The 134,548-nt window shown below is 42.4% G+C and overlaps 3 protein-coding genes, 1 long non-coding RNA gene and 1 other non-coding gene across 15 annotated transcripts; 3 read left to right on the top strand and 2 right to left on the bottom strand.

The window, feature by feature from the left end:
- Window positions 1–637: 637 nt before the first annotated feature.
- Window positions 638–3,860, bottom strand: FAM43A (family with sequence similarity 43 member A). The gene has a single exon (XM_039850578.1). It carries the CDS (start codon window positions 2,842–2,844, stop codon window positions 1,567–1,569), a length of 1,278 nt encoding a protein of 425 aa, XP_039706512.1. The 5' UTR covers window positions 2,845–3,860; the 3' UTR covers window positions 638–1,566.
- A 12,646-nt stretch (window positions 3,861–16,506) lies between these two features.
- Window positions 16,507–44,089, top strand: LSG1 (large 60S subunit nuclear export GTPase 1). The gene is made up of 14 exons (XM_039850746.1): window positions 16,507–16,849; window positions 18,384–18,510; window positions 22,990–23,110; window positions 23,286–23,372; window positions 23,856–23,942; window positions 27,008–27,068; window positions 28,206–28,382; window positions 31,760–32,173; window positions 34,942–35,043; window positions 35,193–35,336; window positions 36,883–37,006; window positions 39,456–39,535; window positions 41,008–41,181; window positions 43,875–44,089. The coding sequence occupies exons 1-14, from the start codon at window positions 16,751–16,753 to the stop codon at window positions 44,052–44,054; spliced, it is 1,977 nt and encodes a 658-aa protein (XP_039706680.1). The 5' UTR covers window positions 16,507–16,750; the 3' UTR covers window positions 44,055–44,089.
- On the bottom strand, window positions 30,834–52,446 carry LOC120592983 (uncharacterized). 2 transcript variants are annotated; one of them, XR_005650274.1, is made up of 3 exons: window positions 52,115–52,446; window positions 40,975–41,122; window positions 30,834–34,483 (listed from the first exon to the last, which is right to left on the bottom strand). It is a non-coding gene; the product is annotated as an uncharacterized LOC120592983 (long non-coding RNA). The 2 variants fall into 2 exon arrangements; XR_005650275.1 differs by lacking the exon at window positions 52,115–52,446 and having other exon boundaries at window positions 33,292–33,985; window positions 34,377–34,483; window positions 40,975–41,100.
- TMEM44 (transmembrane protein 44) lies at window positions 51,754–81,407 on the top strand. Of its 10 annotated transcripts, XR_005650271.1 has the most exons (12): window positions 52,061–52,203; window positions 54,716–54,842; window positions 56,331–56,424; window positions 57,512–57,678; window positions 57,887–57,973; window positions 61,425–61,595; window positions 62,919–63,047; window positions 64,168–64,272; window positions 69,012–69,170; window positions 72,575–72,690; window positions 78,313–78,345; window positions 81,005–81,113. XR_005650271.1 is itself a non-coding variant. In XM_039850747.1 (11 exons), the coding sequence occupies exons 1-11, from the start codon at window positions 52,061–52,063 to the stop codon at window positions 81,113–81,115; spliced, it is 1,326 nt and encodes a 441-aa protein (XP_039706681.1). In that variant the 3' UTR covers window positions 81,116–81,407. The 10 variants fall into 10 exon arrangements, 7 of the variants coding, with proteins under 7 accessions (XP_039706686.1, XP_039706687.1, XP_039706681.1 ...); XR_005650273.1 differs by lacking the exon at window positions 69,012–69,170 and having other exon boundaries at window positions 51,755–52,203; XR_005650270.1 differs by lacking the exons at window positions 78,313–78,345; window positions 81,005–81,113 and adding an exon at window positions 75,050–75,649 and having other exon boundaries at window positions 72,575–74,777.
- On the top strand, window positions 74,812–74,919 carry LOC120593122 (U6 spliceosomal RNA). Its single transcript, XR_005650301.1, has one exon. It is a non-coding gene; the product is annotated as a U6 spliceosomal RNA (small nuclear RNA).
- Window positions 81,408–134,548: the final 53,141 nt, after the last annotated feature.

The following is a 134,548-nucleotide window of genomic DNA, read 5'->3' as shown; positions in this document are numbered from 1 at the left end:
ACACACACACACACAAGGGAAGAAAAATAGGTTCTTCAACCCACCCAACCTGTACCACAATTCACTCATGCCATGATCAGAACTACCAACTTTCCTTTCTCCTTGATTTTCCTCCCAGGGAAAACCAAAGATGGTCCCACTCCTCAGAGATCCCCATGGGGAATTTCTTTAGGTCTCTAGTTCATCTTTAAAGCTCCTTGAGCTGTTTATAAAGGAAACGATTATATTGTGTCCTCACATTTGATCATTACCATGAACCACAGAAGGAGGCAGTAAAATCTCAGATATCAAAAGTCACTCCTCCCTAAATAACCTTACAGGTATGGGAATGAGAAACAGAACTCACTCCGCATCTCAAGAATTAATTTAAAGAGACCAGAAAAAGCCTACGCTCCCACAACTTAGTGAAAAATATGGGATACGCTCGAGGAAAAGGCCAGCCCCAGCTGTAGCATCCAGAATGGCAGAGGACCAGAAAGGCGCCAGACTACCATAAGTGGATTCCCCTTTCCTAATCACCTCTGAGCACGGCCAAGGCCAAACACTGTCCTACCACACCACCCTGGTGATGCCACACCATCTCCCACCACCACTGCCAAGCGTTCTCAGCAGCAGTTCCAGACGTTCACCAGTTCTGTTCCATTTTCCTCTTTATTCTCTCCCCACTGGCACGCAAACAGAACCAGAGCAGCGCCACGCTTCAAAAATAACAAAATGTTTTATACACATTTCTGTATATACAACTGAACATATTACATGTCCCTTTTGCACAGCAAAAGATATAAACATCCAGCTCTGAGAACACAGTTATGTACAAAAAAAAAGATGTCAAAAATACTTCACAACAGTGCAAAAATATTTTACACAGTATCATGGAGTGAGTTTTTTTTTTTGAGCAGGAGGAAGGTGTGTTTCTAAAGGAAAACTCCTTTTTTTAGATATTAGATGTCTTTAACTGTAAACAAAATGCAACTTTCTTTCAGTTCCCACCCCCAATTATTTGAGGAATTTGGCAGAATTTCAAGGGTCTGAGTCTGAGGTAAACAACCCAAGCTAGGGCATCAAAAGGCTAGGGGCAAAGATGCGGCATTAGTTTCAAATATTGTGAGAGAAAATTCTTTTTTCTTTTAAATGACATGTCAATGACAATGCTAGGCTGCTCCCAGTTAAGGGGGTGGTGGGGAGGAAGTCAACCCCTCCTCCTGAGGCCCCAGCTGCCCCACAAACAGGAAACTGGCCGGCAAGCACCTGACGCCTGTGGGACTTTGCTAACTTCAGCGGACATTTCCCTCACCTCCGACCCCATAGGTCTGCCTCTCTCCTTCTTTATACGGTTCCCCGGTTCGCACATCCCGCCACATCTCCACACGCAACCTGAGCTCCACGTAAAACCGAGCCAAATGTGTTCAGGGTGAGGGGCAGGTGGAACGCTGGGCCTCAAGTGTCCCATTTCCCCTTCCCTAGGGAGGAGCAGGGGGGCGAGAAGAGGCGGTAAGGAGATGGTCGAGAAGACTGGTGGGGAGTCACGGTGGGACGCTGGGGCGCACGCAGTAGGTTTCTGGGAGCTCAGCCCAAGTGCGGCTCTTCTGGACTGGCGTGGTCCGCAGGGTTGGTCTGGTTTCCGGCAGTGGCAGAGTTGGCAGAGGTGGCATCCGAGCCTCCACCTTCTATGGAGCTCTCGCTGCCGGTGCTCTCGCCAGACAGAAGGCGCGTCACCCGCAAGTCGGCCTGCAGGCTTCGCACGTCGTTGCCAAAGCTGAGCTCGCCTAGGTCGTTAATGAGCTGCGACAGCTCGGCCTTCACATCGGAGGAGCGGCCCAGCATCAAAGGAGGCGACCCAGCCCCGGAGCCCAGCGAGACCCCGCCGCCCCCTAGCGCCTCCTCGCGGCCACTGTCCAGCGTGTCCAGCAAGTCCCCGCATTCGAAATGCATGGCCACCACCAGCGCCCGCTGAGTCTCGGCCTCTTCCTCTGCGGTGTCTTCCTCCCCCGCACGGTCCTCTTCCTCCTCCAGGCAGCCTTCGGTGTGCTCCTCTTCCTCTTCCTGCAGCTCCTGCTCCTGCTGTTCGCCAACCAGGTCCTCGGTGATGGAACCGAGCTTGGGCGCGCTGCGGCTGCGTTCCACCGGCGGCTTGTAGCAGCAGGATCCGTGCAGGAGCAGCTTGCGCAGCGGCACTAGCGGGATGGTGTGCGCGCCCACCAGCTCCTGCTGCTGGTGACGCGCGTCGTCCCGCCGCTTGAGCCGTTTAAATTCCGCCAGTGCGTTGGCCGAGGTCTGATAGAGCAGCAGGGCCATGGCCTGAGCCTTCTCGGGCTTGGACACCAGCACCGCGTGGCAGCGCAGCATTACCGCCTTGTGCTTGAGCTCGTGCCGGTACACCCAGGCGAAGACCTTGGGTAGCCGCGAGTCCGCCACGCAGTAGGTAACGCGGTGCAGTAGGTAGAGGTGGCCCGGGCGACGCAGCGCGCGCTCCTCTGCGTGCACCATGCGGATACCCTGCGCACTCACAGTCAGCTTCATTTTGGTGCCCTGACGGCCCGCCTCGCTCTTGCTCCAGATCTTTCCTACTGCTAGGTCGGTGCAGCCGTCGCCGCGCGCCTGAATGGTGGTGGCATTGCCCAGGTAGAGCACCGTGTATGTGGGGTCCTCGCTTGTGATGTGCAGCTTCTTGCGCTTTGAGCGGAACATGCTGCCCACCCGGCTGAGCGCGCCTTCGGGGCACGCCCGCGCCAGCGAGCTGAGCGCGGAGTAGTGCAGGCTCACCGCGTAGCCCTTGGGCTTGGACGCCTGCCTTGGCGGAGCCTCGGCCAGCAGCTCGAACTTGTGCTTCTTCCACGGCAGCATCTCCGGAGGGCGCCCCTGCGCAACTGGGCGGCGGCAGCAGAGGCGGCGGTGGCGGCGGCGGCAGCGGAGCGCAGGGTGCGAGCCCCGCTGAGCCCCACGCCCCGGCCCTACCGGGCTCGGCCCAAGCAAGACGGAAAAATAAAACTATGCTGGGAGTGAGGGTGGGAGAGGGGTGTAGAACTAGGCAGACCTATAGGCGGTAGGGGTAGAATTTGTTAAGAGAAGAAAATAGTCAACTGCGCGGGGTGCGGGGGAGCGAGGGGGAGCGTACACGCGATTTACCCCTGCCTGGGCAAGATGAAGGAGAGTCTTAGGCAAGCAAAATGAGAAAAAGGCGGAACGAAAGAGAAGCAGAAAACATCTTTAGTAAAAACAAATAATGATAATAAAACAAAACGAAACAAAACAAACAACGACAAAAAAGATGCGCGCCTGCAAATAGAGGGGACCCCAAGCAAAAGCAGCCGAGATGGTGGGAGAATATGCAGGAACTCCTCGTTGAATGTGAAAAGGGTCCCCCTTCTCACATATACACAATCCCCAGGGCTGGGCCAGAAACCGCGGAAACTCAACAGCGAGTGAGTCCAGGGTCCAGTACTCCCCACCCCCACGGGGTGGCTAGAGGCAGAGAGCCCCTCGGCCGGGCTGGTCCCAGAATCTGCTGCTTGCCCCCAAGTGCGGTCTGATGGTGGGTCCGGCTGGCCGCGGCCGGCCCCGCGCAGCAGTCCCGCTGTGGCTCACTGCATCTTCGCTCCCGCCGGACGCGGGGGACTCGGCTCGGCCGGCTCACTGTCCCGGCTGGCTCGGCCGGGGCAGAGCGGGGCTCCAAGGGCGGGGCGCGCTCATGGTGGGCTCCAGGGACTGTCGCTACCTCATTTCTTTTCTCCGGGCTTGTCCAACTCCGCTCCCGGGCTTCCCTCGGTCCGCTACCCGCCTTTGCAGCGCTCCCCCTCCGGTGCTGCGAGCGCTGGCCAGCTCGTCAGCCTCACATCCTTGCCGTCTGGAAGGAAGATCTCGGGTAAATATAGGCCGGCGCGAACCATTCGCTGCGCGGGGACAGGGGAGGAGCAGAAAAGAGGATCCGTTTCGGTCTCCGATGCCCGGCGGGTTTCTGGTCTCTTAAAGGGACCCGGTTGCAGCCACTGATCGAGGGAATGGGGAGACCGGTCTAATCCAGCAATTACATCCCAAATTTAGCAGCATCTCTCTTATCTACAGATATCCCCAATACTGGGGTTACCCCTCAGGAAAAGCAACTTGAATTCTGACACTCCACCTCCAGGCTGAATTGCAATTCATAGAATAAATATATGTCTCCATCGAAACTTCTGGAGGAGGTGGCGGAAAGTGGGATTTATACTATAATTTACTATGCAAAAAAGTTGGGGGGGGGGAATAGTGGTTCTTTCATTGTACGACAGCTTTCTGAGAATGACCGGGTGCTCTTTAATATTTTTTTTTCCAGACTTTTATTCTATTAAAGAAAATAAGAGGGGCAAAGAAAACACCAAGACTTACCTTTCACTACCGTGGAGCCTTTCTCTATAGGTAAAAGGGAGGTGGGTGGTATAGTAAGATGACTAGAGTGAACAATATAGCCAAGCATATAGAGGGTAAATAAGGTGCTACCTGCTCTTAACCCCCAGTAGTGCCCCTGATGGTCTCAGGCCTCAGAGTATCTCAGTTTTCTGAGAGATATATAGATTCCAAGGAATGCTTATGTGTGATCAGAACTCAGTTTACTTTGACAGGCCAGTCATTCATTTTGGATGAGAATTCCTGGTAAAAATTCAAACTACATTTTTTATTTTTTGCGTCAGACAGTGCCCAGCCAATCACATTAATCTTGCTTTACTTGTGTGTCAACTGGACACTGTAGCTTTAATTATCTGACCAACTTGACCTTTGGCTAGTAACTCATTTCTGGACCCTTGAAACAACTTGTTTGCCTCTATGGTCTGCTCAGTCAAAGCAAAAAAATTCTATCTGGAATGCGTGATAAATGCCCAGGTGATCCTGCATCAAACTTTCAAGCCTGTCCTGGAGGACAAGGCTCCCTCCACTCCACAGGCCCAGTCCACTGAGAGGTGGTAGATGTCTCTGGCTTTCATGCCAGATTTCAGAACCACAGTCGCCCCTCCTAGAAATTCCCTGGCCCTCTACCTTTGCTAACTTTTAACCTTTTTTAAAACTCTAACCCCATTCATTTTCTCAGTCTTTGGTACTGAGTTTCAATTTAAATAACTTCTGAGTACCTTTTGGTGGCAGTCCCTGAGTAAGAAGCAGACCCAATTACTGTCTCCAAGAAGCTCCCAGTCCGATGAAGGGTGGATACTCCACTCAACTTTGGGTTTGCACTGGAATGCAGGTTCTACGAGAAAACCCTGTATACCTAGTGCCTGCTACAAAAAGGCACTACTTAATTGTTGAATTAATGAATGAGATATTCATATAAACAAAAAGACAGAGTGAGATAAATTCCCTGAGAAAGACCCAAAGTGTTATGAGAAGCTGGAAGAAGAAAAGGTTAATCGTGACTAGGAAAATCAGAGGTGGCTCCACAGAGGTGGTGAGGTTCAGAGGATGAATGGGATTTCTCCAAGCAGGGAAGAATTAAATGGCTTTCTGGGTATAGAGGACAGCAAAAATATAGAACATGAAAACACATGCACACGTGTAGGTTAAGATGGAGTTTAATGATTGTAATAATAAAAGAAGAAAATTTCCTGATCAAAGAAGAAAGTCTCCTGATCATGCTTTTTGGGCCCTCCTACTCTCTGAGAGAAGGAATGGCTTTTCCATGGCAGACTGGCCCCAGTGTGTCATTAGATCAGGGCTGTGAGGCCTTAACTCCTCAGCTGCACTGATGGATTAATGGAGGGATACCAGGCACAGTACTGGAATGAGCTAGTTAGGAATATAAATAAGCTATTTAAGCCAGAGTTAATTCCTCTTTTGCTAAAATTTCCATAATATCTTGCAGTTGCAATGAAGTAGGCAGTACATGCTCCAAACAAAAATTCCAGTAAAATCACACCAAATTAACCTGTGCTAAGCAACCTTTAACTGGTCCACGATCTCAAAGTCTAAACTCTACAAAAGCAGACATCATGTTCAAGCTGTTAACATTTGCAAATTACTTGGAGATCCAAGGGAGGAGTAGTTGGGATGAGTGGTGAGAGCTAAGGATGGTCTCAGCGCCTGCAAGGAGTACACTTTGGGATTCATGAGGTGGCAGGGAAACCAGTGGTGCAAACTGGCAGGGAGGATTCCACTGGCAAGCAAGGCTTTTCCGAGTATCAGTCCCAGAATACAGGCCCACGGAGCTGCTTCTGTGGACTGGTCTCTGCCACACCTGGACTACCTTTTTAGTAATCTGTTTTCAACCTCAAGAGGACAGAAAGGTTCTAGGCAAATAGAAACACTCCTGTATGTGAGTCATGTTCTGTGCCTGGGCTCAAAGTCCCAGGAAAAGAAATAGGCTGTCTCCTGGCAGCCTGGGCCTGGACCAGCCATTGGAGCCTGCCTCACCTTTTGGAGAAGCTGGCCACCCCCTTAGAAAGTAGAAGTCACTACTGAGGCTTCATTTCTTTAGTCAAGAAAGCACTGTCTATGAGCCCACACCACAGATCTAAGACAGAGCAGTTCCAGAACAGAACCTTGGCAAAGTCAGTTGGGAAACAGGTTAGACACCCCATTGGAGGGCATACTGTGCTTTTTTGTTATGACATTGCCCCATCTACTGGTGCCAGGCAGAAGTGCCACTTGGTGAGATGGTTTCTCTTAGAACCAGATAAGCCTGTGGTTGAATCAACATGTAGCCAAGTCACAGCTGAAAAGCAACTAAGACTCTAACTTGACATCTGAGAGTCAGCCTTTTAGTTCACAAAAAGCTTTCAGGTTGGCTTTCTCCCACCTTATTTCTTGCATAATGCTCCTCTCTCTTGGGCCCTCTACCCCAACATCCTACTGAATGAATGTTGGCTTCAGAGATGAATCTGGAATCTTCAAAGTCATTCAATAAACATTTGTTGAGAGTCTATTGAGGATGTGACATAGTTGCTGGGGATACTGCACTAAAGAAGATAGGCCTTTGCTCTCATGGGATTTATATCTTATGTGGAGGCAGATAAAAAAATAAAATAAAATAAATAACCAAGACATTCTTTAGCAATAAGTCTCCGAAGAGAAGAAAGCAGTATTAGGAATGGAGAGCAGCTGGTTTAAGCAGTGTGATCAGGAAAGGCATCCCTGCACAGAGATCTAAATGAGATGAGGCCAGCCATGTAAAGATTCAGGGGAGAACATTCCAGCCCGTGTGACCAATATGGTAGCCATGTGAGGCTACTGAGCTCTTAAAAGGTGGTCGGTCCAAATTGAGATGTGATGCAAGAATAAAATACACACTGGATTTTGAAGACATAGTGAGACAAAAATGATGTAAAATATCTCAATAATTTTTCAGTAATTATATATTGAATGATAATATTTTGGCTGTGTTGTATTGAATAGAATATATTATTTAAATTAATTTTCTGTTTCCTTGTACTTTAATGTGGGTACTATAACATTTACAACTATATATATGGACAGCATTGTGTTAGGCAAAGGGAGTAGCTAACGTGAAAGACTTAAGGTGTGAAGGAGCTCAGCAGGTTAAAAAAGGAGCTCCAACTTCAAAAATCTCACCGTGTGATAACCTCTTTCTCTGCCAGCCCTTTTGATTCCTGACTTCTAAAACATGAGTTCTTTAACCTCCTCAAGATCTCTAGGATCTACATCAACATTCCTCACAGAGTTGACTCACCCACTGGCTGTATCAAAAATCCCTGGACCAATTTCTGGATCCTACCCTTAAATCAGAATCTCTGCTTAAACTCCTCCAAGACTGAACATATATTAAAAAGTTTGGAAAGCCCTGCCTTAGCCCACTTCATTTCTCTTGTTATCAACTCCTTCCTAGCCTCTTATCCTCCCCCTTTTCCCCATCCAGGACCTTCAGAGTAAGTATCAGGTCCACAATTTCTGTACACCACATCCACCCAGCAGAGCCCCATCCCTGGACCACTGCCGCAGTCCATATGTCCTCTTCTGGATCTGAACTGCTAAGTAGAATCCCTCAGATATGGTAAGCAAAATAATGAAACCCCCTCCCCACAAAGATGTCTCTGTCCTAATCCCAGGAGCCTGTGAATATGTGACATTACATGGCAAAGGGGAAAGAAGATTGTAGATGGAATTAACCAGTGGACTTTAAAATAGGAAATGTACTCTCAATAATCCAGATGGGTCCAATCACCAGGTTCCTTCAAAGTGGAAGTGGGAACCTCGGAAACATTATATGAAATGAAAAAAGCCAGACACAAAAGATCAAGTATTGTAGAAATTTGTTTATATGAACTATCCATATAGATGAATCCATAATGACAGAACTCAGATTGGTGGTTGCCAGGGCCTGGAGGGAAGAAGGAATGGGGAGCAACCACTTAATGCATATGGAGTGAAGAAAATATTTTGGAGCTAGAGGTGGTGATTGCACAACATTGTGAATGTACAAAATATCACTTAATTGTTCACTTTAATATGGTTAATTTATGCTATATGTATCTTATTGTGATTTTTTCCCAGTGGGAAGAAGACAGAAAGAGGGTCAGAGTGACGGGATATGAGAAGGATTTAACCCTCCCTTTTGAGTTTGAAGATGGAGGAAGGGGCCACAAGCCAAAGAATGCAGGCAGCCTCTAGAAGCTGGAAAAGGCAAGTACTAATTCTTTCCTAGAGCTTCCAGAAAGGTGACCATATGACACCTTGATTCTAGCCCAATGAGACCAGTGTTGGATTGCTAATCTGTGGTGATTTAAGTCGATTTTATGGTAATTTGTTACAGCAGCAGTACACCTCCTATCCAGCCAGCCATTTTTTCTCTTATCCTGACTCCATTTCCTCTCCCACTCCCCTCAATGAGTACCATGAATCTTTACCACTTTTCCAAAGCTGTCTGCTCCCAATCAGAGCCAAGAGCTGGACCTGGTGCTTCCTCAAAGAAACTGAGGCAGTTAGAGCAACGTAGACACATCCACATCCATTCTCACTTCTCTCCTTCAGGCTCAGAAGTCTCTCTTCCTTTGAACCTGACCCCCAAATCCATCCTCCACACTCTTACCACACCACAAATCTGATTTCGTACCTCTTTCCATTATAACAATTCAGTGACTTCCCGCCAACCACAGATTGCAGGCTCAGTTTCTCAGTATAACACATGAGAATGTTCAAGCCTGTCACTTGCCTACCTTTCCAGCCTCATTTCTCACTTCTCCTGGCCTTGTAATTTCTGCTCCAGAAATGAAGAATGGCCTGTTCTTCTCACCAGGCTCATGCGGCTGTTTCTTGTCTTCCCACCATTGCTATATGGTTCTGTCTAACTGGAGTAACTTACTCTTGCCATTTCCCCCTGACTAACCCCTACTCATTTTTAAAGAGCCAGCTCAGGTACCATCTTCTCCAGAAAACTGCCTTGGCTTCCCTGACTCTTTCTCCTTCCTCCCCTGTTTGTATCTCTACCTCCATACTTGCCTTATTGCAATATTATTGTCTTTTAACTCTCTGCCTCCTGCACTAGCCTGTGAGTTCCTTGAGGACAGTGACTGTATTTAATTCACCTTTCTGTCTCCAGTTGCTAGCACAGTGCCTGCCATGTCAGCAAACCATAAAAGTTTGTGGACGATAACTATGTGTTTGTTTTCCCAGCAATTCGACTATAATAAACACAGACTGTCAGAATTGAAAGAGCCCTTTAAGACAATCTAGTCAACTCTACTTCCCAGGTTTTACAGATGAAGAAACTGAGGCACTGAGAGTGCATGCACATGACCATACAATTATTCAGCAGCCAAACCAAGATTAAGACCCATGTGGCCTGAATCTAAATTCAGGGCCGTTTCCTTTAGCTAAACATAAAGCCAGAGGCTTTCAAACATGTAAATGTGTAGAATACATGTTCTACATTCTCTCTCCTATAAAGGACTATATTTTGAAGGCTCTTGGGCTCATAGGGGGACTGGGCATGGGCAGCCCTTAGCAACCAAACATATTTCTCCCTGTGACCTGACTGAGCTGCCACTCATTGGGCCCTTAATCAAAAGTCCCCATGGTACTGGCTCTCACTGACACCAAAGAGGTTAGAGTTGAGTATGACTATCATTGGCTATACCCAGTGAGACTTTGGTCTCCCTAGTGGTCAAGATCATGCTAAGGCCCATGAGAGTCTGGTGGCCCACTGGGTTCCTTTGCTATGCTCAGTGACCCTTGACCTCTCTGTGGTTTTCACTTCAAAAACAATGAGAGTTGTATCAGTTCTTATTTCTTAGGAAATAATATAAAGAAGTACCAATGCAATTAAATGTGTATGGTAAATACTTGGGAAATTTTCAAATTGAGAGTAGAAAAGATATTACACAACCTGTATTTTAGTTTGTCTTTTGTTTTTCAGTTTCTCTCTGGGCCTGTGGGGCTGGCACATCTTTAGCTAAGCTATGCAAATGAACTGGCAAAGTAACAGCTCTTCAATCACAGATATTAATTACACTGGCCTCTCTCCAATAGGTGCAGAGTAGATGCATATGGTCTCACCCATAAGGAGGCTATAATCCAGTATCCACTGATTCAGAGAGGACTCAGGGAGGTACTTCTGATATGCTGTAGGGAACAAAACATAGGTGCAGATAAGTCTGCTCTGAGATAATGAAATCTGAGCTTAACACAAAGCACTCTGGGGGCTCAGAGGAAAAAATAACTTGTAACCAAACAATGAAGAAATGAGGATTCACATCAAGGATGGAGTGAGCTTCATGCTTCATTGAAAGATAAGCAAGTTGCTATGGACGGAGACAGAAGCAAGAAGTCCAGAGGGAGGAAATGGCTCACAAAGATGATGGCCAGTGCTGAACATTTAAGACTGAGGCGAAAGCAGGGAACTCAAGTGTACTGAGCACCTACTATGTGGCAGACACTGTGCTAAGTGCTTTGGATCCATCTGGATGTTTCATCTTCATAAGAATGTTGTGAAGTCTATAATATTCTCCTCATTTTACAGAGGGAATGGACTGAGACTTGGAGGAGTTAAAAAACTTGCCCAAGATCTCCAAAGCCTATGCTCTTTGTGTTTGAGTCAAGTTGGGGCCTGACTCTGGAGGGCCATGAATTGCAGCTAGAGGTGTCTCCCAAGCTGTGGTGAGTCACTAGAGGCGTTTGAGCAGGGACGTGCCATGATCAGAGCCAGAGCTCAGATATCCCAGCCCTGACTCACTGAAAGTCCCAGAGCAAGATGCTGCCCCTCTCTGGGCCCTTGCCTCCCTGGTTGTGAGCTGAACAAATACTCTTCCAGTTCTAAGATTATAGGAGGCTGTTTTGGTTTTCTAGGGTTGCCATAACAAATTATCATCAACAGGATGACTTAAAACAACAGAGAATTTTTCTCTCATAGTTCTGGAGGCTGGAAGAAAGAAGCATGCTTCTTTGCCTCTTCCTCTTCTGGTGGTTGCCTGCAATCCTTGGCATTTCTTGGCTTGTGGACATATCAGTCCAATCTCTTCCTCCATCTTCACACGGTGTTCCCTCATGTCTTCTCTGTGTGTGTCCAAATTTGTATCTTCTTATGAGGACACCTATTATCGCATTAGGGCCCACTCTAATCCAATGTGACCACATCTTTAGTTGATTACATCTGCAAAGACCTTATTTCCAAATAAAGTCACATCCATAGGTTCCTGGGGTTAGAACTGGAACCTCTCTTTTTGAGAGACACCATTCATCTCAAAACAGAGGCCATGACAAGAAATTGCAGATGTGAGAGAGGAACAATAGACAAATCAGACATCTACAAACTTTAAGTTCACCATGTGGCCCAAGCCCCAGAAATGTCCTCAACATGACCACTGCTTGCCATGAAGCCCCTCCTTTCATGGGCTGCTCACTTAGAATGTTAGCCACCTGAACAAGGCCCGGCAGAAATACAAAGTCATGAGGGAGTCAAGAGAAGTGAAACAATGAGCTTCGCAAGTGAGCCTTTCTCATTAGTGCCACCAGAAGCAATGACCACTGAAGAGGACCGGAGTGGTTTGCCCCCTCTGAAGGTAGAAGGAAGAGAAATCACTATCCCTGCATGGTTAGCTTTAATACAGAAACCTTGGATCTTAACATTTCCATCTGTAATAATAGTATTTGTAACTAATGATGATCGAATTGGCTAGATGATGGTTTGCAGTGCCCTCAACTCTCACATGACAAAGAGGGCAGGCTATATAGTCTTCTCCCCAAATTACATGGTAAAGGCACCACCCTGCTATTGCCAGCCTAGGCACTCTTTCTGAGACCATCATTGTTTCTGTGTTATTTCAGATTTAGGGTAAGGAGTCTATTAGGCACTTGAGTGGTCATCTATTCCAACACTCACTTTGAAGCATAAATCTGCTTTAGAATACCCTAACACTTGGTTACTAGCCTTTTCTAGACTGGTGGCAGAGAACTCACTACGTTGCATTCTGCCTTTGAATCACTCTGACTATAAGAAGGTTCAAACAAATTGAACCTAAAATTGTGACTCTGTAATTTCTACCCATTTGTTCCAGTTCTGCTTGCCTCATCTTTACTGAGAGCAATATTCTCCCTTCCCTATGACAGTCTTTCATATAAATAGAAATCGGCCCCCACATACCCTGGGAGTCCCTTCTCCCGAGGCTAATTACACTTTCTTCACCTTTTCCTTATTCTCTCACCATCCAAATTGACATGCTAACACTTATTAATATATTTATTAGAGTGATTCAAGTGGAGGGGTCACATTTAGAGACAAAATGTAAAATCCCAGTGGTCAGAAGGCCCTCCTGGTGGAGTAGGGCCTAACTGGTGGTGTTGTTCATGGCTCTGGCACTGGCCTGAGCTATTTAACCTTGGAAAAGTCCCTCTGTCAGGCAGATCACCACTAAAATGTAAGCTCATGGGGAGGAGAGGAGGCAGGAAATGTGTCCAATGCTGACTCTCAGAGCCTAGTGATGAATGAGTGAAGGAATAAATAAACGAGAGAAAACTTGTTACTTCCTATCTGCAGATTTCAGAGCTGGTGATTATTAATTTTACTTCCATCCTCCTTTACTTTGTTTCATTTGCTTAACTTTATTGGGCCTTAGTTTTAATAGCTTAAAGTTCAGAAAAAATAACAGTGCCCTTTCTCACTTGACTGTGGTGAGGGAAAATAATAATTGCAAAATCATCTATGGTTAAAAGACTCTAGATATTCCACATATAACTACAAGATGAGAAAAATTCAGGTTCAAATACAGTGTACGTAGGATCTTGTAGCCTGTATCACCAAAGCAAGGGGTCCTTTATACTTTTCATTGTATATACAATGACTTGCACAAGCAGGTAATCAATGTTTGATTGAAGTGACTTAAATTAATAATCTATAATAACCATAGACAAAGGGCTACTGAATTACTGAAACTCACTCATGTGTGTGAATCCACCTATTTTTAATGGAGAATGACAGATAATAGAAGGGAGTTTCCCTACTGATTCAGTGACTCGGCAGAGACTGCCAGACTTTTATTTTCACACCTCTCAGCCTTAGGCAAACTGCTTTAATGTCCTTGTGGAAGAAGTGGTGTAGAGCAGTGGTCCCCAACCATTTTGGCACCAGAGACTGGTGCTCCTATGAGAACTAATGCCTGATGATCTAAGGTGGAGTTGAAGTGGTGATGTTAGCATTAGGGAGCAGCTGCAAATACAGATGCTTTGTGTGCGCCTGCTGTGTGGCCCAGTTCCTGACAGGCCACAGACCAGTACCCGTCTGCAGCCTGGGGGTGGGGGATCCCTGGTGTAGAGAGTGGGAGAGGACAGCAGGGCTCCAAACTTGCCTTGGAACAATTTTTCTGCCACTGACACATTTTTGGCCAAAGAGTGAAAAGAAAAAAACAGAAACCCACCCACTGTTCCCTCTCCCTCCCCAGACAGATGTGGAGCCCAGATACACACAGTGTGGAGTTGGAAAGCAGAAAGCTGAAAAGTTACTCCAAGGTTTGTTCCTGGGTGTGGGTTTCAGGGTTTGTAACTACATTTGTTTAGCTGCAGTAAATCAAGTGTTATGCAACATCATGAATGAGGAGCACTCCTGTGTTGCTTTTTGGAAGCTATATATGAGGCTTCCAATCCTGAAATCAGTGCAGCCTCCTCCAGGGATCAACTATTTACAGAAGCCTGACTTCAGTGGAGGGATCAGCTATGGGGAGAATCGGGAGGATTTTACCAATCTTCCAGACACAAGCCGGGTGGACGAGTGTTTCCACTGTTGTGACAAAGTGATGAGGGGAGTTTGGCTGGGTTGTTTTGTATCCTGAAGTGTGTGGGTGGAACGACTTCTCCAGTTGGAGGGCAGGGACCTGGGCTGATTCATCTTTGCAATCCCCTCACTTGGGCAGCAGCCAGCACCTTGCTCCACTCTTTACTACCACTTCATACATAGCTGCCTCCTCTTTCTCACTTTGTTCCTCTGAATCTGAATCCTATGATCTTGTCTCATCAGTACTCTCAATTCCCTTTCTCCTTGCTCTTCTCACTGAACTGGCATCATAATCTCTCAACATGGATTAATTATATATCTGGATTCTCACCTGCATCATCCTTGGGGAAAAAAAAATTTGTTCAGCTGTGAAAATTGATATTCTATGACTACTGGGCAATGCTCTTGCAGCGTTATCTCATTTGCTACTCCTGCAGAATAGGAATTATTTTTCTCCTTAACTAGATAAGAAAACTGTGGCTTAGCCAGTTATTTTTCAATGGTAGATTCAAGGAACTTCTTGCGGAAAATATTAAATTATTTCTGCTTTACTTATTTGTCAGTTGAGAATAGCTGCTGCTATTTCAATCTTTTAATGTCAGTATCTTTTTGTCTCGCCGCCAGTTTTGATTAAATTGCCACTTTATTTGGTCAAGATTTTTTTTTGAGTCCATGAGAAGAATGACTGTAGAAACCCAAAGTGTTTGCTTTTTAAAATTCTCTTAAGGCGACAAAATCTAGAAATGGAAACAAGAGTGAAGTCCCAAGTTCCTCACTGAACTCTAGGAATGAGACGGCAGGTTTCTTTATATTACCTTATTATTATTGTCATTAGAAGGTAAAATTCATTTACTTTATGAATTAGTTTTATCTTTAACCACTAAACTCCAAGAGAATGCCAGGAACTATCTGCTTATTCTCTTCCATGGGTATTTTCCATATCTTACTTCTGGAGATTATTTTCAAGTTTTTTAAACATACACTGTTTCTAAGTGGAGAAATGGAAGAAGTCATGTTCTGATACATTCTTTTGCTGATCTGTGAACCCTGCCTTTGCAAAGCCTCGCCAACTACTACATGGTTTGTGAGTAAACCCTTGGGTGTTTTCCCAAAGTTCACTCTAATTCAGTAAGAGCAGTGAGGTGTAATACACAGAGTCTCAGCAGGAAATCAGAGATAGGTGGGTGATATGGTCCTAGATTGCTATGACTGATGTTTAGCCAGTGCACTCCAGTGTCTTCATCTGCATCAGGAGGGAGTGAACTTCTCTTGCCAAAGTGTGGCCCATGGACCAGACCAGCAGCATCAGCATCGGCATCACCCGGGAGCTTGTTAGAAGTACCAAGTTTCTGGCCTCAGCATCACCCGGGAGCTTGTTAGAAGTACCAAGTCCCTGGCCTCACTCCAGACCTTATTAATCAGAATCTGCGTGTTATCAAAATTTCCAAGATTCACATGCACATTAAAGTTTGAAAAACATTACGTTCTGAAACACATGCTAATAACCCACATTCTTCCCTTTCTCCAGTAAAAGATAGTTGATGAGAGTTGGGTTTGGCTCCTTACACCACACATATTCCACCTGCTTCTCTGAGTATCCTAACATTGAGGTGGTCCTCCCCGTTAATGAAATGTATGTAAAACGCCCAGTACCCACACAACTCTAACCCAACTTTTTATATTCCCATTACAGGGAAAATAACGGTAAAGCGAGGAACAGAAGCCAAAGCAGAGCAGCCTCACCGTTCCACTTTACTTACAGAAAAATTTTAATAGAATTCTAAGTGGAACTTTTAACTTTAAAAAAAAAAGATTATAATTGACTTTTGAACAAGGCACGCGCGGGGAGGGGGGTAGGAGAGTGGGGTTGTTAGAAGCACCGACCTCCAGCGGAGTCGAAAATCCTCGTATAACTACTATTTAAAATAAAGCTTTTAAGTAAGATCCCGTTGGCTTTCCCTGCAAATTTGCCAAGCTCTGGAAACATTACTCATCCTTCCATTCCGAACTCCCAACCAGGCAAGGTTTTCTCCCCAATTGGTAGCTCGGGAAGACTAAACAAAAAGCTATTTAGGTTCTAGGAATGACAGCGGCGAGGCCATATCTTGGGACATCAGCCGAAAACAAGAGCCAAGCGGCAATGCCACTTTGCAGAAAGCCCTGAAACATCCTCCCTTCGAGTCTCCGCCTTCTTCTGATGAAAACAGCCGGGAGGCGGGATTAGTACCGCGAATACGAAAGGCCATGTTTTCCAGCTCTCCTAGTTCCCCGCCGGACTCTAAAGATCAACGCACAAATCTGGAAGGTACCATTCTGTAATTCACTCACTTGAGATATTCTTAGAAATATCTACGGAAAATCAAGTTACTAGGAAATTTTTAGATTTGTGTTTTATAATGATGGTAAACTCGAGATATAAAAAGGCAGTTTGGAGCAACTTATTCCTTTTTCCGTTCAACGCGGTCCTCCACCACTTGGGCTCGTTCATACCCCACTTCCGAGGACCGAGCTCTTGAATAGCAGAAAACGCGTGCGTTCGGTTAAGAAGGTTTGTGTGGTGGCTGTGTTGCCATGGGCCGGAGGAAAGGTCCAGGCACTGGGTCTCTCGGCCGGGCCCTTATCCGCCATCAGACTCAGCGGAGCCGTAGCCACCGTCACACCGACTCCTGGGTAAGACAGATCTTGTCATCTTTCTCAGACTGTCTGTCTAGTTATGAGAAGGTGAATGTGCTAAGCCTGGAGTCAAAGGGCACCGGGAAATTTTCCAGAGGAAGTGACATCTAAGTAGAGTTTTGAAGGATGGGTATAAATTTCTGCCAGGTCGATAAGCAGGTCTTTCTTCTAGGCGGGACACGAGGGTACAGAGTTAGAGGCTTGAAAGGAGGGCTAGTGTGACGATATGGCTGGAGTGATATCCTCAAAGGTCTTAAATGTCAGGATGATAGTTTGGTCTTTGCTTTATAAGCCATTGGAGCGTTCGGAAGTTTCTGAGCAGGAAAGACACATAAACTACTTTTTGTATTAATTTGTTCAAATAATTGTCCCTCTAACAGTTGCTAGTTGTTACGAGAAGTGCATGATAACTCTAATTCCTGCCTCACCCTTATTATTCTCTAGTGGTTTGGCTCAAAGACGAACAGCTTCTCTCCAAATTGTGGTGGGCCGGCCTAATGTTTTCTTGGGCCTAGGGCCGGTCATAGTTTTAAGATCCTTGAAGAATGGACAGAGTATTTTGACTTGTGCTTGTTATTTGACCATTCACAATCCCAGATAGTTGAGACTAAGTTCTCAGTAAGAATCTGTGCTAAAGTCAAAAATGACCCTGGTGCTATCTATGTGCTACTGTCACCCCATCTAATTTATATACATATAATATGCACAGTAAGCAGCATTGAGGGCTCATCAATATTTATCAGGTCAAAATTTCCCTGGACATTAGTAGTAATTTTAATATGATTTTGAAGCAACTTGTTTTTAATGTAGTGTTTAGGAAACGGTGGGAAGATTGAATACAAATTCGAAAAAACTGAATTCTAACCCTTACTCTGATTTTTACTGATTCTGTAGCCTTGGGAAAACCATCTAACCTTTTAACCTTCAGTTTTTTAATTTATTTGTACTTGTACTGAGCATGCAGCTGGGATGGTGTTAATCAAACTTTGGATTGTGTCTGGTAATCAGTTAAATGGGTTGCAACTAGCCCTTTTTTTAACCCTCCAGAATAGGATTCAAAATATCATAGTGTATTTCATGTAATAAATTAACTTTTTCAGGGTTCTTTTGTTTCCATTTTACTCTACCAAATGGTACATAATTGTATCACTCTGTGTATCACAGCATTTGAGTCACTGGGTCAAAGGGATTTCTTACTGTGGTTCTCCAAAAAAATTTTGACTACCTGTGGCTACCGGGACCAGAGAGTCTGGGTTCAAATTCTACCTCTGACATTTATTAGCTGCAACTATAGGCAATTTATTTAAGCCTGTTTCTTTGACAGGTAAAATAGAAATATATTAAAATTTGCTTAAAAAGATTTTGAAAATTAAGTGAAATAATGAATGGGAAGTGCTTATCATGAGATAAGAAAATGCTCATTTAAATGTTAACTATTATTAGTATTGACTCTAAAATGGCTGAAGACTACAGAATAGTTCTTGGGATTTTAGAGTTTGTTTGACTGTTTGTTTAACTGTTTTGTACATAGTTACACACAAGTGAACTCAATGATGGCTATGATTGGGGTCGTCTTAATCTTCAGTCGGTGACTGAACAAAGCTCCCTTGATGACTTCCTTGCAACTGCTGAACTTGCAGGAACAGAGTTCATAGCAGGTAAGTTGTTTATTGCTGAGTGCATCTGACACTGGTCACATTTCTGTCTTTACTGACCAGACACAAATAAATCTATGTGGAAGTATTTTGTGGAACTTACTAAACTTATAAATGAATTGTCTTTAACCTAAAGGCAGATATCACAGAAGCATTGTGGGAAAGTTTAGTTGAACTTAGGCTGTGAGCTACAGAATGTGCCACAGTTTTAAAATTGAGCTCTCAAAAAGCACTTCAAATAATACATCATCATAACAAGTTTAAGAAACTCAGTCTTTCATAGGGAAAAGACCAGAGTCAACATTATGGTGGACAATACCAGCGTTTCTCAGAATGTTTTCTGATACCATTGTTAGAAACAAAATTCTGGGCTTGCAGCTATTACTTAGGCAATTTGGATTGTATTTTAAAGCACTTGTCAACATATTATAGTGAATTTTCCATGCGTATAATTTGTTTTAGTCACTGCTCTCCCTTGTTTTTTGTTTATTTCTTTGTGGGAATGTTGTTTTGTTTTGGGGCTATGTGTGTTTAGACACTTAGAAAAGTACCTAGCACAGAGATGGCATTATAAACTATTATTTCTGTTTCTCTTTTATTATTGTAAATGTTATTCTTTTGTTTAGCAAATTCATCTATTTGTTTAAAATGCTCTTATTGAGCCCCAGCTACTCTCAGTCTTTGTACTGAGAGTCTTTGTACAGCATTGAATAAGACAAATTTCGTTAGGTGCTATAAAATAAGTCTGTAGCAGACAATGGAGTTATAAAAGATGGAGTTAGTATTCATTTCTATCTGAAGGAAGACTAGGGCTGATCAGGGAAAGCTTTACCCTGGAGCTGAGTCTCAAAAAATGAGTAGATGTTAGAAGGATGGATGAGATGACACAGGATGGTATACACAGACAGGCAGAGGATCCAAGCTAAGATATGAGTAGCAGCCTACATTGTTTAGAAAATGGTTAGAAGTTTGGCCTTTACTGGTCCTTAAAGTATACAGGGACAGGATAAGATGAGCAAACACTGGGGAGGTGGGCAAGGGCCAGATCCTGGATAAGCTCTTTCAAGGAGTCTTTGAGGGACTTAAGCAAGTATAAAACATAATTTCATATTTTATTAAAGATGACTGGTGAATTTTGAAGAAGACCAGTTAAGAGACTTGCTTTAATCCAACAAGAGAAGCAGGTCAGAACTGAAATAGCAATAGTTAGAAGAATGAAGAAAATAACAGGAATAATATTGTTAGGGAGCTGGAATAAACCAGACTTTGTGGAGGGGGTAGAATAAGTAAAGAAAAGCAAAGAATGGTAGAGCCATAATTGGAGGTGAGAGAAAAGGAGAGTGGAAAGTAATTGAATAAAGTTAATGAGAGCGTTGTGTTCTTTTGAGATGTTTGACTACAGCAAGGAAAGAGAGAGGTTTGTGTATGTGTGTGTGTAAAATCAAGGTTAATATTAGCATGTACATAGGTTATGGAGTGAGAACCAATAGAGAGGGAGAGGTTGAAAGTACAGCATTTGATTTGGCAGGATCTATTACAAATTTCCAAATTTTAGTATCTGTACTAAAACAGTGGTTCTCAAATTTTAGTGAACATCAGGATTACCTGGAAAACTTGTTACATGGATTCCTTGGCTCCTTTCCTGGAGATTCATTAGGTGTGGGTTGAGCCTGATAATTTGCATTTCTAGCAAGTTCCCAGATGGTGCTGTATTTTAACAGTGAATACTTGGAAACAACCTTAAATGTTCAATAGATGGGAAAATGGCTAAATAAACTGGTATAGACATGCTATGAAATACTATTTGTCAAAAAAGAATGCAGTAAGTTTCTGGATACTAACATGAAGAATCTCCAAGACCTATTATCAAATGAAAAGACCAAGTTGGAGAATAGTATGTATAGTATGGTACCATTTGCATTTAAAAAAAAAATCTGACCTGAGTACTAGATATATCAGTGTGAATATCATAAGTTATATAAATGTCTAATCACTGTACTGTACACTTGAAACTAATATAATGTATGTCAATGGTAATTGAAAAATTTAAAAAATTACTCAAAAAAATCTGACCAATCCATATATGTCTGTATATATTAGGAAAAAAACTTGGGAAGCTACACATTTAATCAGTAACCTCAAAGGGGGAACTGGGATTGCAGGGGTGGGGAAAAGGATAGAGGTTGGTCATAGAAATATGTGCCTTACAGTATGGTTGAATTTTTTTACAAGGAGAGTTTATGTATTGTGTAATTAAAAGTTAATTTTTAAAAATATGAAATAAAATAGAGATTAATGAGGAAACGGAGCAAAGTTTGAGTTTGTAGGAGATGAAAATAGAATGGGACCAAAAAGTTGGAGAGATTAGCTTTATGCAAAAGAAGGAGTGCAGCTTCCTCTGAAGGTGAAAGAAGGGAGCTGAAGGTTGATGTGCACACTGAGGAATGTGTAGATGAGAAGTTGAGATGGGGCATATCTAATAGCTTCAATGTTTCTCGTTAAGGTAGATCATCTTCCGAAAGACTGCGGGCAGAGGAAGAGTAGGGAGCTTAAGGAGAGTATTTATAGTTTAGGAAATGGGAAAAATGAACCAAAAACATGGAAAGATTTTCCTCCATCTGTGGAAAGTCCTAAGGACTTAGCTAATATTAGGCCCATATACTTGTAGTGAGTGTGATATTGTGAAACATACATATTTTATTCTATAAGAAACATATATATTTGGTCTTCTTCCCAGGTTCCTGACATGAAAATTTCTAAGACCTTTGGAATCTCTGGAGTGATGAGAATGTGTTTTTGTATGCGAATGTGATCATTGGTGGTTGGGGTCCCCTAGATAACTTCAGGCTGAGAGTTGGTATCCAGACAGACCTGGTCATAATTAGAGAGTTGGAACTTTCAGCCCCACCTTTGGAGAGGAAAGAGGGGCTGGAAAATTATATAATCACTAATGGCCAGTGATTTGATCAGTTGTGCCTACAATCAATGAAAAGGCGAATGCAATAGAAAAATGGACAAGACACTTGAAAAAACGCTTCACAAACAAGGAAAGCCAAATTGTCAAAAAAAAATTTGTGAAATGCGAGTTAAAACTTAATGAAATATGCTATCTACCCACCAGAAATTACAACATAAAAAAAACGGATATCTCAAAGTGACATTATTTATAGTTAGTGTCAGAATTGAATGGAATTGTAGGACACCCAGTTGGTGTTTGGAGAGTTGGAGAATTGGTGCAGGAAAACCAACACATTTGGTGTCAAAGTGTTGATGGTGAACACAGTTCAGAGACAGATGGCTCCATTATTGCGTAATTGCAGCAGCACTCATAGCATTGGTGTTGAAATGAGAACAAGAAAGGATAGTTGGCTTTCTCTGAGGTTGGAGATTTGGGAGTATGTGCGGTGGAGTAATGAATTCTGATGTTCAGTCAGAGAGTGGCTGAATGTGTGTACCATATAGTTGTAGCCAAATAGGGAAAGAAGTGAAGCTATGAGTTGGATGATGGACTAGGGGAAGAGGAAACAATCACAGGGCTAGAGATATTTCCAGTGGTTGGACAGTGGGAGAGAGAGATCACTATTGGAAGAAGGAATTAATGTGAAAGAATTGTCAAATACGGGGCTTGAGGGGTGTTTAACTGTTGGTTGAAGGTGGTTGAGGGTGACATGTAAGAGAATGGTGATTAGGTTGAGTATACTCTAGGTTACTAGACTCTGCAGACCATGGTCCTAGATGGTATTGGTCTGAGGACAGTTACAGACTGCAGTCTTTGCTTAAAGGTCAAGAGGAACATTGCTGAAGATGTCCCATTATCTTTGAATAGGACCTTCCCTAGGCATTTTTGTAAGAATCTTAGCTGGCTTTAAGGTTCTTATCTCAGTGGAGTCTCCTGCTCTAGCTGTGTGTCCTGAAATAGGGCTGGAGCAACTGGCAGGAGGGTGGGGAATAGAGCCCTAAACAGAGGACTCTATAGTTTATACATGAACTTCAAATTTATTTTATTCTTTTGAATACTAGAAGGCATCAATTGTGGGTATTCATCATAAATATTATATAAGTTATAGCAGTATAATAGTTTGCCAGTTGTAACTGCAGTGAATCTCTTTGCTGAATGTTTGCTTTTCCACCGATACCCATTGTCTTATAATTATTCTCCATATGTAAAATGAAGAGATTGGTTGTATTAAAATCTTTACAATTTCTTCCCACTCCTCTCGCATTTAGCATATTAAATTTTATAAAATTAGTACTTGAAAAAAATGATTGACATTTTGAAAGCTTTAGTAAAGATCTTTTCTTTCATTCCTTTTTTTTGTAGAAAACTTGACTTGAAAATTATAATTTGTCCAAGGCTAGAAGAATCTCAAGAAAGCTTTAATTCAGTTTTTGGTGCTGATATTTTTAGATTTCTAAGTAATGACCAACATTCACAATCTATTTTACCTCTTAAGTGACAGTACCCTTCTTTTCCATAAACAGAGAAACTTAACATTAAGTTCGTGCTTCCTGAGGCTAGAACTGGATTGCTGTCCTTTGAGGAGAGCCAAAGAATTAAGAAGCTCCATGAAGAAAACAAACAGTTCTTGTGTATTCCAAGAAGGTGAGTTGAACGATAATGTAGGACATTACAAGACGTAACAAGGCCACTGAGTATAAAATTTTTAATTTGATGTTTACTCTTTTCCTACTACCTTCTCTCAGCTACCCCTATTAAGTCCAAATCCTGTTTTATTTTGGTAACTCATGCGGAACTTTTTTTCCTCTGATTGTTTCAGACCAAAGTGGGACCAAAAAACTAGCCCCGAAGAACTCAAACAGGCAGAGAAAGAGAATTTTCTAGAATGGAGACGTCAACTTGTCCGGTGAGATTCGCCTTGAAATTCTGAGTCAGACATTTTGGTGTGCTTGCATTATTATTTGCATTTTGAAGGCTCGATTCTTTTAAAAGAGAAATAGTAGATTGGTGTGTGTGTATGCAAACAACATTGCTGGTACCTGTGAATCCTTGCACAAAGATAGTGAGTTGGTTATTCTGTTCTGTGCCTGGCCTTTTATCCTTTTTATACCCTTCTCCAGCCGTTAGTCACCCTGGAGTTGATCACTGCTCTCGAGCATTCTTCCAGGAAGAAATGTCTGAAAGAAATGTCACTTTGATAAACTTCCAGAGATTAAATAGATTAGATTAAGTATAAAACTTGAATTTGATTTTTATATTAACTAAGCAGAAAGTCTATAAAAATAATATGTGTATACTTATTTTTAATGCAGTTAATTTGAGTGCATATATTACTCGAAATCTTTTATTGTAATCTGGCAAAGATATAAACTTCTCATTTTAAAGCCAGGCTAGAAGAGGAACAAAAGCTGATACTGACTCCATTTGAAAGAAATTTGGACTTTTGGCGCCAGCTCTGGAGGGTTATTGAGAGAAGGTAAATTACCATTTTCTTTTTTGGTAATAATGTCATTGTAGTGATGCTATATTGGATTCAGATGTTAATATATGTTTATAGGCCCAGAGATGGGGAAGAGGGGACAGGATTAAGCTAAGCAGAGGGCTGTTGAGAATTATTATAAAAACTGAAAGTATGATGTTATATTTCTTTTAAAATATAGGTGTTTGTTATTAGATAAACACATTGATAAGCTTGTGAGAATGGCGAACAATCTGTAAGATAAGTTCTGAAGCACTTATGGTTATTTCAGCAAATGTATGTTGAATTCCTACTGTTAATATGGAAAATATGGGTGTGAAAAGGGGTAGGTAGCTGCCTGCAAAGAGCAAAGATGTTATGGGGGGAGTGGGGCAAGCAAAGTGCCAAGTACCAGGGCAGATAGAGGAATGAAATACAGTCTTTGCACTCAGATGACATAGTATCTAGTGAAATAGGAAGCAGAGTGTGACTCCTACTATGTTATTGATAGAAAGGCATTAGGCCAAGTCATAGCAGAGGAAGGAGCAGTTGATAAGGATTGGTGGAAGTCAAGGGGTGATTTGTTTTAATTGGGATTTGAAAAGAAGAGAATGATTTTAATAAATTGAGAATGGATATTTTTGGTCTTTTTTAATGTCCTGATTGTTAGAAACTGATGAATCAACTTTCTCCAATGACCTCTTTGGTATAGTTAACTTAAAAGTTTTTTGTTTTCCTCAAAGTGTTTGAATTATTTACAAGACTCCATAAATGAACCTCATTTTTGAAGTGATGCTTTTTAATAATGAACTTTCAAGATGTGTATGGGTTTTTTTTGTTTTTTGTTTTTTTGGAATCTGTAAAATATACCCAGTAAGAACATTAGGAAACAGGATGCTTTAAGTGGTTCTCAGAAAAGAACATTAGCACATTTAGTATTGTTATGAAGAGAACAGGACTTGGATTAAACTTGTAAACGGGGTGGAGTGTAATAGCCTGACTGAATGGAACAAGGGAGCGGACATGAGAGCTCTCTGTTCAGATTGATTTCTGTCCCATACTGCACCCTTGCTTTGAGAGCTAGATCTGATGCTTCTAATCTTGAGCTTTATCAGGGCTCTGGCATACACAGGCTTGCTTTTTACTGCCTGGACATTTCTTAGCTGCTGTTCTTTTTCTTTGTCCTAATGAGTTCCAGCCTTCACTTTCATTTTTGTAGGTTTTGAGAGGGAACAGAAGTAACCATATGTGTTCTTCCATATTGACTTAACAGGGAGGCCCTTTACATGTTTTTTAATGCCCTTAAATAACTGCTTTCCCCAGGGTGAGCTGATTCTTGTTGAAACTTCTGCCTTCAATTAGGTTATGGTATTGCTCTGTTATTTTTATTATGTGGTATTTCTCTTTTTATAAGAGGACATGTTTCTAACTCAAGGAATATAGTTTGTATTACATGAAAGTGGATCTCAGTTACATAGAAATATTATCAATAAAGTGACTACTGCCACATCTTTTAACGGGAAATATTATTAGTCTGTTCTGTGGAGCAGATGTCTCCTGTTTGGAAACAGGCAGCTAAGCCATCTGCCTCTTTTAATTTCAAGAGTAGTCATAAGGAAAGATTTGATGTATAATGTGTCATTGAGATGCAGGAAACTGCTGTGGCTGTGAGGGCAGAACACTGTATTCCAGTAAGATAAGGTACTTCCATTGTATTGCATAAACCCTTCCTGGTTCATAGTTGGCACTTTGCTCTGTATCCTAATTCGGCACACAAAGCAAGCTGTCTTAAATTTGTCTTCTTTTCTTCCTGGTATTTCTAAGCTAATTATTCTTTCTGCATGTTTGATAGATAGACAAAATGTGGACTTTGAAATAGACATAATGGACTTTGAAATTTTAGTCCATTAGGCTTTGTCCATTTTTTGCAACCATTCTTGAATTTACTGTTAAATCCTTACAGATTGAAAGTGGTGACCATTAACCTAAAGAATAAAATACCAGAGCCTGCCTAATTTGGGAATTTAAAAACAATTCATCATAAATTAGCAAGTGTGTGAGTTCATATGAATCATACAATTATGCTGGAAATTTAGCTCTTTTGAAGGAAATGTACTTCTTTAAAAGCCCTGTCCTAAATGGTAACTGTGATTTAATACATTTCCTTGATGTTCAGCCTAGTTGCATAAGAGTTACCTCAGGAAAGGCTAACCAGAGAGGGATTTTGGGAGACTGCTGTAAGGTGGTAGTACATTGCAACTTATTTCCTTCCAGTGGCAGTCAGAGCTGGCCCTTAAAGAAAGCATCTTTCCTATCCATACAGGCTGAAAGAAGGAAGTGAAATTTATTCTTGCAATGCTGGACTGCTGTAGTCCCTTCCACATTTTTGAGGGATTTGAGGGATTTGCTATTAGCTGCAGAAATTTTCTTATTGCTACATCTTCTTATATGTGATGGAAAAAGTTGGACTCATCATTTCTGCTTCAGGATGGCAGCTTAAGTTGACATATAGCTGTTTTGTGTTTTTGCCATTTAAACACATTCTTGGAACTGGTGGATGATTATTTGCTAGATGTATGCTTTCTTTCGTCAGCCCTAGGTTTAAATAAGATATAGGCTTTGATAGGGACAGCTGTCAGCAGGCGATATATTAGTTTTCTTTGAAGCCTTAACACAGTGAACACAGTGTAGATTTGGTACCGAATATACAGTAAACCTCACCTTGGATTAAAATACTTAGAATACTCTTATCTCTCCAGGAGAGTTTGCTAGAAGATACAGTTTAAGTTTTAGCAATGAAACATCATTAGAGCCCCTCTAAGCAATATTAAGAGCAGGAAAATGTTATGTTCCGGACTGCCTGAATTCCCATTCTGACTCCATCACTTAGTAGCTGGTGTCCTTGGACAAGTTACTTGACTGTTCTAAGCTTCAGTTTCCTCATATATAGACTGGGGATAATTGTACTTAAAAAGTTAAATATATCAAATGCTTAATATATGGAATGCATTTGCTACTATTATGTAGTCAGTGTTTCCTTTCTCTTCACAATGATCAAAGTATCTCAATTTGTTTGCTTGCAGCGATATTGTGGTCCAGATAGTAGATGCTCGAAATCCACTTCTGTTTAGATGTGAAGATTTGGTAAGTAAAGTGTGATAAGATTTAAACTTAAAGTCCTTGGAGCAGCTGTGGGAAAACAGCATCACTGATAGCAGTAACTGTCGGCAAGCATTCTGTATTCTCCTCTAGCTTTGTTTAATTAGGCCTCCCTCTCATCCCAAGGTCAGGAGCTTGCATAATGCAACTGTTTAGACAGATGTTTTCCCTTCTCAAACAATTGTTTTCATCTGCAGGAAGGCACAAATACTGACACAAACTTTCTAGCTTTTAGTTTAGAAGCCAGTTTGTTAATTTACATTTGCCAGGGTTTTTCTTTTTTTAATAGACACCAGTCACAGTAGCATTTTACTTACTTTAGCATATTCTTGGTTACTTCACTCCTTATCCATCTCATTAAGTTTCTCTTACACCTTAGTTATTACCCCTGTAGTGATTTACGAATAAACTAAGTTTGTAAAGCATCATGGAGGGTAATAGTTAAAATGTAAGGATCATATGAAATAAAGTAGTAGGGGCTTTGAATTAATAAAACACTGTACACACATGAAGTAATCCTACTAAGGACCATAGCAGTAATGAAACAGATGATTTTTAAATCTACTGGTGAATAATATAAATCTTAATGGTGAAAATCCTAGAAGTTTTTCTTCTAGTGTATATCCTAATAAAGAGCCAGACTTGGGAATTAATTTTTATTATTGAGTCTTGATTTTCTTTTAGTCTTCAAAAATAATTTTTACATTAAAAGTTGAGGTTATTGTTGGCTATTATCACTTGACTGAAAAATAGTCCATGCTGATAGACAAATCTACTAGTTACGCAGTTCTTTAATTTTGTTATAAAGAAACAATTCATTATTAAAGAGGGAACTACATTATTTAAAGAAAAAAGACCCTGTTACACTTCAAAAGGGCAAGAAAGCATTTCTTTTTACCCCTTCCAATTTCTTATGCTACGTATTTCTATATGTGACCTAACTCCTTTTCAAAGCTTATTGAGGATCAGTAGAATGTATCATGATTAAAAAATCTTTAAATTAGGAATGATTTAAAACGAAGTGCAGTAAAAACTTTTAGTCACAGCTGGGGGTCTTCAGTAAAATAAGCCTAATTTTTACTTGTTTGAAGAGATCTTCCTAAATATCTTTGTCTTGCCTAGGAATGTTATGTGAAAGAAATAGATGACAATAAGGAAAATGTTATTCTGATAAATAAGGCAGACTTGTTGACTGCTGAGCAGCGGAGTGCCTGGGCCACATACTTTGAAAAAGAAAATGCGAAGGTTATTTTCTGGTCAGCTTTGGCTGAAGCCATTCCACTGATTGGTGACTCCAAGGTAACCTGGGGGACTTTTTCAGGTTGGGTTTCAGGGAAGAGGATCTTGGTTTCTGATTAGTGTGTGTTGCTTTCTCTTATTGGAAATGTATGGGAATTTGGAGGGTTCTGTTCGTTTCATTTTCCCCTAAGTGCTGTGATAGCAGGATGACCTACAGAAAAATGAGTTACTTTCGTTGGTTGTCAAATAGTCTGCCATCCACATAGCTCTATGTTACACACTGATATTAGTTATAATTTTTAATTTTTTTAAATGATAGGTTTCAAGTTGTATAGGAAGTTTTATAATGACCTTGTAATTGCTTTTAAGAGAAGTCAGAACAAAAGGAAGTCAGATACATAAAACTGAAGGATGTAGTAACTTCTCAGTACTGATTAGAATCTTTTTTGACTTTGTTTTGAAATCAAAGAAATGAAGTAATCCTAAATTAAGGTATACCATGTCATTTTCTACATCTTTTAATCCAAATTTTACAGAAACAATTTGGAGTTTATTTTGTAATAAAAATTATTAATAACTACCTATGGAAAGAAAATAATAGCATCTTAGAGCTGGAAGAGACTGAAAGTAATTTCTTTTTTCCTATCTTCCTCCTTTCCTGTTCCCTTGTCTCTATTTACCAACCATCTGTTGACTATTTAATGTGTTAAACTAGATGCTGTGAATACAACACCTACCCTTTGCTGAGCTCGCAAGTTAGTGAGCTCTAACCCTGTGAAGGAATTCTTTCCTCCACCTGCCTGGCAAACAGTCATATAATCTCTCTGTGACTACCTTAAATGACAGACCAGGCAGCTCATTCTTTTTATCTCTAAATTTAGAAAGTTCTTCAGTGAAGCTAAGTCATTCCCTAACTTTTTATCTAAGGACTCTCCCTTTGTTTTCTTAGTTCTCTCTTCTGCAGACTAGATTTTCTGCTTTCCTGTTCCTCATAGACATCATCTCTGGGCCACCCATGGTCCTGAGTGCCTGTCTGCCTGTGTCAGGACAACACTGAAAGCTGGCGACACCTAGTTGAATACATTATTCCAGGTGGTTTGCCCAGGGCATATACAGAGGAACTGTTATTTCTTGTGATTACAATACTCTCAGTAATTCAGAGTTTTTGTTGTTCACCCCCTTTCGAAGGAGCTATATTACGCTCTGGGCTCACTGAACCTGTGAACAACCAATCTCTCAAATATTTAAAAGACATAGTAAGCAAATCTCATCCCATCTTTACATGTGGCAAGGTTTTTCATTTTGTTTTTCCCTCAACTTAGGACATTACTATTTCTTTTAAATATTACATTAGTGAGTTGAGGCCAAGGTAGAATTTATTTTGCATGTGCAATTGCTTTCCTCTACTCCTAGCTTTGAATTATCTGCAGATTTTGTGTATTTGTCCTTCTATATATTCTTTCCAGTCATTGAAAACATTACTGAATAGATTAGGACCAAGAATAGCGCTCTGTAATTTTTTATGGACTTACTAAGTACTCAGTACCAAGCATTTTAGTGTGATGAATGCAGATGTGTTTGCAAAGATGTAATAATCACAGTTATTCTGTTAATAAAATTAACCCATAGAAAATTTATTCTCTGCTGGGCACCACTATTCTAAGCACTTTATTTTATTCATTTAATCTTCTCAATAGTAAGTATTAGTGCTTATTGTCCTCAGGCAGCCTGGCTTCATTTATTACTATATTGCGTAGCCCTTATGTACCAATCCAATGTACCAATTCAGTAACCCTATCAGATTGGAAAAAAAGATTAGTTTCTATATCTGTAGTGTTCCCTGACTATTAAACAAGTAGTAGATTCCAAAGGGAAATGGAATTTGTTGGCATAATCTGTTCTTAGGGAACCGTTGTTGCCTCCTGTTGCTGACTGGCTTCTTTTTAGGGCTCACCAGCTAACTTGTAGAATTGATTACATATCAGATTTTAGGCTTATAGCGTGTGATTTATGAAAGATATTCTTTCTTCCTTTTTAAAAGTTAGGCCCCATTTATTTCTCCCAAGTCCTCAGAAATCTGTTTTTCATGATTTCCCAAGACAAAATACCAACTACCATTGTGATATCATCTTTGTAATCAGATGTGCAATGTCATGTGAATATCAAATATGACTTTATTAAAAATAATTTGGTACTCAGTTTTCTCACCTATGTGAAGTTTTTTCTTCCACTCCAGTTGGTTTCGTTCCCTTCTTATTTTGAAAAATATAACATTTTTTTAGTTGAGTTCCTCGGTTTGCCCTTGGTCATCTGTTAAATTGCACTGTGTTCCCCAAAAGACTGACTTTTCTTTTTTATTTTTAATGTAACTACCACAAAGTTTGTTTGTTGTCTTTACCATTTTTCCTGAACTTATACTGCTTCTAGCCTAGTTTTTCTGATATACATTCATGTTCGGTTCACATTATTTTCTACCTCTTTCATATTTTAAAATGATTCAGAAGAGCACAGTGACTTCTTCACATTTATTGCTTATTTATCATAGAAATTCTTTCCAATTCCATGTTTCTTTTTGAGTTGCCAAACATTATTTAGAATCATACCTATTTTCCCTGATATTTTGTTTATATCTGTTTCCTAAAATTTGGGATACCTGTTTAACTGAGTTCATCATGTCCCCTTCTGTGATGGCTGCTCATTTTAACGCTAGGTTATTTGGAAATGATATAAGATTTACATCATTTCTAGATACAAACCAGTTCGTCTTTGTTGGTACCATTTAGTAATACTGTAAGTTGCCTTCTTTCTGCTTTGTTATCAATAGGAATTCAGAAGAATTAACACATGAATAGTACATGATTTTTATCTTCCTCCAAAGGAAATTTTTAATTGGTGAATAATTTCCGTATACTGGAGTCGATTTTTGTGGCTCCTGCATTTTACAATACAGGGAGCTGTCTCTACAGTGCTTTGATTTATTAAAGGCAATTATTAAAGAATAGCAGTTTTCTCAAACATGCAAACCACTGTCTTTAAAAATGTAAATGTAAAGTGAAGCTCAAATTAAAATTATGCCCTTCTTGCTTTGTGCAGAGAGGAGAATGTTAACTGTTTTATTGTAAATGAGAAATGGCTTTTGATGCAGGCTTTCCTAAACCCTTGCTTTCTTTAAAGATTTTTTAATTACAAAAGTAATACATATTATTTGTAGAAGTTCAAATAATACAGAAATATATAAAGTGAAGGTCAACTGCTCCTCCCCTCTCCCGAAGGTACCACTGTTGATAGTTCGGTTGTGTCCTTGCACTGTAAGGCTTACATTATCTGCTCCATAACTTTTCTTGTCCTCTGCTTCATCTTAGATAACCAATTAGGAGTATTTTCACTAGAGTGAAAAAGGCACTTCTGAACTTTTGTGGTTTCTGTTATTTCATCAGAAACAACCTAACAGAGATACTGAAGAAGCCAACACAACTGACTTTGAAAACTCCAGTTGTGATGAGGGTGAAATTCCACACAGCAAGACTGAACATGCAGACAGGGATTCTCTCTCATTCTGTGAAGTTGTCAGTAGTGACGAAGATGACAGTGAGTATGAGGACTGTCAGGAAGAGGAGGAAGAAGATTGGCAGACATGTTCAGAAGAGGACAGCAACTCTGACGAAGAGGCCCATGGCCACGATGGGAAAGAAAGCTGTACAGTGGATTCTGAGGCTCAGGGCAGGCAAACACCTCAGAAGAGGCAGACACACAATTTTAGTCACCTGGTATCAAAGCAGGAATTACTAGAAATCTTTAAGCAGCTGCACACTGGGAAGAAGGTGAAAGATCAGCACCTTACTGTTGGACTGGTAAGATGAAATGTGTCATAAAATTATTACCATATGTGACGGTCATTATTCCCCACCCTTTGGTAGCTGCACTAGAACCTCAGAGACCAGTCAGGTTTCTGGCATCATGGGGAACATTAATCTCCTCTTAATTGCCCATCGGCATCATGGGAGTAGGCAGTGTGACAGGCAAATCCCAACTCAAAAGAGTGAACTTTCTCAAGGTTTATATTGGTTATACCCTGTTCATATCTTCTCCAGTTCTCCCTCTAGTTCAGCCCTACCTGTCATGTGGCTTACCAAGAGATACTAGAATGAGAGCACTTTTAAGATTGGCTTTAGACTTCTAGTCCAATGTTCTTAGTTTTAGATAAGAGAGGTTTTGATATCCTGTGATCCTTGCCAACTTATACCATAAATGTTCCACAAACATATTAGGGAGAATCCCAACATCTTGGGGCCAGGGAAAATATGACAAATGCTTTAGTTGTGTTAAACACCAATAAGGGAAAGAGATCACATACCTAACTGCATGTACCCTAATTCTAGGGTGGCTATGAAAAGTGTCCAAACCCTAAGGGATACATCATTGTTCCAGATAGCTACATCTTTAGCTCAGGAAATGTAAAATGTTAGAGAAGGTAATTATTTTAAAGATATTCCATCTAGCAGAACAAAAACAGTGAAGGAGAGCAAATAGTGGAATGTTTCAAGTTTTCCAGCTCCTAAATTACATGCCAGGTATAGCTAATCTTAATTATTTTTGGTCACCCTTCTCCCTCTCTAAAAAGAAAAACTTACTTATGACATTTCTTAATGCACTGAGAGTTTTCTCTGGAGCGAGGCAGATGTAGGTATAATTCCCAGTGCTGCAGTGGGCTGCAATGGGCTGCAATGGGCTGCAGTGGGTATAATTTATTTGCTGCAGTGAGACTAACCTACGTGCTGTGAACCTTGAGAAAGTTACTTAATTTCTCTCATCTTTAAGCCTTCATTTCTGTTTTTGCTAAAAATTCATTATCTACCTGCACTAGAAAGCCTAACTTCCCTACATGTGAATTTTTTTTCTCACATTTATGGAAATGCTAAGCAGCCTCTCTCACTTCTGAGTTTCTTATTCTAGAAATCCTAAGAATAGGTTCATTTACTCATTTTACAGACATTTATTGATCTCCTGTAATATGCCAGGCATCCTGCAGTGTATCAGTAGACAACACAGACACAGTCCCACCCTCAAAGATCTTGTAATTACAAGTGTGATGAGAGTTAGAGATAGGGAAGTTCAGTAGCCTATAGGAGTATGTAATCAGGGAACCTGATGGGGGCTGCGGGGAGGGATGACAGCTACAAAAGTCTCCTTGGCCTCCAACAAATAACATTTAAACATGTAATAATATATCATGTAATCAATATATAAACACAAAACATTAGAATAATGAAATTAATAAGCAGTTACCCGAAATCTGTAAGAGAGATTTTGACAAGTGATAGCGGAGGGGAGCGCCAGAGGAAAAAGGTAAATGTCTAAGCAAAGCCCTGGAAATGGAAAGGTGTGTTCATGGAAGGTGTGTTCATGGAATGGCAAGTGATGCAGTGCAGCTGAAGTTTAAAGAGTGGTGAGAGTTAAGACTGGAATAGTGAAGCTTTTCCTTGTTACCCAGAGAAGGGTCATATGGCATTTTTCTAGGTTCCCACATAACTTCAAGGAAAAACTGTCACAATGTCCGGAGCCCTTGATGTCCTGCAAATGAAGGAGGAGGATGTCTTCAAATTCCTTGCTACAGGAGCCCACTTAGGTGGCACCAGCCTTGACTTCCAAATGGAACAGTACATCTACAAAAGGAAAAGCAACAGCATCTACATCATAAATTTGAAGAGAACCCGGGAGAAACTTCTGCTGGTTGCTCGTGCCATTTTTGCCATTGAAAACCCAGCTGATATCATTGTCACATCTAGGAATACTGGTCAGCGAGCTATGCTGAAGTTTGCCGCTGCCACTGGAGCCACATCTGTTGCTGGCCGCTTCACTCCTGGAACCTTCACTAACCGGACTCAGGCAGCCTTCTGAGAGCCGAGACTTCTGGTGGTCACCCATCTTAGGGCAGACCACCGGCCTCTCACAGAATTATCTTATGTTAACCTGCCCACCATCGCCCTGGGTAACATGGACTCTCCTGTGCGCTATGTGGACATTGCCATCCCTTGCAACAACGAGGGAGCTCACTCAGTGGGTCTGAGGTGGTGAATGCTGGCCCAGGAAGTCTTGCGCATGTGTGGCACCATCTCCTGTGCACAACCATCGGAGGTCATGCTTGATCTTCCACAGAGATCCTGAAGACATTGAAAAGGAAGGAAGAAAAGTCAATTCCATTTTAAAGTTTGAGTCAGCAAGACAGAAACTTATTAGTGTTATTAAAAATTCAATATATGTAGTGATGATGAAAATAAGTGATGCTCAGCTTATAAGATGCAATGGAAACAGTGAAATGCCTATAGATGGGGAGGTGTGGGGAGAGCTGGAAACAAGGCAGTAAGTTTTAATGTAGCATCTGCTGTTACAGCAATACTTGTAAAACTAGAATGTACTTAGCTTGACCATTCAACACTGGAGACAAGTCTCAATAAATACACCAACACCAGAGAGGGGGAAAAGTGACAACAAACAGCATCTATTTCAAATCTTCTGCAGCAACCAGATGCTTATTGCTAGTGTTGCTACTATTTATATATCTTTGGGTCTTTGATAGATGTATTGTTTGACTGTTTAGTAATTTTTGAGTCTCTTGTAGGTGGGCTACCCAAATGTTGGCAAGAGTTCGACAATCAACACTATCATGGGCAACAAGAAAGTATCTGTGTCTGCTACACCTGGTCACACCAAGCATTTTCAGGTATTTATTTCTACAGCATCAGCCTCTATATTTCCTTCTCAGCCAGTTCCTCATTCTGGGCATTTTCTGAAGTTCTTTGTTATTCACGTTCTGCTTTTTTCTCCCTTCTTCTGCTGTGTGCCCAGTATAGACCTCTCATTGTCTTTCAGACGCTCTTTGTGGAGCCCGGCCTCTGCTTATGTGACTGCCCTGGCCTGGTGATGCCATCCTTTGTCTCCACCAAGGCCGAGATGACTTGCAATGGAATCCTCCCAATTGACCAGATGAGAGATCACATCCCACCTATATCACTAATATCCTTTCTGCTCTGCAAAGATTAGGGCTTCAAGTTTGTTTTGGACATTGTCTTGCATTCGATGTATTCAAGGCTTATATTTGAGAATGGAAAATCTAAAATCCTGACTAGTGTTGTGCCCAGTTTTATGCAGTGAGAGAGCATCAGGACTTCAGAATTTGAACCTTGGGTTCTGATTGTAGTGGAGTAGCCTGGTATAAGTGGAAGAGCCCAAGTTAGGGTCTCAGCCCCCAGTTGCAACCTGTTTGAATACTGCCACTGCCATCTGACTACTTGAGTGACCTTGGACAATGTGCTTAACCTTCCAGAAACTTTCCTTTTCTATAAAATGAGGCCGATAATAGTTACCTCAAAGTCAACTATGAGAATTTAATCATATGGCTAACAGTTATTGAATGCTTGCTGTGCACATTGCTAAACACTTACCAAGTAATATCTTATTTAATTCTCAAAACAATGAGTTGGATACTGCAGTTTTTCCTATTTCCTCAAACTTGAGGAAACTGAGGCACATGGAAGTTAAGTAATTTGCCTGAGATCTCATAGCTAATTAAGTACAAATTAGAAACTTTGCTGCCTCTCAGCAACATAATGAATCAACTTATTTGAAGCAACTGGTGTGGTATCTGGCATGAAAAATGTACTCAAAGATAGGTCTGTTAAGAACTCTAGGGTCTGAGATTTAACCCTACTTACAAGCTAACAAGTTAGTCTGTTAACCATTTCATGGATGCTGGCAAAAGATAAGAGACTTCATGAAATTGGCACACGAATTTGTTAGTTTATTAGTGTAAAATCTCAGGCCCTGCACGGTTCTTAACAAGATCCTTAATGGTTACACTTAAGACCACAGCTTTTTATTTACCCCAATTTGTTGTCTCTGTCTATAAGGGATAATGCATACGAATTCATTTATTAGTATAAATAAAATATGGTAAAATAGAATATGGTTGTTACAAAGAATGCACTATATCTACCTATAGCAACCTGGATGAATCTCAGAACATTATTGTGAGCCAGATTCGGTCGTGTTCTGTGGAAGATACAAGCATGAATCAGACATGGATCCCTGCCCTTTCAGGATTCAGTCTGTCGTTGATATGGGACGTATACATGAATAACTGGTACCAGGTAGAATGTTGTAATGGCTTAGAAGAAATCTATGGGTAGTCTGACAAGGGAGGGAAAAATAACCTCTTCTTGCATGGTTGTCAGAATTAGAAACAGACTGCTTTGTGTCTGAATTCGGATCATCTCACAAACTGATAGTTTATTTAGGTAAAAATGTGTTTTCTTTAGGTATATTTCAGAGATAGTATTTTAACGGTTATTTTGAAAGGATTTATTTGGAAGTGATCATTGGTGCATAAGCCTTTATTTAAAAGAGAAAAGTCTTTTTAAATCAATGAATAACTGTTTTTCTCTTTTGGAGCAATAAATAGGTTTTGCCATAGAAATGTTGAAGTACCATGTTCTTAGCGTGTTTCAGATGCCACAGGGAGGAGGGGATCAGTTCAAGTGAATGGATTCCTTGACAAGCTTACATTTGCCAGAATATTCCAAGACATGTTTTAGAAGCCACCTATGGCATTGATATCATAAAGCCTAGAGAGGATGAAGATCCCTGTCGACCTCCAACATCAGAAGAACTGCTGACAGCTTATGGCCGTGAGTTGCGATTTATTATAAAACATGAACAAAAAACAACAGTATAATTAATGAGAGAAATATTCCTCTACGAAGATACAAATTCGGAATTTTTCCTTAGCATTTGTCATGTCATCGTCTTAGGGTGGTTTTTGTTTCCTCTGTTGGCCTTGCCAGGAAAGTGGCCTCCAGGTAGCTGATTTGGTGGTAGTGTCAAGGTCCAACAGTAAAGGAGGGAGAGTTGAGTGCTTCTTGAGTGCTTACTTCAGAGTGTAAGTGCTTTCTAGAGTTAGAGAAGATGTTTTGTGTCCCTTGCCCTTCCTAACCTTCATACTAGCTGTGCGTTGGCTCTTTCAGTTTAGAATAAAATAGTTAGAACCTAGTTCACACCATATGCAAAAATAAATTTAGGAGGCCTAGATATGGGCAGTGTTTAAAGCTCCCACAGGGAGCCCAGGGCCTGGCATCAGCTATCACAGACTTCTAAAGAAAAAACCCTTAAGACACCATTTTGATGGTACCCAAGTGTAGACACAGGCGTTCTGATCTGAGGCTGTGTTGGCTTTTTCTGGAGTCTTCTCCCAAACAGGGAAGAAAAGGAATGGTGGGAAGAAAATGAGCATGCTTCACAGAGCAGGATAGGAGATTTACAAGGGGAGCATGGGAAGGGAAAGCACTCAGAGACTGTGACACAGCAGAGCATGGTCGGGATCAGAGCTTGATTAGGGTAGGGACACAGCTGTCCTCCTTCCCCTTCCATCAGTCCCTTGTAAGCCTTGTTTGGCACTAAAATGAGTCCACAGCTCTCCCACCTCCATGTTTTACCCCAATTCCACATGGGAGTTAGTTTAGCCTTCTATTTCAACAGTTGATTGTGATTTATTTACGTAAATACAAAGTTTAAGGGCGGTCTGGGGGAACCTGTGTCAACCTAAAGAAAAGCAATGTTAGAAACATTTCTGTGCACGTAGGACTTGCCTTTAAATGAATTGTCACCAGCTGGGAAGGAGTTCAGTTTATTTGAGTATTTACCGGCAAAGAAAGGTGATTTGATATGAACCACACTTAAATCAGACCTCAAACTTACCTTAGTTGAGAGACTTTAAAGAGGATAAATACTAAGCACTTGTGGTAAGTCTGGTATAGTCACAAAACCATTGAACTAGAAGAGACCTTAAAGATCACCCCACCTCTCATCCCCCTTAAGACAAGTAATCTGAAATCAAAGCGTGAAATGACCTGCCCATGGTGATGTCTGGTCATTGATACAGCCTGGACGAGAGTACACTGACCTGAAAGATGGGGAGAGGTGAACTTTCTACCAATCTTTCCACTTTATTTGACTTCCAGATGAAACTGAAAATAATGTGAGTCTTTTAAGATTTTTCATCTGATTCTAATAAAAATTAGAGTAAGGAAAAAGCCAGTTTGTAAAAACGGATGACCACGTGTGTACAGTTTCTAAAATCACCATCTATAGGTCCATAAAGAATAGTTTCTAATAGTTAATTTTAAAAGATGTTGCTAAATAAGTTTCAATTTAATTTGTATTTATTTAAATACTAGTGATACTGAGCATCTCTCCTATGTTTGTTAGCCATTTATATTTCTTCTGGGGATCACCTTTTCCTATACATTGTTTTCATCTTGATTTGTAGTTCTTTGTTACACATGCCACCAATGTTTTCCCCAATGTTTATGGCTTCTTTAGCCCTATATAAGTTAATGATTTTAATAGACTATTTTTTCCCCCTTTTTGGCTTGATTGGGGTTGGTGTTTTACTTATCCCTATGCTGAAAAGATAAAACTTTTCCTGTAATGTCTTTTATTTTTTTAAACCTTTAGATTTTTGATCTGCCTTAATGTATTTTTGTGCATGGTGTGAACTAGGTTCTATTTTATTCTAAGCTGAAAGAGCCAATACACCACTAGTAGGTGAGAAAGCCAAGTTGAACCCAGCCTCTCTGCCAAAGCCTGTGTTCTTAGCCACTGTGCTCTGCTACTTTCTTCTAATTCAGTTACTATTAAACGGATCTTTGCTGTATGTTTGAGAAACTGGAAAAAATGTGGAGATATATATTAAGAAAATTTGTTCCATTCCTTCTTGTTTTGCTAATAATATTGACAACATAGCATTCTACAAGTAGCCTCCTTGAATAAATGTTTAAAATTAAGAGATGGAAGAAATAAATTAAGTAGAGAGAAGTCATATGTGTCTGTCACAATGTGGTGCTATGATATCAAATATAACAAATATGGTCTGTTCTCCTGCATTATCAAATGTTTTTATAATGCTAACCAAAATATTTTCTACAATGACAATTGATTTTTTTTTTTTTAAAGAGAGGACAATAAGGATGCATAGATAGTGTAGTAAGGGAAAGGACTAAATTTTTATCACCTCAGTTGTCTTTGTTGTGATATTCTGTCTTATTACTTAAGTTTTGCAACATTCATTTCTCCTCACAGATATGCGAGGATTCATGACGGCACATGGCCAGCCAGACCAACCTCGATCTGCACGCTACATCCTGAAGGATTATGTCAATGTAAGGGAACCCTGCTTCTTGTTGCTCTTGAATAAGTAGGTCTTCTTCACAGTGTTTTTAGAAAATGGCGGCCTATTAAATTATGAAGGAGATATTTTTTCATCGAGATTATGTTATTAATGGAGTTATATTCAGTTATATTCTTGATCCAGGGAAGAGCTAGGATCATATAAATCAAAGTGACTGACAACATAATACGAAAGAGATAAAGATCTCTGAATGCTTGTTGTCAGTGAAAGTGATAAATTTATGTTTCTGGTTTTTCTATCTCCTGTAGCACAATTTTCTGTGTAATATAGCTGTTTTATGCCTTTCTCCCTACACTTACCTAGTAACAATAATAATAATAGCTAACATTTATTCCAAGTTAACCCTACTAGGAATCGTTCTGAATGTTTACATGTATTATCTCATTAAAAATACATGACAATTCTCTGAGGTTATTGTTCTCATATTACAAATGAGAGTTTGGGTTTTCCTCATCAATAAAATAGGAATTAATAGTATCTATCTCATGACATTATTATGGAAAATAAATTAGAACAATGTATGCGTGTAGAGATATACACACACATCACTAAGCTCAGTGCCTAGCACATAATTAGCTCCCAATAATTTTTATGTAGTAAGCTTAATTCTTTCCACAGATAAGCATTACAGGGCCCTAATGATAACTGGTTTGAGGATTTGGCTTTATTCCCTCCTCTTCTCATTACCACTTCAGTAGGGTTCTTGGAGCATAGAAATAAAAGTGCGCAGCCATATTCTATTACCTTCAATTCAGAAAGAAAGTAGCTAACAATATTAGTTATGGATAAATTCTTTCCATTTTATAAAACTGGAGGGTGGAAAGATGAGTTTAAAACAGTCACAGGTTTTAGAGTGTTTGGTAGAAGGAGGAAAATCTGCACCCAGTGAACAACAGCAACTAGCCCAGTATTTCCATTAGTCAACACTCAGACTGTCCAATCGTCTTCTGGTTTTTGCTTTGGAAAATATCAAATATAGTCATGCAAGTGTGCTAAAGAATACTGCTAAAGTAGAAATGCAAATGAGGTAAAAAGGAGTACGGAGAAGAAAGATTTTAGTCTGGGGGCTATGGGAACAGCGAGGCCTCTAGAACATTAGGATCATCATCAGTTTACTAGCTAGGACTCTTCAGTTGCAGTTGACTAAAACAACACATCTAGCTTACTCAGAAAGCAGAAAGCTCCATCAGTGTACGTGGTTGGAGATTCCTTGTCTGAGGACTTTTTCTTTCTCTTGGGTTAACACAGATGGCATTTATTTTATTTTTATTAGTTTCAAGTATACAGTTGGTTAGACATTTATATAGTATATAAAACGATCCTGCTAATTGCTCTTTCTTTTCTCTGGCTCTCCACTTAGCCATTACATTAATGCTAACTGCATTCCCTAAGCCGTCAGATGGCACTTACTATGCGCTGTTATCATTCATGTCGTCTTTGTAGGGTAAGCTTCTGTACTGTCATCCTCCTCCTGGAAGAGATCCCGTGATCTTTCAGTATCAACACCAGCGACTACTAGAGAACAAGCGGAATGGTGGTGAAATAAAAATACAGCCAGCTGGAAATAAAAAAGCGAAACAGATTGAAAATGTAGTTGACAAAACTTTTTTCCATCAAGTAAGTTTTAAAGTTTTAAATTTCTCATCCAACACATTTATCACTCCAACAAGAAACTCCATACCCATTAGCAGTCACTTCCCATTCCCTTCTCCCCCCAACCTCTGCCAGCCACTAATTTACTTTCTTTATAGAGTCGCCTGTTCTGGATATTTTGTATAAATGGAATCCTATACTATGCGGCCTTTTGTACCTGGCTTATTTACTTTGGCATAATGACAAGGTTTATCTGTGTATCAGTACTTTATTCCTTTTTATTGCCAAATAATTTCATTGAATGGATAGACCACATTTTGTTTATCAGTTGATGGATATTTGGGTTGTTTCCCCTTTTTGTCTATTATGAATAATGCTACTGTGAATATTTCTGTGTAAGTTTCTGTGTGAACATATTTATAAGAGTGGAATTGCTGGGTCATATGGTAATTCCATGTTTAACTTACCAAAGTGGCTGCACCATTTTACATTCCCACTGGCGTGTGGGAAGGTTCTATTTCTCCACATCCTTGACAGTACTTATTTTCTGTCTTTTTTATTTTAGCCATCCTAGTATGTGTGAAGTGGTACCGTTGATTCGTATTTATATTTCCCTAATGACTTTGATTTGTATTTCCCTAATGACTAGTGATGTTGAGGATCTTTTCATGTGCTCATTGATGCATTTGTATATATCTCTTCTTTGGCGAATTGTCTGTTGTTGAGTTGTAAGAGTTCTTTATATATTCTAGATATGAACCTTTATCATTTTTATGATATACCAATCATTTCTTCCATTTAGTGGACTGACTTTTCTCTGAGCCAACACATTTTAATAATTTTAGTTGTTTACATCATGGATACAATTAAAAAAAATTTTTTTTAAATTTTTAAGTTATAGTTTATATACAACATTATATTAGTTTCAGGTGTATGACATAGTGATTAGTTGTATGTATAACTTACAGTGATCACCCTGATTAGTCTGGTACCTATCTGACATATTACAGATATGATTTATATATAGCATTTTAAAGAACAAATTTTTGTGCAGAATGGTTAAATCACATAATTGCACCTAATGTATTTTTTAAATGCTTTTGTGACTACCAAAAAAAGGGGTGCTGGGGTCAGGTGTATCCAGAGAATGATTTTTTTCTATACTTATATGGTGCCTTATTTGTGTGCTTTACTCAGTGATCCTGGCAAAGCATGCTGAGCAGATATTATTATTCCCATTTTACCCCTGAGGACATTGAGGCTACAGGAGGCTAAGTGACTTATCTAATGATACTTGTTTTAAATGGCAACGCTGGGCTAGAATTTAGATTATTGTGGCTCCTAGTTTGAATTATTTCCAGGTCTTCCAATATTTAGAATAAAATTTACCAATACGCAGAAAGATTATAGGTTCTTTCTTGGGCCTACTACTGTCATATAGGACATTTAAGTTGAAGTTTTAAGTATTTACAAAGTTTCTAAAGTTCATGTACTGGAAAGCTAAATGCTTACATCATGTATCCAAGCTTTAGTCTCTAAGAGTAATATTTTACTACTTTATGAAGATCATGAGATACTGCTTTATACTTACTTACAAGTCATATTGGATTAAATATTTTTGTAAGTAAACTTAAAGTTTGTTTAGTTAGTTTTTGTTTTACTTAAATGAAATCATAGGTTTACAAAAACTTTTTTGAGTTTTTGTGCCAGCTAATACACCAGAACCTGGAATATCAAAATGAGTAAGACACAATTGGCTGCTTTCAGGGAAAATAAAGGGGAGACAGACAAGTTAAAAAATAACACGAGATGTTAGGTCTAGGATGGAGGTATAAGTCAAGTACATTGTGAATATAGATTGGGGAGCAGTTCATCTTGGGGCTGGGAGCAGAGTGGGTGAGTAAAAGCTGGAGAGAAAGTGCTATTTAAGCTGGACTTTGACAAATAAAAATGTGCCAGTTGGAAGGAGTGGTGAGGGCCAGATTTCTAGGCAGGAGTAGTAGCATGAACAAAGGCATAAAGATATGAGAGTGTGGGGTTTATCGTTAGAGCCCATGTTGTAGGCAGTCTTATGTACCAGGTAAGGGAACCTGACCTTGATTCCCCAGGCTACAGGAAACTATCAGAGACTTGTGAAGACAAGAATAGAGAGATACATGATTAGAGAACTCTTGTAAAAATGTGGATGCTGGGTTAGAGTAGTACTGCAGTGGTCCAGTGAAAGCTAATGAGTGCCTTGGGTAGAGCAGTGGGGGATAGGTGAGAGGAGAGAGAAGGTGAACAACATTCTAGAGACTGGGATCAGCAGAACTTAGTAGCTTCCTGTATCTAAAAAATGAGGAAGACAGTGTGCTGTCTTGGCGGCTGGGCAGATTCTTATACTACTCACCGAAATAAAGAATGGAGAGTCGGTTTCTAATTAAATTTAGATTGAGGTGGGTTGAATTTTGATATCAAGATAGAGATTTCCAGAAAGTAGCTAGTATTATGATTCTAGTTAAAGGTGGTATTTGAATCTATGGGACTAAGCAAAGTTGAAGAAAAAGAATGAACTGAAGACAGAATGCTGAAAACTTACCATTTAAATAATGGGAAGAAAAGAGGACCAGTGAAAGAGGTAGAAGTCCACTATCTTGGAATTCTCCATAAATAATACTGTGATATCCCCTAAAGGGAGACTGCTGATATCTCAAATAGTATTTTCTCTTATTCGCTAGGAAAATATGAGAGCTTTGACCAAAGGAGTCCAGGCTGTGATGGGCTACAAGCCTGGGAGTGGCCTGGTGACTGCAGCTACGGTGAGCTCTGAGAGCAGGGCTGGGAAGCCCTGGAAAAAACACGGCAACAGAAATAAAAAAGAGAAAAGTCGTAGACTCTACAAGCACCTGGATTCATGAACTCGGACTGCAACAGAAATGGCATCTGCATTGTACATATGGCAAGGAACAAAAGCTGTTCCTTGCCTGTGGTGCTATAGAATGGACCCTGGTCTTGTGGCGCACAGCCATACCCGATAGTCAATATCAAGACTGAGAGGCTCCTTGGACCGCCCACTCTGGCTAATGAAGTCATCTTGGAGCCCCAGAAACCTCCTATAGAAGGCTGAATTTAAGATGAGAGAATGAATGATGTATATTTGTTTGTGTAAACATACACACAAATACACACTAATTTGTAAGTTGGGAATTTTTTGAAAAGATTAAAATTAAGTTGCCACTAACATGTTTTATTGGTTTATGTAGATATGCTGCCATTTGGACATTCCACATTCTTAGAAATGGGTTTAATTTGCAATATTATTTATCATCCAAACTAATACACTTTGAGAATGAAACATGGCTCTGTTATATAGTCATGTACCACATTTTGATCAAGGATGGACCACATATACAACAGTGGTCCCAAAACATTATAATGGAGGTGAAAAATTCTCATTGCCTAGTGACCCTGGGAACATCATAGCCATTGTTATGTAGTGCAGTGCATTACAATTGCCTACAGCAGGAGTCCCCAATCTGAGGGTCTTGGACCAGTACTGGTCCATGGCCTGTTAGGAACCGGACCACACAGCAGGAGGTGAGCAGTGGGCCAGCAAGCAAAGCTTCATCTGTATTTGTAGCCGCTCCCCAGTGCTAGCATCACTACCTCAGCTCCACCTCAGATCATCAGCCATTAGACTCTCATAGGAGCACCAGTCCCTGCTGCCGAAAAGGTTGGGGACTGCTGGTTTAATAAACATTTAGGTTTCCACATTGGGGCTATTATGAATAATGCTGCTATGAAACTTGTACATTTGTGTACAAGTTTTTGTGTGGACATAGGTTTTTTCCTTCTCTTGGATATACATCCAGGAGTTGAATTGCTGGGTCATTGAAACTGCTATATGTTTAACCCTTTGAGTAGTTGCTGGACTGTTTTCCAAAGTGACTGCACCTTTTTACATTTTCCACCAACAGTGTTAAAGGGTTCTAATTTCTCCACATTCTTGTCAACAGTTGTTAGCTATCCTAGTGGGTAGGAAGTGATAATGTATCATGTTTTTGATTTGCATTCCCTTGATGACTAATGTTGAGCATCTGCATGTGCTTATTGGCTACTTGCATATCTTTTTGGAGACATGTCTACTCAGATCCTTTGACTAATTTTTAATTGGGTTATGTGTCTTTATTATTAAGTCACAAAAGTTCTTCATACATTCTAGATACAAGTCCCTTATCAGATATATAATTTTCAAATATTGTCTGCCATCCAATGGGTTGTCTTTTCATTTTCTTGATAATGTCTGTTGATGTACATTTTTAATGATGAAGTCCAAATTTATGTTTTTAATTTGGTTGCTTTTGCTTTTTATGTTATATTTAAAGAACTATTGCCACATCCAAGATTAAGTTTTATCCCTATATTTTCTTCTAAGAGTTAGTTTTATAATTGTAGGTCTTATATATAGGTCTCTGGTCCATTCTTAGTTAATTTTTGAATATGCTGTGAGGTAGGGGATGGACCAACTTCATTCTTTGGTCCATCCAGTATCCCCAGCATTTTGTTGAAAAAACTAGTCTTTTCCCATTTAATTGTTTTGGCACACTTGTCAAAAATCAAGCAAGTGTGAGGGCTTATTTTGGGATGTATATCTTTGATATTTTACATTCGTGAATGTGAAACAGTTGTGAAGAGTATCTGACTTATTTTTCTAGCAAGTATTCCTGTAAGAGATGTCTGCGTAGATGCCCCACCCATATCCCTTAGTCTACTTTGAGTTCGCCTGAAGCCCCCATGGACAGTTCCTGTGAGAAGTGACAATTTTCCACTGTAGGCCCTCTACTTTCTGCTTTTCTGCACCACAGAAGCTTGCTTAGCCTGCACATAGGGCTGTCTACAAGGGCTGGGTATTTAACAACCCCAGAGCATCCCCCAACAAGTAAGAAATGGGGGATAGTAAGTACCCCAGCTTCCCTGTCACTCATTGCATACATTCTACATGTTCCTCACTAGATCCTAAGTGGAACTGAGCCCGACTTGCCCACAGCTAAAATCATCTCATTAACTCACCCTTCGTTGCTTTCCTCCCTTCCCTGTCTCACTTTCTCCACTTCCTCACTTCTGCTTCATGGAATTGCCTTCTAAATAAAGTAGCTGACCCAAGCCCTTTCCTTAGTGTCTGAGAAACCCAAACTAGGACACCCTGAAAGGGAGTTTCTATTTTCACCTTTGCTTCTGCCCAGAGTATGTCTTGTTAAGCACCTTTTGCAATTTTTTAAAAAGTATTCCCACCTTTGTAGAGGATAGTACTCCATACTTACGAACTGCAGTCATCATCGTTATCACTATTGTTTTGAAATTTTCCCCAGCATTTTATTACAAGGACTATGCCACCCTTTTAAAGTATAACCTACTATATGTCCGTCATCTGTTTACTTTTTAGGAAATGAGAAGAAAGTTGAGGTTTTTGTCAAGAAGCCAATAGCAACATATGTTTTCTTGGTGGGTAAAGTGGAAAATTTAGCAGCAAGCCAAATCTACTTAATGCCACCTTGTTTTCACAGCCCTTTCCGTTTAGTCTTTGTGGAGAAGTGAGGAAATTCATTCAAAATTTCCACTCTTAATAATTTCCACTATTTGTTGTCTGTCATGTTCAATTGGTGAATTTCAATTTCACCTTTTCTGTAGTTTAAAATTTTTTCAAAATAAAAAATTGAGCAAAGGGTCATAAGAGAAGACAGGTACCATAAGGGCTCAGAGCCATTCAGAAGAGCAGACAGAATTGTGCTGTGAGACTAGAAACAAATAGTTACAACAACAGAGACAGTAGCTCTGTCTTCACTCTTTGCCTTCGCTGGCTCTCGGGAAGTGGGGTTATCCATCTCCCATACCGGCATATAAGAACTTGGCGAGATGCTGTGAGAACGTACATTTCTTCTCAATAATTTTTCAATGCAAATATTCAAGTACTGCATCCTATTTAGTTGGCTCTTTAAAAGGTGAATTGCCTTGCTATTAGGCAACATTAATTTAAAAATGTAGGACTTTCCTTGAGGTAGCGTTTCAACATCTGTTAGTTCCATTAGCCCTTGCCTGCCTTATGAGCATCATAAAGTGATTTTCAGCAATCAGATGTTATTAATGAATAACTTGAAGGGAGGAAGGTAACCTTCACAATATCATACTGTATGTCGATGACAGAGTTTTAAATAGAACCCAGGGCCCCAATAGTCCTACTACCTGCTTCAATCCTGACACTCCATCCAGCATATCCACAAGGGAACTGATTAAGATTTGGAAATGCCATTATATCAAAATGCATTCTCTTAGAATTGATTTCTCTACATTTATGGTAGGTAAATCAAACTCATGTGAATTTTTAAAAATGTTAATGTTTTATTAGTAGCCATGAGCCCTTCCTCTAAATAATGCCTTTTACAAGAACATTGTAAATGTTTCAAGGGACAATGTGTCCTCAGAAGAAAGCCGCCGGCTGCTGGCCTCTCTCCCCACAGGTGGCTGGGATTCATGGTCGTGATTGGCTGCCTGCTCCTGCAGGGCTGCCCAGGTTGCCACAGCCTGCCCTTCTGTAGGATAGTGACTGTGGGTGTAGTGCCTCTGCCAACAGGAAATGCCTTTGAGCCGTGGAGGGAAGACATGTGTTATAATCCTCTTGTTTTTCTTTTTGGCAAACTCAGGACCTTGGCCAAAAAACATTAGCTTCTGGGTGGGACATCTGCCAAGCCTCAGTAGAGCCTGGTAAATGAACTGATTCGTTTCCTGAGGATTGACCCTATGGAAGGTACTGGGAGAATTTGGGAGGGGTCCTAATGGCAGGGAGGAAGTTGGCTACAATACATAATCCTAGATGTTCCCCACAGGGTGAAGTCCTGATTCCCTCATGACCAGGCTGCGAACTGCCTCTTACTTGATTTACCCTCATAGTACCTCCACTATTTGCCAGTGTCCACAGGCCATGCTCTTCTCACCTCCAGGAGGGCCTGTTCAGGACTGGTTCCATGGCCTCGCTGCCAAAAGCAAACTTATTCTTCAAAGCCCAGCTCATGTGTTTCTTGAAAGCCTTCCCCAACACACCCACACACACAATGTCAGTTGTTGCCAAAGCATTGTAATCATGTTCCTACTACAGTACATATCACATTTTATGGACTGTTTAAAAGTCAACTTATTCATTCAATAAATATTTTCTTATTATGTGCCAGGATCTGAGCTGGGGATACAGGTATGAACTAAACAACCCTGGCTGAAGACGCTCACAGCCTGGCAGAAAGGAAACACTCATCACACTTGGAGAAAGTGCCCTAACAGGAGGAGTGCAGGCACAGGGCACAGGAGGAGTCCGCTACAGGACCAGGACAGCCAATCGGCCCGTGGAGGGAAGACTGCAGGTGGAGTAGTTTTGGGAGGGAAAAATCGCCAGTTTAGTTTTAGACGTGTTCAATCAGACATGCAAGAGGGGATCTCGAGTAGGCAGCTGCATATGTGAGTCTAAAATGTGGAGGCTCTGACCTAGAGATATTCATTTGGGAGGCACAGATACAGGGATACCATTTAAAGCCCAAAGACCAGATACTTCTGGCATCTGGTAGAGAAGAGAAGAGAAGAGAAGCAAGAACTGAGATCTCTGTCTCCCATCATTCTTTACATTTTTTTGAACATTTTTTAGTGGATCTAAGGCTCTTTCTAGGAAAGACAATAACAGTAATAATTTCCACAGCGGACATGTGCCAGATGCAATAACTAGAGTTTCTAATGATCAGAGTAACTCTAAGGTAGGTACTACAATCTTCAGTTTACCGGTAAAATACTCAAGTGCAGAGTGAATCATGGCTTTGCCTCAAGTCACAGCTGCCAGGAGGCAGAGTGCGAATTGCAGTCCAAGATTTGCAGGCTTCAAAGCCAACATTGTTCCTGTTGCAGCTCTCCCCAACTTCTCCATATGGACGGCCATCTCCATAACACAGCTTTCTCATAGGAATCTCCCAGGAAGCTTGTGAAAACACAGTATTGTAGGCTGAACAATGGCCCCCAAAGATATCAGGTCCGATTTCCTTGGAACCTATAACAGTTATCATATGGAAAAAGGGTCTTTGCAGATGTGATTGAGTTAAGGATCCTGAAATGAAGATTATTATGGACATAAATGCGATCACAAGTGTCTTTACAAGAGATGGCAGGAGATTTGACACAAAGAGGAGAAGGCAATGTGATCATGGAGGCAAGTGGTAGAGACTGATCAATGATCAGCCACAAGACAAGAAGTACATTCTTCCCTGGGGCCTCCTGAGAGATGCAGCCCTGCCAACACCTTGATTTTGGTCTAGTGAAACTGATTTCAGTCTTCTGGCCTCCAGAAATGTGAGGGACTAAAGTTTTGCCATTTTAAGCTACTAAATTTGTGGTAATCTGTTACAGCAGCCACAGAAAACAAATCCATGCAGATTCCAAGGACACATGCCCAGAGATTGGATTTAGCAGGTCAGTTTTCTCACAGGCAGCCAAAGTGATTTTGATAAGGAATATGTATGGACTGCACCCAATTGCCAAGGCAGGGAACCCATATGACTTAAACCCTTAAATGAAGGGTCTTTAGTCTGGGATCTCTTCCTCCACGGAACCTATAGTTGGTTTTTAGCGATTCCACAAATTCCTTAAGAGTATATGAAACACTATGTGGATGTATGCACATGTTCCTGTTTTTCAGGGATGAGATTTTCTTCAGATTCTCAAAGGAATCAGAGCAAAGGTGGAGAAATAACTGCAATTCTAAGAAAAAACTGTTGAGGTATATAAACCTGGTCCAGGGTAGGTGATGGATTAAAGCAATTTTTAAATTAGGCCCAGTCCTGGAGGGCTTATGCTGAGTCTGAGAGAGAGAGGGAAACTGTAATAAATACTGAATCAAATTAAATAGTGGTACCTTCAAGTCACAACAAAACTAACAGCATAAGGTAGCCCTGACTTAGGGGCTGGTGAGAAGGTGACAAAAGACTGGATGGGGTGTGTCCTCACTTTAGCGAGATAAGGATAGATTATCTTGGGGGTGGGGAGCAGTAGGTCACCCAGGATCTAGACACTCACAGGTCAGCATCCACAGGACATCAAGGCAGAGATAACCATTTGTAGGACATACAACAGAAGATCCCTCAAGGAACCAGAAGGCAAGGATTTCAGATTGTGAGTATTTATTGTTTATAGACTATGAGAATCTTGGGTTATGTATTTTTTCCTTTTACTTTAACCCTTTAATCTTGTCTTAGTTGGCATTCATTTTATGCCACTTTATCTTAATCATGTTATTATTTTAATTTTTCCTCTTTTATTTAATAACATTTTAAATTTACCTTTGTTTGCTCAATTGCTTGTTTACTAGCTCTCTCCTCTACTGAACTCTAAGTTTCATGAAGGTAGGGAGCTTGTCTGTTTTCCTCAACAGTTTGTCCCAAGCTCCTAGCATAGTGCCTGACATGTAGTATTTTTATTTTTCCCGAGTGGTCATAGCTTTTAAAAATGAATGAGCCAGTAAAATAGTGTAGCCATTTTGGGAAAATGGCAATTCCTCAAAACCTTAAACACATAGTCACCATGGGATCCAGCTATTCCACTCCTAGGTATATGCCTAAGAGAACTGAAAATCTACATCTACATAAAACATGTACACAAATGTTCACAGCAGCATTATTCATACTAGCCAAAGAGTGAGAACAACTCAAATGTCCATCAACTGGTGAATGGATAAATAAAATGTGGTATATCCATACAATGCTGATACATGCTACAACATGGATGAACCTTTAACACTTAGCTAAGTGAAAGAAGTCAGTCACAAAAAGGTCACCTATTGGATGATTCCATTTATAAGGAATGTTCAGCACACATAAATCCATAAAGACAGAGGTAGATTTGTAGTTGCCCAGATTTGGGAACATTGACAGGGAATGGACAGTAACTGCTCATGAGTACTTTTTTTTTTTTTTGGCAGGTGAGGTAAACAGTCTAAAGGTAGATAATATTGGTAGTTACACAACTCTGTGGATATACTAAAAACCACTGAATTTTGTGGTATATGAATGAGATCTCAATAAAGCTATTTTTTAAATGAAAAATAAATGGAACGACAGTCACGTTATTCGTTAAGAAAAATTATTAAAATCAACAAGGAAATTTAAAATTATAATCGTTTGTTATCATGAAAAACAGCCCTGTGTACCTGGATCGTGTGCCAGTGTGACCGGAGGGAAGGTGCCGACTGCAAAGATACCGGGCTCTTGGGCTGCTGGGGTCGCGGTGTAGGATGACTTCCAGAGCCCCGCTTGGGCGACTGTGGGTGACTGAGTGGGTTCCCACTCATCTCGGGATCCTCGGCACCCAAGCGCTTCGCCAGGCGCGAAGTACGCATTGTTTGGCTCAGAAAATGTGGTGAATTGATGAACGGACCAAGTGCCTTACAGGGACCCGACAGGTCACTGTATTCCACTCCGGCAGCCGGGTTTGGGGGGTGAGGGACGACGAAGGGGTCTGCGGGAAAGGCGCGGCTGCCGCCGTCAGCGGGGCGAGGGCGCAGCCTTTGTGCAGAGGCTGCTCCGAGCTCCCGCCGCTGGGGGGCGGCCTCCCGCCCGCGGACCCCCGACAATAGCGCACGGTGTGGGGAGCAGCGCGGTCCCGGAAACTTAAACCTCGAGTCTTGGCCGCCGCCGCCAGCGCCCAGGAGCGCAGAGCTGGGCGCGCCCATCTCCCGCTTGCGGTCGGGGCGCTCGGCGGGGCCGCGGCGGCGGAGCTGAACCCAAAGAAGGGGGCGCGGGGCGGTGGCGCCTGCGGCTTCTGCGGCCTGGGGAGGCTGCGCCTGGGTCCCTGGCCGCGCGCGAGGCTCCGGCATTGGCCCGCCGAGCTGAGCCTGCCTGCCATGGAGGAGGCGCCCACCCCCGATCCCGCGCCCGCGCTGTGGGACTGGGGCTACCTGGACCGCTGCTTCGCCCGCCACCGCGTCTGCATCTCCTTCGGCCTGTGGATCTGCGCCTCCTCCTGCTGGATCGCCGCCCACACGCTGTAATGGGGACCGCGACCTAGCGGCGCCGGGGTTGGGGAGGGTCGGCCGCGGGGGGAATGGGGCGCTCCTCCCCGCCCCGTCGCCCCAGCTAACTCCCTCTTGGAAACCTAGAAGGAAGAGAGCAGAAAGGGAGGCTGCAGAAGGCAGCAGAGTTCCAGGATTGAAACTAACGTTTCTCTGTAGACTGAAGTCGGATACTTTTTTCCGGATTCCACACACAGGGAGGCTGGGCTCTGGGCCAGCAGGAGGACGCTGGGTGGTGCAGTGCGCAGGGCCCCGACCTGGAAACCGCAAGTCCTGGGTTCTGTTGTCAGCCTTTCCCTATGACTCGCGGTGTGAGCTGGGCAAGCCATGAAACCTCTGGGCCTCATTTCCCTCGTGTAAATGGGGATGATAACTCTTAGGACAGGAAGGAAGGGAGGATTAACTGAGTTGGTACCAGTAAAGCGCTTAGTAGGTGATATTAAACACCATTATTATTGCTCCAGCGCTGTCACCAACCCTTGGCAGAGGGCAAGGACCTTGGACAGGTCTTGGTGTTTCTTGCCTCAGTTTCCCAAGACCCTCTTAGCTGGGAAATGGCGAAGGGATGGCTTGACTTTGGCCATAGAATTTGCCCGTAGAATTTGCCCTAGTCTGTCCAGCACCCGGAGCAGTTTGGCCAGATGGTCACCATAACCTGGATTCTAAGGGCTAAGTCTGGCTAAAGAAGGCCTCTAGGTCATCAGCCACCCATTCTTAAGCTTGGAAGGATGCTGCCACCCAAGTATTACTTGGCGGAGGAGAAAGGATTAGCAATCCCGAGAGAGGGTGGCGCCAGCTCACCATAAGCACTCGGATATTCCCTTCAGGCGTTCGGCGGTGTTTCAGAAATTCTGCAGCCTGGCTACCCAGTCACTGGAATAGGAATAAAGACACTTAGAACATAGTAATGGGCCTAGTGTTGCGTTTATTAACTCTAATCCCTGCCACAACTCCAGGAGGTTGGGGCCGTTATTACCCCATTTAGATCAGGAAGTCAAAGTTCTGAGAGGTTAATTAACTTGCTTGAATGAATGGAGCCAGAACCCACATCCTATCAGAAAGGACAGGCTTGTGAGGATTAAACTTACCAGACCAGAGGATGGAAAATGAGACCCTCTACATGCGTTCTCTCATTTGTTCCTCACAGCTACCCTGCGAGGTCTGCATCAGTAGACATTTTACCAACCTAGAAACCAAGGATTGAGAGGATAAGTAACTGTCTCGAGGATGCCCGGTCTGAGAGCAGGGCCTCTGCTTTATCACCCTGCCGTAGATCTGGACACACCGTTCGTTTTCAGGGCTTCGCCATCTCTGAACCTCCATTTGTCTTTGGGATTAGGGTCAGCCTGGCATCCTTGACCCCCTGAGAGCTGGGAAATGGCTCAACAACAGGGTTCACAGTCAAGCTTCCACACGTGAAGCCAGAAGGCCCACTATTAACTCTCACCATAAGCCTCAGCTTTCTCTGCTTTCTAAGGGGACAGTTTCTAATCTGGGTCCTACTCAGAGAGTCCCTAACTTAGAGTCTTCTCTCCTAGGCTTTGAATCAGTTTCAGGAGCCCAGGGCCCTACTCTGAACTTCAGGCTTCCTCTGGCAGGTCAGGGAATGTTTGAGAACTCAATAGCTTTCCATCCTCACCCATTATCCCTGAGGGCTGATGCTCAGGACCAGCCAAGCAGTCCTAACTATGTAGAGTGAGTACCACCCTGTGGTTAAAGGAAACACAACCATAGCTGCAATTGTGTCTTGCTTTCTCCATAGAAATGTAGCAGGGAAACATCTAGAACAGAGTGTGTCTGAGATCTAGTTAGCAAAGCTGACAGCCTCTGGCCCCTCCTGGCATTGTCTGCCTTTCTGAGCTTGTTCCTGGGTGTCTGGAAAGTAGGGGAGGGCAGTAAGGGAGAGAAGCCAGCCAGCAGTGGGGGGCGCTAAGGAGAGGTCCTCCCAAAGTTCCATGGCATCTTCAAGGAGTTTTGCTCTTCTCGTGTGTAGAGAACGTGCACCCAAAATGAAACTGACTTTGACGTGGGCCAGCAGAAGCCTGGCCACCCCATTACAAAAATGGATTAGAAGGGTCTCTCTAATTTCAAAGAAACAAGTTGCTTTTTAAAATTTAGGCAACTAATTCTGCTCTACAGTAAACTGCAGGGATTGGGTTACTTTATAACCTTCCTGTTTCCTTTCATACTATGAAACCTGACAGCTAGTTTGTCAGCACTGAAAGGTGGTCAAGAACTTGAGTAGACCAAATTTGTAGAAGGGAAGAAGTTTCTCTTCATCAGACAGGCGGGTCTGGCTCTTGCCTCAGGCCAGGAGCCTTCTGATCCTTTCTTTTCCCATCTGTAAACTAAGTTCAAAAACACTCACCAAAAACCTGGGGGAGAAAGTGCTTCATAGGGACACACAGTCACAATCGCCCTTTTCAAACACCTCCTTTGGGAAGCCAAACTCACGTGTTTCGTCCGCGCCCCTGTCTGTCACTACAGGCTTCTCTATCTGAGATGTGCAAAGAAATCTGGACAGGACCAGTCGGCGCTCTGTGCTGCATGCTGCCTCCTGACCAGCCTGTGTGACACAGTCGGGGCAATTCTGGCCAGACAGCTTACCATCCAGGTGCGTCAGCCCCATAGGCTTCTGTCTTGCTGCCCACAGTTCGCCTTGGTGCCTGTGCTTTTGCTGGTCTTTCTGCCCAACTCTCATGCTCTTGACCCAATAGCCACATGGCTCACTGCTCACCTCCTTTAACTCTGCTCAAAAGCCGCCTTCTCAGTATGTCCTCCCCTGACAACCCGTTTACTTCCACCATAGATGCTCCAGACCGCCTCAGCCTGCTTTTTTCCCATAGTTTACTCCCTAATACACCATTTACTTTGCTTAATATGTTTATTGCTTATTGTATTTAACCCCTACTAGAATGTTAGCTCCCCAAGGCAAGAATTTATATTCACTACTGTATCTCCATTGCTTAAAACAGCAACTGGCACATAGTAGATGCTCAATAAATCGTGATTGTTGCTGCTATCGTTTTTAAAGCCTGAGGCCCAGTTCCATCTCATGCAGTGGTGTCTGAATTTTTTCCCAAGTGGCAATGAAGGCTTTGGGGTGAGTGAGGAGCAGTTTTAAGTTTTCTCAAAGCCTAGGCTCTCAAACAAACCTGTGTAGGAGGGGCCTATCCCGAAACACGTATCCCAAGGAAAACCTGTAGGCCCCATTCCGGGGCCACCTGCTTCATTGGGCTGGTCTTGGCCTTGTGCCCACCCAGGTAGACATGAGAGACAGCAGCCTAGTGTTCGGGACACAGATTGGGAAAATTCTAGACCCTGCTTTGAACAGTGGTGTCTCAAAAACAGATAACCTTTTATTTTGGGTACCCATTTTCATTAACTGGTAGAATATAATGAGTCTAATAATAATAGCTGACATTTATTAAATACTTAACTATGTACTTGACACTAAGAGCTTTTCATGTATTAACGCATCTAATCCTCAAATCATCTTGTGACATAAATGCTCTCATTTTCCCTGTTTTATACATGTGGAAACTGAGGCGCATAGAGACGTTAAAGAACTTCTCTAAGGCCACCCTCTAGTATGTAGCAGTACCAGCATTCAAACCCCAGAACGTATGCTCTTAACCCTAATCACACTGTCCTAGTAGCTAGTGCATTTATAGGTGGGTGCTTTCACTTTCTCTAGGTGCTGATCTAAGCACTTTCCATGTATTGGCTCATGTAATCTGCTTAACAGTGAGGGAGACACCGTTATTACCCCTATTTTACAGATGAGGAAACTGAGGCCCAGAGAATGTCACGACTGGGCCAAAGTTAAACAGCAGAGATTACACCATGCAGTGGAGAGAGCGTGGAGGAGGAAGTAGAGGGTTGGGTTCCTGTCCCATCTCTACTGATGGGCAGCTTCTTTACCGGAGATTAGTCATTTAAGCACCCCATCTCCTCATCAGTCAAATGGAGGTGATCTTGATCTTTCTTGGGATTGGGAAGTGTCCCTGGAAGAACTACATTAGTGAAACATATGGTAGAGGACATCCAGGATGAGAGGTGCTGAAAATGTTTGAACAACACTATTTCCATTTGCTCCCAGGTTTTCACTGGTGCCTACCTAGCAGCTGTCGACTTGGTGAACTTTGTGTTCATTCTCTTTCCAGTCTGTGGCTCCAAATTCAAGTCTAATTTGGGTGAGTGTGTGGCCATCTGTTCCTGTCTTCATTCATCTACTCAGCAGCGTGCTGAGTGCCCACTCCTTGTCCCCGCCAAGCTGGGCCCCTGCCAGGCACAGATGAATGAACAAGCTCCCTGACCTCACCCAGAGGAGGGAGACAGAGCTATTAGTGAGGAGGTGCATGCATACCGTGGGCAACCAGAGGGATGGAAGGGGCTGCAGGTGTCAGGAAAGGATGTGACCTTGGAACTGGAACCAGTTAGGGGATTCCAGGGGAAAAGAACAATGTGGGCAAAGGCCAAGAAAAGGGACAGTGCATGGCTCTGTGAGATGATCTCAGTGCGCAAGTCTGGGGTGGCCAAACAAAGCCCCATGGCTTCTTGAAATGGATGCCAGGAATAGGCATGGGCCACCTAGGACAGAGTGAGGGCTGGAAGTGACTGAGATGGGATGAGTCGTTGAGTATGTGGGACTGGGGCATTCTTGAGAAAGGGCAGCAATGTGCTTGGACCCCTGTCCAAAAGGGGAATGCTTGCATCAGTGGGCTAATAGAAGATGCCCTCAGCTGCTCAGTGCTTCCCAGAGGAGAAATGTTCTTATCAAGATTGTCCAGAGGAGGCTCTAGAGGTCTGACAGTTCAAGGAGACTTTCAAAGATGGCACTCTTGTCCCGCTCGCAGTATTGGTGCCCTGGCACGAACGTGTTCACGCACTGGTGCATTCACCAAGCTGGTCGTTCAGCTCCATGCCAGGCTCTGAGGAGATTGTAGAAACTGCCAGGGCACAGTGCCTGCCCTTGGGGACTTCCATTCCAGGAGAGGCGATGCTGTATATGCACAGATACTTATGTAAAGGGTAACAGCACCCCGCCTTGAAACATAAAATGCTAGAAGAGGGCCGAGGAAGGAGAAGAGCGCCAGTCACGGCGGAAGCGGGGGTCACACAACCACAGGGCCTTGAAGGGTAGGGGGAGTCTGGTCTACAGAACAGCATGGCAACCTGGTTTGGCATTGGAGCTGAGTCGATACCAGTTCTTCCCCAGCAGCTGTCTGTCAGGTTCCTCCAGATCCCAGGAGCCATATGGGACTTTGGTGTTTGTTGCAGTTCAGGGATCCCAGGAGAGGAAGAGGAGGCGGCAACTCAGGGCCAGCATATTTGCCCTGGCCTTGCCCCTGAGCCTGGGCCCAGGCTGGGTTCTCTGGGCCACTGTCCCAAAGGCTTCAGGCCCCATCCAAGGGCCTCAGCGGAAGCTGCTGGAAAGTTTGCTGCAGGTAAGACTGAGCCAGCTGGCAGTCAGGGGGGACGACATGGGGGAGTGCAGGTCCCTTCCCTCCTCACGGTCCCAACAAATGCTCCAGATGTGTGCATGCGGGTGGGATGTGTCCTTCTTGGGAGGAATCTACTAAAAAGCAGGAAAGGGTGGGTCTGGGATGCATGGCGGTCTCCTCAGGGTGCTGAGTGTATCACCTGTTCCCACAGGACAATACTGAAATCCTGGGCTATCTGCTGGGTGGCGTCGCAGCCTTTGGCTCCTGGGCTTCCCGGATCCCCCCGCTCTCCAGAATCGTGAGGCTGGGGTTAGGGATGGGCTGTGGGTCATCATGGTGGGTCTTAGACCCTCTGGGAGCACTGTCGGAGCTCCAGGTCACCAGGGCGGAGGGTAGTGTCACCCATGGAGGGTGGAGTGGGCAGCTAGCTGGCCCAGGGGAAATGTGGAGGCCTCTCATCATAGAGTCCGCTGCGTTCTCTCCATTTCTTGTAGCAAGTGAAAAGCAGGCTCTCAGGAAAAAGCCACCGGGGTTGGACCAACAAGTATCCCATTAGGGAATGAGAAGGTTTTAGAGGACAGAATCATGTAGCTACTGGGGTTCTGTGTATTCTAGAGCATCTTATTGGCAGATGCCTTGCAGGCATCAGGGGTGAGGCAAGCCCTGCACTGGGCAGGCTGTGGGGTCGGGGGGTGGGCAGGGAATGCAGAGACAGATGTGACTTGAGATGCAGTGCTTGCCCTTGGGAAACATAATGAGCCCATCATTGAGTCTAAAAAAAGTCACTTGCCCAAGAGCATCATTTAATAGCAGTTCCAGAAGAACAGGTTTCAGGGACGGCAGGTGCTCAGTTGATCATTTGTGGGAAGCTGCAGCCTATGCTGTGATGGCCACAAATCTCATGGGACATCATCAGCAAAGATGCTATCTCCAGATCAAGGGAGGGGAGAGTAGGGAGCACTGCTCTTTTTTTGGTGACCCCTAGGACAGGTCTCCATAACAAAGTACCACAAGCTTTGATCAACAGAAATATATTGACTCTAAGTCCCGGAGACCGGAAGCCTAATATCAAGGTGTTGGCAGGGCCAAAATCTATCCTAAAGTGCTAGGGAAAGATCTGGTCCAGGCCTCTCTCCAAGCTCTGGCAGTTTCTTGTCTGGTGGCAGCGTTACTCCAGTGTTCATGTGGCATTCTCCCTGTGTGTGCATTTTCATGTGACCTCCCCTCTATATATGTCTGTGTCCGACTTTTCCCTTTTTATAAGGACACAGTCCTATTGTATTAAGGCCCACCCTGATGACCTCATCTTAACTCAGTCATCTGCAAAGACCTCCCCATTTCCAAATAAGGTCACAGTCACAGGCTCTGGGGTTGGGACTTTAACAGCTTTTGGAGGATCACAGTTCAACCCATAACACCGCCTAAAGGAGCCCAGGCCCTCTCCGACACTGTGTCCCTCACTCCGCTTCATTTTCTCCATAACATTTGTCACAACCTGAAATTAGCTCTTTCAGTTATTTACCAAGTTGTTATCTCGCTAACAAGAGAGAGAAACGTCAGCACCGTGACAGCCATAGCCTTATCTGTTTTAGACCCCACTGTATTCCAGTGCTTGGTAACAAACACTTGTTAATAAGTGACTTAATACGGCTTGGAAAAAAGGAAGCTCATAGATGTAGGAATCAGAAGGGCTGCGTTGGGGCAGAAAGAGCAGCCTAGTTTTCTGCAGTCTTAGAGAACAGAACCAAGACCAAGACTAGCAAGAGGTTGGGGGCAGGAGGGGGTACTTCTCATTCATGGGTTAGACACCTTGCACAGTGCGTGGCATGTTGAGAGCAATTGGTAGTGGGCTTCCTATCACTAAAGGCATTCGAGCTTGATGGCAACTTGGCAGGAAGATAAGTGATTGCATTGGGATTAGGCTGAGCAGTCTCTGAAGGGCTGCCAGGCCTGAGTGTCTCTGGTCTCATGAAGAAGAGCCCAGAGCCCAGGTCCCCTTATTAGGAGGAAACCCAGTAGGGTTTGAGGTATTTAGGGAAGATGAGCCAGCATGGCCTTGGACCCTGGATCCCCCAGAAGCTGCTTCTAATTTACCCTTTAAGGGAGTGCTAAGGGAGTGAAATGGCTGGGTGACTTTGGTGGGAGAAGTTTCTATTCTTCTAGAAGCATTTCCATGGACAATGATGTACCCGCTGACCAGTAAAGCATTGTGCTGACAACAGCAGGAGTCATCGTATCTGCAGGAGCCAACTGAGGCATCCCTGCTTCCAGCCCCCAGCATGGATTTACCAGGCAGCCACCAGGATGTCCTCCCAACGTTCTGTTCTGATCTGCTAGATGAGGCCCATGTGTGCTAGAGAAATTCCTGGACATATCAAGTCACCAAGCCAGTTTCATTCTTCGAGCGGTGATTTAGCACCTACTGTGTGTCCAGCACCGCAGGCAAATAGAGCCCTATAGGCCCTAGTACTGACTCTGAAAAGAGATTGAAGTTTTGAAGTCAGTGGGCCCCATGAATGGGTTGGCATGTGAGAGCGAGCTTCCCCAGCGTGGGCTAATCCTGGGCAGTCGCGAGAGGCAGCAGGCCCAGGTCCTAGCTCAGCTCTGCAAGTCAGCTCCCCTCTCTGGCTGTCAGCGTCCTCTGTAACATGGAGAAGCGGGGGTAGGCGGGAAGATCGCCAGGTGCGTCTCACCATAGCAGTGCTGACAGGGACAAGCTGCTTCCCGGGCTCTGTGAGGTGGGAAGGTGCGCTGTCTCCACCCTCAGCCTCTGGGGCCACCCGTTCATCTGGGTGCTGTTTTTATTTGGGGGATGGTGGGCCAGAAACAAAAAGGTCCGAGAACCAAACTAGGAGGAAATATAACACTCCTGAGGAATCTTTTTGAGAGTTAAAATAAAAATGGAGGAAAATGGCCCAAACAAGCTTTTTCCTTTGAATTTTTTCCATTGCCTAGCCAAGGCCTTTATATTTCTAAATATGTCATCTAATGAGCAAACTAAGTTATATTTATGTATTAATTTAAACATACTGTGTAATAGGAAATATGTAATTGGAAATAATATTTATGTATATATGAAAGGTATATATAAAGTGACTTTATACCTGTAAAGTATACTTACATATATATATGTTGCATGTTTCCTTTTTTAAAAAAACAATATTTCTATTACTCATTCTCTAAAAATATCCCCTTGGTTTCAAAATGTCAAGAAAGTCACCTCTAATTTTCCTGACTTTCTGGTCTGGCCTTGGCTCTTCATAATTCAGTCTCCCTCATGTTCTCTGAGCTGACATTCACAAGCCTCTGCCCAGTGCAGGTGCCAAGGTGGTGAGGACCGTGGCTCTGCTCTCAGAAGCCCTCGGTCTGTTGGGCAGACAGATGTGTAGGGAGCTAAGTCATGCTCAGGGTGAAAGGCACGTCAATAGAGGGGTGTGTCAGGTGTGACGGGACACAGAAGAGGGAGTTAGTTGCTACGCTTAGGGTAGAAGTGGTAAGGGATGGTTTCCCTGAGCTGAATTTAAGCCAGGTTTTGAGGGATGAGTAGGAGCTCAGCAGGTGAAGGCAGCAGCTTGAGCAAAAGCCAGAAACCCAATAGAAGTAGCATCCTTGGGGACTTGGCATGGGCAGAGGGCTGGCCCTCCAACCTGCTATGCCACCAGGGCCCTGGCTCTTAGCTCTAAAAGAGCTACGGGGCTGGGGGGATGGCAGTGCTCCTCCCTGCCCAGCTCTCTCTTCTCTCTGCCCAGTGCCAGGGTAAGACGTTCCCCTCCATCCACCTGTGGACCCGGCTCCTGTCGGCCCTGGCTGGCCTCCTCTATGCCTCAGCCATCGTGGCCCACGACCAGCGGCCTGAGTACCTGCTGCGGGCTACCCCCTGGTTCCTGACTTCCCTAGGTCGTGCTGCGCTGGACCTCGCTGTATCCGCCCCAGGCCCAGGGGGCTTGACTGCCTGTATCTCATCTCCTCCCTGCCCCTGCCATGCCCTCCTTCCCTCTTGCTAGATGGAGCTGTCTCTCAGTGGTTTGAAGCCTGGGGCAGGCAGACACGATTATAATGTGCAATTTTGTTTCATGTCCTGTTTTTAAAAAAATAAGAATAATTATCTCTTGGCCGGAGCTCTGTGAAACAGCAAAGGGGGAGTGTGACGGTTACTGGCCCTAGGATCAGAAGAGCCAGGTTCCACGCTCAGTTCTGCTCCAGGCCTGGGTCAGTCCCTGCCCTCTGTGAACCTGTTTTCCCCATCTCTGCCTTGCCTTTCTCACAGGCTGGGAAAAGGCTTTGCAAGCCGGCCTGCTGTGCAGGGCTAATCATTCCCCCTGGTCTCGTTGATGCTGGAGCCTGGGGTGGGAAAGCAGGGATAAGAGTCGACAAGGGCTGCCCTTCCTTGGTGACTGTGGGCGGTTCCCCAGGGGGTGTTTCTGGATGTGCTGACACCCCAGTGACCTTGGCATGAGGACCTCAAGGGCAAGCTAAGCTCAAACAGTGGTGAGTAGAGATGGTGTGTGGGGGAGGGGATGGCGAGAAACCTGTGGATTTAGCATAAATAGTTCAGAAACTGATTTTCTCAAGGACTATGTTAGTTTGCTAGAGCTGCCATTACAAATTGCCACCAACCTGATGGTTTAAATAACAGAAATTTATTTTCTCAGCTCTGGAGGCAAGACGTCTGAAATCCAGGCAGGGCCACACTCTCCCCAAAGGCTCTACAGGGGAACCTTTCCTTGCCCCTTCCAGCTTCTCCTGGCTCTTGGTGTTCTTTGGCTTGTGAGCATAATTTTCATTTCTGCCTCTGTCTTCATACGGCCTTCTTCCCTTTGCGTACCTCTGTGTGTCCTCTCCTCTTTTTATAAGGACTCCCGTCATGGGATTTAGGGTCCACCTTAATCTACTGTGACCCCATCTTAACTAATTATTGAGGTTTCAGGTGGATATGAATTTGGGGGGAGACGCTGTTCAACACACTACAGGTGATGTCCCTGTAAGCCAAGCCCTTCAAGGGAGATAGTTCTTAACATGCTTTTGTTTAACAAGCGTTTCCTAAGTGTCCATTAAAGGCAGGGTCTTGATGGGTGCTGGGCCTGTGAGGGGGATATGTAGGGAGAGTCAGACCTGGCCCTGTCCTCAAAGGAGCTCCCCAGCCCGGGGAGGGAGAGCCCAGGGTGGAGCCCTCAGTGCAAGGGGAAAGCAGCACTGGGTGGCTGGAGTGCCTTGTTCCCTTGGACCTTAACTCCACTTCCCAGATCATCTTCCTTTCCTGGATGATGAAAAGCAAGATGAGGCGGGCCTTGGGATTTGCCTGCGAAGCCAGAGAGAGCCCCGACAGCCAAGCCCTTCTGACCTGCGCAGAGAAAGAGGAAGACAACCAGGAGGCAAGGAACGAGGCTCGGAGGGGGCAGAGGCGGGGGACTTGCCACAGCCAAGCCTGGGGTCCTGGGGTCCTTCCAAGCTTGGCCAGCTGGTCACTTTAAAAAACGATTTATGCCCAACACTAAGAGTGCCCCCAATAAATAGGATCCTCTATTTTCTCAATTACAACATATTATTTTAAGGTTTTTGATCACTTAATAAACTTTAATATACTTTAAGCAATGTAGATGGGTCAAATGTCCACGTATACTACTTAGTAATTTCCATATATATATATTTAAGTTTATATACTACATAAATTAATATGTAATCTGAGTTAATGAAACAGAAGATAGTGGTGGGTATGGCCAAGGTAAAAGGGTTTTATATAAGTCCGTGCACCACAGATCCAAATTCCCATGAAGTCTCTAATGGGAGGTTATTTTCATCCATTCTAGAAACTGTTATGAAATTATGTTTCATAACAAAAAGGAGCTAAAATACTTGAGGAGAGCCCTATGTGTCTTCGTGTTCTGAAGGGAGGAAGTGGAGCCTTTGCAATCTCTTCGGCAGTCCTTTACAGCAACAGTTCTCAAAGTGTGGTCCCTGGACCGGCATCACCTGGAAACGTGTTAGAAATGCAGATTCTAGGGCTTTGCCCAGCTCAACCACATCCTAAACTGAGGGTGCTTTAATGAGTCCCCTGGGTGCTCCTGACGCACAGGACAGTGTGAGAACCACTGCTTTACAAAAGCATTTATTCAGCACCTGCTGCACTGGTTCCCAAATTTTGCTGTACTTTAGAATCACTGTGGGACTTTTAAACTCTCCAGGTCACATCCATACTAATGAAATCAGAATATCTGGCATGGGTTGGTGTGTGTGAGAACTAAATATCAGTAGTTTGTTTGTTTGTTTGTTTGTTTTAAGCTGCCCAGGTGATTCTACTGTGCAGCAAAGTTTGTGACCTCAGAAAGAGAGAGATGAGATACATTTTACGGGAAGCAGAAAGTGAGATGTGCCATAAGAGAACAGAAAACAAAAACTTTAGGGGTTCTTTTGAAGAAAATGAGACTTTGTTTTCAGAAAATGTCTCCTGACTTTAAGAATTCCCCTTTCTATCTCCCTGTCTCTGCTTGAAAGAATTCAGATTGGGTGCCTCTCACCACACTACCACACTGCAAGTCACTAAGGACGATGACAGCCATCAGTCGCTACATGGAGCTGACCATTGAGCCAGTGCAACAGGTGAGTAGCTGTGGGCTACAGCCAGGTGTTCAGAGGATGGGCAGTAGTCATGGAAGGCTTCCTGGAGGAGGTGACCCTTTAGCTACAGGATGGGAAGGATGAGGTAGGGAAGCATGAAAAAGAGGAAGGAACTTTCCAAGTCCTCAGTGGGGGGCCAATAGAGGGGAGTTTGGTTAATGAAAGGCTGGAGAGGAGGTAAGGGTGAGATCGTCACACTATAGAAGCTGACTAACATCTTCAGGTGATGGGAGTCTAGGAGGCTTCTGGTCTAGAGACTCAGGGTCAGATGTGCATTTTAGAGCCATCAGTCAGGCAGTGTTGGAGGACAGACTAGGGGAGAGGAGACTCGAATCAAGACGGTCAGTGAGGGCCACTTGTAAGTCCAAGAAGGGGTGGTATAACCTGAACCAAGGCTGGAGCAGAGGAAGCAGCAGAGATGGACTGGATAGAGTTGGCAAATAAAGTGTTGAGGGAAGTGAGGATGTGGGGATGAGGGAGACGGAGGGCTCCAGACGGCTCTCAGGGTTCTGGCCTGCATGTAGGGGTCCTCAGGAGGAAGAGAATTAGAAAAAAGAGAGGCGACAAGTCCACTCCACCGTTCCACTACGGCACTAAGACTGTTCTTGTCCGGGTTACCAGTGACCTCCACGTTGCTAAATCCCGGGGTCATTTCTGTCCTACTTGAGACTCAACTCACTTGGCCACTAGCTGCTCGTGACTTCTGGGCCCCTCACTCTCCTGGCTTTGCTGCCCCCCTCACAGGCCTTCTTTCCCCCTCACTCCTGCTGCCTCCTCCTGCTGAGCCTGACTTTAAGGTTGTAGGACCCCAAGCGCCGTCCCGGCAGGTCCTCCTTCTCTCGGTGTCCTCTTTCAGTCTCATAATGCCACAGCTCTACACACCAGCTCTTGCTGATTTCCATCATGTGTTTCTCCATCCCGTTCCCCTCCCTCCATTCCAGTCTTGGCTGCAGGCTGCTATCTAGTGTCACCGCATGGCATCTCACACTTTCTGTGTCCAAAATGGAATTCTGGATTTTCATGCCCAGACCTCTCCCCATCTTCCTCAACTCAGTAAAGGACACCACTGTCCGTGTAGTCGGTCAAACCCACATTTCTCTCTTCCCCTCACTGCGGGGCCCTGCCCATCTGATACATTTGTCAAGTTTTGCCAATACTGCTTTTTAAATAGATCCAGCAGCCTCATAACTGGTTTTCCTCTCCACTGCTATTTTTGTTCCATCTTTTCCATCTGCAAGGATCACTTACATAAGTAAATTACATCTTGTTCTTCATTTGTTTAAAGCACTCTGCTGGCTTCCCATTTCACGCGGAATCGAAACCCCGTACCCAGACTCCCAAGCCCCTGCCAGCCCAGCACCGCTCCCTGATTGTCTCCTGTTCTCTTTACTCTTCTCTCGAAGCTCAGGATTTCTTTTTGTTCCTCTGCCTAGATGCTCTTCCTTTTGATTTTTTTTTTTTTTACATAGCTGCCTTTTCTTATCTTCAGACTTCAGTTAAAATGTCACCTTCAGTAAAGGCCTTCCCCGACCACCCATCCAAAAGTAGCCTTCATTTCATCTCTCTGTTGTATTACTTTATTATTACCTTTTTAAATGCTCTGCAAAGCACTTAGGATCTTTTACTTTTGTTTGTTGTCTGTTTCCTGCTGGGATATATACACTTTGTGTCCTTCTGTTTGTTTCCCTAGTCTCTGGTGTGTCGAGTCACATCACGGGCTCTCAGAACAGGTGTGTCTGGAACACGGAGTTCAGTGCTGAGCGGCCTGTAGGGACATACTGATACTCAGAGAGAGTGTGGATCTGAGACACAGATTTTACTCTTTGTTGTTGTTCTTTGGAATGTGGGTGCAAAAAACCAGTATGTGCTGTAACTGCGGTACAGGGGATTCAGAGCATGCTTTCACAATTAAGAGCCCACTTCGGCCATTAAACCCTTCTTCTGATGGGAGGATGGGTGAGTGATGGGAGGCCCTGAGGAAAGCACGAGGAACCCTGGCAGCATCTGGCCAAAGCTTTGCACAAGAAACTTTTAAATTATGGAACTTCGGAAAAATAATAGTGCAAAAGTGGCATTCACTTTAACCTTTCCAGTACCTGAATCTTGAGTGGATTCCTGCTGGCGAACAGACTCCATGAAAGAAGAGTGTGTTCCTCCTTTATTTTCTTCCGCTGAGGGCCGCCAGCATATTTTTAAGCCAATACTTACACTTGACCTCTTCCTTCTGTATCCACCAGAGGGCGAGAGGTGTCTTTGAGACAGCTCCCCGCAGAAGGCCTAGAGCCCTACCTTCCAGCCTGGACAGGATGCCACCTCACTGGGATCTAGGGCCTCTATACCCATGAAGGTCTATTTATTGAGGGCTAGCTACTTGCCAGGCTCTGAGTAAATATTAAAAGCCAACGCTTCCATGCTGCTTATCATACTGATCCAAGTGCTTTACATAGATTAACTCTTTTAAACCTCACAGCCAACCCCTGAGGTACCAACCTCATTTTACAGATAAGGAAAATGGGGCACAGAGAGGTTAAACAACTTGCTCAGGGTCACACAGTTTGTCAGTGGTAGAACCAGGATTCAAACTTGCCTCTTCCTGAGTCTGTGCCCTTGACCACTATACACACTGCCTCTTGGGCATAATGGCTGACACCAAGAAGGTACTTGATAAATAGTTGTTTTTTGATATTGTCATTAACAAATTTTTACAATCTGTGCAGTAGATAACTATGATTATTTCTATTGGTATTTATTAATAATTAATAATTTTATTATTATTTTAAACTGAGTCAAAGAGAAGATTGTCACTTGCCCAAGTTCCCATAGTTAGAAAATCACAGATACAGGTTTCAGACTAAACCTGTCTGATTTTGAGACTTCAGCTTTTATAAAGAGAACATACTCTCTGTGCTGCCATATCTTGCCAGGTCAGTTAGCAAATTTTTCCTTTCTTTCATGAGAATGTCCCAATGAGCAAAGTTGTAGTGAGATAGGTATACCCTGTTGCCATGTGCACTGATATATGTCCTGATCAGACAGCCATCTGGAAGTGGGCAAAAAAAGCCGCAAGCTGCTTAGTGTCTCAGTGTTCCCTGCCCCACATTAGTCCTAAGGAAAAAATTTCCAAGAGGTGCAGCCCAGGTTCAGGCTGAGTGAAGGGCCTAGGGCCGTGGGATCACAGGGATCAATGGATGGGAGCATTTGAAAACTCAGATTTATTTGTTGATTCAGGTGTGTTCAGGCCCCGAGGAATTTATAGAATCTATCATTATTGCCTGAGCAGCTTCTGCTTCTCTCAACTCCCCGACCCTGCCCAGGGGCCGCCCAGCACTCGGCCTCCTCCTGCTCCTTTGTGGACTTTCTCCTGTCCAGCCGACTCACATGAAAACGTACACTTACACTGGAGTCATGCTCCAGTCACGTTGGAGCCCTGAAGTGATTTGGAGTCCAATATGATGAATAGCCATTCTTCTCATGTGTCTGGGACATTTACATCTGAGCCCCGTGATACTGCTTCAAAGGAGAAAGGCAGGGATTACCACCTCCTTTTATAGATTAGGAAACTGAGATTTAGGGAGAATTAATTTCTTGTGAAGGTCACATGGTTAGTTGGTGGAAGATTCTGGTCCAGAAGGCAGGTTGTTCTCCTGGTGGTGCATCAGTGGAATGACTTGAATCCCGCCCAGCTCTGAAACCTAGGCCAACAGATCTTCAAGGATCTCTGAGGAAGTGCCCACCCCCAACCCTCATGGGAGTCCTGTAGGAGGAAGCTCTCTTCTGAGATAGATGGATGGGTGGATGGATAGATAGATAGATAGATAGATAGATAGATAGATAGATAGATAGATAGAGATAGGTAGGTAGGTAGGTAGGTAGATAGATAGATAAAGATATATGATAGATTGATGATTGGTTGATAGAAGATGGACTGATAGATAATAAAATATAAATAGAAAGATAGATGATTGATAGACGATAGGTAGCTAGACAGATGATTGGTAGATAATGTATAGAAGGTAATAGAATAGAGATAGAAAGATGATACATAGATAAATAGATGATTGACAGTAGATAGATAGATAGATGATGGAATCTCCCTTAAACATTCCCAACTCACTCTGCTGCTGCTGGATATGAGTCAGCAAAGCCTCTATAGAGTGCATTTTTGGCAATAGCTGTCCAGATTACAAATGCACATACACTCTGATCCCTAAATTCCACTTCTAGGAATTTATCTTTAAAATACCCTGAAATTTTGGATGTACGATATAATTTAGTGCAGTCAGTATTGATTGTAAAAGCGAGAAATTGAAAATACCCTAAAGGTTCATCAGTAAGGGATTAGTTAAGTACATTGTGAACACATATACAATGCTGTCCCCCACCCCCCCACCAAATCTCATATAGTCCTATCTCTGAGACAATATTAAGTTAAAAAAAAAGCAAGATACATAAAAAAGTGTAGAGCGCGCTACCACTTGTGGAAGTAAGGGTAAATAAGTGTATATGCATTTGATTGTCTAGACTATCCGGAAGGATGCACAGGAAAGGGAGCAAGGCTGCCTTGAGAGAGTACAGGATGGCCGGGGGATGAGGGTGGAAGCAGGCGCTGCTTTCTACACCCTTTCCTATCTTTTAAACTGGAGTACGCGAGTGCTTTGACAATTCAGAAATGAAGAAGTAAATTGAGTGTCCTTGCCTGCCCTTCCCCACACACCTTGCAGGCAGGCTGCAGCACCAGCAGGCTGCCTGGTGACGGACAGACCAGCACGGGAGATGCACCCCTGCAGGAGCCCCCCTCGTACCCACCCGTTCAAGTCATCCGGGCCCGTGTGTCTTCCAGCAGCTCCTCCGAGGTCCCCTCCATCAACTCCGACCTTGAGGTACACGCTGTTGCCTGCCAGTGGGTGCGTGGGCATCCTCCTTTACCCATTTATGCTGCGGTTCGTGAATCCGCCTACACTAACCTCATGCCTGCAAAATAATGAATAAGCCTCTGCCGGCTTCTGCACAAGGAGTTTCCCACACTGTCAGTGCTGAGAAGGGGTTTCCAAATTAGTCGGGGAAACACTGCATAGTGCAGCGCAGTCTCGAAGAATGACTTGCACATTCAAGTTTTTAAAAAAATTAATGCATGAATAATAAACTTCGAAAGGGGCTCAATGTTTCCCAAACCCTTCTGACCATGGGAGCATTTGTGTTCTTCCCCTACCCCTTTCCCCACTCAGGAGCACCACCTGTACCCTATGGTGCCATCAGGGTCATACACGGGGTCACATGAGCCTGACATTTTCATAAACTTTACTTCATTTTGAATTTTTGGATCTGTGAACAAAACATGTCACATTTCAGATATAACGAATGGGTTAACCCTCGGGTCGGAGCTGCCCTGCTACTCTCAGTCCTACAGCTGTGGTTTCCAGCCCTGTTTACCAGGGAGTTTCCCTTTGTGGAAATTAAGAACAAGGATGGTGCAGTGGACATGTGCTGTCAGCAAGAGACTGTCAGCTGTTTTTTGGGGGGCGGAGGAAGGACTGTCTTTTATTCTGGGTTTCTGTTCTATTATTTTGGTGTTAAAATGCCCTTTTATGAAATGATGATAATAATATATAGTAGTTGGTGTTGAGATTTTTGTTTTGGTTTTAATGGCCTTATTTGGCAAAATAATCCATTAGCTGTTCTAAGTCCCTAGAATTTGTTGAGCTCAAAATCGACCCTGGAATCTGAACAGCCTCAGAGCCGTTGATCCATCGGGTAAAGTCTGGTTCTCAGTGTGAGGTTCCAGACCTTTCACGCCTGCCCCAGCCTCGTGCCCCTCCCCTGCCTCACCCACATGTTCCCTTGGCCATAGACTCTTCTCCTAACCCCCAGCCTCTGGGCCTTTCTACCTGGGGTTTTCTCTGGCCCAATTTTCATGTGTCAGAATCCTATCCAGATGCTACCTGCTATGTGAAACTAATCCCCCACCCCGCCACACATGCGCGTGCGCAGACACACACACGCACACACACCAGACAATAATGGCTCCTTCCCTTGGGTACCTAGAGCATATACCTCTCTCACAAAACTTCCATTGTTTGCCCTGTAGCTGGTGAGCTGTCAGGGCCTGTCTCCCTGCCAGGCTGTGCATGAGCTTGTAGGTATAGGGCCTGGACTGCCTTCATCTTTCTCTATTCCTCAATCCTAGAACACAGCTGATCATTAAGTGCTGAGTTTTGAGTGAAGAATTCTGCACCAGACCGAGGACCATTTGGGGTCCGTGTATCCCCATATCATTCACTGTTATTTATTTCTTGGATCCAGTCACTCAAGGCACATGGCTTTGGCAGCCTGGAGCCAGCAGTCTGGGCAGAAATCTAAGATTTAACACAGAAAGAAAGAGCCTGACAGCATAGTACGTTCAGTGAGGAGAAGGGACAGTTAAGTCGGCAAGTCAGGAAGGAACTGGAGAGAGCGAGAAACAACATTCGCTCCCTGGAAACAAGGGTGATTTTTGTCGCCCACCCACAATTAAGCTAAGGACTGGGCAAGGACCTTGAGAAATTCGGACGTTTGTCTGTGGCTGGTTTGGGCCATTTCTCTGTTTTGCACTCTTTGCTCTTCCCTTACTATATTATCTCTCTCTTTTTAGACATTTATTCCAAGGGGGCAAGGTCACACTCTTAAATTAGGTAAATGGAAATGAATGCTTCTGCCCACTTCAAAAGGAAAATATTTTAGAAGCACAGCTGCCCCGGCCCACGCCCTCCCATAACCCCCAGCACAGTCCTCCTGCTTCATTCCCGGAAACATATGTGGTACAAGTGACAAAGCTACAGAGTCCTGAAAAGAAATGCCTTAGAATTTCACTAAACATATACGATAACAGGTCATATGAGTTGTAAAGCTCCCAATACAAATAGTTCGAATGTATGAGCAGAACACAGTGATTATTATAACAGGCATATGATTATTGGGTTGCTGGTAATCTGTATTTTCTCTTCTTAAAAGTAGTACATATTTATCATAAAAAAATTGGAAAATATAAAGAAGAAAATTAAAATTAACCCAAAAACCTACCAACCCACGACTACCTCTGGGTGAAGGGATTATGAAGGCTTGACAGCCTCCCCTGTTTTGGGGGCAATATTCCTTAAGATCCTGGTTTCTTTACAGCTGAATGTGGGCAAGAAGGTGTCTTCTAGCAGATGAGAGTAACATGGCACTTGACCTGTCCGTTTGGTCACGTGGTCAGCAAACATTTTCTGAGGGTGGAATTTGAAAGAAAAATGCATGATGACAGATAGGCTGGCCTGCACCCTGTGCACAGGGTAGAAGGTATTTGGTCAGCTGGGCACAGCCAGGCAGGTCTGATCCCTGCCTGACTCCTCCAGAGCACACACCTAAGGGACTGAAGCGTATGTTTCAATGCTGGAGGCTGAGGTCATCACTTCCTCTGGTTTATGACTTTCTTGCTCCCGGGATTTCATAATTTAAATATTTTGGTGGCATTGGGCTTAGACACCTGGGGCTCTTTCCCCGTCTCTTGAGATGCCCTCCACCCCTGCTGAAATGGGCTTCGGTGCCCTCAACCACCTCTCATTGTCTGTGTCTGTTGCCAACCAACTTGGCTTCTGCTTCTGCTTGACCCCATGGGTTCGTAAGCGAATGCTTTCCAGCTCCCGCCGTGGAGACTGGTGAACCTGGAAGCCACTCTGTGTCACTATGATGTGTTTATCTCTTCTGTGGTCCTTTATGATTTTGTAACTTAACTCTCAGATGCTGGTTCTATATCCTTGGGGCATATACTGACTGTTTTGAGTTCCTACTTTGTCAGCGCTGGAGGAGGTGGAGAAAGAATGATGCCTCAACAAGGCACTGTAGCCACAGCGCTCTAACTCACTGTGTTTAAATCCATTAATAAGAATAACAGTACTCATTGCTACTGTGTGTGTGTCATGAGCCAGGCACTATATGTTCTATACTTTGCAAGCACTGTTTGGTGTGATCCTCTTAACAGCCCCGAGGCAGGTGCCCTTGTTATTCTTATTTTCCAGAAGTGGGGACTGGGACTCAGTGAGTTTAAGTAACTTACCCCCCCAAAAAAACATTAATAATAATAATAATAATAATAATAATAGATGACTGACATGGGATTTGAACCCAGCTCTGTCTGGCTCTGAAACCTCTGTCGTAGCTACTACGCTCCACTGCCTTGGCGGGAACTTGTGCCTTGGGAGGTATGCAAGACCAGGTGTATTATCCATCATTCCCATTTTACAGATGAGAAAACTGACTCTCTCCCCAGGACTCTTTCTCCTCACCTGCGCTCTGCCTGGATTCTCCGGGAGTACCCCGTCAAACAGACAAGATAAAACACTGAGATCTGCAAGTAATCCAGTGGTGGCAGAACAGGAGAAAGGGGTAAGACAGAGACAGATAGGGCCTGTGAGCGCTCATGGAAGAAGAGCTTGGATTATTTTCACCTTTCCTCAAGTGTCCACTGGCTGGGCTGGTCAGGGCACCAGATGGATGGCATTGGAACCTCAGTGTGACCCTGTGACCCTGTAGAAAAGCTATTTGCTTGGGCTGTCCGGATTTCCAGATGTCTCCACAAGAGACAGCACACTCCACAGACACTGTGGATCCACTCGTTCATTCACCCACTCACTCGCCCCTTCGACACGAGGCAGCTGCGCTCCTGGCATGGCCATCCGGAGGACGTACTGGACAGATGCTGACTGCGCTCGTGTTCTACAGCTGGGGGCTGAGGCCCAGAGGGAGCAGGGCTTGCTTCCAGGAGTGGCCTACTCACTTCACCAGCTTTATGAGTGCAAGGTGGACTTTACCCCACTGTTGAAACTGTTCGTCTGCCTTTTAAAGGTTTTATTTTATTTTTTTAGCCTCTGGGATGCAAGGAAAGATTGAGTCTGGCTTTGTGACGAAAGAGCATTTAGTTACTTTTTTCCCTTCTGTGCTTCCTAGCACTGTTATGGGCCTGGCATAAGAAGCTTTGTAGGAATTCTGCAAGGAGGCTGTTTCTGTCATCGGAACAAATTCTGCATGTTAAAGAATGACTACCCCTGGAGCCGGTGCGGTTGTGGAGGTGGGAGGGGAGAACAGAGCCACACACCAGATTGCTCTGTCTGAAAGAGGGTCACGTCCCAGGCCTGTGTGTCCCGCTAATTCTGTACTTAAGGCTCTTGACAACCGGGACTACTTGCTCCCTTCCCAAACCCTGCCTCCAGCACCAGCTCATTTTAGAAGAAAATACATATAAGAAGAAAGAGGCTAGAACATTCCAATAGGTACCAAAGGCCAGAAATAAAGTCGAAGATGTGGTTTCTCCAAAGATCTGTTTCCTCCCCGGGGAACTGGCATCATGTGCCATGAGACTGTGAAAGACAATACGTCCAGAAATGTGTGGGGCGGTCCGCTGCTTCCCCCGGGGATATGGAAAGATCTGTCACCGGCTGTGCAGGAGAAAGAGGACTGACCAGGAGTCAGGTGGACACAGGGGCTTGTCTGGGCTCTCGCTGCCCTGCCAGGTGGCCTTGCTTTGACCTTCTTGAGTTTTTGTTTCTCCCTCTGTAAATGGGAATCGTGAGATCTGCTCTACCTTTCTTATAGAGTGACTGCGAAGATCAAATGGGGGTGCTGCTGGGTCTTTGCAAGACTGCCAGAAGTGTTATGTCGTGAACTGGAACACAGGCTAGAAGTGGGCTCCAGGATTCACTCCGGCCCTTTTAGCCATGGAACTGGGCAACACCCATTCATTTCTCTGAACCTGCTATGAAAGTGGAAATAATGAACTTAGGGAGGATGGTGAGGCTCCACCAAGGTCAGAAAGTGAAGGAGCTTTGATGCAGTAGAGCACTGGTCCCGTAAATGCTCATTATGAAACCCCAGCTTTGGACTGGATAATCTTTAAGGCCTTACTTAAAACAATGTGACCTTAAGTGTCAAAAACACTTATTGAAAGAGGTAGACGGCAGTTAATTACACTGAATCAATTCTTAGAAGTAGAAAAGCTTCCATCAAGAAAACAAAAGGGTCAACCACCAGCCAAACCTGTTCGTGTTCTTGACAACACAACAGCTCTGCCCAGACGCCACTCTCAGAACACCTCCTCTGGCCACCTCAGTCTCTAGAAGCATTTCCAATTCCACTGCCCGAAATCCAGAGTACAGCTTTACTGCTTCCACTCAAACCAGTGTAGGCACTCCTGACCGAGCTCCACCTCCTTTCATTGCTGTCCTACCCAGGATCTTCCCAGCATTGACCTCGGCCCCATGGCCTCCCTGCTCTCAGGCCTTCTGTGGCTCCCTACTGCTTACTGTTTAAGTTCACACCCCAAGCCTGACCTCCAGGACACATAATGATCTGGCACTGGGCCAACTTTCCAGCTTTCTCTTCTCTGGATTCCTTGGCTCGGCTCTGTCATCTCCTCCTGCCCTTCGAGGCCCTGGCTAAATTCTGCTTCCTCCAGGAAGGCTTCCTGCTGCTCCTGAGTAGGGTTGCTAGATCTAACAGGCAAAAAATACAGTGCTCGCTTCGGCAGCACATATACTAAAATCGGAACGATACGGAGAAGATTAGCATGGCCCCTGCTCAAAGGAAGACGTGCAAATTCATGAAGTGTTCCATATTAAAAAAAAAATAATACAGGAGGTCCAGTGAAATTTGAACTTTAGATGAACATACCTACACTAAAACATTATTTGTTATCTGAAATTCAGTTTTGCTGGGCATCCTGTGTTTTATCTGGCAACCCTACTCCTAGATCTAATTTCCCTAGACCACTTCTCAGTTCTTTTGAGCAACAAAGTTTCTTCTAAAAAATCAGGAACATACAATGTTACATGTCAATTATATCTCAGTAAAACTGGGGAAAAAATGATTTTAAAAAGTCAGAAATAGGAAGTAAGGTCGCCAAGTCCTTTCCTGCTGGGGGTCCTAGGATTTGGCCTAAAACAGTATTTGTGACTGGATTTCAGAGATGCTTGTTCCCAACCTCTGCTGCCCACTGTTTTAATACACATGGCTCCTCCATCTTAGCCCTTGGGAATGTCCCTAAAGTGACATTGTGTGTCGTCTTTATAAAGGAAACCAACCTACCATGGATCACAACTTTTCTCTCACTGATCCAGTTCACGATAGGCCTTGCATATGGCATCTCTCAGCCTGTGATGCATATTCCCATCTCACATCCCATTTCTCCCACAGCGGCCCAGGCAGGAAGAGCAGCACAGGGAGTTTGGACAATTAAAGAGGAGGAAAGAAAGTATGAGGTGAAACGGTGCTTAATCCAAAGTGTCAAAAAACTGCTTAATTAACTATAAATATTGTGTGTGTTATAAAGCAATAAAAAGAATGAAATTTTTGCTTTTTTTTTTTAATTTTTAATTGAGGCAACCCCTTGGTTACATTACTCACGAATTTCAATCTTTTTTTTTTTTTTTTTTACCTATAGCACCTGGTCTTCTTATATGGTTATATGGTCTCCTACTCAAGTACTAACCAGGCCCAACCCTGCTTAGCTTCCAGATCTGACGGGATCAGGCTTGTTCAGGGTAGCATGGCCGTAGATAAGAATGAGATTTTGAAGCATATGGTGGAATGTTTAAAAGTCTATAAGGTACCAGGTCACAGGGAAATCTACTTAATAAAATTAAGAGAGAACTGCAGTTAGTATGTATCTGGCCAGTCTTAAAATGTTATAATTAGGAGAAACAAAAAACCTTGAAAACAGGTCCCGAGTTCAGTACCATCTCACCTCCCCAATCTGGGTGGAGTCACTTCTGGCCAAATGTAAGAGGTGGGGGCTGGACGAATGGTCTGTGAGGGCCCATCCACCTCCCCTAGTCACAAAATGTAAGGCTAGAAAGCGACCATTTCCTCGGTGGCTAAGACACACCTCAAAGTCTTCAGGAACAAAGGGAAAGTTACCACATGGCCCATGGGCAGGGGCTATGGGATGCCTTTGGTTTCAGAAGCATGAAAAAGAGTGCTTTTAGAAACGAGGTGAATTGAAATACTACATGCTGCAGTTCACAAAGGTGATGGCATTGTGGTCCTGAAGACAATTTAGGGATGTGTGGACGTACTCATTACATTTTAAGGGAGAAAAGCCATTTGCACAATTTGGAGTGTGTGTGTGTGTGTGTGTGTGTTTGTGTGTGTGTGTGTGTTTTAGAGGGCTATTTAATAACTTCTTAGAGGCTCTTTTGGAGATAGAATTATGGATGATCTTTATTTAGTCTTTTTGAAAAAATTTCTATACAAAAATGATCACATTCTGTTCTTGAAATGAAGAAAAGATTGTAAGATGTTATTTTTACTTTTTTAAGAGGGGAGAGGAGAGACCTCAGTTACAAAGATTTGGTTTAATTGTACTTCTTAGGCACATTATCATCACTGGCTTAAAAAGGAACTTAAAAAAAGAAATCTTGACTACTACCTCCGCTAGAGGGCACACTTCTAAAATTTTTAGACTGATGCTAAAGATTTAGAATGGCAGTTTCAAGGTTCCATTTCAATCCAGTTGCAGGGACTCTTAAGTTTATTTGTTTGCTTGGTTTTTTTTGTTCAGCTTTAAACAAGCTTTTTTTTATTTTGGAATAATTTTAGATTTACTGGAAAGGTGAAAAACTAGTACAGAGAGTTCCTGTATACCTTTACCTATCCAGTTTCCTCTAATGTTAACATGTTACACAACCACGCTACATTTGTCAATACTAAGAAATTAACATTAGTATAGTACTATTAACTAAACTGCCGACTTTATTTGGATTTCACCAGTTTTTCTATTACAGTCCTTATTCTGGATACAACCCAGGATATCACGTAGCATTTAGTAATTTTTTTTAACAAAACACCCACTGACTGTGGTAACCAGATTACAGTTTCTTTTTTGCATGAATATCTGTATATTTGTAAAAGTTATTTAACTTTTCCAACCCCAATGTTGTCATCAACATTTCTGTGTTTTGCAGTGTGTGTGGAACCATTATTTTTAGTAATTTTGTGTTTTCTCCAATTAATCTTTTGCTTTTGGTTTATGTTCCCCCAAGCAGGATCTTTAAAAGGTGAATGCAATAGAATTCTCATAACTTTTTTTAGGTTTAATAATGGCGTTGTGCTTAGGATTTAAAGAAAAAGTCCTTATCAATGAGACACATCCTGAAATATTTACAGATGAAATTATTTACTTTAAAATACTTTGAATAAAAATAATTGAGGAGCTAGAGAAAGTAAAACAGGATGTGTATATGGGTGCTCATGAGATTATTCTTTTTGCGTGTTATTGAAAATCTTATAATTTAAAAGTTGTTTTAAATGGCAAGGTGAAAGAATTGAACAATAGAGACTTGGTTTTAATATGACGATAATGCCAGATCCCATGGACTGTGCAGAATGGCAGCTATTCAACGTAAGAGACATTTGTAGAGTCATAGCTCTCTGTCAGAAATGCTCTCAGGCAGTGCATGCAGTGCCAGAAGAATGAGAGAAGACCGCGAAGCCGCCCTTCAAGAACTTGACTCAAACATAGTTGAGGCTTGGGGTGGAACTAACCGTTCAGTAAAGGCTGATTAAAAATGAATCTTGGCTGGTAGCAAATATCTCATATTTTAAGGTGGGGATTTTATTTGCATCTCTCTTTCTTAGTTTCGCGGTTTTGAGTTGACTCATCTCAGCCATGTGGTTAATAAGTGGAAGATTTATTATTATTATTATTATTATTATTATTATTACACCTAGTAATAATTTCTAATAATAGTAATTTAAAAACCTGTATGGGTTGTAATTTTTCCAAGCACCTGCAGCTCTTTATAGTTATCACAATTATGTTATTGATCATTTTAACTAGATGGTAGCTGCTAGTAGCTGCCGCCTTTCCGCGTGCTGATGTCAGCTGTTCCTTTGCCCCCAGACCATCAGAGGGCCTGCCTCCTGGCTCACTGAGCAGACAGAGGCAAATGCTGAGCTCTGCTCTGTAATGGTGGCAAAATCTATTCAATACTTTTCTCTCTTTTTATTCTGCAGCACAACTATTGGGAAGCCCTAAACTCGGAGCAGGTATGGACAATTGTGCTCTCTCTCTATTCCAGAAGGGACTTCCTGTGGCTTGACTTCAGTTCCTGTTTTTGTGAGCCCCCCTTGGATGGCTGGGCCCATGCCAAATTCCTTTAGGAAAAAAAAAAATGTGAAAATGAGAGGCAGGTCTGAGGATTTTCCAGGTTCTCTCAGTTCAGAGTGCTTTCTGCTTTGCCCAAACCATCTAGTAGGGGCTCAGAGAAGATCCGTGACCCAAGGAAGAAACACGGTTTGGAACAGAGGTCTGTGAGCAAGCAGGATAACGCAGGTTACCGATAGTAGCGGTGCTAGGGGTGGCTGCAGTGGTTGAGGCAAACATTCCCTCGCATTGTCATTCTGAGACCTTTGACAGCTGGCTGCTGTCGCCATGCCACCCTCACCTCCAAGTCGTAGCTGAGCACATTTTATGACAACCACCTATTCCTGAAATTGTTTCTGGTAAGACAGTAGATCATCTTTTGCTCAAATTCTCGTCTCCTGAAATTGTTTCTGGTAAGACAGTAGATTATTTTTTGCTCAAATTCTCTTTATGCCTAGATTCCAGCAATGTTCTTATTACATAAAACAACGTTTTAAAACACATTATTCTGGGAAATCAGATGAAAGAGATTTAAAATGTTTTTGAAGGCTTAATCTACCACAAAGAGTTCACTTGATGAATGCAGTGGGCTGTCTCTGTTTGCTGGAAGCTGAATTGGTCAGGTGTAGAAAGAATAACTCTTAAGAACCCATTTCAAGAGCTGGAGCAGTGGTTCTGAAACATTAGGGCAGCTAAGAATCTTCCTAGATACTTGTTAAAATGATAAACCTTAGGACCCAACCCACAGATAGGGTCTAGGGTGGGTGACAGCCTTTTTAAAGAGCATCGTAGGCCCTTCTGGGGAGGTCGGTCCAGAGCACACTCACAGCTGTGATCTAGAATGTGGGCCTCAGCTGGAAAACAGCATTAATCAAAAAGCATACTGTCCATCCTCAGAGAACGGGCACCAACTTCCACCACTGGGCAACTGGGCCATGGAGACTGAGGGGTTGGGGGGCTCTTTTACATGGGATCTTTGATAACGTCAGGAAGGAATTTGCTTAGAGATGGCCCCCAAATATGCAACCACAAGTAAATGAGAAGTTAGTACTAGAAGTGGCTAGCACAGCCCCTAACAGGTACAGGGAGCTGAATTGTACCAACTAAATGAACTTAGTTCTTTGCCTGCAAGGTTAGTGGGGATGAGGTAGTCTTTTAACATGATATGTTTGTGATTACCAAGTAGTAGAGCTGAGTTGAGTTATTATCGGCAAATCACTCATTGATCTGGGCTCTTTCTTTCTGTCTAAAACAAAGCTATAATTTGTATTTTATAACCGGCATGGTGTCAGTACTATCTGTCAGTGGCTCAGGGAGCCTTGAAGACCTTATCTCGGACCTCTAAGGACCAGACTGATTGAGTCGGCTCAAATTTGACCATCTGGTGGAGCTTTTTTTTTTTCTTTTTGAGTGCATGTCCATGTCTGGCTCTATTTTCTTTCCCAAATAGATCATCTGGCCCAGGCTGACATATCCTATGTGTCCTTGCTTGTTATCTTCTGGGTCTTTCGATACTGTCAAACGTGACCTATGACTCAGAATTATCAGTCATAGAAACTTCGAAATGAAAGAGATTGTATTATGTAGTTGCTGATCTACCATCCTAAGTTACACATGGAGAAACCGGCACCCAGAGAAGAAGAGAAAACAAGTTAGTGGCAGAAGGAAGACTTGAGCCCAACCCCCTACTCACCTCTGTGGCTGGAATCTTTAAGGATTCCCTTGCTCGGGGCCCATGTGCAAAGTTCTCTCTCTCATCCATCATATAAGAGCAATAGGAGGACTTTGCAAATAGCTTCATCCGTGCTTGTGTGGCCACCTCTTGTTTTTAATTTTCCACTCTTACCCCCGCCCATTTCAATTTCCCATACTTGTCTGGGTCAGAGCGATGAAATAGTCACTGGCTGTGACCACCACTCTGAATCAGGGCTTAAGTGTTTGTTTTTGACAAGTCTGTTGACCTCAAGTTTAGAGGAAACACCATGGTGGGGGAGGGGTGGGTAAGGGCAGACCAGTGCCCTGCTTTTAAGGAACTCATCATCTCCCTGAGAGGACAAGACAGATGCCCAGAGAAAACTCAGGGCTGTCTATATGCAGCTGCAAGTGAATGGTAAAGGCAATACAAAGAGAGGGAGTGAGAGCTCAATAGGCATAGGCAGTCAGGTAGGCTTCCTAGAAGAGGAGGTACTTACCTGGGCCATAAAGAATGGATTGTGTTTGCCTGATCTTTTCCAGGAATGAGTTAGGCATCGAAGTGGGGATTCTCAGGATAAAGGGAACATGACTCAGTCTCACTAGAGAAGGACAAGGAAAAAGAAAGTGGGGAGAGGGAGGGGAGCTGGTCTGTTCAGGGTGGCTTCTCATTAATTTTTTTTATTTATTTAAAGTAATACTTGCTTTGTTAGCTCCTGGAAACACTGGCCCAGTTAACCTGTCCTTACCTGTTTGTCCTTGTCTCTATGCCTGGGCCATGAGAACCAGGATTGGAACCGTCGTTGGGGGAGTGTAGGAGATGGGAAGGGTCTGTTCCGCCAAGGTACCTTTTGTGTCTTTTCTCCACAGTGGGACCCTGAAGATGTAAAATTTGAAGAGAACAAAGACAGCATGGAGATGCTTAGATCCTATATGCACAGGTACTCTGTGAGGCCAGCGGACTTGACCTCTGATAAGTAACACTTTCTGGAGCCAGCTCAACGACTCACAGCCCAAAGTCAAGTGTTTGTCAGAAACTGAGAAGGGATCAACCAGCAGCGACACCCATGGCAGGAATTTCGGCTTCTGCTGAGGCTGCCCAATAAGCAAAGAACCAGGAGCTGTCACTGAGCTTGGCTGGTCTGTGCCATGGCTCAGAATGGAGCTAAGACTTTAGGTCCTGTGGACAGACCTGACATGCCCAGTTTGTTCTGAAAATTAGAAGTTCGCAGAGGACTGTTGTTTTGAAATATAAACCTTCATCCAAAGGATACTGGACCCTCTTTTCTCTTTCTCCTTTGATTCAACCATATTCTGAATATCTGCTAGGTGCCAGGAATGAGTTCATCTAACAAATAGCTAATGTGTTTGGATCTCAGTACAGCCCCATTCTGCCAGCCCTGGCTAAGCCTAGGAGATGAGAGGGGTGAGCCCACATGCTGGGGGTCCGGGACACAATCACAGGTGTGGACAGGACCTGGCTCCTGCCCTCCAGTCACCCACTTGAGTTTTCTGCTGGAAGTTAGAGATAAGATTGCTTGGTCAACCAAATGTTTGTGAGGCCAAGTAAATTACTCTAGGTATCAGGACTTGCTCCAAACTGGCATGGTTTGTACTGGGGCAGGGTTTGCAGATGAAGAGGACTGTCTGCTTTAAGAGGCAACCGAAAGCATGCAGAGGGTAAGAGGCAATGCAGGAGGTGTTAAATGCAATCACAACAATCCCATTTTAGGATCGTTTTGATATTGTGATCATGAGTGAGGGGAAAGGTAGAGGGATTGTAGTAAATAAATCCTGACTGAGTGAACTGAAGTATCTCACTATGGAGCACAGAGAGAGAGGTCTGAATCCAGACACAGCCACAGAAGTCTGCCCCAAGGGGAAATGGGAGAAATGTCAAGAAACACAGCTCTGCTCCTGGCTGGCTCTTGGCAGCCCATGTGGCTCAGCGCTGCTGCCTGGTTTTTCCTAAGGGGTAGTGCAAGTCTGGGCAGCATGAAGAAGGAGGTGCCTCAGGGAAGCTGGTTGGTGCCACAGATCTCTGCAGAGATCCTAATCCTCTGGGTGACCTCTGAGATAGAAGCGAACTTAAAGCCACCCTATTATCCCCTTTATCCAACTGTTTTGGTTCCTGGTCGTCTTGTAATAGAGTTTGCTAAAGTTAGTTTTGCTTTGTGATCTGAACCACTGAAGCTATACTTAGAGGGAAGATGAAGATTTGAATTGGCAGGGTGTGGGGGAGAATTCCAGAAGCTGAAACTATACAGAGGATTGGAATCAGGGAAGGGTGGAATCCAGTCAGGAAAGAGGAATCCAATGTGGCCAGAATAGGTGATGCAGTAGGGAGTGGGTAAAGAGGCTTAAAAGAAACCAGACTGTGAAGGCTGGGGAGTTGGTACTTAATTCTGTAGCTAACTGGTGGCCATGTGAGATACCAGAGTAGAAAGGTAATTGACAAGCCTCAGGTAGGCCACAGCTGATTGGTGAGTTTTTATTCCTGTGCCCACAACTTTTCAGGAAACAGAAATGTACAGTCATGGACACAGCATGGATGTGGGGAACATGTTATCAGAGTGGTACCAGCAGGGCAGGAGGAGGACTCACCTTTAGAAAGACAGAGGCATGAGGATAGGATGACATCTCTGTAGTTTGCCTTTAGTACATCCCGCTCTCAAGGAGAGGCTGGCTCATGCTCCCTGAGGCACCAGAAATTGGTTGGATCCTGATGGAAATGGCCACTCACCCAAGAACATCAAATGATGTTGCCGTATGTGGAGAAGAGCAGGTACATGGGACATCATTGTACTTTCTTCTCAATTTTGCTGTGAATTTAAAACTGCTTTTAAAAATTAAAGTCTTAAAAAATGATCTTGCTGACTTTCAGCAGCAGACACGACCTGAGTTGCAGATGTTGTCTGTCTCCCTAGATCCCATCATCCCAGCCTCTTCCTTTACAAACCAGTTCCTATCGGCCCGGCCCAAGCTAGTCTAAACGCTGAATCCCAAGTTTCTTCATTCAGGGTGAACCATCAACCTGGGAATTTTGGAAGCAAAGTTTGGCCTCGTTGTTCAACGAGAATCTGCCTGTTAGGCAAAGCTCTGGAACTCTGGAGCCTTCGTGAAGAGGTGCCAACCAAAAAGCCTTTCTCCTGGGAGTGTCCCTGACTCTGCTGCAGCTTCATCCCTAGCTGTTAGTCAGGCCAGGAGGATAATGGAAATTACTTGCCCTGAAGCCTCACTGAGCAGTGCGAGGGGTTACCCACAGTGGGGAGAGGCTGGGGAACAAATGTATGATACTCTTCTGCCCACTCATCTGGAGATGAGAGATGTGTAATAGTCTTAGTTGTGCTGCCTATTATCTGCATGGCTTGGAGCACATTACATTATCTCTGTGGCATGGAGCACATTACCTAACCTTTGTGAACTCCTGAGGTACACTAAGAATAATACCGATCTAGAAAGCTTGTAGTGAAGATGAAGTGAATTAGCATCTATGAAATGCACAACAATATCTGCCTCAAAGTAGACACTGAAGCGGGATTAGTTTCCTTCTTCCCTATACTTCCTGGCCACATATGTGCTGAAAGGCAGTTAGTAACCAAAGAATCAGACCAGCCGTTTGAAAAGACTTCAGTGATTTGAATCCCCATGACTACAACTTCAATAAGTGATTTTCCAGCCCCTGCTTAAACTTCTCCAGCAAAAAAAGATTTCCCCCATTTTAGCTCCCAAAAAACTTTGTGTCGTTTAGGGAGAGCTCCTAAAATCCTGTCTAGATCCTAAAGAACCAATCTTCTTATCTACTGCCAGCACTTCACTATGAGGAATAGATTTATTTCAATTTTATTAAATGTATTGGAGTGACATTGCTTAATATGATTATATAGGTTAGGTTTAGGAACATCGACTGATGCCGCACTCACATGTTATGAGGGGATGTGAGTGAGGAGAGTCACTGGACCAAGGAGCATGGCTGAGCTCTAGCCTGATTCAGTGTGATCTTTATCAAGTCATTTCCCTTTCTGGGTCACAGTTTCCTCATCTGTAAAATGAAAGCCCAGATTTCTTTCCTCTTTTTTCCTTCTATGAATATGTCAGTAAATTTTTGTTTCCCACAGGAGATAAACTCTCAAGAAAAAGACATTGTACTATTAAGACAAATTTCAGATAGACTTTGACAATAGGTTTCATTATATAATATATACATCTTTCTGTTTGGATTTTACTACCCTATTTAAGATGAAATTTGCCTTTTACAAAGAACCCTGTGTTTGCTGTAACATGAAGAGACATAGCATTTGACATTTGGAAATTTTGCAATTCCTTCCAGGACAGAAAACCAAAAACTGTAACACCTTTCCAAACCTGGGGATTCTGGTCACTTCACTCACAGTCTCTATTATTGGCAGTTTATGTTGACCAAGGCTCATTCTTACTAAACTATCTCTTATATCGAAGGACATATGAAAAAAAATTTCCACAGTGTGAGAAAAAGGATCTGTATCAATCATTAAGAAAAAGCAGAAGAGATGTCTTAGCAGTGTCTCAAGACTAATCTCACAACACTTGTAAGATTCTCTCTACTTCATTTTTTCAATCAAGTCCCTTCTAGATCAATGTCCTTCACATTTTCCAATTATGTGGACATCGCTCTACTCCCTTAGACTTTACTTCGTTCTTTTTCCTAACATTCAGGTCAATCGTTTGGCTCTGCCTGGAATGAAGCCAAGATTTAGTGTAATGTTGAGAAAGATCTCTCCAAGAATTTGACACATCTGTTTGGTATTATTTTAATGGTGATCATGAGATGAGAGGGACGATCTTAGAGAAGTTCAAGAAATGGTGTTAAATCAAATGTTTTAGAGAACACCTGATTTGCTTTTCCTTTATTTAACTCTGAAAACCAAACAAGGCACCAGGCATCCAGGACTATGCCTCTTGAGCCAGACACTTCATTCAACAGCGAATCCGTTAATTTTAAGTGCTTTCAGATTAATTTCAGTTAATCTGTCACTTGGAGAACTCAGCATACCCTCCCCATTCCATTGGAAAATTTCCACCAGCTGCCAGTGCTGGCATCAGAGAACTAGGTTCTACTGTCCTTGGTCCTCAGGGTCTACAGCTGTGATTTTAGTAGGGTTTAACCCCTATCCAGGTCAGGGGCAGGAGTCCCCAACCCCCATGCCACAGACTTTTTCAGTCCCATGGCCTGTTAGGAGCTGGGCCATAACAGCAGGAGGTGAGCAGCAGGTGAGCCGGAGAAGCTTCATCTGTATTTGCAGCCGCTCCCCAGCGCTAGCATCACTGCCTAAGCTCCACCTCAGATCATCAGGCATTAGATTCTCATAGGAGCACCAGTCCCTGATGCCAAAAAGGTTGAGGAGGACTAGTCAGGGGTGCTTGGCCCCCGGCTTCAGCCTCCATTGGGTTCATCCACAACCGTGGGAGGGTGCATAAGTGGTCTCAAGCTATGAGGGAGGATGGTCCCCATTATTAGCACCTTCAAAATTGAATCCTGGCTCCTACTGCCCACCTCCTTCTCAGAGAAGAGCTGCTAAACCCCAGCGTTTTGCGGTCCATTCAAACCTTCCCTTTCCCGAAAAGGAGGCAATGCACAACTCAGCGCCTGCGCACTCTGCACTCCCCGCCCGGGCCCGTCTCAGCGAGTCTGCCAACCCCGCTGTTCCTCCAGGGCCCCAGAGGGAGGTCTATGAGCGCTGATTCCTTCCTCACTTCAAGTAGGTGGGGGGCCTTGGAGAACTGCTCAGGGTGTCCTTTGGTGTGCATTTCACACACACACCTTGGTTTTTAAAGGGGTGATTTCAAGATTATTTCACCGTTCCTAATGTGTTTGGGGCCAATCAACATCCTTTATGGTGTAATCATTCTCTTTTTTAAAAAATATGTGACACATATTTTATGAAATAAAGACAATGCGGGTACATGGTTTTTAAAAAGTCAGATTTCAGAGCCCTAATGTAGCAAAATGTTAATGAAGAGAAACTACAGTGCCTTGCCCCTCTCTGCCTTTAACAATCATATTTCTCAGGAAACCACTCCTTTAAAACATTTTTTTTTTTTTAAGCACTAGTTTTAAGTTTTTGTTCTAGTAGTTTTTCTCTATTGGGCTTGATTTCAAGCATGTTTTCTTGAGCAGGCAAATGGGTCAGCAGCTAGGACAGGGCCACCTGTGTGTTGGGACCTGTGTGTTAAGATCTATCTTCACATCCTGCAGGTTGCTATGGAATCATTGGTGCCAGGGTCCCCTATTATTCCTGAGCTAGGACCCAACTTCCAGTCCAGTGGCTCCAAATCAAAACTGCCTTCAGGGCAACTTGGCAAATGCCACTCCTCTGCTCTGGACTTGACCTTGCCCTTCATCCTTTTAGCTCTCCTCATGCAGACGCCTTAGCACTTGGAGCATCTCCAGTGCAAGTCTGAGAAATTTCCTAAAATCACAACTGGAGCAACGGCCCTTATGCACTGCTGCTGCCACAGTCTCTCCCAGGGTACTGCATGGCCACATGTGAGAAGGACCATTCCGTAGGCCTTTCCTTCTAACTAACAATTGCACTTTGTGGAATACGTGTATCATAAAGCTCTCATATGTGTGATACCTGTTCAAATATAGGCTCTTAGGCTCCACCCCTTGTGATTTCCTAGATCTAGGCAGGGTCTGAGAATCTTTAACAAGCTCCTCAAGTGATTCTGTTAAGGGGAGATTCAAGACCACTCCTTGAGAAACACTGCCTCAGGGAAATTATCTTTTAAGCTAATCCATTTGTGTGAGATGTGCTCATAGAACTATTTAGAATAGCAAAAAAAAAAAAAAAAAAAAAAAAAGTGATAAAGCCCCAAAACCCCATTGTTGAGAAAGATTAAACATTATACAGATGCTCCTCAACTTATAGTGAGGTTACATTCTGATAAACCCCACTGCAAATTGAAAATATCATAAGTCAAAAATGCATTTAACATACCTAACCTACCGAGAACATCATAGCTCACACTAGCCTACCTTAAAAGTGCTCAGAACATTTACAATCATCTAACACAAAGCCTATTTTATAATAGAGTGTTGAATATCTCCTGTAATTTAGTATGCCTATAATAGTTTTCACACCGTGGTGAAGTTGAACTGCCATAAGTTGAACCATTGTGTAAGTTGGGGACCATCTATACCTTAATGAAGAAGTGATATTTTCCCATTAAACCTAAAAGATCATAGATCTATAGACTGAAGAACAGACCTGAATTACCTCGAATTGATGTAGTTTAGTGCATAGGTGGCTTGCTTTCTCACAACATGAATTCTGACATGGTAAAAAAATCTACTAAAGACAATGTCAAGTAACAAAGGCAGAACACGAGAGAGTACGTGCCACTACTAGCAGTTATTTAAAAACATCATTTACTATTAACATCAGAAGAGTCACATAGTCATTATAAGACTTTCTGTTGTAAAGGAATTATGTGGATTCTTGTAGTGGTTTCTTGAAAGTGAAAGCAGTTAAATACATCCCCCAAATTAAATTTTCTCCCCTTAAATTCCCTTTACTTTAAAGTTTGCAACACAAAGACCTTTTATTCTAAAAAGAAACCTTTTGGTTCAAGCAGCTGCTGTAGTTCCAGCTCATTGCCAATCATGTCCCACAAGACCAAAGAAAGGTAACAGGAGACCACAGAGAAACTACTCCCAAACCAGGGAAAATAGGCAGGAGAGAGCCCCTGAGAAATATGACAGCCAAATTACTATTTAAAAGCAGGACATAAAAAAAAATAAAATAAAAATAAAAGCAGGACAAGAAAATTAAAATGGCAAGTTTTTTAGAGTTCTTAGTATGAATAAGAAAAGGGGCATGGGAAAAAGAAAACATAGAAGTAAATTTCTCTTGTATATGTTTATGAATTTCATACTTTTTAATGGGTTTTGGTACTTTATAAACTTCTCTAATTAGTGTACTTTTATCATATAGACAAAACAAACTATAGATATTTATAAATACATATATGATTCCCCAAATAAAATCTACATAAATATTAGAGAATTCATAAGTAACTGTACTGTGTATTAGTGCATGTATTTTTAACTTGCTCTCTGTGAGTATGTAGAAATTATATTTCCTTTATATTTTTCAATTTATACCTTTTCTATAATGAGGATATATTTCTCTTAAAATTAGATAAAAACAAACTGAAAAAGTGATCCACTATGATAATAATTGACAGGCAAGGACCTCAAAACTTGCTAAAAGAACTGCATGAGAGATTATTGGAAATAGTATTTTCACATGATTCCTTTATTAATTACAAACAGAAGTGAATTTCTTTATAATGATGAAATCTGGAGGATATAACTTTAACCAAGTAATCAAATTTACATCACCAAAATAGGATAAATTGACGAGTGCCTCCTGATGTAATAATATTCTGAGTGAGATACAATATCGCCTATGAAATATTCTTGCCAAAATATTTTAATTGGGATCTATTTTTGAGGAAACAATCAAATTGTGGGATATTCTACAAAACAACTGCGTTTGATTTTTAAAATGTCAATATCATGAAAGAAAAAGAAAAGATTAGCAAAATGTTCAAGTTTAAAGGAGTCTAAAAGGAGGAATGGAAAGCTATATGGGATTATTGGAACAACTGAGAAAATCTGAATATGTGTAGTATAATTAGTTAACATCGTTTTATTTTTTCAGAGTGATAATAGTATTATGGTTATATAGGAGAATGCCCTCTTCTTAGAATATACAAGTCAAACTGTTTAGGAGAGAAGCATCATGATTCGGGAACCGACTTTTAAATGGTTCAATGGTTGCGGGGGGGCGGGGGAAGTATATAAAAAATAGTTTTAAAAAAAGGTATATATGTGTATATAGAGAAAGACATGAAGCGAATGTGACAAAATGGGAACAAATGGTGAATCCAGATGAATAGTATAAGCATGTTCATTGTATTATTCTTTTAATTTTTCTGTAAGTTTGAAATTTTTCAGAGAAAAAAGTTGGGGGACAAAGTGCAGGAGTAAAGACTCACAGTCAGCTCCACATGAGATGGCTCTCCATCACACCTGCCAATGAGGAGCCTGAAATCCTAGGGCTTTGCGAAGGAAACAGCTGGATTACTAGGGGCTGCTTTTTAAACAGCTTCCCAGTGGGGCTGGATTCCGTTAATTGTGGGATTATGTCAGGCCACAAAGGGTCGACAGATTCCAGTCTGGTACTGAGAAAAAAATAGGCCCCGTATCTCAGACAGCTCTGATAAGGTACCTCCATGGATATGAGTAATGGTCAGACCCAGGGGATGAACCCAGGCTAAGAAAGCTGGACAATGGAAAGCCTGGAGAACCGTGACAAGGAAATTCTTCCCCTGAATTGCCTTTTCCTATTGAGATAAGATAGTACACAATAAAACGCCAGGCTCAGATGTGCTGCCACCGATCCCAGCGGGAGCAGCCAGCACTCAGGCCTTAAATAGAGCACTTGAGCGCCTGGCACTGTCAGCACCTGGGTGGTCCCTAGAGGGCTTGCTGTGGCCACCCATGAGGCAAGGTTATTGCTCTCAGACCGAGAAGGCCTGGGGGCAAGTCTTGATCCCACCACTCTCCATTTGTGGGACTGATCCTATGATTCTTGTTCACCCAAAAAACTTTATTCCTCTCCTACTTGCCTTATTGATGGGCTGCAAAAATGAAAACAAACTATGAAAGGGCCTTTTCAACTCCTAATAGCCATTGAGATATCAGTTATTATCATTCCTAGGCATGAAGCTGTTCATTTTGTAGCTTCCCCTAGTTTTAGATTCTCCTGGATGTCTTTTAGGCCCCGAGTACATTTTTATTGGGAGGTTTTATGAGTAAAGAAAGCCCTTTCAATGTCTGAGGAGGTAGGATTGAGATACTTTTAGATGCTTCACTTCCTCCTGACCAAGCAGAGAGTGGCAGAGGATGTTACCCCCTTTGATATACCTTAACTGGGAAATAGATCCACTCAGGCAAGCGGTGACTCACCCAACTTTCCGGGAGTGAGTCAGTGTCCTAGCTGAGTGAGCACTGGCAGTCCTCTGCCCCAGTGCTGCAAGGGAGGGGAAGTGGGCCTCGCCTCAGTCCGGGATGTCAGCCTTGGCATCGCAGGGGCAGTAGAGCAGAACCAACAGAGTAAATAGGGAACAGCACCTTTGATTGGTCTTCAGGAGAGGACTGGGCTAATGGGTATGTGCCCCAGAGAAAGGGTTTGTCTCATCGCAAGGGAGAACTTTCATCTTGCCATATCCAAGCTACAGTGGTTGCTGGGAGCTCCCCAATACTAGAGTTGTTCCAGTATAGCTCTGTCACCCCTCCACTAAGATGTTTTGGGGAAGATGCCGCATTGACCAGAGAGTTGGATCAGATGATATACCAGGGCTCTTCCAACCTTAAGAATATGAGCTATTTTTGTCTAGCAACGAATTTGGATTAACTTATTCTCGGCTTACTGGCCATGTGATCGTGGATATGTTAGCTTTGTGAGACAGTTTTCTCAGCTGTAAAATGAGACTGTTAACACCCACCTTCCTTATTTCAGAGGATTGTTTTAAGTATCAACAGCGATAAGAAATGATTCTTGGTGAAATCATAAATGTTCTCATCTCTCTTTCAGTACTCTGCCTGCAGTTCCAGGTGACCAGTGAATGCCTGGAATGACTGTCCAATAGGTCAGAACAAAGGTCACAGGTGCTCAGGGGTCAGCACTAAATCAGATTTCCATGGGTACTCCTTCACCCTTTCTGTCTTCTCTATCCCTCTATCTTTATTCTTCCCTACTTCCTTTCCCTGATGTCGTTCAACTAGCACTTTCCGAGTGGTTATTCCCAGACACCCTGCTGGGCCAGGGAAGTGCTGAAATAACACCCAGTCTTGCAAGGGTGTCTCACCTGGTTAGGGGAGAGCACAGAGAAGGGCTGAGGTGGGCAGTGCCCTCAGGGAGGTTTGTGCTGTGGGCAGTTCCTTGGCAGGGGTGAAGCTGGAGGAGGAGAGGCCAGACAGCGGAAGTACTTGCCAAAAAACGAGCCACCTGAGCCTGTCTTTGAAGAATGGGTCATGATTTTCCAAGTAGAGAAGGCAAGGGGAGGAGGGCTGAACAAAGCGCATGAATGTGTGCCGTGGGCCCTGGAGGCTTTGCCTCTCTGCTCCAGGCCTCACCCAGCTCCCTCCCTCTGGTCAGCTGTGTTTCCAGCATAGCTTATTTCTAAAGCAGGAAGGTTTGAAAACTAGAAACAGTTCCTGGAAACACTGCTGCCTGCTCACTGGGGTTGTGAAATGTGACCGTGAAATAAAGGCAGCGATTCTCAGCCATAGCTGTGCAGCAGAAGCACCTGTGGTTTGTTTTTGGTTTTGTTTTAATTCAGATTTCTTGGCCTCACCCTTCATGTATTCTGATTCAGGAAATCTGAGACAGGGCCCCTGAAACTGGCATGATCTGCTCTCACGAATTTGATAGTAGAACAACTATCGCAGCATCTTTGCTTTTCGAGTTCCTCACTAAACACTGCCCATGTTTTCGTGAAGGAAGCCGTCTGCTACTTATCTTCCCTGTGCCTCATTTTCCTCACCCTGTGAAATAGGATAAAAACAATTCTCACATGACAAGATAGTAATGAAGACTCAAAGAGTATAGAGAAGATAATAGCAGATAGTAAGTGCTCAGAAAACGATGGCTATTGTTAGGGAGGCAGCAAGGCCTGCCTTGTGTTTAGGGGTGTGGGCTCTGGAGCTAGACAGCCTGGATCACAGCCTGGCAGTTACTCTATAAACTCTGTGCCTCAGTTTCCTTCCCTATACAATAGGGGTGATAACGACTCCCTCAAAAAACTGTTATTAAATGAATGAATGAGTGCAAGACACTTACATCAATGCTGGGCAAATAACACCGAAGAAATATTAGCAGTTATGGTTACTTCTGCTGTGACCTCTTGCTGCCTCGTGGTGTCACTGTTGGACATTGGTCCTACCCTGTCCTCAGTTGGTGCCCGCCAGCTGTTTCTAGCAGCCTTTCAGGCCCAGCTGTGGCCCTCTGAGAAGGGAGCATCGCCTCCCACTTTACTAGCCATGGCCAAGTGTACCATCTTAGTTTCCTAATACAGCAGTTCACCTACACTGCCTCCCCTTAGAACACCAGCTGGGCCTGCAATGCTGAGTCAGATCCAGTTCCAGCCCCACCAGCTGATGGAGCCCGAATCTCCACTCTCCCACTTTCTTCCCCACAGAGACCCACCCTAAGGTCCGCAGCTTTTCTTTGACCACCTTGGAGTCTAAAGAGTCTGACTATCCCCTCTTCTCCAGGGAGACTAGTCTTTAAAAGGAAGTCAGCAGGGTAAGTCTCAGGGTCCCTGCATTCCACTCTGTTCAGAGGGCTGCCTGTCCTCCTTGATGCCAAGCCACTGACTCACTAGGGAGAGTCCCCTGAGAGGTTACCAAGTGCCAGCACTTAGCCTTCTTGTGGAACCACTGCAGGCGAGTTTAAGATGTTCTTTTTTTTTTTTTTTTTTTTTTTTTGCTTTTTAGAGAAGAGGGGAAAAAACCCACACATCTAATTTCTGCTTGGAAACCATATTAGGTATAATTTTTAAAACCCTATGCATAATTCTCATATCCAGCCAAGGTAGAAAATCACTGAAGTAAGAAGATTGAGACCTACCCGTTATTAAAACTCACCTATGCGAGAGGGAGGCTGGGTGTTTATTCCCTGAAAGCTGCCATCCCTCAGAACATTATGATCCTAGAAAATTGGAGCTAAAGCCATCCTCAGAGATCAGTTGGCTCAGTGATTCCCAAACTCAGTGTGCAGCAGAATCCCGGTGATCTGCTTATTGAACAGAATCCCGAGTCTTGCTGATTTGGTAGGTCTGGGGGTGGATGAGTGGGGAGAGATCCCAAACCCTACTGAGATGCCTCAGAAAGGGATCCAGGGTAGGTGTGTAAAGTGGGCAAGGGGCTGCCCACACAGTCACACCCAAGCAGGGATTTATGAGAGGCAAGGGTGGCAGCTCAGGTAGGATCAGACGTGAGGGAGTCTGCATCAGAAGCTGGAAACAAAATATAATTCTCAAAGTTAAATCTCAAATCTCTTGCCAAATAATATATTCCCTATCTGGCTGTTGGGGCATATTTTCAGATGGAAGAAAATTTATGTCCAAAGCAAGAATCCCAATATCAGAGCCCTCCGTGGGAACGGAGGTGAACCCCTGGGAATGCAAGCCGGGAAGACAATTGCTGCCAATGGTCCGTGAGGAAAGCCTTGGGCTCCGATGACCTCATGGCTCTTTTCTGTCGCCGGTGACTGGACACTCCCTTCCCCTCTGCCCACCTCCACCCAGAGGCATATCAGACGGATGACCACATGAGCCCAGGGGAAAAGTGTTCCCCATCGATAACACACATTCTCACGTGCTGCTGCCGCCACCAGCCTCATCTCCCCAATGTCAGGTGATGTCAGGCTGAGCAAGCCTGAGTGAGGTCAGCGGGAGCTCTCTTCCTGGCGACGCAGGAATTTTGAAAGTTGCACAAGGGCAAATGCCTAATCATGCCTTGAATTCTTTGTGTGAAACCTTTAGCTCCATCAGCTCGAGTCACATTTGACCCTGGCTGACTACACCATGTTTTGTTTCTCTGAGCAGCGTTCTTTGTAAGAGGTAAAATAATATTTCCATCTCTCCCCAAAGTGTCAGCACGGTGGCCTGTCCAGCCATAAAGTAGGTAATTGCTGAATCAATCTAGGCTCAAATGCTACCTCCTCAAGATCCCACATCTCAGAAAGACTCTCTTCCCCCCTCTCTGCAGTCTGTCAGTGACTCTAAGTTGTCTCCTCCCTGCCAAATAACTCAGTAATAAAGAACTCAGTTTGTGGGGCCAGAGCCTCTTGGGCATCACAGATTCCATCATGCCAGAAGATTACCAAAAAATCCTTTCCCCATGTTATCATGCTCTCAAACCTCTGACCGTTCCCCAACCTTCCCCTGCCTCCCACTTGGCTAAATATTTGGGAACTGAAACAATAGCCTTACTGAAGCAGTGGTGGGCAATTACTGGAAAGTCATGTGATTGTCTGAATTGAACCAATTTGTCAAAGACCATTTTCCTTTCACTCATCACCTCCCCCACACCCCACGATAAGATAGGGTCCCCAGAGCACAATAATCCTTTCCTGAGATACAATATAGAGACTCCTGAGAAAAGAAACAAAAGTGAGGCTAAATTTGGCTTTTCTGGGACTGAAGAAAAGCAGGCAGGCATGCCGGGTCCAGCTTGAGGAAGCGAGGGTGGGCCTGGTTTCGTGTCTCTAGGGCATCTGCTTAGATCACCAGGGGTTTGGAGAACAATGCAAGGGGGTTGCGGGGCCCTCGATGAAGTGACAGGAGCCTTGTGCAGGCTCTGTAAAGTCTCTAAAATGATAGTCCATGGCTTTAGACTTGAATTTTTTAAACTGTAAACTCCTTGCCCCTCCTACTCGAATAAATTATTAACGAATTACAGACCCAGGCAGTGGTCCACTTCAGGGCTCTGTGAAGCCCCTAAAGTTGTAGGTTTATTTTGGTATGCATTCATATTTTGTTTTGTTTTGTTTGTTTGTTTGTTTATTTAAATTAGTTTCAAGTACACAGTACATTGGTTAGACATCCATATAGTTTGTAAAACGATACCCTCAATTGCTCCTTTCCTTCTCTGACCCTCCACCTAGCCAACGTATTAATGCTAACTGCATTCCCTATGCTGTGCTCCCCATTCCCGTGACCATCCATCAGCTACTAATTTGTACTTCTTTAACCCTTCGCCTCATTCTCTCTGCCCCGCAACCATCTTCCCCTCTGTCCATCACCAAATTGTCCACCACCAAATTGTCCACTATATCTGTGAGTCTGTTTTTGATTAGTTTGTTCTTTTTATTCCTTAGACTCCACATACAAGTGAAATCATATAGTGTTTATCTTTCTCTATCTGACTTAAATACCTTCTAGGTCCATCAGAGCAATATCTTTTTCCATCCCCTTCTTTTTAGTCTGTGGGTATCTTTTAATCTGAAGTGAGTCTTTTGTAGGCGGCATATATAGGGGTCTTGTTTTCTTATCCTTTCAGCCACTGTATCTTTTGGTTGGAGCACTTAATTCTTTTCCATTTAAGGTACTTATTGATAGGTCTGTAGTTGTTACCATTCTTTATTCCTGTTTTTGCTACATGTTTTTCCTTCTTAAAGAAGTTCCTCCAACATCTCCTGTAATACTCACTTGGTGGTGATAAATTCCTTTAGTTTATTTTTGTCTGGGAAGCTCTTTATCTGTCCTTCAACTTTAAATGATAACTTTGCTGGATAAATTATTCTTGGTTGTACATCCTGGGTCTTCATCTTGTTGAATATTTTTTTGCCAAGCCCTTCTGTCCTGCATAGTTTCTTTTGAGAAATCAGCTGCCAGTCTTATGGGTGTTCCCTTATAGGTAACTATCTGTTTTGCTCTTGCTGCTTTTAATATTCTTTCTTTGTATTTAAGCTTTGGCATTTTAATTATGATGTGTCTTGGTGTGGGCCTCTTTGGATCCCTGGTTTTGGGGATTCCCTGAGCTTCCTGAAGTTTTATGTCCATTTTTCCTTCACCAGGTTAGGGAAGTTTTCCATCATCATTTTTCAAACAGCTGTCCAACATCTTGATTTTCTTCAGGTACGCCAATCAGGTGGATATTTGGACCCTTAATAGTGTCCCATATGCTTCTTAAATTATTTTGATAGTCTTGGCATCTTTTTTCTTACCATTGTGATCGAGTGTCCTTGGCTTTCCCGTCCTCTAGATAGGGCATTTGATCATTTTCTTTACTCACTTTGTTTATTCCTTTGTTTATTCCATTTAATATACTTCTCATCTTGGATGATGTGTTCTTCATTTCAGACTTGTTCCCTTTCATCATTTCCATTTCTATTTTTATGGGTTTTTTTTTTTATCTCTTTGTTGAAGTTCTCACTGAATTTATCTACACTTCCCAAAAGTTCATTGAGCATCTTTATAACCAGTGTTTTGAACTTTGCATCTGTTAGATTGCTTGACTCCATTATATCTGGATCTCTGTTCTGTTCTCTCATATGGTTTCTGCTTCTTCGCCTTCCCATTTTGGCTGCCTTTGCGTGTCTGTTTCTATGTACTAAGCAAAGCTCCTCAGTCTCCCGGTCTTATTAGTGTGGATTTGTGAAGTAGGTGTCCAGTGGCATAGTCCTGAGAGGGGTCTAGCTGCGGGCCAAATTTAGCTCAAGCCTCTGCCCCTCCAGGGTCACTTGTTAAGATTCAGCAAGCAATCCACAGATGCTGTCCTTATAGTTGTCTCAAAAGGCCACACTAGAAATTGAGGCCAGCTGGCTCCAGTATAAGTCTAGGCAAGGAGCACCTGACTCCCTGAGGATATACTTGCATGTGGCTTGGGTGGGGTGCTGAGTTGGGGGAGGTAGGGTTTCAGGGAATCCTCTGGATAGAGTGACCTCTGTTATCCAGTTTGATGACATCTCAGCTATGGCAGTGCTGTGTCTGTGCACTGGGAGTGGGGAGGGCTCAACAGGAAGCAATGGATACTGCCAACACTTCTGTACAGAGTGAGTCTTGCCTCAGCCCTCACTCCAACACTGTCTCCCTGTAAGTTCAAGATCTCAGGTGATTTTTCCTTGCTGCTTGCTCCTTGTTTCTGTCTGAACTTTGATTTGGTGGCCAGAGGGATGAGCAGAGCCTCTATCATCTACGCCATTTTTTTTCCTCTCCTGCATCCACGATTTTTTTTTTTTTCTGGGCAAGAGTTCTTGGCTTTACTCTGATTCTCAAAGGGATCTGCCATCCAAAAAAGATGTTCCCCTTTAGGAGGAGTGCCCCTGCCCCAGGCAGAGCTCCTATCCTTTATAGAAATACCAGTCAATTTTCAATGTGCATTAGAATTAGCTGGGTATCCCGTTAAATTGATTTGGTAGGCCTGAATGTGTTCAAGAATCTGTGTTTCTGACAAGCTCAAGGTGATGCCCAGTTTGCTGGTCCTGGGACAATGCTTTTAGTAGAGAAGCTTAATGGCAAACAGTGATTCTCTCACCCAAGCCTGGATCATGACCACAGCCACCTAATTGATCTCTAGTCTACCCTCCCTATGGCCACTGGAGTGACTGAAAGGCACAATTCTAATCATATTTTTCCCCTTCCTTAAAATGTTCTGTGTGCCCCCCCCCCAAGTTAAATAAAGACACCTCAGAATCCATTGTCTAGTTCCATGAGTAATTAATTTCATTCATGCTGGAATATCTAAGGGCAAATACTGGGAGTGGGGGGTGGGAGAGTCTGAATTCCATTCCTGCCATTTCTTAGCTTTGTGAGCATCTGAACTCTAGTTTCTTCATATGTGAATGGGAAAAAAATACTTCATGGAGTTATCATGAGGAGCAAATGAGATAGTGTATGTAAAGCATTTAGCACAGTGCCCATACATAGCAAACGTTAAATAAACAATAGCTGTTTTGACTTACTTATAATATACCCTAGGGTTTCCATTTGTCACATGATTCTCTGCTCAGATGATCCTTCCAGTTCTGCTTTTATGACTGCATCAAATGCCACCTCTTCCTCAAATCCTTCCTGATCGCCTCCAATCACCATTCAATCTTTCTCCTCAATTGTAACACTATGGTGAATTTCCTTCTATATTCTGCCTACAGAAATGCCAGCGTGGTTTGGGGCAGATATTAACAATAGTTACTAGTAAAGTTTTATGAAAACGAATTGTGTTCTTATTTCTTTTTGTTGTACTACCTACTCCTTAGCTATAATGTATTATCTTATAGAGAGCTTTGTTTGGTTATTTCTTTTTTTTTTCTCTCTAATTAATTGAATCCTCAGTAATATCTATTACTTCTGCTCTGACAAGTTGCTGATCTCAAGAGAGTATGGGATTAGCGTGGGCATTACCTTATGTTGGAATCAATTCACTCAACAAATATTGTGGGCTTCTTCCACGTACATTAATGATAGTAGTGAAGGTCATCGCATTTTCTTGGCAACAACATGGGCGCATATGGTCTTCCTTATGGAAGTGCTGACTCTGGGATAGCTTCTGCCACCCAGAAGAGGGCAGGGTCTATGCTGCAACCTCCCTTGTAAGCCCCATTGTATGCTCTCTGGGAGAACATAAATACTCCACTGTAGATTTAGGCAAGGATCCCTTGAAGCTATTTCCAATTCCAAAGTTGTTTGGGCAGAATATTCTATTTTCTGAATTAGAATCAATCCTCTCCTTTTGAGTATTTGGACTCTCATTCAAGCCTCAATACCCTAATAAATAAAGGCCTTTACTCAAGCAGTCTTGACAGAGGACCAAGATCGTTTATGTACACAATGAGATTGATCTTTGTCACAACTCTGAGAGGTAGGCAGAGCAGGATTCTAAATTCCCATTTCCCAAAGAAAATGGCCTATTCCCCATGGGCCTAGTCAGGAAGGCAACCGACACACACCCCTCTCAGAAGACAAGTGAGCTGAAGTGGAAGCAACTTTGTTGGTAGGTTTGACTTTTTGTAGCTACTTTCCGTCAGTGGTCCCTCAACTTTTAGCAAAACTGTATTTAGTTGGGAGTTACGGATCCTCTGTCCAGTGTGATAGCACCTGTGATTAGTGAACTTGCCAAAGGGAAGGTAACTCTCAGAAAAGAAATCAGCGTGTGGTCCAACTGCCTTCCCCATGGAGAAGTCTCTCCATTGCTGCCTTTAGGATTGAGGATGATTTTTATTGAGGAAAACCAACAGTTTCCATAGATGGAGAAGACAGATTTCCATAAGTCACTTCTAAGTACTTTTCAAAGATTGGAGTTCACAACCTTCTAGCTCCAGTCTTGGCTCTGCTGCCAGCTAACGGGGTATTTGGGCTGGGGACTGAACCTGAGCCTTTCTCTGCTGAGAGCTGTAAATCATAAAGGAGTAAGTGATTTCAGCCTTAAATGCACATTTGAATCACCTTGGGAGCATTTAAAAAAATACCTAAACAGGAGCCCCACCCTCAGATTCTTATTCAGTTGGTCTGGGTAGGCAGGAGAATTGTATGTTTTATAGGCTCCCTCATGGGAAAGTGTCGTGTAGTCAAGGTGAAGAAACTGGATGGGCAATTCTCTGAGCTCTCCTGAAGAGTTTGGCAGGAGCTCAGGTGTCCATCTGGTACATGTTCCAAATGCACCATGTAGCCACTCCAGCCTTTAGATTCAAGGCCATGAAAGACCAGAGCAGATAGGGCTGTACAGAAGCCATTGGCCAAGTCTTTTGTTTTAAAGTGGCAGGCCCGCTGGGGTGCGATGTCTTCCAGGCAGAGCAACCAGGTGTCCAGGCATCCAGTCCCCTGGTCAGTGGCACTGTATTAATGCCACATAGCACTAGAAGAAGCCAGGGTAATTATTAGAGAGCAAAGTAACACTTTTGCCCAAAGTTCTTCTCATAAGCCTTTCACCTAATGGTATTTTGGAGTTCGGTGAATAGCTACTCATTCTTTTTGTACTTAATAACTATGTGTCCAAGCCCAAGAGAAGCAGGTTATTATTATCCACAGATGAAGAAACTACAGGTGGAAAGGTTATGACTTGCCCTGGTCACACAGCACAATAATAACAGAGGCCGTGTCATGGAAACAGAAGTCCTTTTCGGGGAGGAACATTCTTTCCTTTTCGCCATAACTTAGCTGCTCAGAAGCAGCAGTTCTCAGTTACAGTGAGCTCCACTGAGAACAAAGGCACCTGTCTGAGGTGTTTCTGCCCTCTCAATGTCCTAGGAAAAAGAGAGAGCCCATTCTAGGCAACACTTTTCCATTGGGGCACCTCTGCGGCTGTGCTTTTGGCACCTCAATATCCCTCACATATTTACCAAGGCCTTTCACCTCTTGTCCCACTGGTTTTCCCTGCCCCTGTGTTCAGGCACAGGCTATCTCGGCTGTCCCCAGCTGTACCATTCCTTCCGGAAAGACAAAATAGCAGGAAAGCTCTCACCAGAGGGTGGAGGTGGTGATGAGAAGGAAAAATGTTAGGCTTGTGGTTGTCCTGTGGGTCAGTAGAACAGCTGCAGAGGTGCATAAAACCATAGGGTGCCAAAGTGGAAACTCCTGCTGGCTCCTACAGAGTATTGCATATCACCACACATACCTAGTTATAGCTTTCTGTTTACAAAGAATGAGAACATCATTTTCATCCAAATCTATTACGTCATGTCGAGTTCTCTTTAGCTTTGCTCAGCAGAGAATCCTTTTTGAAGCCCTGCTGTCGTTTCACTGCCCCTTCCCGCTCAGCTCTAAATTCATCAGCAGCCACAGACAATGTGCATCCGGAAACTGTGCATCCCATAGACATGTAGCAAGCAAAGAGTTTATCCAGCCTAGCAAAGTGGATTTGAGTAGCTTTGCTTTGAAGATTCCAGCTGATGCTTCCCTTTCAGGGAAACTATAAACTCTCCACCCAGGAAGGTTATTCGGCTGATTTAAAAAATCTGATAGACCAAGAACACCACCTATAGACCACTTGGCTGGAATAAGCAAGATGGTGAACCACTTCAGTCAGTCTTGGGCCTCTGCCTGTTGCCTGCCCTTTATCATTCTGACAGTACTGTTCTGATCTGGCTTTAACTGACCTCTGTCATGCCAAGTGTGGCAGCCAGCCTCCAAGCTGGCCCCTACTGATCCTCATCTCTTATTTTTCACACCTGTGCAGTCCCCTCTCACCATGAAAAGGGCTGATCCATGTGACCAATAGGACATTGCAGGCCTGATGGTGTGTGGCTTCCCAGTCAAGATCATGAACAAACATTACAGCCTCTGCCTTGGGCCCTTTGTTCTTCTTTGGTCCGCCTTCTGCTTCCTCTATTTTACCAGCAAATCTTTCTCCTCAACCCCTTTTCACCCCGGATTTCTCTTAAGAATCAGCCTTTTTATCTTTCTGACTAAAGAGAAATGGGCTGTCTTGGGAGAGAGTGAGCCTGTCCCTGGAGGTGTTAATATAACAGGGTGACCATCTAGCAGGGCTGGTGTGGGAGACATCTCAGCAGTGGTCTCCGAGGCACCGCTCAACAATATAAATCTGTAGTTATTGAAAGATTCAGGTATCAAGATAACTTTGAGAATATTTGGAACCAGAACTACTATAATCCCAGAATTCAAACTTATCATAAAGAGGCAAAGCTGAACAGAATCTTTGAAATCATCTACAAGGCCTCATCCACCCTAACATTTTAATTCTTGTAGGGATGCCTCCCATAGTTTTCACATGACTAGATCTATTTTCCAAGAACTAATCCCAGGTTCCCTCCCAGAACCCATACATCTGCTACTGGATGTATCTAATGTCTCTCAAACTCAGGCTGGTTAAATCAGATGTCCTCTCTTCTCCTCCAAGGCTACTCATCTTCCTGACTTCCTATTTCAATTAAGCACACGCTATCTTCTGTTTGGGTCTCCAAGGCAAATTCTTGGACTCATTCTTGTCTCTTTCCCCTGTCCTCCAAATCTGTATTTTATTAGTTTCCAAGACTTATCCATTCTTTCTTCTTCTTCTTCTTTTTCTTTCTTTCTTTCCTTCCTTCCTTCCTTCCTTCTTTCCTTCCTTCCTTCCTTCTTCCTTCCTTCCTTCAATTCCTTCTTCTTCCTTCCTTCCTTCCTTCCTTCCTTCCTTCCTTTCTTCCTTCCTTTCTTTCTTCTTTCCTTCCTTTCTTTCTTTCTTTTTCTTTTTATTTTTTGAGAATTTTTATAAGAGTTTTAGTCAACTGACATATGCCGGGGAGCAAGATCTCGAACGCCCCTCCCTCCATTCTTTCTTGTTAATATCTTCTCATTCTTCCCCTTTATATTAGTTAGGATTCTCCAGAGAAGCAGAATTAAGTGGGAATGGTGGCAGGGATGGAGGTTATGCATGGATTTCCACTCACCACTGCTGACCTGGCTACAGCACTGCTGAGTGCCCAATCTGCCAGCATCAGAAACCAACACAGAGATCCCTATATGACTCTGGGGTGATCAGCTAGTTACCTGGTGGCAAATTAATTACATTGGAACATTTCCATCATGGAAAAGCCAACACTTTGTTCTTAATGGAATAGCCATTTAATCTGGATATGGATTTGCCTTTCCCGCACAATGATTCTGCCAAAAGTACCATATGTGGACTTACAGACTACTTTGCAAACCATCATGTTATCCCACACAGCACTGCTTCTGATCCAGGAACTCACTTTATAGCCAATGAAGTGCAGCAGTGAACCTGTGCTCATGAAATTCACTAGTCTTACTGTGTTCCCCATCATCGGGAATCAACTGGCTTGATAGAGTGGTGGAATGGCCTTTTGAAGACTCAGTTATAGCACCAGCTAGATGGTAATATTTCATGGGTGTGGGGTAATGTCCTCTAAGATGCTGTATATTCTCTAAATCAGTATCCAACATATGGTGCTGTTTTTCCTATAGCCAGGAATAAAGGAGTAGAAATGGGAATGGCTCCACTTCACTTATTACTTGGCAGTGATTCACTAGCAGAAATTCCTGCTTTTTATTAAACCATTATTACGTGTGTGTGTTATTGATATTGATGATAATGATATGACATGACCTTAGGTTCTGCTGGTCTAGAGGTCTGACTTCCAAAAGAAGGAATGCTTCCTCCAAGAAACACAATGATTCCTTTGAACTGGAGGTTAAGACTGCCACTCAGCCATTTGGGGCTCCATATATCTCTTTATAAGCAAAGAAGGAGATTATTGTCCTGGACAAAAGTTGCGGACATTTCTAAAGAAATTCGATACATAAAGGCACATTTTCTATCAGTTCTTCTTATAAGAAACAGAAAAAAAAAATAAACATATATATGAAATGAGTCATTGTCAAAGTTCTAAGACAGGTATTTGAAAGATGTGATGGTCTTTTTTTTTTTTTTTTTTTTAATGGTACAATTGACGTGAACTTCACGTTCCCAGTTATTAAATCAAACATTAATCTAGATGTTGCTATGAAGTTCCTTAATTGGTTGACTTTAAGTAAGGGAGATTATCCTAGATAATCAGTTGTTTCAGTTGAAAGGTCTTAAGAGCTGAACTGAGGCTTCTCTGGAGAAGAAATCACCTGAGAACTCCAGCCTACTTTTCCTGATGGTCTGCCCCATGGATTTCAGACTTAACCTCGCCAGCCTCCACAACGGCATAAGCCAATTCGCTGCAAGGAATCTCTTACTAGATTAATGTGTATCTCCTATTTGTTCTTTTCTAGTTGAATCCTGGCTGTTAAGAGACATTAGAAACCCCTCTCTCCAAAGCCCCTCCCATTTCCCACCTTCCCATCCAATAGAGAAATCCAAGAATTAGGCAGGAGCACGTGGGCATAATTTTTTCAAGTTAATCGAAGAGAATATTGTAATGAAAACCTAGGATTGGGAAACCTCTGTTCCTCTGTAAAATGAAAGAAGAAAATTATGTTGACAAAAGGAATATGAAGTACTTAGACCTATAAAAGTTTAACTAATTATTTTCGTTTGTTTTTTTTAATTGAGAAATAATTGCCATATATAAGTTTAAGGTGTACCAGGTGTTGATTTGATACATTTATATATTGCAATATGATTACTGCTGTAGTGTTCTCTAACACCTCTATCACGTCGCATAATCCATGTGTGTGTGTGTGTGTGTGTTGTGTGGTGAGAACAATGAAGATCTCATCTCTAAGCAACTTTGAAGTATATGATACAGCATTGTTAACTATAATCACTGTGCTGTGGGTTAGATCTCCATGACATATTTATCAGCTACTTGCAAGTTTATGATCCTTGAGGTACAAGATGTGTTTGATTTTTTTCTTCTAACATATTTTGGGGAAAGCAAACTGCACTCTGAAATAGGAGTCCCCTTTCTCTTGGATGTCTTTTATTTCCATTGCTGGGTTTCAGATCCAGTTCTTTATACCCAACGGCAGAAAGTGGAGAGAGAAGAGAGAGATACTGAAGGCTGTATAGTTTACAGACACCGGAGGGGACTTGGACCTGGAGATTTCTGAGAAGAGCGTTGGTAACTCAGGGAAATGGAGTGGGTGATGCAGGAAATCCAGGGGGTTTAAAAAAAGAAAGAGGGAATGTGAGAAGGGAGAGAAGGACTGATGTTAGGAAAGGAAGGGATATCTACATGGCTGTAGGCCAGGGCAGTGAGACTTCAGACATTTGCTTGGTAAGAGGACAAAGTCTGAGAAAAGGGACTCGGTGCCTGACTTTTCACACTCTGATCTATATGGCTCATGTTCATCACTAAGGCTTTGAGTAAAGAACTGCTTACCCTCATTGAGATTCTCAAATTTAAAGCAGAAAGAAGGAGACCCCTTCTTCTAAGATCAGTGTCAGGAATTGGAAACACTTTCACTGGGACTGCCAAGTGGCAGTGAATGAAGACAAAAGGAAAGAGCATCCTGCATGCCCTTGACAAAGTGAACTGGAGCCTGGAATACTGGGTAGGAGTTACACAGTGGCAGATTTCAGCTCTGCCAAGAAACACCTTTTTAATGCTCTTTTTGACTAAAGAGAAACAGGCTGCTTTGGGAGGAAGTGAGCACTTGTCCCTGTAGGTGTTAGTAGGTACCGAGTGACCATGTAGTTGGGGTGGTATGAGAGGGATTCAAGCAGTAGATTCTAAGGCACTATTTGAGAATATAATTCTGTAATTATTGAAAGACTTAAATACTGAGATAACATTTCGAATATTTGGGAGCAGGATTATGAGTCAATCTATTATAATATCAGAGTTAAAACTCATCATAGAGAGTCAGAGCTGGACAGGATCTTCAAAATCATCTTGTCTAACTTCCTTCTGCTCTCCATTTTATATAAATAAAAAAGTAAGGCCCAGAGAGATGTGACTAACTCAAGGTCACACAGCTGTAAAGTGGAAGATGTGGGCTAGACCCTGAAATTTGTAGGCATGTTCTATCTCTCAACTTCTTTGCTGGTCTCATTATCAAATCCATGCAAAAATATCTGGAAACTTGCCAGGAAAAAATAATGGAGACAATTAAACCTTGACAAATGACAGCTTCTTCAGATGTCATTTAAACACAAAGAAGTATGAAGAACTCAACTGCTGAAACTCTTTGATAACATCAAGGAAAAGGAGTCATTTCTCATAAATCTCAGAGATGATGTCATCTAAACACACAAGCAGTTAGTGGAAGTTCCAGCTCATTATGAAGGAAATGATTCTTATAAATAGTTTTGATTTAGAGATACTGTTTGGCGTCTTCAAATCATAGATTCTTGAAATAGGAAGACCTAGCATAGAGGTCATCTGATCCACGGCACACTGATTCTACAAATATTGGGCAAGGTTATTGTCACTCTCAACCTTGCATTTCTATGGTACCTTGTACCAGTCACTACTGCAGCATTTTGTACATTAAAGTATACAAAATTGAATGGAATTTTTTTCTTCCAAACTGAAAATAGTCTTTTTTCCTAATTATAAACATGCTTATTGTAAAATTTCAAATAATACAGAGAAGTATAAAAAAGACTTATCAGAAATCTCACCACCTAGAGATAATATTGTTAGCATTTTGATGAATATTGTTCAATTATTTCTCCATGCACATATGTTTACATGCGCACAATTTTTTTTTTGTAAAATTGGGACCAGATTATAAGTGCAGTTTCATCACATTCTTCTTTTCACTTAACCATTTGTATAGATCTACATTTTCATTTTAATGGTTGCATAATAAACCTTAATATGCTGTATAAATAAGCCTCACAATTGTGAGCCAGACCCTGGCTGATGGATTAGCTGTTCCCAGTTTTTTTTTTTTAATGAATTAGGGAGTTATTTCCTAACATTCCACCCTATTGGGAGGGTGGATCACCTCTGGAAACTAAAAGTAACTTGCTTCCTCCAAAGTGGTGAGGGTGTTGATTGTAGGGAGAAGTCTCCCTGCTAAGTGAGTGGGTGGGTGGGAGGCACTACTGTCTCCTCTGGGAGAGGGAGTGTAAAAGGGAATTTTGATTTGCTGGAGAAGCTGCCATGCTCCAGGGGGTGGTCAGTAACTAGAGCCCATCTGACCTTGGATGATTTCCAGGTCAGCTTGCCAATCTGCCTTTGCAGTGCCCACAGCAGTAGCCAGAAATGAGGATAACCCAGACGTTGGCCCAAGACTCAGCTCACACAGGCCAGCTGCTGCTCTGTGACCACAATTCCCCTCAGCCCCAGTAAGAGACATGATTGTCTAACTCCTTGTTCACTACATGAGGCTAAAAGTGCATTTACTTCTGGTTTCTGGGTATAGATTACCTAACCAATGGCTACTCTGTCACCAGCACTTTCCCTCACAATTATAGTAAGAGACAGAATCATTGATTAATTCCTGTGGGTGCTATATGAGGTGGGGACTGGGGTGCTTTAGTATCTACCACACTCTGGGGACAGCTTGGGGTATAAAAGTAATACCACCGCCACCTCCAGCTGAAGAAGAGGAGAGATGACGATGCAATAATGAGCACCTTTCTACATATGCCTTTACATATTTATCTAATTATCTCCTTAATATAAACTCCTCTCAGTGGAAGGGCTGGGTCTGTGGGAAAATGCCAGACAAATCTGGTGGTAATGTGGGTGGCGCCTGGGAAGGGCCAGCTGGCCAACTGCTGAGAACCTTCGCAGGGTAGCAATGTATGATAGAAGTAGCTGCTGTCCAGGATCTGGTCTTGAAGGTTTAGAAACTTGATCCCATCAGGGCCTCAAAGTTAATGGGCCTCAGAAAGCTGACTCACTCAGAGGGCACTGGAGGGGATAAAGCAGAATGCCATATGATTAATTTATAATGAGATATGTAAACGCTAGATGTAGTGGGCATTTGGGTCATCCTGACCAGCCTGTCCTTTCTCGCTGTGGGAAGCCAAATCACAATAAGAAGGCTTTTGGTGGCCTTAGAATAGAGTAAGGAGAGTTAGTTTGGTGATCTGAATGGTAGCCTGATGCATCCACTCCCTGATCAGGGTGATAAACGCCTCTCAGGTGACATTGGCTGCAAAGGGAAGTCAAGTGAGTTATAAGTACAGAAACTGCTCTGTAGCTAAGCTGAACCCCAAGCCATTCTCCTTACAGACTTCTATCTGGCAGTCTCCAAGGGCTTGGGGACTCACAACTTTTCTTGAAGATAGAGAGGGTGCAGATAGGTCAAATGATACCATAGGGCCCTATTTTTTTTAACAGGTTATTCATATCTGACTTTTCTATTCATTTATTTATTTATTCACTTATTCAACTTATCAAGCAATGGTTGAGCATGGTTCAGGTCCTGGGGAGACAGCGGTGAGTAAAATAGACAAAATTCCTGCTCTCGTGGGATTCACATTCTAGTAGGAGATAAAGATAATATACATATAATCAAATAAACATACAATAATAAAAACAAATGCACCACTAAATAAATTAAGGCCATTTCTAATTGCAAAAACCTGTATGTAAGATATTAGATGGCAATATTTGGTATGAATGAAAATTAAGCAGGGAAGGGGTTAAAGTGTGTTAGAGTGGAAGTGAAGAACACTTGTTATAGGGTGATCAGGGAAGGTCTTTCTGGTAAGATGACATTTGAACAAAGACCAAATTACACAGATATCTTGGGCGGGGGGAATATTCCAGGCGGAGAGAACAGCACATGCAAAGGCTATGAGGCTAGCATATGCCTGGAGCAGCAAAGTGATCAGTGTGGCTAGAGTATATAAGCAAGGGGAAGAAGTGGTAAGAAATAGGGTCAGAGAAGTAACAGAGTAGGGGGAAATAGGTCACGTAGGGCTTTGCAGGACTACATCGTAAAAATTAGATTTTATTTTGAATGACAAGGGAAGCCACCAAGGGTCAGACTTACCTTTTATAAGGAGTGTGACTTCTGAGTGGTAAATAAACTGATTAATCACCTGTCAAAAATAGAGCCATAGAAGATTCGGAATGGGACCTCGGATATCTGGCAAAACTCTTGCTACTCAAAGTATGGCCCATGGGCCAGAAGAACTGGCATCACCTGGAGCTTTGTTAGACATGAAGAATCTTAGACTCCACCCCGGACCTCTAGAATCAGAATCTGCATTTAACAAGATCTTCAAGTGATCTATATCCACATAGAAGTGTGAGAAGCACTGGTCTAGTCCAATCCTTTCATTATTTTACAAGCGATGAAACCAAGTGTCAGTCTGCAGAAGTTACTTGCTTACAATCACGTAGTTGTATTCAGGACAGGACCAAAGCTAAGGCCCAGGTCTCCTGACTCCAGTGAGCCCACTTTCCACGGCTTCACCTGGACATGAGGTTAGTAGATTATACTATCCATTAATTAAGTTAATCAGTCAATGATTTACTCACTCACTGAGACACCATCTCATAATCATATACAATCAATTATCTCAGTAACGATTTTTACTGCTTAAGAACTCAAGAGCAAGTCAAGAGAAACTGATAAAAGACTAGGCAAATGTAAGTTAACTGACCACCTACACTGATTGGGAGAAAAAGTAAAAACCTATCATGTGTAACATAGGTCTTAGATGCAATATTTTCCCTGACCTATCTCATCATCCTCTGCGATTTGCTGGAAATGCCCTGGACGTTTAGATGTGGTACCCCCTGAAAACTTTCTTCCTCCAGGACGGTGGAAAACACAAATTTCATTGTCTTCTCAGCAGAAAAATTCCCTATGGCCTGAAGAAACTTAAAAAAAAAAAAATCTCTTTGTGGGTACCACCCCGGAATCTTGGAGATTAGACATTGAAACCCAGGTCATGTCCCAAAAGGGAAGAGTCAAGATAGGAAAGACTCTATTTTAAGGGATTGATAGGGTGAATGGCTGGAAGTGTCTACAATGGAAAAAAGGTGGGGTTATCATCTCTGTCATTGCTATTATTGTTGTTGTTATCAAAAACTTGTAAATAGTGCTCTTAAATTATTGTCCCTTTAGAACAATTAAGGAGATAACGGAGACTTCAGAGTGCTTTTGCAAACCCAAAGGGAATATTGCTATTCACCAGCAGCTTTGCTTTAAGAAAAGTGGCCCAGCACTGACTGCTGGGATGGTGGCAATCCCAGGGGCAGGGTTAGGTGTGTTATTTGAGGACTATAGAGGGTCAGGGGACCCTTTAAAGTAATGGTCCTGGCAGAGCGGGAAGGGCACTTCCAAGGAGAGCAACCCCATCCTCTAAGAGGCTACTTGAGGCATTCAGGGAATAGATGGCAGGAGAGAGAATGAGGGAAGGAGAGGAGGGGTAGATGGGAGACACTGTGGAATGAGACTTTCATTATAAGGCAGAAAGGAGGGCTTGAAGATGTCTCTGAAAGATCAAGCCTGAGGGATTGAAGGAATTTGTGGGTTTCCTAAAATGTTATTTAATTTCTGTGTGAACTAGGATTATTAGCACTAGCGGCTGCCCACCCTCCCCCACCCCTTGTCTCAGTGTACAGCACACAGAGGCTTATTCATCTCTCACTCATTACAGTAGGATGTGGCTGGGGCTGCTGGGGCAGTGCTCCAGGACAGCTGTCTTCCAGAGACGTGGGCATCCTGGCTGAGCCCGTGTGGTAACTTCACCATCTTGGAATCCTTTGCTTCCAGCCAGATGGACAGAAGAGAAAGTAAAGCTTTTCCTTCATCACCACAAAATGAAAGTGACCCACAATTCTCCCTTGCTTCTGTTGGTGAGGATTAGTCACATGGCCCCATTTAGCCTCCAGGGACTCGGTGAGCCTGGCTAGGGGACACAGCCAGCACTCTGCCACAGGACTGACTCATATGAAGCAGAGAAGGCCATGCCGCCCACCCCTTGTGTGGCTCCTCAAGAAGCTGGTCTGCCAGCAGGCAGCTTGTCCTTGAGTACGTGGGGGCTGATGGTGGCCCTGCGTAGAGAGAGTTTCCCTGGTGCCTCCTCTTCCAAATCATAACCTACCATACTGTCTGAACTGTCCCTGGTTAGGGTTAGGTTTGGAGGTCAACGGGGCCACTGTGGCTCTGGCAATCCCGCCTTGTAAATGGGAGAATCCCGTACTTTGCTATTTATTATAGTCAGGCTGTGCAACTTTTAATATTCCTTCCAATACTGAGATTTGCTGACGAATATTCAGGATCCTTGGATTCTCACTCTATCTCTACCAGTACCTTGACCTCAAGGGATTCCCTTTCTCTCTGGGCCTCAGTTTCACGAGCTGCAAAAGGCATGGGTTGGCCCAGATGACCTTTAATGTTCTTTCCTGGTCCGAGAGTCTATTTCTTCTTAGGGACTAGCTTGAATCAGCCATTTCTGCCTCTCCTGAGCCCTTAGAAAGGAATGAGGTCTAAAAAATTTGGAGTGACTGCTCTCAGCTTCAGCCTTACCTGATTCTGTCCAAAATTGTGTAACAAATCCAGGGACTCTTTCAGCCAGCCAGCCATTGGCATTCAGTAGCTGGCAACTTACAAAAAAAGCAGGATCTGAATGGGTCGAGGGAGAGACCCAAGGGCAGGTGCCAGGGCCAGAGGTCAGATTTCAAGGTAGCAAAGAGTTTTGCCTGCCTGGACCTCTGTGAGACCCAGGCATGAGCAAGGCCTAGAGTATCCACAGATGTGAGACTAAGTACATCAGTCCGGGTCCCAGCAGGCAGCAGATGCACACTCAAAAGTATTTAACTAGGGGTAGGGGACAGAATAAATGCTTAATGAAGGGACTGCTTACAAAGGTATGGCCAGAGTTAAGGAACAAACACCGAATGGTGAGGCACCCAGGGACTAGGACCAGACCTAAAGGGTGAGGGGAGGAAATATGGCTGGAGTCTGTGAGAGCTAGATTCGTGGAGAATTCACAGGAGTCAGGGCGCCAAAGGAGCGTGACCTCTGCCAGAGTGCAGTAAAGCAGAAGCAAGGCAGCTCAGATGGGGTGGAACTGAGTGGGGAATAAATATGTCAACCCGGAATCTCTTACCAGTGCCTCCCATTGGCCAAACCCAACAGGAAGTCAAAGAAACAGGGAGCCTGGCGTTGTGGTTATAGGGAACACAGAGGAGACAGAGCAGAGCATCGACAGATGGAAGAGGCACATGGAGGATAACCAGGACACAAGTCTCGGGTCTCACCCAGTCACCTACTCTTTCTCCCCATGTCTGTGAGAAGAGTTTGAACGGCCTGAACTGGATGGTATACTGTAAAATTCCCAACTACATGGGTGGACAGCAATAATAATAAAGATGGTGACATTATCTTGCTTATGTAACTATGTTCTCCTGCAATAGCATTCAGTTACCTGGAGCATCTTCCACAGCATCTGAAGTAGCCAAATTCTCTGCATCTCTTGTTTAGATGCAGATTTGGACACCGTTCCTCCTTTTTCTTGAGTGGTAACACTAGCTGCTCTGTCAGTCCTGTGAGAGTTGGAAGAGTGGGATAAATTTAGACCAGAGAGTTATTGTGCCAGAGCCAATATTTTAAATACTTGATTTTTAACATGACCTTGACCTCTGTGCCTTGCATAGCTACATATTCCCTATCTTCAGCTTGATCAGTTTCTCTGTCTCTCGCCCCCATGCTCAAATGTACCTCCCCACCCCCAGCAGCTATGAATAGTTGATGTGTGTACAATGAGACTGAGTGTTGGGCTGTAATCAGTTCCCACTCCATCAGATACCACCGCTGTCAAAACAAAGTCAGCTATGTAAAAACCCTCACCATTCCTCCTGCCTCCTTTTGGAATGCACTGTTCTGACTGCAAGTACAAAGCGGCAATTTATAAGCATGAGTTAGTGCAGAAAACAAGACACAAAACCGAGAAAATGAATATGACATGGTATAACATGAAATTCAGAATTATAAACAGGGAGACAGGGATGGAATCAGAAATAAGATGATGTTTGAAGATTAATATACATGAGATATGAGGGCCAAGAAAACAGACATTAGGTATTTATTTTATTTCTCTGTATAGCCAAGTTCACTATAGAATTACTTACTGTCAATGTCTGGCATTTTTGTCTTTAAACAAATGTGTTCGTGCATCAGCCATGCTTTCTAGTCTTATTAACAAAGGAAAAAGATACAGAAAGATTTTTTTTTTTTTACTCTGTAATATAGTGTACAGTTTCAAACTGTGGGTCACGACCCATTAATAGGTCTTGATATTAATTTAATAGAATATGGTAACATTTTTCAAAAAATGAAATAAAGTTAGAATTGAATATAAGCATCAGAGTATATAACACATAGTGAGGTTAAGTATTGGATAAAACACACAGACAAACATATGTGCTAGGTATTGAGTAGAATACACTCTTGGCCTTCGGCAGAGTTGGCTGGGTGTCAGGACACTTGAGCACTTGTTCCAACACAGCTATTAATCTTCCAAGTGGCCTCCTCCTCTAGACAGCTCTCCTCTCTGGCCGTGGTATCCTTATGTATAAAGTGATACATTTGAACTGAATCATTTCTAAGAGCCTTTCAATTCCCCCATTTAACACGAATTTATTGAGCGCCTACTAGGTACCCAGTGCAGGATTTAGGAGCAAACAAACAAGACCTTGCCCTCACTGAGTTTACATTCTGGTGGGAGGATGATGACAATAAATAAACGAGTAGATAAAATGCTGAGTGGTCATAAGTGCAATGAAAATAAACAAAGCAGATAAGGAGACCAGAGAGCACTGAAAGGTGGGGGTGTCATTTTAGATGGTGTGGCCAGAGGAGGCTTCTCTGATAAGGGGATATTTTAGTAGAGACATTAAGAAAGAAAGTGAGGCGATGAAGCTACAGAGATATCTCAGGGAAGAATGAACTCTGCCAAGGCTGCAAAGTGCTTGCCTTGTTCAAGGAAGCAGCCAGAGTGGCTGGAGCAGAGTGAGCCAGGGACTGGGACAGGAGAGCGGGTCAGAGGGAGGGGGATGGGTCACTGGAAATGCCTGGGAGAGTTTTGACATGATCTGACTCATGTCTAAAAGGATCCCTATCAACAGTAGGAGGTTAGTTAGGAGGCATCTAGAATACTCAGAAAGTGAGATAATGATGTCTTGCTCTAAAATGGTGAAGGGTGGGGTTGGAGGAGGTGGTGGCAAGGGATAGATTCTGAATATATTTTGAAGGTAAAGCAAATAGGGTTTGCTGATGGTTTATCTATGAAGTGAGGGAAAAAGAGGACTGTAAGATGAATCTTACAGAAGGTTTGAGGCAGCTGGAATTCTGATTGAACACCCATGTGGCTACGGATGTCATGGCACTTGGAAATCCGAATCTAGAGAGAGCCATGGGGAGTAATCAGCATATAATGATACAGAAAGTCATAGGGCTGGATCAGGTGACTCAGGAAGTGAGTAGACCTAGAGATCAGAAGAGGCCCCAGGACTGATTCCTGGGCCCCTCCAACATAGAGAGGTCTGGAAGATGGGAAAAAATCAACACATGTGATTCATCTCCAAACTCTTTCCAGAAGAGGTTGCTGAATGAGAAGAGAAAAATCTGGAAAATGTGGTTTTGTTTTGAAATAATTAGCATGACTTTCCTACCAATCTTTTCCAAAATTATCATTTCTTATTACAGTAGTCTCCCCTTATCTGTGGTTTCATTTTCCGAGGTTTTAGTTACCCATGTTTAACTGTGGTCTGGCAATATAAAATAAAAAATTCCAGAAATGAAAATTCATAAGATTTAAATTGCATGATGTTCTGAGTTGAATGATGAAATCATGCATTTTATCACCTCATATCATCACAAGAAGGGTAAGTACAGTGTAATAAAATATTCCGAGAGAGAGAAACCACATTCACATAACTTTTATTATAATATATTGTTATAAATGTTCTATTTTATTATTATTTTCGTTAATCTCTTACAGTGCCTAATTTATAAGTTAAACTTTATCATAGGTATGTATGTATAGGAAAAAACAGCATATGTAGGGTTCAATACTATCTGCGGTTTCAGGCATACACTGGGGGTATTGGACCATATCCCCCGCAGATAAATGGGGGACTGCTACACCACAATGATAGCATCTTATAGCAAGCTAGGTAGAGAACTGTTGCTGGGTTAAATGGAAATGTATATTAATTTACTAAGGATTTCTTCTAGTTTCTTAGTGTTACCAAAAGAAAAAGCGGGGGAGGTGTAAATTAGAGCTTATTTGCTTTCAGCAACCAGTTCAGACTGGAGGCAGTTGATCCCCAGATCTTCCCCAGGCCGTGTGCTCAGCAGAGAACCTGCAGATTGGATTTCCCCAACTCTGCCCCAGTCTATGGCATCTCCAGTTCAAATTGCAGTGCCCAGTCCTGAGCTGAGGTACAGGAAGTGGGATTGGATTTCTCCTTCCTTTTTGTGAAGGCAAGAGAGACCACCAGCCTTGTGGTGAAGCGCTCAGCACATGCCTTTCGAATGCTTTCTCAGGCTTCAGGACTAACTCTCCAACCAGGAGCAGAAAAATTTCCAAGTTGAAGAGAATTGAATGTGAGCCTTGCCTTATTAAAATTTGCCCTCTTGGGAAAGGATTCCAAACTGCGATGTTCAGCAAAATGCGTGGTGTTGCAGGGTGTGTCTTTCTGTTTGGGCTTGACTTCGACTACAGTTTATATCAGCCATTTGGATGCAGCAACAGTTGGAAGGTCATGGTGGCCACAGTGAGATTAGAAGGGAGAACAGCAGACTGCTATATTAGGAGCAGCCACAAGAGGAACTAGCAATTTTTACACCCCTGGAAAACTTCTTAAACTGCCCCCACCACCATTGTCCTCTGCCTGTTGAGCCCCCTTCCTCCGGCAACAAATTCTCTGTTCTCTGAGCATCCACGCCAGGACCCCATGCATTCCAGAAACTCTCTGGACCTTCACTGTCCCTCCCTTCACAGCCCGGCCCCCCTTCTCCTTACAGCACTGAACTCCTGAAATCATTACCACTGGCCTACAAGACAGATTTGAAGGCTTACCACCCAGTAGACCCAGTATGGTGAAATATTGTCTGAATCAAGAGTGAAGACCCGTTGAACATTGCTTAGCCTGTTGAGATCATGCACTTGTCAGATTGAGGGAATGGGCAGGCAGCTCTTTTATCTCCCTGGCTCTGTTCTCCTAATCAACAGGGCAGAAAGAGGGTAAGGGTAGAGACAAGGGCTGGGACCAATCAGCAGCCTAATAGAAAGTCTGTTTTTGTTCCTGTTCAGCCTATGTATTATTTTTAAAAGTTCTTTCCTAGTTTCCTGTTGCTTGTAGTACAGGGACTAACCTCGGTGGCCTCTCATTCAAAGCCTCACACCATTTAGACTTTCCGCCATAGTGAACTATATCCTCTTCAACATCTCCTGTGTGTGAGCGTGCATACGTGTGTGCATATATGCACACACATGCGTGCACACACACATTCTGACATTCTATTCACTGTGGCTACAAGATCTCTACCCCTAAAGTCTTCTCAAATCTCTGGACCTTTGTCCAAGTCTTTCCCTTGTCTCTTGGCTCTCAACTCTGTTTTCCCAAACTGTAAATTACCCTGTTCTCTGAGCTGTCAAAGCACTTTATATTATGACTTGCCACAGTTTGCATGGCATTCAAGCTAGCTGTGGGGTCTTCTGTCTCTGTCTTCTTCTCAATGCCCAGGCATACATGAAGTTGAGCTATTTGGGTCTAACATTGGTCCTGGTCACAGTCACATGGCAAGGTTTCAGGCATCTTCACAGAATCAAATTGAAGACGACTTTGCTATTTCAAAATGGTACCGAGTTAGCAGCTCCCATTGTAATTTCTCCTAAATTCTCACATGAGGACTTCAAATAAGATGAAATTTTATATATTTGAAAACAAACAAACAAAAAATTTTATATCTTTGAAAACAAACAAACAAAAAAACTGGCACATAGCCTGAACATTGGTCGTATCAAATACTCTCACACTGTGGTTCCAGAAGGTGGTGGCCAGATTACTGATAAAGGCAGCTACTTGAGCACAGGCTTAGGAAGGAGTACCTCTTTGACTTAGCAATTTTCTTGCTAGAAATTTATCACAAGTAATAAGTATGCTGGTAAAGATTTAACCACAAGAGAAAAATAGGAATAAACTACATGCCCACTGGAAAGGATAGGCTGAAAAATCAGGGTATATCTTCCTCTTTGACTCAGTAATTCTCTTGCTGGTAATTTATCTTAAAAAATAATTAAGCATGCCGGTAAATATTTAAGCGCAAGAGAAAAATAGGAACAAACTACATGCCCACTGAAAATGATAGGCTGAAAAATGGGGTAAATCTGTGTGAAGAGGGCATAGTGTACATCCAATAAAAATTATATTGTAAAGATACATTTACTGACATGGAAAAATATTCATAATTTATTGTTAAATGAAGAAAATTCAGGTTATAAAACAGAATACATTATCATCCAATTTTTATAATAAAAACCTAGCATAGATATATGGCTGAAAGGGTATATGTCAAAATGTTAACAGTGATTATCTCTGGGGAATGAAATTATAGCTAATATTTACTTGTTTCTTTTAGCCTATTTGTTTATTTCTACAATGAACATGTGTTTCTTTATTAATACATAGAAGGGCATGAAGTAGAGAAGCATTAGAGAACTGTGGATAAGAGCATAAGTTCACTGGCAGATGCCCTGAGTAGGATTTCATCTGCCAGGTGCTTGCTGTGTGATCCTGGAGAAAATTCCTTAACTTTTCTTCTTCCATAAAAAGTGTATAACAATAATGTCTAAGGCAATTCTGTGGAGAAAAGATAGTCTTTTAAATACATGGTGCTAGAACTACTGGACATTCATATGCAAAAATATGAATCTAGACACAGATTTTACATCTGTTACAAAAATTAATACAAAATGAACCATTGATCTAAATGTAAAATACAAAGCTGTAAAATTCTTAGAAAATAACATAGGAGAAAATTTAGATGACTTTGAGCATGACCGTGACCTTTAGATACAACACCAAAGGCATCTTCCGTGAAAGATATAATTCATAAGCTGGATTTTACTAAAATTAAAAACTTCTTCTATGTGAAAGATACTGTCAACACAATGAGAAGACAAGCCACAGGGTGAGAGAAAATATTTGCAAAAGACACATCTGATAAAGAACTGCTATCCAAAATATACAGAGAACTCCTAAAACTCAACAATAAGAAGACAAACAACCTGATTAAGAAAAAAAACACCTCACCAAATAAGATATACAGATGGCAAATAGGCATATGAAAAGACGCTCAACAAAATGTCATTAGGGAACTGGAAATTAAAATGATAATGAGATACCATTAAACACGTATTAAAATGGCTAAAATCTAAAACACTAACAATACCAGATGCTGGCGATAATGTGTAGCAATAGGAACTCTTATTCATTGCTGGTGAGAATACAAATTGGAAAACAGTTGGACGGTTTCTTATAAAACTAAGCGTACTCTAACCGTATGTTTTAGTTAGCTCAGTTTAGTTGCCATAACAAAATACCATTGACTAGATGGTTTAAAAGATAGAAATTTATTTTCTTACAGTTCTGGAGGCTGGAAGGTCCGAGATCAAGTTTCCTGTCAAGGTTTCTTGTTGAGGTCTCTTCCTCTTTCTCACCATGACCCCAAACAGCCTTCCTCACATAGAAAAGGAAAGGGAGAGGGAGAGAAAGACGGAGGGCTCAAGTGTCTTTTTAAATAAAGATATTAGTCCTATTCCATCAGGACATCCCACTTATGACCTCATTTAACCTTAGTTACTTCCTTAGAGGCCTCATATCCAAGTAATGGATATGAGGGGGTGGGGTTAGGCCTTTAACACGTGACTTTGAAGGGACACAAGCATTCAGTCCATAACACCACACCTCCCAGCAATTGTGATCCTTGACATATACCCAAGTGATTTGAAAACTTAGTCCCATGCAGCTTTATCATAATTACCAAAACTTGGAAGCAACTAAGATGTCCTTTAGTAGGTGAATGGATAAAGAAATCGCAGTACATCCAGACAATGTGATATTATTTAGCACTGAGAAGAAATGAGCTATCAAGCCATGGAAAGACCTGGGGAAAACTTAAATACATATTACTAAGTGAAAAAATTCAATTTGAAAAGTCAACATATTATATAATATGATTGTACTATATGATTTTCTGGAAAGGTAAAACTATGGAGACAGTAAAAAGACAAATGGTTGCAAGTGATTAGGGAGTGAGGAATGAATAGGCAGATTCCAGAGCATTTTCAGGACAGTAAAACCACTCTATATGTTACTATAATGGTGGATACATGTCATCACACATTTGTCAAATGTACTACTCTAAGGACAAATCCTAATGTAAACTATGGACTTCGATGTGTCAGTGTAAGCTCATCCGTTGTAGCAAATGGAGCACTCTGGTGCTGGATGTCTATAGTGAGGGAGGTTATGAGTGTGTGAGGCCAGGGGGCATATGGGTACTTTCTGTACTTTCTGCTCAATTTTCCTATGAACATAAAACTGCTCTAAAAAGTTTTATTTTAAAAAAACATCTCTCCTTTATTGGGTTGCTGTAAAAGTTAAATGACTTTATTCTTGTAGAGCTGTTAGAATAGCTCCTGGCACAGAGTAGCACCCAATACATTTTAGCCGAAGTTAAGTAAAATGAGCACAAACACATACAGGAGAAGAGATTATTTTTTAATGTAAACGAAAAAAGATTTTCTATCTGGCTGGAAAAGTCCAGGGACTCTGTACTCGAAATTTACAAAACCTGGCATATCCTAGATGCTCAATAAATGCTGTGGCCAGGTGAGTGAGATTCGATCCCTGATTTAAACCTTGGAGCAAATGAGATTGCTTAGAGAGAAAGTGTAGAGCGAGAGGAGAATGGGCCCAGGACTGGGTCATATAGCCCTCTAAGCTTAACAATCAGATAGAGAAGGACAACCGGGCAAAGGGGGCTGCAAAGTGGCGGGACAGGAATCAAGAATGTTTGTTGTGTGAAGACCAAGAAAATAGAGTGCTTCAGGAAGGAGGGAGTGACCAACTCACCGTGTTTGGCATTCTGCTGAGAGGTCAAAGAAAAGGAGGTGTGTGAGTGTTCCTCAGGTAACAGAGGACCCGGGTGACCCTAACAAATGCGGAGGTGGTAGAGTGGGAGGGGTGGGGACAGGAAGGTGGGAGAGGAGGGAGCCAAACTGGAGGTGGCTCAAGAATAACTAAAAGGTGAGGAAATTAAGATGAAGTATAGCTAATTTTCAAAAAACTTTGGGAAGGGCGTAAAAAGATACATTAGCAACCAGAGAGAAATATATATTTGTTTGATTTGTTTTTATGATGGGAATGACTGGCACATGTTTAATTTAAATACTGATGAGGAAGGGTGCTGATGGACAGGGAAGAGCATGGGTAGGAGGTTGAGGCAATCCCCATCAGAGATTTCTACTTTCTTTCTACAGTAGGGACCACAATCATTTGCTAAGAGTGGAGAGAATAGGAAGAGATGTGAGGATCCAAGAAGAGTTTGAATTGGTCTCCGAGGGATTGTGGGGTCCTTATACATACTGCATTTCTTCTGTAAGTTCTTCCCACCCCTCATTTCAGAGCCACGGACACTGAGACCAGAGAGGGGAGGCAATTTGATTAAAGTCACACAGCGAGTGGCGAAGCTTACTAGAGTCAGGTCTTTGAGCTTCCAGGTAAGTGCACTTCCACATACAGCAGCCGTCGTCTTATGTGTCGGCTCTTCACTGTGTGCAGTTACGTCAGGCTCCTTTCAAAAGATGGACCCCTGAGTTTTACTAGATGTTCTGTCACCTCCTCATGCAAAGCTTGTCACATAGAGAGGACTGAAGCAATATTTTCTCATGAATGAATGATTAGAAATCAGGCTGCCCTTCTTCTGTCTCAGTTTTTTAAAAAAGAGAAGACCCCCTTTGTATAATTCCTTTCTTGTCCCCTCATGCCTATTTCAGAATAAAGCAAAGGTGGAGCAGAAAAGGCTTCTAGCCTCTTTGTCATTGGCTGATATCAGTCCCTACAATAGCTGTTTTCCTACACTGGGACATGGGTAACATGTTTATTTATATACACCCCACCTTGTTCTGGAAAGAATTTCATTCTTCTAGGGTATATCAGTTGCTAAAAAAGTAGCAAGTCCTCTGTTTATTGTGGGTGTGCTAATGCTCCACATAACTGGATTTGGCTATTAGATTCCACTAATTAAGTACCATATTTTCTCAGGGGCTTGGGAACTCATTTATGTAAATGAATGCAAAATAGATGGCAAATCAGAATTCCCACCCACAGAACTGGTCACATTATAAAGATGGAATCAGGAAGGAGTAATCACTATTTATCCACTCAACAGGCTAGCTGCTCTAATATGATGTAACCCTGTACAAATGTCAGCAGAAGACTCAACCACTGCGGTGGGTGGCAGGCCCTTGACCATGGAGTGTTTGAGTGATGGGATTAGAGATGTTGAGATTGTAATGGCTACACCAATAAATGTGTAACCCTTAGGAGACCTCTATTCTAGGCTTAGTTCTGTCACTATCTTTCTAAACTATATCTCCTCCGGCTCTCAGTTTCTTGATGGTCTAGATAAAATGAAGCATTATTGCTGCTCTGACACAAAAAGAACTTTTGGAATCTAAACTATTTCTGACTGTGGACCAGGCCTTACACAGCTCTGGTGTCCCCTCAGCCACAGCAACCAGCTGCACATTCCCAGGGCAATCAGCAAAAAATGGATATACACAAGGGGCCTGGTCTTCCTGGTCAAAACCCCTGTGACTTGCAAAGGCTCTGAGCCTGGTCCTCGCTGAGTGCTCTGTCAGCAGAAACTCTGATGCACTGTAATGCAGGGTAAATTGACAAGTGTGTTTACCTTAGTGGCATTCAATGTTCCCTATCATTATTTAACAGCTGAGCAGGACTAACTCTGAAAGATATTTCTAACAAACTCCATGTTTGGACCTATCAATAGCTTTGGCTAGAGGATTATAATGTGAAGATAAGGCAAAGAGCACAAAGTAAGCTGACTGGGAAAACAGTCTGCTTGTAGCCTGTGCTTCTCAGTCTCTGCTTGCATTTTCTGAGCCTCTGAGCCCACGCGACTGTCCCAGGGCTGAGTATCCAGGCCCAGGCCAGGGTGAATGAGAGCGTGAGGAGCTTGCAGTAAAGCGAGTGGTTTCTATCCTTAGCTGAAGGGTCCCCAGCCTGTGAGGTAATCCTCAGGTTCAGGCCACCAGGTCTTGGAAGAGAACTATTCCTCCAGAGCAAGAATGGGTATCCTGTCTGGAACACAGGAATATCCAGGTGGCCAGAAATGTCTATTAACTTTGTTGTTGGAGGTAGGACTTTACTAGGTGCTGGGAATTTAAAGGCAGATCTAACACAGTCCCTGTCCTCAAGGAGTTCACAAGTGGTTGGCCATTAAGAGGAGCTCCCACCAAACATGAGGAGCCCCAGGGGAGCATCGAAAATCAAATTCCTGGACATGCAAAACAGAACCAGACCCTAAACATGCTTGGGCCCCAGCAAGATGCTGTTGTGCCTGGAGGACCTGGAAAGCCAGCTGGATTTTGTCCCTTCCCTGCGACTATAATAACCACTTTACTTTTTAACCAGGTACAGATTTCTTAGAACGTTAGAAAATCACTGTTTCCTTTTGTATTTGCTATTGACAATGACTGTATATATTCCCTGGCTTTCTCAGCTCCCGAAGAAGGAAGGAAAAAAAAAATGTTTTTCAAACACCTGTTACCACCAGGGCCTGAAGCCCATCTGTGTGCCCCTTTCCAATCTCTGCTCCCCCTGACTGCTCCCTCCCCCAGGTAACACTATGCTGACTTTAATGTAAATCATTCCAGTTTCCTTTACAGTTTACTCCCCAAATTACACACCCTAAACAATCAGCCGCTTGGATTTGAATAAAACACACCTGGCTGTGTAAGGAAAGAACACTATCGCCAGTATTAGATGAGGTTCCCCATGAAAACAAGCTGAAGAGGGTCTTGCGGGTACTGTGTAGCTTCAGCTTTCCTGAGTTTTCAAAAGCCTCTTCTGGGGAAGTCAGATGGCAAAGTTATAAATAGAGGCAGAGCCAGGATTTGCGGGGCCTGGAAAATTGTATAGCTTGGAGGACTATTTAAGACAATGAGTTCAAAATTACAATAGTAAGTTAGGTACCGTGCCTCGGCAAGAGCATATGTGAGTAAGTGCCTTAAGTTTCATTAGCTCCAGGTAAATAAGTCTCTAGCCATGAGGGCTCACTTGTGCCTGGGCATCTGGCAGAGCTGGCAGAGCTGGCAGAGCTGGAGATTGAGTTCAACCATGTGGGCACTGAACACCCTGTAGAAATAAGGTCAGAGGGAGAGGGCTGCTTTGTATGTTCTGCTTCTAAGCTCACCATAGTTCATGACCAGCTCTCAAGAGTATGTCAAAGCAGAACACTTCAGAAATGATCGTTTGTTTTTTGTTTTGTTTTGTTTGTGAAATGAATATTTTTAGCTGATTCTAGCGATAGGGCATAGAGAGATGAGCAAAAATTTCTTTAAGATATGATGAAGCCATGACAAACACAGATGAATCTGTCCTCAAGTTTAAGTGAGCATATGCTGTCAGTGGGGATTTTGGTGATGATAGTTCTCATCATACTTGTTTCTTGTGTCGCTCTTCTCCAAATGAGGCTGATTAACCTCTGCACCTGGTATATAGCTATTATTCTGGAATTTGTCTTCACCAGTTTCCTGGGAAATTCTTTTGTCTCTCTTCTATTTTAGATCCTCCTCCTTGATTTACTCTGTCTTTGAGTGGAGTACATTCGCCAATAGTTTTTTGAGAAGGGGTACATGACAGGTAAAAAATTTTGAGATCTTACATCTTTAAAATATTTTTTTTCCACTCTCATACTCAATTGGTAGCGTGGCTGAGTATAGAATTCTAGATCAGAAATGATATCCTTCAGAATTTTAAAGGGTTCATTGCATTTTGGCTTCTAGTGTTATTGATGAGAAGTCAGAAGCCACTCTGATTCCTAACTTTGTGTATGATCTACATTTTTTCCTCTTTGGAAGCAGCAAAAATCTCCCGATCTGTAAAGTGGGACCAGCCACTTATGGGTTCTTCAATGTGACAATTTATGTCATTCTTTTTTTTTTTTAATGAAGTTTATTGGGATAATATCGGTTAATACAATTATATAATTTTCAAGTGTACATTATAATTTGACATCTGTATATTCTATTGTGTGTTTACCACCCAAAGTTCAGTTTCCTTCAGTTACCATATATTTGATCCCCTTTACCCGACTTCACCCTTCCCCTACTCCCCTGTATTTGACTCCCTTTACCATGTCTACCTCCCCCCATCTCCCCCACCTCCTAACCTCTGGTAACCACTAGTCTATAGTCCATGTCCATGAGTCTCTGTTAGTTTGTCCTGTTTATTAGTTGCTTTTAGGTTTATATCCTACATATAAGTGATATCATGTGATTTTCAACTTTTTCTGTCTGGCTTATTTCGCGTAGTATGATTATCTCAAGGTCCATCCATGTGGTCACAAACGGCAGGATTTCATCTCTTCCATTGTATATATGTACCACAGCTTCTTAAGCCAATCATCTATTGTAGGACACTTCAGTTGCTTTTATGTCCTGGCCACTGTGAATAATACTGCTATGAACATCGCTGTACAAATATCTTTTCAGATATGGGTTTTCAAGTCTTTGGGGTAAATATCTAGTAGAGGGATTGCTGGATCATATGGTAGATCGATTCTTAGTTTTTTGAGGAAACTCCATACTGTTTTCCATAGTGGCTGTACCAATTTGCACTCCCATCAGCAGTATATGAGGATTCCTTTTTCTCTGCATCCTCTCCAACATTTGTTATTGCTTGTCCTGTTGATTATAGCTATTCTAACAGGTGTGAGATGGTATCTCATTGTGGTTTTGATTTGCATTTCCCTAATAGCTAGCGATGTTGAGCATCTTTTCATATATTTGTTGGCCATTAGTATGTCCTCTAGGGAGAAGTGTCTGTTCAGGTCCTCTGCCCATTTTTTGATTGGATCATTTGTTTTTTTATTGTTATTGAGTTGTATGAGTTCTTTGTATATTTTGGATAATAGGCCCTTATCGAAGGTGTTGCTTGCAAATATATTTTCCCATTCAGATGGTTGTCTCTTTACTCTGATGATGATTTACTTTGCTGAGCAGAAGCTTTTTAGTTTGATGTAGTCCCATTCATTTATTCTTGCTTTTACTTCCCTTGCTTTTGAGGACAAATTCATAAAATCCTCTTTAAGTCCAAGGTCCTTGAGTTTAGTTCCTATGCTTTCTTCTATGCATTTTATTGTTTCAGGTCTTATATTCAAGTCCTTAATTCATTTTGAGTTAATTTTGGCATGTGGTGGTAGACAACAGTCTAATTTCATTCTTTTGCAGGTGGCTTTCCAGTTTTCCCAGCACCATTTATTGAAGAGGCTTTCCTTTCTCCACTGTATGTTTTTGGCTTTTTTGTTGAAAATTATTTGCCCATATAAATATGAGTTTACTTATGGACTCTTGATTCTGTTCCACTGGTCCGTGTGTCTGTTTTGCTGGCAATACCATATCGTTTTGATTACTGTCGCTTCGTAGTATAATTTGAGGTCGAGCAAAGTGATGCCTCCAGCCTTGTTCTTTTTTCTCAGAATGGCTTTGGCAATTCAGGGTCTTTTGTGCTTCCATACAAATCTGATGATTTTTTGTTCTATTTCTTTAAAAAATGCCTATAGGGATTGCAGTAAATCTGTATAATGCTTTAGGTAATATGGTCATTTTAACTATGTTGATTCTTCCAATCCAAGAACACAGAATATCTTTCCATTTCTTTGTATCTTCTTTGATTTTTTTTAATAGGATCTTATAGTTTTCATTTTATAGGTCCTTCACATGTTTCATTAAATTTATTCCTAGGTATTTTATTCTTTTTGTTGCAATTGCAAAAAGGATTATTTTTTTCCACTTCTTTTTCTGACACTTCATTATTAGAGTTAGAAATGCTATGGATTTTTGAATGTTGATTTTGTATCGAGATTTTACTGTATTTTCTTATTGTTTGTAGTAGTGCTCTTGTGGAGTCTTTAGGGTTTTCTATATAGAGAATCAGTGGTTGCCAGTGCCCAGAGAGTGAAGGTATGGAATGATTGCAAAAGATTTCAAGGTAACTTTTTCAGGGTGATGGAAATGTTCTATTAATATCATGATTGATGTGATGGTTATATACTGGTATACAGTTGTTAAAACTCATCTAATTGGGCATTTAATATTGGTGAATTTTATTGTATTTGAATTACACCTCAATAAAGTCAACCAAAAATGAGGCTAATCCACTTAGACTAATTTGCAACTTGCTTTTTTCACTTAACTATGTGTTATAGACTTCTAGTTTCAGGATATATATTTATACTTTTTTTAATAGTTGCATAGTATTTCATTGTATGGATGCACTATAATTCCACAATTTAATTAGTCCCCTTTTGAGCTTTGCATTATTTCTAATTTTTTACATTATAGATAAGGTACTTGTCAAACTTATCATACATCTTTGCATACTTTGTGTAAGTATTTTTATTGAATGGATTCCTAAAAGTGATATTGCTTGGTCGAAGGGAATATACACTTAAAATTTTATAGTAAGTACCAAATTTCCCTACAAAATAAAGTTGTGTCAACTTGCACTCTCACCAATAGTGAATGAGTCTTGTGGCTATTTCTTAGGCATTCTTTTAAAGCTTATTTACTCGTTTCTTTTCCAAAGCCTTTTTATCCATGTTTTCCTTTTCACAACCCCTGTGGCATTTCTGTAGCTCCAAGATTTGATTGTTGATGCTTTGCTAGGGCTTGTAGAATGACCTAGTTATTTGATGGCCTTTCAATCAATAAGGAACTCTTATGAGAGTGGGGAGATAGACATGAAAAGCAACCCTATATAGCATGATATTTGTATATAAGTATCATACACATTGATAATAATGATGAGAGAGACATGTTAATGTTGATGATAATAATAGCTCAAAATCAAATCATTAAGCACTTACTATGTACTAGAAAGTAGTCTAAGAAATGTGTGCATATGTGTTCATTTAGTCCTCACAACAGCTTTAATAGGTAGAAACTGTTATTACTGTTCCTATTTTATAGACTCCTTGACTGGACACTGAAGGATGAGTAGGAATTATCCAGGTGAAAAAAAGTCATGGATTAAATGGCATGCCAGGCAGAATGGAAAGTGTATACAAAGGCACCAAGGAATAAGAAAGAAAAGTCCATTTCTGGGATCTCTGAATAATTTCAGATGGCTGTCATCCAGAAAGGACAAGGAAACAGGGAAAGAAGAAGCTAAAGAGAGCTCGTGAATGGGTGATTGTGGATGTTTCTCACTTCCTCTTACTAAACACACATACACACACACACACACACACACACACACACACTTTGCATTTGGTTGTTCCCACCTTACTAACCTGTGGTTTCTAATGGAGTCTAGTGAAGACTTCTCGTTAGGAAGTGATGCCTAGATTCGGACCCAAAGGTTGAGTAAGAGACAACCAAACAAAGAAGAGGAACTGAGTGTCATGGCTGGAGTGCTTAAGGAATTAACTAGTACTAGGGATGGTTAAATATAAAGAGAGAGAAGCTATAAATGAGGCCTTAGAGTGTGGCAGGAGCCAACTCACATAAGGTCCGTAGGTCTCACCTCATGGCGATTGCAAAATCAGTGAAAAAGAAATGATCAAATATTTACTCTAGGCAGGTCCTGTGCTAGGGGCCAAGAGAGATAGATACAATGAGATGCAAGCATGATTTCAGCCTTTATGAAACTCACAGACTAACTGAGAAAGTAAAAAGAGCAAATACAGGGAACTAATTGATGATAAAGGGACACATATAACAAAGAATAAATATAAAATGTTGGCTTTGAAGGATAGATACGATTTGGGAAAGAGAAAGGGAAACAGCCTTCTAAGTAGGACATTCCAAGCATAAACAAATGAGATCTATCAGACATATTTAAAAGAGACAGAGTAAGCCAGCCTGGCCAAAGGGTGAGTATATGTAGGGAACATGAGAGAACCTTAGAAAAGGTGCATACAATCAAATTGTTGAAGGGTCCTACATGCAAGGCTAAGGAATTTTAACTTCAGTGGGCAAAGAAAGTCCATTTTGCCTTTTTTCAGCATGAAGCAACTTGATTCAGGGAATCTTGTTTGATGATTAACCTGGAACAATAAAGATAACCAAGTCAGGGAGACAAGTTAGGAGGTTAGCACTTCTGTCAAAGCTCTGAACAAGGTTGGCTGAAATAACAAAGAAACAAAAGATCGGAGGGAAGAATAAATGTGTTCTCTTACATATGCCTTTTGGCAGGAAAATTACTTTCTTCCTTACCATGACATAATTCTCTTTTCTTCTTGTAGTCTGCCTTAAGAGTCTTGAAGATTGATTTACTTAAAGTTCTGAAAACTGAATCAATGGCATAGTATGATGTCTTTTAGCAATACACACTCAAGTTTCTTCACTGGAGTCTATCACTATATTTCATGCCTATTCTCCCCTTATTGGATTTCCTTTTCCCATGAGATGTTCATTTCCAAAGCATTGTTGGTACAATAATAAAATACATTAAAATTATTTAAAAGACTCTTTCCTTCTCTTGGGGTGTTTTTACTCATTACACTTTTGACACTAATGTGTGTTTCCCCACACCAACAACCATTTCTCCAGCTCTCTGGACATCCACTGGGTGTCCTACGATTCAGTTCTATTTCAAAACTAACTATCCGGAGTTAGCATAGGTTTAAGGACTCAGTCCCACAAGACCACCCCATTTCAGATGATAATTGAAAGTATTGGATCCCCAGGGTACCCACACTTCTGTCTGACTTGGTTACAAAGTCAGGGTTCCCATACTCTCCCCAATTCAGTTTTGATGATTTGCTAGAATGGCTCACAGAATTCAGGAAACTTCACTTACTATCGCTGGTTTATCATAAAGAATGCAAAGTGTGAAGTCCAGAAGGGTCCTGAGCACAGGAGCTTCTGTCCCTATGGAGCTGGGGTGTTTCACCCTCCCAGCACGTGGATGTGTTTGCCAACCTGGAAGTTCTCCGAGTCCTAGGTCTTTATGTAGGCTTCATTACATAAGCATGATTGATTAAATCATTGGCCTTTGCTGATTAATGCAATTTCTAGTTCCTCTCCCCTCCCCAGAGGTTGGGGGGTGGGTGTCCTGAAAGTTCCAACCCTCTAATCACTGAGTTGGTTCCAGTGGCAAGCAGCCCTCAATCAGAAGTTACCTCACCCACTAGTCACCCAATTAGCATAAATTCTAGCCCCTGTCACTCAAGAAATTACAAGCATTTTGGAAGTTCTCGTATCAGGAGCTAGGGATAAAAACCAAATATATATATATATTATTATATCACAATATCACACATTTCCTTACTTGCTGAAAATAAGAAATGAGTGCTACTGTGCCATTTTTTAAAAAGAAGAGAGTACCCAGTGAATATTTAGCATTTTTCATTATTTTTCACTCTTTTGTTATCTCATATCAGAACCTACTTAAAAACTACGAACAATCGCCCCCATCCAAAAATGCACGTCTGTACACACATACATGTGTACGATTTCGCATGTAATTTGAAGGTTTCACGGGCAGCTGAAATCTGTAGTCTCTAGGTTAAGAATCTCTGTGTGTCCAGCAGATAAGTGCTGGCTGCAGGCCACAGAGAATTGAGACAAAATACTATCAACTCTACACTACTAATGGAAAAGAAAAGAAGGTATGAATTAAGTCCAGGGAAGAACTTTAATCAATTTTTGAAAGGTTTTAATGGTAAGATTAATAATAACAAAAAAGCTCTGCATGTATACATCATAAAATGCTATGTAAATGTAAGGGACTCAATCTTTATTTGTGTATATAATGAGATATAGAGCTGTAAGTGGAGGCGAATCGTTGCCCGTCTTCATTAGTTGGTTCTTGCTGGACAAGTTTTCAAGGCAGTAAGCATTGTTCAATGTTCTACAATGTGCCGGGCACTGTGCTGGCACCTGGAAGGAAGAAAAAAGATAATGAGGACTCTTGTCCTGGAGGGTTTACAGCCTGGGGGAGAGGGAGATGGGAGAGAAACTGATGTAATTTTTTAAAATCACACCAATAAAAAGAATTAATGATGTGTTAAAATAGACTTATGCAAAGGCTGTAGAGAAAGGAGGTGATACTAATTTTGCCTAGAGTTGGAACTCAAAGAGAGTCCTGAAGAATAAGAAGAATGTGTGGGCCAAGTTTGTTTTTTTTGTTTTTGCTTTTTTGTTTTTCTCCTTTTTAGTCTCAGGAAGAGAGAATTCCTGGGTTCCACTATTCTTATCACCTGGGATCTGTACCAGCTCTTCCAAGAAGGGGAAAGGCCAAAATGTGTACAATCTTCCCTCCAATAATAAATGGAAGCGGCACACCAAAATTAACTCAAAATGGATTAAGGACCTGAATATAAGACCTGAAACAATAAAATCCCTCTCTGGCTTATTCTGAAGCAGATCATATCATCATACCATCGTCATTCATAAAGATTTCAGTACAGTCTCCCCTTATCCTTGGTTTTGATTTCAGCAGTTTTAGTTACCCATGGTCAACCACGGTCTGAAAATGAAAATGTTAAATAGAAAATTCCAGAAATAAATATAAGTTTTGAATTGCATGATGTTCTGAGTAGTGTGAGGAAATCTCTTGCCATCTGTCTTCCTCTCATCCAGGATGTGAATCATCTCTTTGTCCAGCATCTCCATGCTGTATAGGCTACTCATCCGTTAGTCACTTAGTAGCCACCTCAGTTATCAGATCAACTGTTGCAGTATCGCGGTGTTTATGTTCAACTAACCCTTATTTTGCTTAATGATGGCCCCAAAGAACAAAAACAGTGATGCTGGCAATTTGGTTAGGCCAAAGAGAAGTCATAAAATGCTTCCTCGAAGTGAAAACATATGGATGTATAGGAAAAAACATAGTATATATAGGGTTCAGTACTATCCGCAATTAGATTTCAGGCTTCCATTGGAGGTCTTGGAACCTATACCCCCCACCCTGAGGATAAGGGGGGACTACTGTATGCTTCTTAAATCCCTTCTATTCCTTGTAATTTATTTGTTGAAGAAGCTGGGCCATTTATCACATGGAACTTCCCACAATCTGAATTTTGGTGATTGCACTCATTTAACACATCATTTAAAATATTCCCTATCCATTATAGCATTTCTTCTAAACTAGTAGTTAGACCTAGAATAGTTGCTATACCTAGGTATAGATTTGCCATTTTGATAAAACTACTTCATGACTGGTATTTCATCAGGAGATACCTAATATCTGATAATATCTTACTATTAGTCTTTTGATAGTCATTAATGATCCAAGTCCAAATCCATTAATTCGTTAGGGATTGCAAAGTGGTGATATTTTAATCCTTCTATTCCTTTTTCATTTGGTAGCTGAAATACATCAGAAAAAGAAGCTTTTCCTGATCACCTCTGTGGTTAACCGAAGATATATTTACCATCGGGAGGTTAAATTAGTTACTTCTTTCTCTTTGTTTATCAATTTGCAATATACTCCAGCGAATGGATCTCTAGCAACCAACCAAAGGTGATCAATAAGATTTAACTTTTTAAAAATATTATTTTGAATTCATGGTTTAAAACATACCTGGTGCATTTCAATCCACAGAGTTATTGCATTCCTGAGTTTGTTAGTGGGAGGCTCTTCAAGTAGACTCCTGATGTGTCCTGCAGATGTATATTTGAGGACAACCCAGGGCAGAGCTGGCTACCTCTCTTTTGATGTTATCTTATTGTCCTCAATAAGTTTTTTACTATCTGCTGCATAATGTGATGTTCCAGGCTCATCTTGAACATTGCCTTTCCAGGACCCCGGATCTGGAATCAGCCATTTTTCCAAACAGTTCTGGTTCCTTTTAGTGAGTGGCATTTAGAGATCACATTCTGGGTGCAAGGAATGCTTACTCTTTAACTGGTGATGATTTCTAAGAATAATTTTTTATAAGAAAATACTTCATCAGTTCATACTGACATTTCAAATTCAGGACTAATGACTTTCTACTTAACTTTATTGATCTTACATCCATACCTCCTTCCTCTCATGTCGAGAATCCCAGTTTTCAAGATAATCAGTATAATCACTCATTGCTTTATCGCACTGTACATACAAAAACAGTCTTGGAATAACAATACCAACACTATCACATTTCACATTTCATCACAAAAAATAACTTAAGGTTTTTGGTTTGGTTTGGTTTTTCAGAAGTTACTCCATCAGGGCTATCTATACAGTTAAATTCCTGAGTTTTAAGGTCATTGAAATAGCTCCTCACTGTGTAGGAATGCCACCAACTTGATAAACAAGTTTGTTTTGTTTTGTCAAATCTAAATTTGTTCTATGACTTCGTAATGTATTAAAAAAACTTCTGAAATAAATCTATTAAATAAGATATATTTAGAAAAGTCAAGCTTCCATCCAGATCCTAGCACTATTTCCCTTCTCCTATATGGTCTATCCTTCTATTTTTTTTATTTTTTATTTTCTATAACTAAATAAGTGTATGTAGTATATTCATATCTCTCTCTCCAATGAAGGCTTACTATAATAATTTTCTTCATCTGGAATTTTATACATAATGATAAATCCTGGTGATCACTCCGTACAATATAGAAATATTCTTCCTTTCCCAGTCGAATAGTACTCCACCATGTGTATGCACCCTGACTTATTTACCCAGTCCCCTATTATAGCCATTGGTGATTTCTGGTCTTCTGCCACTACCAATACTGTTGCAATGAATAGTCTTGTGTATCTTACTTCATTTTTGAATTTCGAACATGTGTTTTTAGTATGGATTCTTAAAAGTGAAATTTCTGAGTCAAAGGATGTCTGGTAAAATTGCTAGATGATGCCACATTACCCAGGAAACTAATTTCTATTGTGTAACAAATTACAGTTGTAACAATACAATGGAAGGATTAGGACATGGAGGGAAGAAATCGAGACCTCCCTGAAGGGCTGACATTGGCCTCTTTGCAGGAGGGACCCACCTTGACAGGTGCTTTGTTCAGTTCTGCTGAGATAATTAGGGCACTTCTGATATCTCCTTGTATGAGAGTCCCCTTCCAAATCCTTGCCAGAGACAGGGGGCCACCTTACCTTCCTGGGCCCATTGCTTCTGTTGCCACAACCTGCCTCACCAGCTTGATGAAAGGAAGTCAGTGGACACGTTAAAGCAAAATCAGCCTCATAAGTAAAAAGTTATAGATAATTCATTATTATCAAAGTTCAGTCAGCTCTCTCCCTCAGGAAACTACATTGAGATCAGGAGATGGTGCCACATGGCCTGTAACTCTGTGTTTGAAGAGGTCAACTCAGGGCAGAGCTGGTCACCTGGAAAGATGGCAGTCCATGTTGCTCTCAGAGCTGCTCTTTCAGCTTCTGATGATATCAAGGACCTCTGGAGAGCAAGCAGCTTTTGTTTCCAAAAGTCTTTCTTCAGCAAGCGTGTTTGCATCTGCTACAGGCACTTTCCGGTGAAGTATAGCTCTGCCCAGCCAGAGGCCATGCTTGTGCCCAAAAAGTAATGGCACCGTCTCTTATTCGCTCTGCCAAACTTTACCACTATCTGCCCTGGATTATCATCATGTGTGGAGAGACCTTGCTTTACATATGAAGCCGTAAGCTTCCTCAGGCTAGGGTTCCCATCTGCATCACCATCTTGCTCCCCAAGGTCCCTGGGACTGAACAGCTGGAGAAATGAAAGCAACTCTAAAATGGGACCATCCATAGCTTTCATAAAAATTTACAGAGGCTTTGTTATGATATGAAGTCCTCTGTAAAGTATGACGTCAAGTATAATCATTGTTATTATTAGAGTAGACACTTGATAAATGATTAACAAATGATTAAACAAGTGGTGGTGTAGAAAAAAAGCATGGTGGGAATGTGTTCAGGGAATATAGATTTGTGGGAGGAGGGGCCACTAAAGAGGGAAACTGGAGGAGGGGAGGATTTGGTTCTGTGGCATATGGGAATGAAAGTGGGAAAATTTTCTAGGAAGGGAAAAACTGCACCAGCAGTTCAACAACAAGCACTGCTTGTTTGCAGCAACATCCCAGTCAAAAGAGTCCTGTAAGGAAGATGTGAGAAATAGAGTCCAAAGATAGCCAACATTGATTAAGCGCCACTTTGTGTTGGGCACTGAGCTAAGTGCTTTACCTGGGTGACCTCATTTAATGCTCATGACAGTGCCATGGGGTGGATACTATTAATGTTCCACTAACAGGTCATCATCTTCAACTAACAGATGGAGAAACTGAGGTGCAGAGAGGTTAATTAACTTGCTTAAATGCTAGTGATAGCCAAACCATTCAGTGCTTTGAATGTCAGACTAGGACATTTGAACTCCCACAGGCAGAGGGGAGCCACTGAAGGTTTCTGAGCAGAGTGACATAGTAATATTGGTGCTTCGGAGAAAAGCAATATGGTATTGTGGTTAGGAATTTGTACTTTGGCATCAAGCTACCTGGTGTTTAAAAATCCCAGTTTTGCCACTTGCTAGCCGTACAATCTTAGATATGTTATTTAACTGCTCTGTACTTTAGTTTCCTCGTCTATAAAATGGGAGCAATAAAAGCACCCAGCTTTTAGGGTTTTATGAGGAGTAAATGAGAAAATAAATGTAGAGCACTTAGAACACTGATGGCACTTGTGTATGTGATAACTGCTAGCTATGATCGATGTGTTACCTATCTACTAGAGGGACTGGAGGGAGATCAGAGGCAGGGAGGCCCAGACTGAAGCAGTGCTGCCTAGGATGATGGCAACTGGAATAGAGAGTGAAATATTTTAAGGTAAGAATCAATAGGTTCATTAACTAGAAGCGTGGGATAAAGGGAAATAGTTAATTACTCTCAGATTTCCAGTCTCATTAACTGGCAGGAAAAGGGCTCCTAATAGCAACAGGTAAACTAGCAGAAGAGCTAGTTTTGGGGGGTCAAGACCACATTTTGGTAAGGCATGAACTAGGGGGTGGATATTAAGAGGACACCGGATTCTATTGGCAGCTCTGCTACCAGCTGGCATATCACCTTAGCAAAAGCCTCCTTCCGCCTCTTTCACATCAGGAAAATGAAGCTTTTATACTTGAGATTTCAAAATTTCCGATTTAAATATTTTCCAATTTCACCTGGGAGTGCCTTAAAGGGAGAATGATGCTGATGGCCTGGCTTTCAGGCTTTTTGAGGTTCAGGGGTAGGTGATAAGAGAAAGGAAGTAATATAAGAAGATGACTCCATTTCCTATTTTTCTTCTCCCTTAGATGTAGTACCTCTGATCCCTGCAATAG

This window comes from Pteropus medius, unplaced genomic scaffold (genome assembly GCF_902729225.1).
Source record: "Pteropus medius unplaced genomic scaffold, Ma_sr-lr_union100, whole genome shotgun sequence".
NCBI classification, from domain to species: Eukaryota; Metazoa; Chordata; class Mammalia; order Chiroptera; family Pteropodidae; genus Pteropus; species Pteropus medius.
The sequence above is the reverse complement of the archived record's forward strand: the minus strand, read 5'-3'. Positions and strand labels throughout refer to the sequence as shown.

Excerpts from the sequence above, each read along its gene's own strand:
- TMEM44 (XM_039850747.1), top strand. The coding sequence starts at position 52,061 with ATGGAGGAGGCGCCCACCCCCGATCCCGCGCCCGCGCTGTGGGACTGG. Across the intron at positions 57,974-61,424 it reads TCCCCCCGCTCTCCAGAATC|TGCCAGGGTAAGACGTTCCC; the intron begins GTGAGGCTGGGG and ends CTCTCTGCCCAG. Across the intron at positions 61,596-62,918 it reads GTGCTGCGCTGGACCTCGCT|ATCATCTTCCTTTCCTGGAT; the intron begins GTATCCGCCCCA and ends TCCACTTCCCAG.
- LSG1 (XM_039850746.1), top strand. The coding sequence starts at position 16,751 with ATGGGCCGGAGGAAAGGTCCAGGCACTGGGTCTCTCGGCCGGGCCCTT. Across the intron at positions 23,373-23,855 it reads TGGAGACGTCAACTTGTCCG|GCTAGAAGAGGAACAAAAGC; the intron begins GTGAGATTCGCC and ends TTTTAAAGCCAG. Across the intron at positions 23,943-27,007 it reads TGGAGGGTTATTGAGAGAAG|CGATATTGTGGTCCAGATAG; the intron begins GTAAATTACCAT and ends GTTTGCTTGCAG.
- FAM43A (XM_039850578.1), bottom strand. The coding sequence starts at position 2,844 with ATGCTGCCGTGGAAGAAGCACAAGTTCGAGCTGCTGGCCGAGGCTCCG.